The sequence below is a fragment of the Hevea brasiliensis genome, chromosome 4, assembly GCF_030052815.1.
Source record: "Hevea brasiliensis isolate MT/VB/25A 57/8 chromosome 4, ASM3005281v1, whole genome shotgun sequence".
Classification (NCBI taxonomy): domain Eukaryota; kingdom Viridiplantae; phylum Streptophyta; class Magnoliopsida; order Malpighiales; family Euphorbiaceae; genus Hevea; species Hevea brasiliensis.
This window is the reverse complement of record NC_079496.1, coordinates 115,211,990-115,356,168: the sequence shown is the minus strand read 5'-3', so window position 1 is coordinate 115,356,168 and position 144,179 is coordinate 115,211,990. Positions and strand designations below refer to the sequence as shown.

The window sequence follows — 144,179 nt, the reverse complement described above, 5'->3', positions numbered from 1 at the left end:
TACTATTTATCACAATGAATATGACAAATAAAGTTATAGGTGTTCTCAAATTCTTTATTTATTGCTGCAGGAACTTTGTGATTTAATTAAAATAGACATCCATTGTCATATTCAACGTGATGTTGTGATGGAATGTATTAGTGTGGAGAGTGACTTGGAAAGGGAACAGATGATGTTCTGTGTCATGTTCAATACAGCCTTTGTAAGATCGAATACCTTAATGCTAAACCGTGATGAAATTGACACATTATGGAATGTTGAAGATCAATTTCGGAAAGACTTCAGAGCAGAGGTATCCTGTTATCTTCCTGCTTCTTTATGTGTTCAATGGTATGTCAAATTTGATCTGTTCTGAGGCAATTGTTTTTCTTTTCCATTTCTAATTCTATGAATGAAGGTTCTTTTTTCAGAGATGGATTCAACTTCATCTCGTGCTTCAATTGATTTAACAGTTTTGGACGAGGAAGGTGGCCTTCCTGAGGAATCATTAGCTAAAGTTCAAGAGATTTTCGGCAATGTGGACTGGCTAGATACAAAACCTGATGTGGCATTAAATGTACTTCAGCATATCACTACACTCCAAGAAAATTTGGATGCTATTTCTCCACGGAAAGCAGAAAAAGGCAGCAAGATGCCAGAATCAACTATTGAAAAAGTTCAAGATGAATCAAAGTTAAAGGAATTAGAAAAAAAGAGCAAGAGTCCCACATCCCCTAGTCTATGGGAACTATCCATTGATGCAAATTCAATTAGGGAGAAGTTTGAACCCCAAGAACCGAAGGTTGCTCTCCAATGGTCTGCTCAATCTAAGATCTTATCCCCACGAGTGTCATAGACTTCACTATCTTCTCCATATCCATGCCTGATGAATGGAGGAAGAGTATTTTAGTACCTATTTTTAAAAATAAGGGAGACATACAGAGTTGCTCAAATTATAGGGGAATTAAACTCATGAGCCATACTATGAAGTTGTGGGAGAGAGTTGTGGAGCATCGACTACGTTATGATACTTCTATCTCTCTCAATCAATTTGGTTTCATACCTGATCGTTCAACTATGGAAGCGATCTTTCTCATTAGAAGCTTGATGGAGAAATATAGAGATGTGAAGAAAGATTTACATATGGTTTTTATTGATGAAACATATACAAGAGGGTATTCCTTGGTTCATGATGTTTGCGGATAATATTGTTATGATAGATGAGACGCGAGAAGGAGTCAATAGAAAGTTAGAGCTTTGGAGAAGTACTCTAGAGTCAAAGGCCTTTAAGTTAAGTAGAACGAAGACAGAATACATGCATTGCAAGTTCAGTGAAGGCCAAACTGGTGATAGGGAAGGAGTTAGTTTGAATGGAGTGGTGCTATCCCAAAGTAATCACTTTAAATATCTAGGCTCAGTCCTTCAAGTAGATGGGGGATGTGAGGAGGATGTTAGTCATAGGATTAAAGTCGGATGGTTGAAGTGGAGACGTGCCATGGGAGTTTTATGTGATCGTAAGATTCCCAATAAATTGAAAGGAAAATTTTACCGAACAGCCATACGACCGGCTATGTTATATGATAGTGAGTGTTGGGCACTGAAAGAGTCGTATGCATCTAAGATAAGAGTTGCAGAGATGAGAATGTTAAGGTGGATGAGTGGACATACTAGACTAGATAAAGTTCGTAATGAGAGTATTAGAGAAAAGGTAGGAGTGGTACCAATTGAAGATAAGTTGAGAAAAGGGAGATTGAGGTGGTTTGGTCATGTGAAGCGTAGACATACGGAGGCTCCCGTTAGACAAGTAGAACACATTAGGTTAGAGGATAGAAAGAAAAAAAGGAGTAGACCTAAATTGACTTGGAGGAGAGTAGTACAACATGATCTAGAAGCATTACACATTTTTGAGGACTTAACACAAAATCGTTTAAAGTGGAGAAAGCGAATCCATATAGCCGACCCCAAATTTTTGGGATAAAGGTTTAGTTGAGTTGAGTTGAGTATACTGCATCTAGAAGTGAGGAAATCATGCATCCAGTGACATTAACATCCTTAACAATTTCATTTCCTATCACAAATATACAAAAATCTTTATAGCTCAGTCATGTGTCTAATGTAAGGCTGCCAGCACCACCATCACTGCCACCACCACCAATGTCTTCTGCTTCATAGCAATATTCCATTAAGGCTACCACAACTTCAGAAAAATTTTCTGCTACTGATTATCCTCCAGCTCAATCAACTTTAAAAGCAACAGAATCTTCACCTTACCATTATCCTGAAAAATTATCAGATAGAAGTCTGTCATTACTGGGTCCTGCTCCCTCATCTCCAACTATAAAGCACGAAAATGGCACTGAGTCACGTTTCCCAGTGTCGGAAACGTTTCCGACGAGGAAACGACCTGACACGGCTGGGAAACGTTTCCGGGCCGTTTTCGAAAATATTGAAAATTGAAAACGGGTTTCCGTCGCCGGAAACGCGTTTCTTTAAAGAAAATTAAAAAAAAAAAAAAGAAAAATGGGTAGGTTAAAATCGATCACTTCACAACATTCACCAACAGAAAAGGAAGAAGAAGAAAAAGAAAAAGAAAGGGAGTACCTTCAATGGCAGTCGGCAGCATTGCAGTTCGCAGCGCAGGTAAGGATCGCAACACCTTTCTCTTCTTTTCTCATTGATCTGCCATATTCACTCTTTGATATGCTCTCTCCATCCTTATCATTGTTATCAACAGAAGAAGAAGAAGAAGAAGAAGAAGAAGCAGCAGCAGCAGCCGAAGGGAGAACGACAGTCGACAGATAAGTGGCATTTCCTATTTTCTTCCCGATTGTGAATATGAATAATTAGGTTTATATTGGGTTTTATTAATTTATTACTATTTAATTTATTATTTTCCTTATTATTAATTTATTATTTTCCTTTTCTAATTTCTTTGTGAAACAATTTTATTAAGCAACTTTTATTAATTAATTACAATTTTATTCTATTAATTAATCATAAATTTATCATATTTAATATCATTTTTTTTCTCTAAATGTATATTCCATAATTAGATTTTTCTCAAACTAAATTTGAGGAGTTATCATAAATATTTTTTTTTAAAAAAAAAGAAAGATAAAAAAAATTTTCCCAAATTCACTGAAAATTTTCAAGATTTGCCATATTTTTACAATCAACATTTTGAAGGAAATTAAGGACAAATGTAAATATATTTTTAAAGTTATTTTTAAAATTATAAAATTTCAAATTTAAATTCTAATTAATGATAAATAAAAAAAATTCCAACATTCAAAATTTGTATTTTATATTAATATATTTTATATTTTTGTAATAATTTATATATAATGTGTTTAATATAATTTGTTTTAATGTATCGTTATATTATATATTAAAATTTTTCATAATAATTTTTATAGTCAATTTATTCAATTCTATTATTTAATTCTTTAATATTTTAATATATAATTTGCATTATGCTTTAATCCTTAGTATATAATTTGTTTAAATAATTTGTAAATTGTATAAAATTGTATTTTCTTTTTGTCATTTTGATAGGAAAATATTTGAATGGATTCTTCGAACTCAAATTCTACCCAAGCAAATAGCACTAGTGCCACTTCTTCAAAAACTAGGGAGGAAGAATTTAATTCTTTGTGGATATATGTAACTAAAATTGAGAAAACTTGAGAAGGAGGGAGTAATTGTAAATGGATATGCAATTTTTGTGGACAAGAAAAGCAAGGGACTTATACTAGAGTGTGGGCTCATTTATTAAAAATCACTGGAAAAGGGATTGGTGTGTGTAAAAAAGTGATGAATGATAGTATTTCTGAAATGAGGAAACAGGAGGATGAGGCAACAAATAAAATTACCAATTCACAATCTAGGCGAGTTTCTTTGCCTATTAGTATAACTTCTGTTCCTTCATTGAATATAACTGAACCAAGTATTTCAGCAGCTTTGAAGAAAAGAAGAGTTAATGATTCTCCTCTTGGTAGAGCTTTTGACTTGCAAACTAGAGCTCAATTAGATGAAGAGATTGCTAGAATGTTCTACACTGGGGGTCTACCTTTTAATTTTGCTAGAAATCCTTATTATGTGAGTTCTTATTCTTTTGCTGCTAATCATGTTTTAGGTGGTTATGTGCTGCCTGGTTATAACAAATTGAGAACCACATTACTTCAGCAAGAAAAAGCAAATGTAGAGAGGTTGCTTGAACCAATTAAAAGCACTTGGTTAGAAAAGGGTGTTAGTATTGTGAGTGATGGATGGAGTGATCCCCAGAGGAGGCCTTTGATTAATTTTATGGTTGTTTCTGAGTCTGGCCCCATGTTTATCAAATCTGTAGATTGTTCTAGTGAAGTGAAAGATAACCAATTTATTGCTAATTTGCTAAAAGAAGTAATTGATGAGGTGGGTCATCAAAAAGTGGTACAAGTCATTACTGATAATGCTTCAAATTGTAAAGGTGCTGGAGAATCATTGAGGGAATGTTTTCACATATTTATTGGACTCCTTGTGTTGTGCACACTCTTAATCTTGCTTTGAAGAATATATGTGCAGCAAAAAATTTGGAAATTAATCAAGAAACTTATGATGTGTGTCACTGGATCACTGAAATCCATGGGGATGCTTTGCAAATCAAGAATTTTATAATGAATCATTCCATGAGGCTTGCAATTTATAATCGGTTTAGCCCTTTGAAATTGCTTTCAGTTGCTGACACTCATTTTGCTTCTATTGTTGTGATGCTTAAAAGATTTAAACTTATTAGGCGTGCTTTAGAAGCAATGGTTATGAGTGATCAATGGGCACAATACCGAGAAGATGACCAAGGCAAAGCTAGATTTGTTCATGATAAAGTTGTAGATGAGGATTGGTGGAAAAATGTTGATTACATCATTGCTTTTACTGGGCCCATTTATGACATGATCAGAGTTTGTGACACAGATAAACCATGCCTTCATTTGGTTTATGAGTTGTGGGATTCTATGATTGAAAATGTGAAGCAAGTTATTTTTTATCATGAAGGAAAGCAAGGAGATGGGTTTTCTCCTTTTTATTATGTGGTTCATCGAATTCTTGTTGATCGTTGGGCAAAGAGCAACACTCCCCTTCATTGTTTAGCCCATTCATTAAATCCAAGGTAAATTTCTAACTTACATACTCATCTTCTTGTTATAATTTTTTTTTATTATTTTCTGAATTTATTTTCTTATTTTTGAAGATTTTATAGTGAAAAATGGCTTCAAGAGGGAGAAGGTAGAGTGCCTCCTCATATGGATGGAGAAGTATCAACTGAAAGAATTAAATGCTTTAGGAGGATTTTTTCTAATGAAGATGAGCGAATTAGAGCAAATGATGAATTTGCAAATTTTTCTTTGAAAAGTGGACCTTTTGCTGATCCTGATTCTATTGGAAGTATGTATGTTACAGATCCTAGGAAATGGTGGGCATGTTTTGGTTCTAATGCACCTTTACTTCAAAGGTTGGCTTTTAAAGTGCTTGGACAACCTACTTCCTCCTCTTGTTGTGAAAGAAATTGGAGTATTTATTCCTTCATTCATTCATGTAGAAGGAATAAATTAACTCCAAAACGTGCAGAGGACTTGGTTTTTATCCATAATAATCTTCGTCTTCTGTCGAGAAACTCCTCCCAATATTATGATGAGAAGACAAAATTGTGGGATGTTGGTGGTGATCAATTTGGGAGTATGGAAGATGTGGGAGTTCTTGAATTTGCCAACCTTTCATTGGATGAACCAGAGTTAGAGTCTGTTTTGTTTGATGAAAATGCAACTACAAGCATGGAGAAGGAGAAGGAGAAGGAGAAAGACAGTGAAGTTGAGGAAATGTCATATATTTCATTATCTTTTATTTTTTAACATTTGAATGTGTTGTAGTTAATATTTATTTCTTATAAGTATGAAACTTCTAAATATATATTTTTATGGTTGGATTTAAATGTTGATTTGGACTTTATTTATTATTGAACATCTTTCATGATATATATATATATATATATATATATATATATATATATATATATATATATATATATATATATTTATTTATTTATTTATAAATATACCCCTATATTTTTTATATTTACACGTTTTCGTTTCCTATATTTTTTAAAATGCCGTTTCCCCGTGTCCGTTTCCGCGTTTCCGTTTCCGTTTCCGTGCTACATAGATCTCCAACCCCTACTCCTCATGGGTCATCTCCTTCTGCCTTTTCATCCCTAGCTTCCCCTCCCCCACCTCCTCCTCCTCCTGCACCTCTTTCTTTTTCAGGGGATTGCCATCACCTAGAGAAAAAAAAAAACATTCTCAGCTCTGCCTCATTCCCACCCTTCTCCCCCCTCTTATTTTTCAGGAGCATCCTTATCACCCAAAGTTAATAAATCATTCTCAACTCCCCATCCCCATCCTTTGGTTTCAGGAACATCTCCATCATCCACGATCAAGAACTTATATTCAACTCTTCCTCCTCCTCCACCTGCTGAGGTTGCTTCATTAGTTGTTAACCCAGTGTCTTCTCTGCAGCCTGTAACAAACTCAACAGTCATTTCTGGACCTCCTACTCCTCCTCCTCCTCCATGTTCTGGATCTGCATCAGGCTTTTCCAGCATTGTTAAAGTGCCACCACCACCTTCTCCTCCTAGTTCTGCTTGAAACTCATCTAACAATTCTGCACATATTCCTCCTGTGCCACCACCTCCCACTCCTTTTTCCGAAGGGTTATCAAAACCCTGTGCTGCTTCTTCAGCATCTCCTTCTGGAGTTGGCAATGGAAATGTGCCTTCAGTTCCTGGACCAGCTGCTGGTGTTCCATTCAATGTAAAGGGGCGAGGCCTATCACATCCAAATCCGAGAAGTCAGGTCCAACCTAGAAAGGCCAACCTGAAGCCCTATCATTGGTTAAAATTAACTGGAGTCATGCAAGGAAGTCTTTGGGCTGAGACACAAAAATCTGATGAAGCTTCCAAGTATGCATCATTTTTATGTTGCCTTGTTTGTTAAAGAAATGTTTTAAGTTAATATTACTCTTTATGCTTGTTTTTCATTTTTATTCTGTTTTGTCTGTGCTAGGGCTCCAGAATTTGACTTGTCAGAACTTCAAAATCTTTTCTCAGCAGTTGCACCAACTACTGGTCAAGGAGGCATTGGGGCAAAATCAAATCGCGGCACCTTGGGACCTAAATCTGACAAAGTTTAGCTGGTAATCAGTGTTTTTTTTAAGGAAATGAGCTAAAATTTGTTTGGTTGTTTTGATGTCACAGACCCTCTTCTTCTTTTTTCTTTTTTTTTTTTAAGAATCTTCAAAAGCAATCTTCTTTACTTCTTCTGTTTGTTTTGTGAAATAGAATTTTTCTTTTTGCAGCAAGTTGGTTTGTTTAGTGCATTCTTTTTTTTTTTTTTGTGGGTTTATTCTTTGTGTACACTTAATAATTCTTAAAATATTTAGTATTTATTTCCTTTTTCAAAAGGTGTTTACTGATTTTACAGATTGAGCTTAGACGGGCGTATAATTGTGAGATCATGCTTTTGAAGGTTAAGATTCCTCTCCCTGACCTGATGGTATGCTGAATCTTTTTGTGGTTTTGTTTCAAGTAAATGTATCTCAAAATGATTTGAGTTAAAAAGTGAGGTTGAACAAATTTATAGTATAGGTCATCGTTCATAGTGTAAAAAAAAAAAGTTGTGTACAAAGGTTCAGTGAATGTATACAATACAAAATTAGCTGAATGTATGTGAAAATGATTTCATGATGGTCATTGATTAAATTTTTTACGTGACAGACTTAAATGTTTCTGGTTATTCCATATACTGTCTGCCTTTCTGTATGCTTCTTGCAATAATTCCATACAACTCAACTCAACTCAACTCAACTCAACTAAGCCTTTATCCCAAAAATTTGGGGTCGGCTATATGGATTCGCTTTGTCCACTCTAAATGATTTTGGGTTAAATCCTCAGAAATGTGTAATGCTTCTAGGTCATGTTGTACTGCTCTCCTCCAATTCAATTTAGGTCTACCCCTTTTTTTTCTTTTTATCCTCTAACCTAATGTGCTCTACTTATCTAACTGGAGCCTCCGTATGTCTACGCTTCACATGATCAAACCATCTCAATCTCCCTTCTCTCAACTTATCCTCAATTGGCACCACTCCTACCTTTTCTCTAATACTCTCATTACGGACTTTATCTAGTCTAGTATGGCCACTCATCCACCTTAACATTCTCATCTCTGCAACTCTTATCTTAGACGCATATGACTCCTTCAGTGCCCAACACTCACTACCATATAACATAGCCGGTCGTATGGCTGTATGTTAAAATTTTTCTTTCAACTTATTGGGAATCTTGCGATCACATAAAACTCCCGTAGCACGTTTCCACTTCAACCATCCGGCTTTAATCCTATGACTAACATCCTCTTCACATCCCCCATCTACTTAAAGGACTGCGCCGAGATATTTAAAGTGATTACTTTGGGACCGTACCACTCCATCCAAACTAACTCCTTCCCTATCACTAGTTTGGCCTTCACTGAACTTGCAATGCATGTATTCTGTCTTCGTTCTACTTAACTTAAAGGCCTTTGACTCTAGAGTACTTCTCCAAAGCTCTAACTTTCTATTGGCTCCTTCTTGCGTCTCATCTAGCAGAATAATATCATCCGCAAATATCATGCACCAAGGAATACCCTCTTGTATATGTTTCGTCAATTCATCTAAAACTAATATAAAAAGGTAGGGCTTATAGCTGATCCTTGGTGTAATCCAATTGAGATTGAAAAATCTCTTGTGTCCCCTCTCACTGTGCGCACAATAGTAGTTGCTCCTTCATACATATCTTTCAACACTTGTATGTACCTAATAGATACCTTCTTTTGTTCTAACATACTCCATAAGACATCTCTTGGAACACTATCATAAGCCTTCTCCAAATCAATAAAAATCATGTGTAGATCTTTTTTCACATTTCTATATTTCTCCATCAAGCTTCTAATGAGAAAGATCGCTTCCATAGTTGAACGACTGGGCATGAAGCCAAATTGATTAAGAGAAATAGAAGTATCATGACGTAGTCGATGCTCCACAACTCTCTCCCACAACTTCATAGTATGACTCATGAGTTTAATTCCCCTATAGTTTGAAAAACTCTATATGTCTCCCTTATTTTTAAAAATAGGTACTAAAATACTCCTCCATTCATCAGGCATTTTCTTTGAGTTTAGAATCTTATTAAATAATTTAGTTAACCATGCCACTCTCATATCTCCCAAACACTTCCACACTTCAATTGGTATTTCCATCGAGTCTACAGGCTTTACCCACTTTCATTCTCTTAAGTGCTTCCTTTACTTCTAAAGATCTAATCTTTCTAGTATAATTCACATTTTTTTTTATTGTTCTATAGTCTATATTCACACTATTACCATTTTGACTATTATTAAAGAAATCATTAAAATAATTTCTCCATCTTTCTTTAATGTCCTCATCTTTCACCAACACTTTTCCTTCTTTATCCTTAATGCATATAACTTGATTGAGATCTTGACATTTCCTTTCTCTCCTCCTTGCTAATCTATAAATATCTTTTTTCCCTTCTTTAGTTTCAAGTTTCTCATGTAACTTTTCAAAGGCCTGTGCTCTTGCTTGACTAACTGTCTTTTTTACCTCTTTCTTTGCTATCTTATACTGTTCATATGCCTCATTATTATCACATTCAGGTAATTTCTTATATCATTCTATTTTTCTCTTCACTGCCTTTTGTACTTCCTCATTTCACCACCATCTCTCTTTTGAGGGTGGTCCATGTCCTTTAGACTCTCTAAGTACTTTTCTAGCTACTTCTCTAATATTTGATGCCATCTGTATCCACATATCATTGGCCTTCTTGCGGTAATTCCATATCACAAAAAATATTTTTCTCATTTTCTAGCATTTGGGACACTCAGGAAAACAGATCAACAGAAAATATTTTTCTCATCAAATAAAAAATTAAGTCATTTTCAAAAGAGAGAGTCTTTTTTTTTTTAGACTTTGATAATCTTATTAAAATGTGAAAACACTTATACATAAATAACATAAACACATACCATTAGTTTAACACTGCAACCAAACAATAGAAAATATTTTTATATTTTCCATGGAAAACATTTTTTATATACAAATTATTTTCAGTGAAACAAATGAAGCCTTACGCTTTGAATGCCTATTTATATGAATCTATGTATTAAGTACTAATGATGATTTATACTTTCATTTGAATTTCATAACTATCCTAAAGCATTATTATTCTTGAGGGACGAAATTGAATATGAGTGAATGTAGATTTTCTTTTTCCACCAAAGTATATTTTGTGCGCACTGCTGATTTTTTGTTATGTTGATTAACAAATTACTTCCTATTTTTTCCTTTTCATCTGACATGTTAGTTCTTGTAAATTTGACTAGCCCCTGGGCTGTGTTCCTTTTCTCCCCTTTTTCTTCTGGCACTAGTTATTTGAAGTCCTGTAGCATTGTTTTGGATAAGGGATTCTAATATATTAAATGATTTTTGGTTGACCCTTTTATATTTTTGCTTCACTACCAATGTCTTACAGAGTTCAATCCTTGCCATGGATGATTCAGCTCTAGATGTTGATCAGGTTGATAACCTTATCAAGTTCTGTCCAACAAAAGAAGAGATGGAATTGCTTGAGGTATTGAAAAATGTTTTCATATAAAATATTTCACATCTTCACTAATATGATAAGAGTTTTAATACGTTCTGACAAGTTTATTTCATTTCCATGGTCATAGAGAATGAACTTTATTAGTTCAAAATGCGTGTGCATTCTTGTGTACCTATTTGAGTAATAACTGTTCTTTTATATAAATGTTCAGGGTTATAATGGAGATGAGGAGAACTTGGGAAAGTGTGAACAGGTGTGGCATTGTCTTTTTTTATATTATGGTTCACTTTTACATTTATGTTAACTTCTAGCTCGTATACCTAATGCCACAATTACAAATTGTAAATACAAAAAAAAAAAGAATCCTTTTCATGTGGCTTGATCTCCCTTTAATTCCTCTGATGAATCAATTAGGCAATGTGAAATAGGATGATACTAGTGATGTTGGTTGCATACATTTATAAGATGTCCTATGAATTGAAGCCTGTATCCTCTGAAGAATTTGAGTTGCATTGTTTGGGAATATACTTCATATATATTGTTTCTCTCTATTTTTTTTAATTACTATTCCAATTAAATGACTTGCGCATTTTTATGGCAGTTCTTCTTAGAATTGATGAAAGTGCCACGCGTAGAGTCAAAGCTAGGAGTTTTTTCATTTAAGCTACAATTCCAACCCCAGGTTAGAGGACAAAAGTTACATGAGTATGCTGATTTTATGATTCTTTCCTTTGTTTTTATTTTTAATTGTGCCCTTTCTTTGCACCTATTCAGGTCTCTGACCTCAGAAGAAATTTGAATGTTGTAAATTCAGCTGCTGAAGAGGCAAGTCTTATATTGTTTTTAATTCTTTATCTCCTTCCAGTTAAATATTTCTCTGTATTTTTCATCTTTTTCACAATTTTCAATAATGCATTCACCAGATCAAGAGCTCAGTCAAGTTGAAAAGGATCATGCAAACTATTCTTTCCCTGGGTAATGCCTTGAACCATGGAACTGTAAGGGGTAAGTTGCAACTTCCTTGTTTAGAGTCTTGTTGTGACTTCTATGAAAGACATTTGGAATTTGTACGGTGGTAGATTATGCAAATTAGGAAACTCTATGTTATAATTCATAGGCCCAGAGAGTTTGAGTGCATATGGGCCGACTTTGCTCTAGGAATTGGGCTGCATTGGCACACCACACCTCCATCAAAATGGCCTAAGCCATTTTGATTTGGTTTGCTAACACTTATATGCCCTTTATAATTCTTGTGCATTGCCAATATGGGATTGTGTTTCCATCTTCACCTCAAGTGCAACTAGATTCAAATTTAGGCTCATAGGCCTAGCTGTCACTTGCCATTGCCTGGGTGTTCCATCTAACTTAGGTCTGCCTATGTTCTTTGAGTCTAACTCTTCTTGACCAGTCGCAGATCTACCTGAGTCTGGCGCAGCTTGTAGGTTAGGCTCTTTTTTGCTTAGCACACTATGGTTTTGGGTGTTGGATCTACGACCATTGGGCCTCACTTTGATACCACGTTATAATTCACAGGCCCAAAAAGTTGGAGTGCATACAGACCAACTTTAATGTAGAAATTGGATTGGATTGGCACACATCTACCACAATGGCATTTGCCAACACTTACATGCCCTCAAAAATTCTCATGCACTATTGATGTGGGATTTTTGTTCCCACCTTCAATATTCCAACACTCTATTAACAAATAAAATTATGTGCAAGTTAGAGATCATGGAGCCATTAATCATACTTTCATATTTGCATAGATATAACTAATTTCTTTTGTGTTTTTTATTCATTATGCGAGTTACGTGACTTTTTAAGGGAGAACTATTGTAGAATCCTGAACTTTGCTTATATATATATATATAAGCCAAACTTAATTCTAACTCCTGAAACCCTTTCCTTGTAGAACCTTGAACCTTTCACCATAAGGTCTAAAATTTAATCTATAAAGTAGAATCCCAAATATTTTTATCGTAAAATGCCAAGCTTTGCTATAAATCGTTCTTATCATCAAGTATTAAATTGTGTTCATCCAGGGGATCATTGTTTCAAAAGTGATAAAACCTAATGATCAATGGTATTCATACTCTTTTGATGCAGACAAACTCGATATAGAAGGCTGACCTAGGGGATTATTACCCTGCACCTGATCAAACCTAGTGAAAATGTAAATCAAACTGACATGGAGGATTCTTGCACCATGCTATAATTAAACTCAACAAACGAGGTTGATTCAAGGAGTTTTGACCAAGAAAATGATCAATTCAATTTATGTACTTGTTTTTCCTATAAGTAAGGAATATTTCATTAGATTCACTGACAGAATTCACATGTTAGACATGGTTTTTATTAACATATATTTGTGATAAAGCCTGAATGATGTGCTTAATAATTTTCTTAGTTCACTGTCATACTTCATGATTTGTGGCTGCATTTAACAAGTGGTCACATCAGCAGTTTTTGCTTATTGACTTGATGCAATAAGCGGTTTGTTTGAACCTAGACTTGCATGCTGTATGCAACTGACTGACTCTCAGTTTTCTTACCTTCTCATGGAAAACTAGCATAGGCAACAATATCTCTTTTGAGACTGAATATTTTATCATTTGATGAGATTAAATTCAGTACTTTTTAGGATTATTCTCTTTATCTTATATTTCCACTCTGATATATTCCACTTGGATGCTGGGATTAACAATTTATAATTATATTGTTTTAGGTTCTGCTATTGGATTTCGGTTGGACAGTCTTCTCAAACTCACAGATACTCGAGCTCGGAATAACAAGATGACTCATGCATTATCTCTGTAAGGTATAATGTTAAACCTTTCTTACTCGGCTACTTAGAATGCATTTAATAATTCAAAATCTTCATTTTGTGCATATTAAAATTAGAGGGGCAATAAAACAAATTGGAAAATTAATATAGGGATAAAAACTGTTGTTTGGGTTCAGTGTTACATTCTTTTTATTGAATGATAGCAGAACATGGAAAATTGAGCTTCTTCATGCATACGCGGAAAGTTGCATATCAATTCATTATTTTTGTTTGTTTTTGAGCTCTAGGTGCTCGATGAAAAGCTTCCAGAGCTGCTGGATTTTCCGAAAGACCTTACAAATTTGGAGGCTGCAACCAAAGTGCTCTTCTTCTTTGTCGTGTGTTTTTTGTGAAAATATCTAATATATGTTTTTTCCATCAATGCTTTGCTAAATGTTTTAATATATATGCAGATACAATTGAAATATTTGGCAGAGGAAATGCAAGCCGTAAGTAAAGGGCTGGAGAAAGTTGTGCAGGAATTGGCTGTTTCAAAGAATGATGGTCAAGTGTCAGAAAATTTTTGCAAGGTTAAGTCTGACATACCAGCTACTGTGAGTTCATATGTGCAGATAAGGCTCTTCAGAAAATGTTTGCTGAAATTTCCTATTGGAAATTGAAGCTTGGAGGCACACAATATATTTTTTTTCCTTTTTCTTTTATTTGCAATAAAGTTGATGTCACAGCAGATTAATATTGTTATATGCTTGATCATGCATCATACAAGCAGGATCTGTCTTTTATTGATGGAGAAGGCTTAATGTCAATTCAAATGTCCAACTATTAGAGAGGAGAGAACTTATTTTTGGCGCATTCACCTTATCACCTAAGAGTTCAAGTTTTTAAGTTGAGTGGTTCTTTCATGAATTCAGGTCAAAGCCTTTTTGGACCTAGTCATCTAAATACAATTTCTGACACTCCCATTCTTATGATCAAACTGCAATAAGAGGTAAGCATGGACATGTGTGCAGTAATACGCTTAACCCATTAGGCTTTTGGTTGAAGGTGCATGCTGTGTTTTAGCACTTAGGTTCCATAGTGCTTAATAGTAGCAATTACCTTCCCCATAGGCCACAAGCATGGGATGCTTTATGCACTGGATCACCCTTTATTATTTTTATTTTTAAAATTTGGATTATAGCTGATTTTGTTTATATTTCACATCTTTCAATTTATAAATACGAAATTGTTACTATATATATTTTTTTTAATTTCCAGATACTAAAGGCATTTCTGAGTTCTGCTGAAAGTGAAGTGAGATCTTCAGCTTCACTTTATGCTACTGTGGTATGCTTCCTTCCTGCTTTTTAATTTTTAAGGAATCTGCTTTGAATATCTACAGAGTGCTTGAGCATTAGATACACTCATTATTAGACTTATTTCTGGATTTGAATGTTTTCAGGGTAGAAATGCAGATGCATTGGCCCTTTCTTTTGGGGAAGATCCTGCTCGTTGTCCATTTGAGCAAGGTCCTTAACAAGTTTGAGATCTTTATTGTTGTTAATAGAGTAACAAAGTGTAAATGTTAAAAAAAATCAAAATAATGTGTTTGTTTTAAGATGTCTTACTGTGTGTATTCATTCTACAGTTGTGTTTACCATGCTCAATTTTGTGAGGATGTTTGTTCGAGCCAATGATGAAAACTGCAAGCACCTTGAATTTGAAAAGAAAAAGGCAGAGAGGGAAACAGGAAATGAAAAGTTGAAGATGGTTGCTCCCAAAAGGAGACTGAAAACTTGATGCCGACTACTATCAAGAATGGGAATATCAAATGATCAAGTGCTGTATATGCCATAGTCTATTGATCAAAACAGAAGTGGTTCTTATGTGGATAAGCATCATATTTACGAATGGCTGAACACCCAGTTCAACTTCGAAGGAGAAGGCGCAACCTAAAACAGGCAATGATATGGGAAAAAAAGGAAAAATTTTACCCTGCAGCAAGAATATATGGCTGAGGAAATTCAGGTGTATATTACGGGGATAAATTCTCATCCGAAGCTGTAAGCCAACTAATAACTCTTCTGCTTTGTGTTTTTCTTCTGCTCTTTTTATGAACTGATAGTCTGATATTTTATTTGTGCCATTAACAAATCTCTTTTGCTTTTGGAGTAGAGATGGTGGTGAGATGAAGTCTTGTTCGATGAACCACTTGCAAGATATGTCAAGAATTTTGTTGTAAAAATACGTTCTTGTATCCTTTGTTTTCATAATTTATATAGGAGGGATATATTTGGTTAAAGAGGTTGTATTATTTCCTCTGTATATTTTGAGTCGTAGTGGTGTAAATATTCAAATCTAGTCAATCTATATTAGTATTTAGTGTGTAATTTCATTAAGAAAATTGGAGAAAGATTCATTTCCCTTTATACTCAATTGGCTGGCTAATTGTTGTAAGCCATATCAATTTCTTTTAAATCTACCTTCTGTGAATGGCTTACCCTCTGTCTTCTCCACTACTTTCTTTGTACATATGTTCTTGTTGACTCATTAATGAAAACCATTCCTTTTTAATTTTCAATGGATGAGCTACACAAAACCAGGATTCGAAATTGAAACTCCTTGATAGTTGATGTGTTATTGAATATATATGCACCTTGATTCTGCACTTTCATTGCATATCTTTTTTTTTTTTTTTTTTCACTCGGCTTTTGCTAGTGCTCAAACTTGAGATCTTGTAATCCTAAAAAACGTAGTGGAGGAATGGATTCATGATTCACATACAACTGAAGCATAAGAATCAAAACTAGAGAATAACAAGAAGAAGAAGAAGAAGAAGAAGAAGTAATAGAAGCTAACTAATTATCAATTCCCTTTACACTTGAAGTGGAGACCCTTCACAGTACTCTTGGTGTAGATAAAGAGCGAGCTACAGCTGCAGCCAAAGCAACTGTGAAGCTTGGATCTTTAGTCAGGGATGCCAAGTACTCTTCAGCCTTAGTGTTACAGTTTTTGTTGCTGGTGTGATCTTCCATTAAACTTTGACAAGGTTTTTCCTTGTCATGTGTGGGACTTGAGAGGGCAAGATCAAGAGCTACACCTGGTTGAGAAGGATTACTGTTGACTGGGAAAGAAATAATGCTACTTCTGGAGCTTCTTGATGAGCTATCCGGAGAGTATATAGAGTGACCAGGAGATCCAAAGGGATCATGGTTGTGCTTCCCTTCATAAGTAGCAACCAGAATTGACTTATCCTCGGCACATCTTTGAACCTGAAAAACCCAAGAAATTAACCCTTTGCTGCTCATGTATATGTTTATATGACAAGATCGATCGGCAAAAACTCTGGTTTAAAGAAAACTTGAGATCAATACATGTGTGTTTATACCTTCTTTTTGACGGGGCAACCTGGAGCCATGGAACACCTGAAGTAAGCTCTAGGCGATGGATTATCTTTAGTGACCTTCTGGCCATACTTTCTCCATTGATATCCATCTTTTACAATCTAAAAATTCAAATTCTTTTAACCCTGATGAGTACTGATAATATGCAAGAAATCAATAAAATTAACCTGGATAGATCCATGCACAAACATCTCATCTATACTTACTAGGCTCTTGTCATTGGAGTCGGTTCTGACAAAAATTTGTGAAGGCTTGACCATGGGAATCTCAATCCTTGGTTTCTTGATTGAGCCATAGACCTCATAGTATGAGACGCTACTACTCAGAGGTGAGTTGCTACCAATTTCTTGAACACTTGCTTGAAGGGCACTGACCTTACTGCCCATAACTTCAAGCATAACCTTAAGAGTTTCATTCTCTTTTCGGGTACGTTTCAGTTCATCTTGGAGAGCTTCCGCCTGAATAAATAAGCATATGAACAAAATCATATTAGAAAAGAACGAAATGGACATGCCATTAATGGTAAAATCTAGCTCAGTTAGCCAGTTTGGCTATGCAGGTTGCCTTCACCCTTCAGTGCACTCGAGAAAGCTGATTAGAAACAAAGCTTTCTTGAGAAGTGCCTTGTGCAAATCATTCAACCTGCAGGCCAAACTGGGCTTTAATTTCCACTCAATTTCAAGCCTTAGATAATGAGTGTTCATGCTCAAAAATCTAGTGAAAGAAACAACGGGAAGAGGGTGAGTTTACCTCGACTTTGCAAGGAGAGTGAGCAATAGCATCCATGGTAACGGGTTTAAGAAGGTTTATGAATGTCGGTAGGAGATGGGGTAATATTGATGACCAGAGTGTTATTAGAAAAGCAAGATCGAGAGGAAGAAGCACTTATTTATAGGCAACAACTAATGCAAAAGTTGGAAATTTTTGATGCCGTATTGCTCACGCAGCCACCAAACTTCGATTGAGACTCAAATTTAATATCTAATTAATTATTATTTGAATTCAAAATTTTATAGTTATGAAAATTAGAGGAGTAGTTTCAATTCGGTTCGGGATTTATTCAGAAATTAAAACCAAATTAAAATTTTGATATGGTTCTAATTCAGTTCTTCGTTGTTTTAGTTTTGATTTGGTACGATTCTCGGTTCTTCAATTTAAGTTTATTTTGATACAATTTTTTATTCAATTTTTAAAATCTTGAAAATTGATTCGATTTAGAATATGCTTTATTGATTCGATTCAAAATCTTGAAAATCATACACAGTCCTATTGAAAATAATTCTAATATCAATGAATTAAAACATAATTGGTAACTTTTATGAGTGGATGACTGGTCTTTCTCAAAATAAATTTAGAAAGCAAGTGAATTTGGTCTTAGTTGTTAATAAAAACCATGTTAAAAATCAAACCCATGTGTGTTGGAAAGATTGGATCTTGAATTATGTTCTTGATAAATAAATTAATTAAAAGTTAAAAACCCCTTTGAATAATTGGGTAGAAATCACTGAGCTAAGTATATATGTGACATCAAGCATATGATGTATAAACCCATTTTTTAATTGTTCTTTTTCTTAATTAATTCTCTTAAGAATTATTTTTCTTTCTTTGCCGTCGTGGGTCCAACGTACATCAAGCTGCAAACTACAAAACAAACATCTTTTAGCTAGACTCATGAGTCTGCTTCTGTTTCATATTAAAATTTGAATTTTATATATATATATATATATATATGACAGATAAATTTCAAGAGTCGTCTCTAAATTTTAGATATTATAATAAAATTATTTCTAAATTTAAAAATATAATATAAAATCTCATAAATTTTAAAATTTTATATTAATTCAGAATAATAGTAACGTAAATAATTTTCTCCTTTTTGTGTGATAGTGATAAAATTAGTTATGATTTTTTTTATAAATTAATCATAAAAAAATTTTAACAGAATAAAATAACGAAATACTAGTTATATAATAATTGATTGAAAAAACTTTATTTTAAAAAAAAATATTAATATTTATTCACATTATCGCTGTTTTAAATTGTTCATATTATCGTATAAAATTTTAAAATTTAAAAAATTTTACATTATATTTTTAAATTTAAAAATTATTTTATTATAATTCTTAAAATTTAATAACTACTATTGAAATATATATATATATATATATATATATATATATATATATATATATATATATATATATATATATATAACTTTGGTCCACGTGGGTAGCGTATTATTAAATAATTTTAAGTATGCATATTAAGAATAAATTTAAAAAAAATTAGGAAAAAAGTGTAAGATAGTATCAATATAAGACAAATTGAATAAAATATTTTTTAAATTTAAAAAAAAAAATTAAAGGTATAGAAATACCAATATTTGAACATTGACCCTTTATACTATAACTTATTATAAACATTTACATATCCTATTAAATTATTATTTAATTTTCACCCAAATCTAATAAAGTTATTACATGTAAACATACTATAGGACATAAAAGACTTCAAAAAAGGATACATTTTTGAAAAACAATATATCATGTGTTTTTTTTTTTATATTTTTCATAAAAATATTTATATTTTTTATTATTTAATTAATTATAATATTAAATTAATAGTATGTATTTAATTATATATTTGATACATATACAATTATTTTTATATTTTAATAAGATTATCAAAATCTTGTGAATGATTTTTTTTTAAAAATAATTTATTTTTTTTATTAGAAAAATATTTCTTGTTAATTTATTTTTTAAATGCTTTAAAAATTTTAAAAATATTTCAAGGGAAAATATTGTTGGAAAACAAATGAAGGCCAAGGTAAAAGTTTTTCCATGGAAATTGGAAGTGATTAAGTAGTCTAACACGTGAGGTGACTAAAAGGACCAGAAAATTTGTTATCTTAATTTCTCCTTTGACGGCTAAACATACAATTCAATGCCTATCTAATTTCTTCCAAAAATCAAACTCAATCTTGGACTATATATATATATATATATATATATATATATATATATATATATATATATATATAAAAGAAATTACTATATGTTCTTAGTATATACTTCCTTTATATAAAACTATGGATTTTATTCTCTAAAAATATGAAAAATATAAAAATTAGATTAAAGTTCAATTATATATACCTGTACACTTTTTTGGAAAGTTTAATTTAATTCATTTTTAACTTTTTATTCAATTTAAGTCATAAGTTTCAATTTAAGCTCAATTTAGTCGATAACTTATCATACTTTTGTGGTGAAGAATTTGATGCTCTATAGAATATGACCAAACAATTTTAATTGACCCTCAATGCGGTTATTTTTAATATTAACATTCACATTTATATCACACTCATCTTGTGGATGTGCTACATCTTAAATACCCGATTTTTACTCTCATACAATATAGCTGGCCTGAACTTGCTTTTCATTTTGTCAATATCATACAGTCCACAGCACACCCATTTCATTAATCATATTTTGATCCTGTGAGTTACATTCTTGAATCGGTTGCATTTTGAAATCAAAACTTGATCCAATCGTACCTCCCCTCTATTTATTCTACAAGAGCTAAACTCGCCATGCATTTATTTCATTTTATTGCTACTTAGGCTAAAACCATTATTCTCGAGAGTCCTTCAGAATTTTAACTTTTTGTTAACTGATTCACTAGTTTCATACACTAAAGACAATTTCATCTGTAAATTATAAGTACCACGTGATAAAATTGCTATATATATTAAAACTACACCCAACAAAAACTAAACTATTACAAAAATAAATAAATTTAATAGACCAATTGATATAATTTTTAACGAACTAACATTGAATTTCATTAACATAAACATATATTAGAAATTAAAAATTTTCATAAAAATAAAGGAATTAAATTACAACTTTTATTATATTTTAGATAGTAAATTGTAAATTATCTATTAAAAATATATATGAGATTAATTGAATAGTAGTTGAAGGCGTAAATGTTAGAAGAAATGTTATTAATGGATAAGAAAGAAGTGGGCGTACGGCAGTCGGCAGCGTAGAAGTCTTTGTTTAAAAGTTGGAGTCAATGGTACGTTGAAGTCAAAAATCAAATCCAATCCATGCACGAAATCTCTTCTTCGTCACCTCATCTGCCGCGTTCCATGCACGCTCCTTTTTTATACTCACATTTTTCTTATTAATAAATAATAATACTATTTCTTCATTTTTGTTTTTTTAATTATTTTTTATATTTAGAATTTGAAGCATTTTTTATTTTTTTATATATTATAATTAAATTTATTTTTTAATTATGAAAATTTTAGGGAAATTTTTAAAATGCTATGAAAAATTAAAAAAAAAATAATTAATTTAATTAAGAAATATATTTTTTTTTCCTGTGAATTTCTGGTCCCATCTAGAATTATGGACTTGATTATATTAATCATACCATGGCCCAACCTCACCCACTTTACGTACAACTTATTCAAGTCGACACTAAAATCATTTTTTTTTTCATATTTCTTTATAAAATAATTTATTATTTAATTAAGCCTTAATTGGTTGAATCAAATTAGGGCTAAAAGCATTGTATATGTATTATTTTTTATAATTATATAAAATTTATTTTTTTTATTATAAAGAGGGTCTATATTTTTATGAGAGAGAATATTATTTTTATGTATATTGAAAATATTTTATAATTTAAATTTTTTAACCATTAAATTAAGTCAGACTAAGTAGTGTATATAATCAAATCAAACAACCTTGTAATATTAAGATAATATAAGAAAGGATAATTTGAATGGGATCATGTGGGAATATGAGTCATTGGACGTTGGAGGAGAAAGCAAAGAAAGAAATTAAAGAAAAGAAAGGAAAGAGAAAGACAGAAGAAGGGAAGACTTGGCTACAAGAAGAAGAAGAAGGCGCTATTATAAGTCAATATATACGGCTAATACGCGTGTGGAATGATATGTCCATTTTAAGTCAACGATAGCAACCTTTCACTATTCCACCGCCAACCCATTGTGTTTTGTCCCCTTCTTTTTGTTCTTGAATTTCTTTTGCTTTCAACAATTAATTTAGGGTTTTAATTTTCTATTATTCACTAGTTACTTCTTGAATTTTAATAATTATATTAATTTATTTTTAATATTTGATTTTATCAAATAACTCCGCTTAAGTAGTTTGTGCTTAGCCAGTCCCAAGCCTGGATAAAGGAGGAGAGTTGCGGTAAGTGACAACCAGCGTAAAAATTTCATCACACCTCATGATATGGATTTAAATGATATAAACGTTGGGGCGTCCTCTATTTACGATGCGCTACATCGGAGCCCAGGTGTAGTGAGAAATATGCAAGGGTATAGCTAAGGCGTTCACCAAAAACGATGCGCCATGCCCGCGCCTAGGTGTGGTGTTAAGTGAGCAAGGATTCCCATATCATGGACGGGTGTGGATAAAGAAGTTAGTCTATAGGACAAATAGTAGAATAGATAGTAGAACAGAACAGAAGATAGACATAGAAAACAATAGAAGATATCAAAAAAGGATATCAATTAGGAAGGAACAGGATAGGAGGAGGATCAGGGCTGGTACTTGGAATGTTGGATCACTTACAGGAAAATTAATGGAGCTTGTGGATACCTTGGAAATGAGAAGGGTGAATATTGCTTGCATTCAGGAGACTAAATGGGTAAGAGAGAAAAGCAAGGAAGTGGATAATTCAGGGTACAAACTGTGATTTACCGAAAAGGAGAGAAATAAGAACGGAGTGGGCATAATCATAGACAGGACATTGAAAGACACTGTAATAGCTGTGAAAAGAGTAGGAGATAGAATTATACTAGTAAAGCTAGTACTAGAAGGAAAAACAATAAATATAGTTAATGCTTATGCCCCACAAATAGGACTAGATAGTGAGAGTAAACAAAGATTTTGGGAAGATATGGATGATTTAATGCAAAGCATACCGAATGAAGATAATGTTTTCATTGGTGGAGATTTAAATGGACATGTAGGAAGTGATAGGCAAGGTTATAAGAATGTTCAAGGAGGTTTTGGTTTTGGCAGTCGAAATGAGGAGGGAAAAGCATCATGGATTTTGCTATGGCATATGACTTAATACTAGCAAATACCTACTTTATAAAAAGAGAGTCACATTTAGTGACTTTCAAAAGTGGGCAACATAAAAGCCAAATCGACTTCCTCTTAACCAGGAAGATAAATAGAGCTTTATGCAAGTATTGCAAGATCATTCCAGGAGAGGCTTTAACAAGTCAACATCGGTTAGTGGTCTTGGATGTCAAGTTTAGAAACAATTCAAGTAAGGTCAGAAGAAATAGTATAGCTCGAACAAAGTGGTGGAAGTTCAAAGGAGTAAAGCAAGTGAAGTTCAAAAATGAGCTTCTCGAGTCTGAAGCATGGAAGCTGGATATGGAGGCTAATGATATATGGATATAGATGGCATCAAAGATTAGAGAAGTAGCTAGAAAAGAACTTGGAGAGTCTAAAGGATATGGACCACCCTCAAAAGAGAGATGATGGTAGAATGAGGAAGTACAAAAGGCAGTGATGAGAAAAAGGGAATGGTATAAGAAATTACCTAAATGTGATAATAATGAAGCATATGAACAGTACAAGATAGCAAAGAAAGAGACAAAAAATGCAGTTAGTCAAGCAAGAGCATAAGCTTTTGAAAAGTTATATGAGAAACTTGGAACTAAAGAAGAGAAGAAAAATATTTATAGATTAGCAAGGAGGAGAGAAAGAAAATGTCAAGATCTCAATCAAGTTATGTGCATTAAGGATAAAGAAGGAAAAGTGTTGATGAAAGATGAGGACATTAAAGAAAGATGGAGAAATTATTTTAATGAACTCTTTAATAATAGTCAAAATGGTAATAGCATGAATATAGACTATAGAACAATAGAAAAAAATGTGAATTATACTAGAAGGATTAGATCTTTAGAAGTAAAGGAAGCACTTAAGAGAATGAAAGTGGGTAAAGCCTGTAGACTCGATGGAATACCAATTGAAGTGTGAAAATGTTTGGGAGATATGGGAGTGGCATGGTTAACTAAAATATTTAATAAGATTCTAAACTCAAAGAAAATGCCTGATGAATGGAGGAGGAGTATTTTAGTACCTATTTTTAAAAATAAGGGAGACATACAAAGGGAAATTAACTATAACGGAATTAAACTCATGAGCCATACTATGAAGTTGTGGGAGAGAGTTGTGGAGCATCGATTGCGTCATGATACTTCTATCTCTCTCAATCAATTTGGCTTTATGCCCGGTCGTTCAACTATTGAAGCGATCTTTCTCATTAGAAGCTTGATGGAGAAATATAGAGATGTGAAGAAAGATCTACACATGGTTTTTATTGATTTTGAGAAAGCTTATGATAGTGTTCTAAGAGATGTCTTATGGAGTGTGTTAGAACAAAAGAGAGTATCTATTAGGTATATACAAGTGTTGAAAGATATGTATGAAGGAGCAATTACTATTGTGAGCACAGTGAGAGGGGACACAAGAGATTTTTCGATCTCAATTGGATTATACCAAGGATCAGCTATAAGCCCTTACCTTTTTACACTAGTTTTAAATGAATTGATGAAACATATACAAGAGAGTATTCCTTGGTGCATAATGTTTGCGGATGATATTATTCTAATAGATGAGACGCGAAAAGGAGTCAATAGAAAGCTAGAGCTTTAGAGAAGTACTCTAGAATCAAAGGGCTTTAAGTTAAGTAGAACGAAGACAAAATACATGCATTGCAAGTTTAATGAAGGCCAAATTGGTAATAGGAAAGGAGTTAGTTTGGATGGAGTGGTACTATCCCAAAGTAATCACTTTAAATATCTCGGCTCAGTCCTTCAAGTAGATGGGGGATGTGAGGAGGATGTTAGTCATAGGATTAAAGCCGGATGGTTGAAGTGAAGACGTGCCACGAGAGTTTTATGTGATCGCGAGATTCTCAATAAGTTGAAAAAAAAATTTTACTGTACAATCATACGACCAGCTATGTTATATGGTAGTGAGTGTTGGGCATCCGTATGCGTCTAAGATAAGAGTTGCAGAGATGAGAATGTTAAGGTGGATGAGTGGCCATACTAGACTAGATAAAATCCGTAATGAGAGTATTAGAAAAAAGGTAAGAGTGGTGCTAATTGAAGATAAGTTGAGAGAAGGGAGATTGAGCTGGTTTGGTCATGTGAAGCGTAGACATACGGAGGCTCCAGTTAGACAAGTATAGCACATTAGGTTAGAGGATAGAAAGAAAAAAATGAGTAGACCTAAATTAACTTGGAGGAGAGTAGTATAACATGACCTAGAAGTATTACACGTTTCTGAGAATTTAACCCAAAATCGTTTTGAGTGGAGAAAACGAATCCATATAGCCGATCCTAAATTTTTAGGATAAAGGCTTAGTTGAGTTGAGTTGAGTTTTTTTTTATTTTATTTGATTTTATCAAATAAAATAGCTTATTCTTCCATTTTTATCACATTTAACTGTGAGTCATGAATAAAAGGTTTAATATATTATCAATGATAATAAATTTATCCTTTTACCCTCTCTTTTTTTCTCTCCCTCTGTCACTCTCTCTCTCTCTCCATACTTGTTATAATCAGCACATAAATCTAAGGATACACATAAATCGTACAATTACACAATATAGAAAATAGAAAAAGAATAACACAAGATTTAACGTGGTTCAACCGTAAGGTCTACGTCTACGAGCAAGATAAGAGAAAAAGTTCCACTATGATGAAAAGAGCGAGATACAATTACTCAAAACTCTTAAACCCTAACCCTAATGTGTTTCCTGCATATCTCACAACTCTATCGCAAATGGCAGAATAATACAATATTTATGCTGGTCCATACCATGGGAGCGTTGCCCCCGCACTCCCAAAGAGATCAGTGGTGGGCTTCAGGCTTGGGCCTATCGGTCCGTGCCCTCTGCTACCACCATAGATCTTTTTTTTTATCCCAATCGGGTCGCAACGTGAAACTTTCGAATCAAGTCATAATTTGGATCCATGAAAACATATCTAAAATTCAAGTCACATAAAAATAACAATACTATTACTCTTTACTGCTCTTTTCTTTCTCCTCTCACTAATACCCTCGCCCTTCTTCACAATCTTTGGCTCATCACTCACTATCTAGAGAGCGAGAGACAAAAATAAAGAGAGATAGAGAGCTCAAGGGGAGGTGGGGGGAAGGGAGATGTGGAGGTGTGAACCATTATATATAATTATCAAAAATTCATGGACCAATTAGTGAATAATAAAAAAATTTAGAGGCCTCATAATAATTAACCAAAAGCTTTTGAATCATTAAAAATTTGAAATCACAATTTAAAATTATAATCCCATCACTGAAAGTTAAAATTTGTAATTATTAGTTATTATCTTTCCTCGGTTAATTAGTAAGCTTTTTTTTTTCTAATTAACTATAAATAAAATTATTTTAAAATATATTTTTTATTCAATAAAAATTTAATAAATCAAATAATAATTAATTGATTATACAATAAAGAATACATTTATTCATTTCTCATTAAATATATGTTAAATTTTAGAACAATTAAATAAAAATACACTAAAGAACTTCTTATTTTCTAAAAAAATTTACTATTTATTTCATAGATTTTATCCTTAATCACTATTAATCTTTGTATATTGAAAATTAATCGATTTAGTTCTCAATTTTGCTTCAGTCAAATCTGAAAGCCCCTCTGTCCAATCTAACCATTAGTCTCACTGATTTCAATGGTCCAAAGAGAGAAATTTTTTAATAACTAAATTACCCTCTCTCTCTCTTTCTCCTTACTATTTTTCTCTCTCTTTATTTCTCCCTCTCTCTGCCCTTCTCCTACTAGTTCTCTCTTTTTCTACCTCATTTTTTCTCTATTTCCCCTGTTTTTCTCATAGCCCTTCCATACACGTAGACAAAACCACCATTATTTAAACGCACACAAATAGAAATCCAAACACAATAGGCTATTTCATTACAACAAATAAAAGAGATACATTAGCTAAATCAGAGAAAACAAAAGATGTGATATTTCGTGGGATTTCTTTCATCTAGAATCTCTCTCTCATAGATAAAAGTAAAGGACGCCTCGTTAAATATCATTGCCTCCTTCTCTTAATTAGGGGGCTTTGCTGCTGATCGGTTTAGCATTGCTCAACACCAGCATTCCGAAATCAATCACATTGCCTCTTGAACCACGTCTATGATTGGAAATGGAAGAATTCGAGAATTGAAGGGACCCAGAAACCAATGAATTGAACCTCGTTTATTTTTCTTGAATTGTTTCATAACGAAAAATTAAAGGGCCTAGGAACCAATAATAGGTGTAGAAGAAGAACAAGAAAGAAAGAAAGAAAGACTGCTCGAATGGGTGAGAATGAGGCTTGGGTGGTGCTATGGAAAGGATGAGAAAATGATCGAAACAATCACATGCCATTCGAGAGAGTTGGGTTATGTAGGAAGGTTGAAATGGGTTGTTCGATGCTAAGCCATTTAAGAGATGGGTTCTATAAATATTTAGAAAGGCCACAATAACTTTTAAGATAATATTTAATATCTATTTTTAATATTATTCGGTGTCATAGTATTTATACTAGTGTTTAGAAGTTGAATGAGTGATTCATGAAAAGCTATCATCCTAATTTTTAGAGATTGAGAGAGCGTTTTAACGAGAGTCAATAAAATTATATCATTATTTTTATATTTAACATTTAATTCAATAATTATTTTTACTAAACGTTTCTATTTTAATAATTATATAAACAGTTAATGACTACAATTAATAACTAACAACTAAGTTAAGAGTTATTAAAGCAGCTGATATTACTAAATAGAGCCTTAAAAGAGTTGGTGCTTAGATTCTAAAGAAACTCATGAAAACGGCAAAATAATTTAAAATTAGATGAAAGAACTTTAATTTGAATGAAAATAAAATTGAGAGATTAAATCATTTAATTTTTAAAATATAAGAATTAAATAATAATTAAGGATAAAATTTAGGAATTAAATAATTTTTTTTTTCTTTTAAGCTTTGAGAAGGAAGACTAATCTACAATTTAGGCCACGCCAATTGGCTGAAATACAAATTTTGAAGGGAATAACGTGATAAGCAAATTCATATAATAAGCCAAGAAATCCCCACTTTATGCATCAACCTTTTCTGCATGGCAAGGAATCAAAAAATTAAGCAAAATCCCATTAGGTTTTGGGATTGATTGACGTAGTGAAGTGATGTTGGAAATTTTGTAATGGTTGACTGACTTGCTTTTGTTTCTGTACTTGTCAGTATCTGAATCCCAAATTCCATAGCAACACCACCAAGCTAGTACTATTGTACTATCTCCCACTCCCATCCATCGAGAATATGTGGAAACCGCGTAGAATTTTTGTCTTTTCTTTGTAATTTATGTGGAAGTGGAACTCCCCTTCAGTTTCTTGCTTCTAGATTTATTATTATAATATTTAAGTATTCATTTTAAATTAATAATTTTTATATAATAATAAAAAATTCTTATAACAAGATTTTAAGGATCAATCTGGACTTTTCCTACTTGACCTTTAAATTAAAATTAAAATTTAATAATTCAATTCGATTCACTATTTAAATTGCATTAAATTCAAAATGGGATTAATCAAATTTGAATGAAAATTGATTTGAAATCATATTAAAATCAAAATAGTCAATTTCTAATTATTTTTAAATTAAATTTATATGATTCAGTTTAAGATATTTCTAATAATAAATCAAAATTATCTATTTCAATATGAAATCAAATTGAAATTTGTTGGGACTAGTCTATTTAGTTGGATTCACTTAAAAAAAATAACTCGAAACTGAATTAGAATCGTTTTTATATTGCATAAAAATCAAAATAGTCCATTGTAAAGTATCGTTAAATAAAATTTATACAATTTAGTTTCATTTAACCTTTTTAAACATTAGTAAAGAAAAAAGTGTTGGTTTAATCATTTTGAAACTAAAATCTCTTTTTACTAGCATCACAAGACAGCCCTATGCTGAAGTGATTTACATAATAGAACCAAATTAGAACTTCTATATATCAATGAGGTTCGCAAAAGGAATGTCATTACATATAGTCCTCAAATTGGCAGCATTTTGGACTTCCTTTCTCACTTTGTTTAAATTAAATATACTTGATGCATTAAAAAACAAAACACTGATCACTCAAACAAAGTAGTTTTCTGAAACTCAGTCCTGTATGAGTGATGGTGCATAGGCACAGAGAGCATTATATAATTTGCCCTTTTCTAATTGCTTTTCTCCTCCACTAATTGCTAATGATCGATCAAATACCTTGCCCAAGAAACGTTATGGAGAAAATATATATATATATATATTTATGTCTCCAACTTCTATATACATCACTAGTGCTCTCTAATTAACTTACAAAATTAAATGCAAAAGTGTAAGACAAATTCCTAGCAAGCTTATATTTATCATGTTTTTCGTGACTAAATCAATAATGTAATAAATAGACTGAGCCTACTTTAAAATCTCTCAAAGCATTAACTCTTAATTTCGTATGATACTGCTAATTTCACAATTTTTCAATCCGTCTCTGGTTGAATCTTCCTGAAACGGCAGCTGCAAGTGCTGCTGTGAAGTTCGGATCTCTTGTCAAGGAAGAAGCCATTTGTTGGGCCAAAATCTGTTGGATTGCTGGAGCTTCAGTATCTTGAACTAATTTTTTAGCATTCTCCAGCGTTCCATTTTGGATCAAGTCAAGAGTTACAGTAGCAGCAGGGCCTGAAGCTCTCATAAGGGTCGCAGTGGGAATTGGACCTGCTACACTTGAACTGTGTTGGCTCGAGCCTAAAGACAATTCCGGCTGCGAAAGGTGCACGTGGTTGTGCTCTCCTTCATAGGTTGCTACCAAGATAGAAGGATCTTCTGCACTTCTTTGGACCTGAATACCAAAAATGAAATTTCCCACTTATACATAAGAAACTCTAAAACTTTCCACATTAATCATAAGGAATCAGTCTAACGAGCAAAACTATGAGATTTCGGAATCGAATCCCAGTCAAACTCAATAACTACTAAGTCTGCTAAACTATTTGAAATTGATTGTATGAATCTTCTTTTGCTATTCAGTTCTGTTTGAAACAATTTCACATCCATATAATTAAGAAAAAAAATCCCAGTTGAACCCAATGGAGAAAAAAAAAAGTATAAGCAATCATTAATTTGAGGCAGTTGTTACCTTCTTCTTGACAGGGCAGCTTGGGGCAAATGAGCACTTAAAGTAAGCCCTAGGAGAAGGGTTGTCTCTTGTAACTTTTTGGCCATATTTCCTCCATTGATATCCATCCTTCAGAACCTAAAGAATATAGCAGACCAAGTTGAATTTAATATTGGGAATTAAGAAGGCTAAAAAGGATATAAATTGCATACAAATCACTTGCTCCAACTGCGACATTAAAAATGTTTCCATCGATGTGACTTACTAGGCTTGTATCGGATGGATCTGTCCGAAGAAGAACTCTTGAAATCTTTGTTTTGCTGGTTTCTTTTGGCCTTCTAGTTGAATCTAGTTCATCACTAGAGCTGCTTTCAGTAGTTCCATTATTATTGATTGCAATCATATTACTATAATCTTCGCTCTCGGCCTTTCTCTTCCTAGATGCAGCCAGTAGCTCTTTCTCGGAGTTCTTGCTCATCAGATAAACCAAATGGTTTTGCAAAGCATTGTAATTTTCACATAGAACAGTTAACATTTCTGTTAGCTTCTTGTTCTCAGTGCTTATCCGAGCCAACTCTTCAACCAAAACGCTAGTCTGTGTATATAAATGAAACAACAGGTTTCTGATTTAGAGCTTATTGGATTTGGGAATTCCATGGAATTCCAAGAGGGTGGCTATATATATATAAATAGGAACTGACCTCTTCTATAACAGGTGGTTTCCGTCCAAACCCAGCAATAAAATCTCCTTCTTTCAGTTCTTTCTTCTGATTGAAAAGAAAAAAAGAAAACAATCTTGAGCGTGACAATTCAAGAAAGATCAAAAAGAAGAAAAATATTAAAAACTGAATCTGGGTTACACTCACCGGAGATGTTGCATCACTATGCTTGAAAGGGTTGATGTTGAGGTCAATAGAAGTGTTAACCCAAGCAGACTCCATTACAATTGAAAGAAATGTTCTCACTCTCTCTCTCTTTCTCTGTGGATACGTGCAAGAAAGCAAATTAAGAAATTGAAATGAAGAAGTAGTGTCAGGAGATGGTCAAGCGAATGAAAGAAAAACTAGAAGAAAGGTTGAATTTATAGAAGAGATCAGATCAAGACGGAAGGAATAAGGAAGAAGGGTTTTGTGGGGAGGGAGGCAATAGGAAAGTGAGTGGAAGTAGCGGTTGAGATAGAACAGTCTCTGGAAGGAGACATCATCTTGGAATCGTCAGCTTCATAAGGAAGAAGTGTGTCCACATTCTTTAATTTTATTAGATAGAGAGAGAGAGAGAGAGAGAGAGAGAGAGAGAGAGAGTCATTTACGTTGGTGATTGTGTGATTTGTGATATGCAAAGAATATTGAATTTCTTTGGCTTGTCAAGGGTCAAATGAAAGGAAGGATCCCACTAATAAACAAAGAAAAATGGATACAACTTGGACAAAGTTGCTTCTTGTTGACCTTTATATGTTATCTTGTCGACTTTCTGCTCCTTTCATCACCTCGCCCATTTCTTTGTTTCCACGTTCTTTCTCTTGATATTTTCCTATCCCCGACAAAAGTTCTCGAACTCGTTCTGATCTGTGAGGAATGAGAAAATCTTCTCTCTATCCTCGAATTCGCACAGTAATATATTATTTTTTATTAAAAAATTTGTTTAAATATTATAATTTTAACAACAAAAATATAAATATATTATTAAAATTATGTTTCAAATCTTTAATTTTTAATTATTTTTTTTAATAAATAAATATATATTATATATTAATAAATTAAAATAAAAAAAATAAAAATAAAAAACTCATCTTGCCCCTCTTCGCTTTTCGGTAAAAAAATCACCACCTTAACTCCTAATTCTTAACCCCAAACTCCTATAAGATGGAGACGAGAGCGATCCCTGCCATTGCCATTCTTATATTTTCCCTGGCTATATTAATTAACTAACCCTACCATGAATGCTCCTCTGTCTTCCTGTCTCACATTTTTTTTCATATTACAAATCATATTAACAATTTATTACAATTGCAAAATACCAAATATCTATCTTATATATATCATCTCAAGTGGTGCGGTTTGATGGTAAAGATTTGTCCACTTGCTTAATTCAAGTTTAATCTTCTCTATATGCAACTTGTTTTGTGTTATTTTTTTATGTTTAAATATTGATTACACTAGAACTTTATGAATTAAAATTAAAAATTAATAATCTTTTACTAATCAATTTTAGCTTTGAGATCTCAAATTTAAGTTTCAATTGAAGTTAATTATAAAAAAAAAATGGTTATAATTTTATAAAAAAAAAAAGCTTAAATTAACAATAATAATGTCTGATAATGATTAACATACTTAATACTTTTCATATATATATTTAAAAAATCTTATAATATAAAAAATTAATTATTTTTTTCTCTATTTCTCCTATCAAGAACAGAGAAGTCTTATTAAGATTTACCTTGCAGATTTTTCTCTTATTCAATCGTTATCATCAACTAGAACAAGGTTTAATTAGTGGTAAATGTTATTTTATATCCATATAGCGTATGCTTAGTGATAAGTTAACTTGGGTCATTATAAATTAATTCCATTCATATTTAATAGAAGAGTAGAAAGGAAAGGAAAGAGAAAATTTTAAACATCAAAGATATTTTTTCATCGATATATTATTTTTGAAGATCTTTAGTTTAAACCCATTTTATCATAAACCTAAAATATAAAATGTATGGTTGAACTCACTTATTAAATATATGAATTTCAAATATTTAAATTTTGAGTTCATAATAAATTGAGTCTAAATAAGAATTTTTCTATTTTTAAATGTGGAATAGGAAAAAAAATATAAAAAAAATTGAATTTTTTTCTTAAAATTGACAAATAAGGTCTATACAGACTTGAGAATTATTAAAAAAATAAAAAAGAAAAAAGGAAAATTGAGAAAAATATAAAAGGAAAAGAGTTGAGTAGGTAACCATCGAATGAGAATACTTATCTTGGCCACCCAAAAGAAATCAAGAAGGAGAAGAGGAAAAAAGCAAAAAGATGAGAAGAAAATGGACGTTTTCTAGAGGAAAGGAACAGCCCATATATTATTGAGATGTAAAATCTGTTGGAGACTAGATTTCTTTCAAGTGCAGAAGAAGGCATTCATGCCCACACGGATTTGAAAAGCTGTGCTTTGCCATAACTCAATTGAAGACTTTTTGGCTAGGGTTTATACCACTGAGAGAATTGACATGTTGAAAACGCCCAATTTTTATAAACATTTATTTAAAATTTGATTTTTTTAATTTTTTTTTATTTCTATGTGAATAATTTATGTTTTATCAATTAAAAAAATAAATTTAATACGATATATTAAAAATTATCATGATAAAAAAAAATTAAAATTTTTAATTTTTAATTTTTTAAGAAGCTTGTTGCATCAGCCAAAGAACTGGACAACATGTATCAAGATTTAGGCAAGTTTGAGGAAATTCCATTGGAATAATAAAAGAAAACTCAAATGAAGTTGCTTGCAAGTTATGGCAAATGACAACTTTAAAAGTCAAGCTGCCAATAAATATTAAATTAATTGAGTAAATTATCTAATTTTTTTTTTCTCTATTAATTAAGTAGTATTATAATAATTTCCATTGTTAATAGAATAATCCCAAATGAATTAAGCAATATTCATGCCCTAGTTATATTTACCAACTCAATTTTGGCTTGTTTAAGCTAAAATTCGGTATTAATTATTGTGTTCAATTTGATTTAGCTGAAATTTTTTCTCTGATTTATTTTTCTGAATATCTTAAATATTAAAAAATGTAAAAATTTCAGAAAAATATTTTTTATAAAATAAAAGCAGCCTAAGCATATCATAAATTTAAAATAAGTTTTCATAATATGCCATATTTGAATATGGATAGAGTGTTTCTGTCTTGGCTATGGATTAATTTTAATTTGATTTTGATTTGAAATAACTGGTTTTAGTATATGAAATTTAGAATCTTAAATCAAATCGTATGTCGGAATTTTGATTTCAGTTTAATTTTATTTCATTTTAATTTGAATAAATTTAATAATTAATCTTTTTTCTATGAAAAAAAATATATATGTTCAAATATAATTGAACTGAAATCATTCAATTCGGTTCAATTTGATTTGAACCCATGAAATTTTAGTCATATTTTGAACTCAAATCAGACCATGATCAAGTCTGGCTGTAGATTATCAATCTAGAAGAGATTTGCTGTTGTGAATGGAATAATACTCAAAGTGTCCCATAATTGTGGAGTCATGAAACACATTATGCTCAAATTGGGGAAAAAAAAAGAATCAATCTGAAAAACATAGAAAAGTCCATACCATTTGACCTAATCCAATTGTATTGACTTTCTTGCCTTGAAATAGACCATGAATAATTGACCTCATGTTCATTAATTCTATCCAATTAGCTGTTGACAATTGGCATAATTAAGAAACACTGAAACAACATATATAAGACAATTAATTTAATAGATATCATATGCAATTACTAAACTTTATAATTATTTTCATAAAAGTTACTAATTTTAATTTCTTTTATAAAATCCATTCAACTTCAATTTAATTAAAAGTATTTGATTAATTTACTGATATGTCAATTATTTTATAAATAAAATTATTTTATTTTATGATGCATAATAGATAATTTTATTAGTTTCTTATTTTATTAAAATTATTTTTTCAATATAATTTAAAAAGACTTTTAAAAAAATAAATAAAAAGTAAAATTTTCTAAACTGTATATATCGTTAAAACATAAATACGTGTGCTTTGTTAATTTTACTCATAGATCTCATTATACATGCAGTGTCTCAGATTAAAAAAAAAATAAATTTAGATAAATTTTTTGAAAAAATAAATATTTTAGGAAGGAGCAAAACAGATAGGATATTGATTGTACAACCATGTAGTTTGAAAACAAATTCACATCAAAACAAATTGCCAAATTATTTATAATGATTTTGATGAATTTATTAAAATTATTGAATCTTCTCCCTTTCCTACCTCCTCCATCACTCCCTTTAATTTTCTATAATCTCTTCATCTAAAGATTTTAATAAATTATTAATAATCTAAAATTCTAAGCCTTAAGCTATCAATTTTAGACTTTTGATTGCAGCATTTAATTAATTATGACTTGTGATTTAAGAAATGGGAAAAGTTTGACGTAGGTAAATTAAAAGAAAGTTTGACTTAACTTATAAAAATCAGCTTATAAACACCTAAAACTTAATAAGTTAATTTAAGTTTATAAATATTTAAAATTTTAAACAGTTACGTGTTTAGTTAAAATGCTTATAAGTGAATAATAAATAAGTTAACGTGTTTGGTAAAAAGTAACTCATGAGTATATTTATTATTAAAATGATTAAAAATAATATTAAATGAGATTTATGATAACATTTTTAAAAAAAATTAAATAAGAATAATACAATAAAATATTTAGCCAAACTAACCTATAAATACCAAGATAAAATACTGGTCTTTCAACTTATTTATTTTAACCTATAAATTTAAAAATTATTATAAACAAACATATCAACATATTTTTAGAGTTTATAAGATAAGATAAACACTCTTTAAAATAAATCATGTGAAGATACTATAAAATAATCAACTTGTGAACCCTTATGAACAAATGGAAGAAAAGGTAAATAGACTCAGACTCAGACCTTGACTTAATCAGAGAGTGGTTAATGTGAATTGGTTGGCCTTTAGGGCGGCCAGAGGAAAAGAAAGTGCAAATGGGTCCATTTTTATCCTCAAATGCGTTTGCATCTACTCAGCAAATAAATTATTTTTGCCATTTTCTTTGACACTTTCAATAACTATGTAGACCTTTTCTTTTAGAATCCTTGGCTGTAAATAATGTCGCAACAAATTCGCTTTTATATATCTTTTTCTCTCCATTGATTAACAAAGCAAGGAAGTTGATTTTGTCCCTGAATTTTTTTGTCCATATTTAATTTTACCCATTTTTAAGTTTTTGATACAATTAACCCAAACTTTTAGATTTAAGCTCAAATTAATCCTTCCCCCTATGGAAGAATTAACTTATATTTTTTATTAATTAATATTAAAAAATAACTTATTTACTGCTTCTATAAGGGAGGGGAATTTAAACTTAAATAAAAAAGTTTAAATAAATTGAGTGAAAAATTTAAAAATGAACAAAAATAGACTTTTATCCAGAGCAAAATTGAACTCCACATATTAACTATTATCTATCAAATTAACTAGCAATATATTTAAAATTGAGGGTTTAGTACCGTGAAGCACAAGGTTCATTAGGTTCTGATTTAAATTTTAATTTGTATAAATTAATAATTACCACAATTATTTCATTCTAGGCTTACTTCCATTTTCACATGGATTAAGGATTAAGAAAATGGAGTTAAGGTTATAAATTTTTTTTAATCTTTTCCTAATATACTCTTCGTTCATATTGCTCCATTAAAAATTAAAAGGTACGATTATGAAATTTTTAAGCTCATGTGAATATAAACTTAACAACATTCAAATTAAATATTTGTATCTAAATTCATGCATTCATTATATACACTTTAGTTAATTTTACATAAACCTCGATACAAATATGAAGTTGAGTTATATTAGATGCATTCAAAATAAAATAATCCATGTTACTAAACTATTATTGGAATTAATAAATTTTATCTTTTCAATATATATTAAATAAGGGCATATTAGAAAGCTAATAAATAAATTATTATTTAAAAAAATAACTTATAATTTGGGACAAAGAAAAAGAAAAAGAAAGCATATATTTTGTCACAACCCAAATTATGGGCCGGAACGGCACTAAGACTTGAGTCAGCATAAGACCTTCGAAACTCGTAGTAAACCTAATTAAACTCTAACCCCTCAATAAGCCCATATTATGCCCAAATTTCAAGAAAACAATCAGATAGAGTCTGGCCATAAAATGGACCATCCAATGCGCCGACTTGTAATGTCAAACCAATCCAATTGGGGTGCTCAGCTCAACCATCAATCATCCACAATCCAAAATAAAAATCAACGAGAGCTCAGCTCCCTCATCCATCACAGGCATTCAACTACACGATTACACATGCATAAAGTTTATAAATTACAATCTTAAATTAATAAATATTATAGTCCCAAACTAAATGATATGTTTCTACGCATGTGGAGGACTAGAATTTATATTTAACAGTACAAAACATAAAATTAATAGCAAGTAGACCTGCAAAAAATGAAAGCAGGTTAAACACAAGGAAAAAGCTCTCCTATAACCTGGAAAATAGTAAACAGGAGCGAGCGTTCGACTCAGAGAGTAAATATTTATTTTACACACAATTTCTATAACTATCTAATTATAATACATCCTTGGAAATGAAATGCATCATCTTCATACAAGTCATACAAATCATATACAGTCACATCAAAGATAATCTAGAGCACTCATGTACCCGTGTCAAATCCATACTCACACATACATATATGGGGAGCTTATTTCCCCTACCCAGCTCTCTTAATCCAAGGCCTACCAGCGAGATCAACTCGAGCCAGACTTTCGCTTAATAATCCATATGCGGGGGTCAGCGAAATCAACTCAAAGCCGTACTCACCCCGACTTCCTCAAAAAGGACTAGGCCCCAAACGAGACTAGCTCAAACTGATTCGCCTGTCCTACCCATATCCATCACACCACACCACACGCACTCCGACACACACACACAGAGCTCCAGATTATCAAAACACAGCAACTAAAATAGTATTCATCAAGTACAAATGCAATATGAGGCATGCATAATATTTAACTACATATATATGTAACATCCTGTGTGGTAAGGAAAAATAATCTATGGCTAGAGGCGGGGCCTCGCTTGAGACTTTGACCAAATGGGAGGCAAGAATGAACCAAATCACATATTGAAGTGGGGAAAACTAATCACTAAAGGCACCTTTTGGTGGAATGGCATGGAGAGTTGGAAGAACTCCGCGGTTAAGCGTGCTCACTTAAGAGAAATCCTAGTATAGGTGGCCTCTTAAGAAGTTCTCCATTCCACTTATGGGACAAAACCGTGAGGCTAAGGATGGGTAGGCCAAAGTGGACAATTCCTCTAGTAGTTGGAGCAGGGGCGTTACAGATAGTATCAGAGCCAGACCCCCTCTAGTAGATGTGTGGTTTAAGGACAAACTAGGCTAAAGCTGGTGGGCTTATAACATCCCGTGCGGTAAGGGAAAATAATCTACGGCTGGAGGCGGGGCCTCGCTTGAGACCTTGACCAAATAAGGGGCAAGAATGAACCAAATCATACATTGAAATGGGGGAAACTAATCACTAGAGGCGCCTTTTGATGGAATGACCTGGAGAGTTGGAAGAACTCCTTGATTAAGCATACTCGCGTGAGAGAAATCCTAAGATGGGTGACCTCCTAAGAAGTTCTCCATTCCACCTATGTGATAAAACCGTGAGGCTCAGGATGGGATGAGCCAAAGCAGACAATTCATTTAGTGGTTGGAGCAGGGGCGTTAAAACTGCCCCAGGGATATCCGTTGGATAGGAAACCTATCCCACATTGGAATAGGAGTAAAAGGTAATGATATATAAAATGGGGGAACTAATCACCAGAGGCGCCTTTTGGTGGAATAGCCTAGAGAGTTAGCAGAACTCCGGGGTTAAGCGTGCTCGCTTGAGATAAATCCTAGGATAGGTGACCTCCTAGGTAGTTTTTCATTCCACCTATGGAACAAAACCGTGAGGCTCAGAATGGGATGGGCCAAAACGGACAATTCCTCTAGTGATTGGAGCAGGGGCATTACAGATGGTATCAGAGCCGGACCCCCTCTAGTAGATGTGTGGTTCGAGGATGAACCAGATGGAAGCTGGTGGGCCTGTAACATCCCGTGCGGAAAGGGAAGGTCTCGGTTGGAGCGGTCCTCTAGAAAGACAAGGCTCACTGGTGCCTTTGTCCAAATGAGGGGCAGGAATGAACCGAATCATACATTGAAATGGGAGAAACTAATCACTAGAGGCGCCTTTTGGTAGAATGGCCTGGAGAGTTAGAAGAACTTCGAAGTTAAACATGCTAGCTTGAGAGAAATCGTAGAATGAGTGACCTCCTGGAAAGTTCTTCATTTCACCTATGGAACAAAACCATGAGGCTCAGAATGAGGTGAGCCAAAGCGAACAATTCCTCTAGTGATTGGAGCAGAGGCATTACATATTTGTAGGACATAGAGTATAATTTTGAATTATTAAATGCTAATTTTTAAATTAATTTCTTAAGTTTGAAAATTAATTTCTAATAACCACTCAATTAAATGGGTATTAATTTTTTATAATATATTTTTAAAAAAAATGAAAGCTTGATGTTTGTATATAATTTTGTTTATTGTAGCAAAAAGCATATCTTATGAGTTAGTTGGAATCTTTATCTTATGGTATCATAAAGCTTTGGTAAATGTCTCTTTGGACGTCACACTATAAATTTGATTGCAAAAAAGGAACTTTAAGCACATTTTCGCTTTAATGATCTTGTTCCTCTCCTCAAACCCCCAGATATTTTGAAACCCTTTTTGCTATTTTATATATTTTTTTCACTAAGTTAGCTTTTATCGAGTGTTTATACTCAGAATTTGTAATGGTTTATTTGATATTAATATTTAAGCTAATACTAAAAAATTGTTATTTTAATTAGATATATTAATAAAAAATTATTAAAATTTTTATACTAACTTTATTATATTTTACGCTCTGTTTATTTTTTCAAACTTGTACATGAAAAATATTTTTCATCAAAATTATGTTTTTTTAAATATTTATTATAAAAATATTTTTTATTATTTGATTGTAATATTAAACTAAAAATATTTTAGTATTTTCAATTTTAATAAAATTATTAAAATTTATAAAATGACTTATTCTTTTTAAAAGATAAAATCTTTCTTAAAAATGACTTAATTTTTCATTTAATTAATAAAATATTTTTCATTAACACATTTTTTTTTTTAAGTGTTCCATGCACTAAAAAATATGAAGAATGTTATATGAAAGCTGATAAAGCTAGAAGTAACCCCATCACTACTCCTATAATATTCTACCCTTCCTTTTGATTGTTCACATATAAATAGAGAAAATATTCTATAATCACTTTGATTAGGCAACTGTATATATGGATTAAAGATGTTTCTTATTTAAATATGATTTATTATAGACTTCGTAAAATATATAGTGAAACTTATCAATTAAATACATTCTATATATTTATATTTCGGGTCTATGATAGACCGTGTTAAACAAGAAGTCCCATGAATCAAACAGAAAACGTAACATGTGCAATGTGATCTACTTGGTCATTTGGAACTTAGGATCCATTTTCATACAAAATGAATACACACCATAGGAGTGGAAATCTTGTGGTCTGGTTCTATGTTAAAGAATGAATAGGTTTGTTGGCCACCTAATTTTTTGTTTCTATTAATTATAAGTGTGATATTCATATTGAATGGGATTAATTTTTTGAGGATCATAAAATAAATATAGAAAAATACTGTTATTCTAATTTATTTAAGAAAATATATATAAAAAAATAAGTAAAAGAAAATCTGAAATTTAATTATTATTTATTGGAAAAAAAATATGGAATGAAACACGAGGAATAATGATTGTAAAGGAAGAAAAGAAAAGGGCAGGTGGAAGTAAACTTTAAGAAATTCAGTCAATTCTTAAGAAAATTATTAGGAAATTCACTTAGAATATAAAAAAATTGTAATCTGAAGGAATACTGAGATTATTATAATAGAAAAAACCTAACCCTAATTACTTATTATTAGTGGGTAATTAAGTCAACAATAAAAACAAATGAAAAGATCCATTTTCTCCATATTTTCGTATATATATGATTCTTGGGTTGTGGAATTAGCAAAAGTCTATATAAGTAATTGGTGGGGTGAGTGATGGGTGATTGCATCATTCTCTATCATTAATCACTCGTCATCTTTCTAGACCTTTAAAAAAATTTCCCATTAGGAAATTAATATGGTGGTAAAGTCCTTATGAATCTTGGGGAAATTATGAGTCTCTGTCCTTTCACAAATCTTCACCATATGTTAGGTTTTTTTTTTTTATTTTTTTTTTTTAAGGTTAAGAGAAGGTCAAGAGAAGTGACAAAATCCACCACCACAAATCTTTTTATGTGCTAAAACATGCCAATTGCCAAAAGCAAAAACCAAAGCCAAAGCCAAAAAATTTTAATTTCCACACATGATAGTGAAAAAAGAATCACATGTAGAGATAGAGAGAACACATAGATGAGGGAGGGGACCTTTTGTAACAAGAAAGATTGTGTCCTGTTTGCGTTGATCAAACCAATCAGTACATAAAAAAGACTTAAAACCATTACCAGTCCACCCAAGATTCTTTAATTATTTATTTTCTTTTTTTTCTTTTTTTTTAAGTCAAAAGTCATCAAACCTACCATTTGGTACAAAAATAATGTGGTAATCCATTAGATCATCAGCCATTACGTGGTGCTGACGATCCAATGCATGCAAGTTCTAAAATTCAAATATTGATATTAAGAGGCAAAAAATAAAATAAAATCTGCCCCACCCGAGAAGTAAATATTAATTATTTGGGCACCAAGCTTCCTGCTTGGGGATAGGGGGACAATCCTTTGTTTATTTGCAAAGAAAAGCTTGACAGGTCATTAGTTTGCTTAATTTAAAATTAATGGAAAGACCAGCAAATTGCAAAATCTCTTGAACAAACAATCACAAGGTAGAGTTCACGGGAAAAAAGAGAGATTTCTGGGTGATTTACAATTAATGGATAATAGATGGTTCACTCAAAAGCCCAAGGTTTTATTTCAACTAGGTGCAGCCCAATTCGTCAAATCCAAGAGGATGATGGCCCTGGAGTTGAAAATGATTATGACAGGTTTTCAGCCAGCCCACCATGGAGGTCCCAGGCTAGGCTAAGGCCTCTTTCCTGAACTTTTAGCTTTATATAGGTTGGGCTTTGGCCAGAAAATAGCATTTAACCCTAGAAAAGTTAAGATTTTGTTTAGCAATATTAGCTATTCTAGCGATTGTTAACTCTTTTAGTATCTGTCAGATATTTTACTGATTATTAACTATTAGATATTAGCTTTTAGTGGTTAATTGCTTATATAACTATTAAAACATAAGTGTTCGGTTTAAATAACTGTTAGATTATCTTTTAAATATAAAAATAGTGATATAATTTTATTGATTCAAGTCAAAATACTCTTTTAACCTTTAAAAATTAGGAAAGATAGCTTTTCATTAATCACTCTCTCAACTTCTAAATATTAGTTTAAATAATATACCATTGAAAATGTAGTATTCTGACCCTAATCAAAATACTAAGCGTTATCTTAAAAAAGACACCAAGTTTTCAGTAGGTGAACTCCAGGCAACTCAATTTCTGTTTGCCCAATGGATGATTTTTTTTTTTTTTAAGTTCTTTTAACTGAAAAGAAAATGCTATTAAATTTCTTAATTTATCTCACAGGATGCTTCACCCACCAAGTATTGTTGAACGATTTAAATCCATTTTTATAAAATTATATTTATTAATGACTTCAAATTTTAATTTATAAAATTCATATAAATTGATGGATTTGATTTAAAATTTAGAGAGATTAAAATTGAAAATCACATAATTTTATTAATTTGATTTGATTTTGATTTTGTTTATCTAAATAAAATAGTTAAAGGAATGTCTTTATCATGCGAATGCTTTGGTGGTGCTTTTAATTGATTTATCTAAAATAAAATACCTTAATTATAACTTAAACATGAAGCAAATAATCACCAAACATTCAAATGAATCAAATCCACCAGTCTTAACCCTAACCTACCAGAATTTATACTCAGAGTTTTGCTCACTTTTCCTGGTTTACGTCACCATTTACACTAAGATTTGTTTGTGTTTGAACCAGTTGATAGTAGTAAATGAATTCGTATAAATATTAAAGATTGAGATATTATAATTTATTTTTATGGGTATTAACTCCCTTCAATGATGATTATTTCCTTGTCGTGAGAGATTATAGAATGTTTTCGATACACATAAAAATAATGTCATCTCTCATAAAAATGTAATATCTTATTATAATATAAAGAGTAAATCATATAAAATTATAAGAGATAATATATATATATATATATTGGGTGTACATTATAATCTTTTTCTTACTAATAATGGAAAGAGAAAAGATTTAGAGTCTATTTGGCATTGTTGTTGAAACTGCTGTTGAGAAAATCACTTTTTTAAATATACTAATTAGAGAGTATTAAAAAATAATTAAAATTTAAATTTAATAAGTATTAGTCATAAAAATATTAAAATAATAAAATAATTTTTTTTAAATTACTTTTTCTAGCAGCATATAAAATGATGTTTTTATTCAAAAAAATAATTTTAACCTTTAAAATTTAATATCAAACTCAATGTCAAACAGGCTGTTAGAAGGCGGAGCTTCTTGTATTAATCCAGGTGTAAAGGGATAATGCTTCTTTATCAATAGGAATGGATAGCTTTGTTTGTGTCTTTAGTTACGTTGGCTATTGTTTACTTAGGCTTCTACAATGTCCTGTATTAGATTGATATGGACCTATCAATGCAATACCCTTTTTTTTTTCATATTTATACAAAATCAACATGTAATCCATTAAGTATTCGTTTAATTCATTAGTTGAGTGTCAATTTTAATTATTAATTTGAAGTGTTTAATAAATATAATTTCTTTTATTTATTTTTAAAATTATAGTTTCAAAATTATAGTTATATAATTAAAATTTGATATTTTTAAATATAAAAATAAGCGTACCTTAATTTTAAATATAGTTTCTTATATTTTGCATACAATTTATTATAATTTTAAATAATAAATTAATTATAAATTGAATGAATATATACAAGGAGTATATTGTAAGTCTTTCTTGTTAATCTCATTGAGAAGGTTTTTCAAAATTTCCATGTACATGTGGAGATTGTAGTCAACATAAACAGTTGGGTTTCTTGGAAAATTTTAATTTGCAAAGAGTGGTACTCTTGTGATCTTATCCATTTGTTTGAATTAATCTTTCAATTGACTGTAACAATTTTCTTGATGGTGACTGTGAACTATATAATATTTGCCAGGAAAAAAAATAATGGTGGAAATATATATTAAAAATTTTTTAAATTTTAATTTCAATTTAAGTTTAATATATTTTAAGTATAATAATTTTAAAATAATTAAATAATTTGTTCAATAAATAACATTTAAAACATTTAAAAAAAAATAATTTCAATTCTTAATTTCAAATAGCCTCAAAGTCAATGGGTATAGTGTGTTTTATCAAGTTAATTAATTAAGGTGTTTAAAAAGCTTAGGACAAAACAATCATTTTCAAAAGTTCTTCTATTTGTATATATCCATTTCCAACTTTTGAATATTCAACTAATGAACTAGGATAATTATCACTTTTTTTAATATATAAATTATGGGTATTTCCTAACCTACTGAATTAGGTCAACGGAGTGATGATTTATATAACAGGAGGTAGCCATCTTATTTCTTACCATAAAGGTAAATTATCTTCCTATCAGAGCAATCACTGATCAATGTACGGTAAAAAGTATTAAGGAATCTACTATGCATTATTAACACTCTAGAGAAAAGGGGCAGAATGTCCTACTGATTATCACACCAAGTGCTCTATAAAGGAATAGATAGGATGATTGCGTTTCACATTAAATGAGAAAGAGGAGGACTTGGGCCAGATAAATGAGGGTACTACACACTCATTTAATTACATCTTTTAGAGATAGGGTAATTAATCCTAAGTGGGAGTACTGCATACTTCATCAGCTACATAACGATCCCATGACACTTTTAAGGGGCTGACAAAAGAGTTTGAGTTAGTCCGCTTCACCTTTGAGTACTGAGATAAGTGCATGGAGATGTTGAAAACCTGAGATATCCCTACTTCTTACAACTTAAAGATTAAGCAAAGCCAACCAGGTTATCTGTAATTGATATTTAATTTATTTTTTAATTGTAGTTATGAGTTGTTGATTTTTATAATATATACTAACCTATCTTTAAGTAAAATAAAGACAGACTATTTATTCGTAAAAAGGAAAAACTATTTACATGAATATTAAGAAATTTATACAAAAATACGATAAATTGCAATTTAACCTTTTAAGTTTGATTAAACTTATAACTTAATCTCTATTATTTTAAAATCAAACAATTTAATCTTTAAAATTTTAATAAAATTACAAGTTAGTATGTACGTTAAAACTTTAGTCAAATTACTATTAATTTTAATAAACATATCAAAATATAATTAATTTTATTTTTAATAAGAAAATAATTTAATTTTTAAAATTTTATTTTGTTAACATTTAAAATACAAGTTCCATTAAATTAAAATTTTTAATTGACTCACAAAAATTGTAAGATGTATATGATATGCTATTGCTCACAAAAATTTAATTTCTTCATAAATTAAGAGGAGTAGGACTTTGATCATGATGGTGTACAGGAAACACTAAATAATTTATCGTAATTGAGTGTGAAGCTAAGATGGTTGATTAGATAGACACGCGTGAGTGAAATGCAGTAGCAGAGATGGATAGACAAAGATGATAGGGATTGGCTTTTGGATTGCTTATGAATTAGGAATGTTTGATTAGCCGTCCTGCGATCTTGAAATTTCAACTACCAGTACTCTTCACCACCACTTGTCTTAATCCATTTCTTACACAGCTTCACCCCCTTCCAACCCCCACCTCTTTGTCTTAAGCAAATCATTGGACAGTTTCTATCTTTAATGCATATGTATTTTAATAATTATTCAGCTCATTCTCATATCAATCAGAGTAAATATTATATATATTATTTAATAATTTTTTATATATTTTTTAAGAATAAATTTTATTATCATTATGTATGAGTTGAAATAAATGATTGTTATGTCTTGTAATAATATTTATAGTAAATTATAATATAGTTATTAGAGTTTGATAAATCTATGTATTTTCAAAATCTAATAAATTAGTTTATAAAATTTGACAAAATCAATAATTTAGTTTATCCATCTAATTTTGCATACAATTTAATATTATTTATAGCAAAAATATAAAAATATATTTAACTCTATATATTTTATAATTTAAACAATTTACTCGATGAGATTTTGTATTATGAAGAAAATAATTTAAATCAATGATTTATTTTGTTTATGATATAAAACTTTATATACTACATCGTTTAATTAGAAAATATCCAAAGTTAAGTGTATTTTGATTATTTTTATTACAATTAATGGTTAATTAAATGTAATGATTAAATTATAGGTTTTGTCGTATTTTAATAATTAAATTATTTAATTTTAAAAAATTATAAATTAAGTTATAATCTAGACTATATATATTAGTCACTATACTAGCTTAACAATAAAAATGACATGAATTAAATAAAAAAAATAGAAGTATTGGCATTTAAATTCTTAATTCTTAATTAAGTAAGTTTGTATTTATTAAAGATTATTTTACTTTATTGTTAGAGTGAGAAATATAATTTTAAATGTATTAATTAGACAATATAAAAATCTTATTTTTAACCAAAAATATTAAAATAATAAAATTATTTTTAAACTATTTTATTATAAATCTAAAATGATTTATCTTTTTTAAAAAGGTGTTTTTAATCCTAAAATTCAATGTCAAAAAGAGCTAAGAGGATTTATTTTTTTTAAATTGTGTTTATTTCGCAGAGAATAATTTGTTAATAATTTCAAGAAATTGCTGAATCTGTTTGACACTAAAATTAATGTCTAGGGATTTGAGCAATTATTTGGCAATGTGTAGTCCAAACTAGGTTTATCTACAGGAAGGTGATAGGGAAGGAGAAGAGGTGAGATTGACTGCAGAACAGTATCTGACACATCCAAACTAGGTTTATCTACAGGAAGGTGATAGGGAAGGAGAAGAGGTGAGATTGACTGCAGAACAGTATCTGACACTTGAAATTTCTCAAACTCTTATCTCATCATGGAGAAGACAGAGATATTCTCATATTTATTATGGAGCTGCTCGCCTTGTTCTCACCTTCTATGGCAGACAAGGCCTTCCAATAACGGCCAAATTGTCTCTGTTAGATATTAGATTTTTCAATTATGAATATGCTGAAAAAAAGAGCTATTTGGCCCAATCTAATATTGAATTTTTGGGAATAAAATTTAAAAATGGAAAGTACTAGCCTGGATTACAAATTGCTCAAGAATTGCTCAAATTCCCAAATACTAATATCACTGTCAAACAGATTAAGTAATTTTTTGAAATTATCAACTATCTCAGATAACTTTTTCCCTTAATTGATTTTTTCTTAAAAAATCGAACAGATTTTCCCTTATTTTTGTACTTACCGTCATTGATTTTGTAATCCAATTGTAGAATAGTATGTGACTCTTTAAATTCCTCTAACACTTATCCCATCACAAAGAAAACAGGAATATTCTCATTTTCGTTATGAAGCTGTTCACCTTGTTCAGTCAATTAAGTTTTATCGATTATCAGATCAATTTTTGAGTCAATTTTAAAAAAAAAAGTACTTTGAGCCTTGACATCTAAAGTCTGTCAGTTTAAATATTTTTTATAAAAAATATTATATAAAAGTTATTTTATATTTTCATATTTTAATAAGTTTATTAAAATTTAAAAAATAAAAAATAAAAATAAAAAATAAAATTATCTGTTAAAATATTTTAAAAGAAAATTATTTTTTTAAATATGTTAAAAAATATAAATTTTTCGTGAAATAAACGGAGCTTAAATAGTGATTATATAAACAAGATTTATGCTTGTATTTGTATCCAAATCCATGATTTAACTTGCTAATCACAGCTTATGTACAGGTCAATCAAAAACCAAAAGCTTATCTCCACATGAGAAGAAAAAAGCCAGAGTGACAAAAAAAAGTTAACAAAAAAAAAAGCCTAATTTTAATTATAAATAGGATTAGGATTAGCTTTTCTATAATGAGGTTTGATTTTCACATTCTCCACCGTCGTTTCCGTTGCAAACGGTGTCGCCTTGCCATGTCCAGACAATGTCTTTCAATGCAGGCCTAACATCTTCTTCACAAAACTTGGCATACTCCAGAGTATCGCCGCCCGATTTGGAGAATTCCACGACAGCGACCTCCGGAGCTACCTCGAACACCTCGGCGGTGACTGAAAGCCGGCCTTTCCTTCCTTCCGACTGGCCTTGCAATCTCATTTTAAAGTCTTTTACCTTCGCTACCTTAAAATTCAACCCTTTTGCAACGCCTTCAATCTTGTTCATGATTGCACTCGCAGAGAATTTGGAGGTGAACATAGACCCTGTTTTCCTCTTGTTTTCGAAAAGACTCGACAGATCAAACCCAGAAGACATTGAGGAAATGAACTCAAAAGCGTTGAAGAATTTTGGGGAGGAAACTTTAGTCATCACTGCAGATAAAGATTCGTCTTCTTCCTCCTCTGTTTTTTCTGGGTTTGATATTTCTTGTACTGAAAAGGCTAGTGGTCTTGTAAATTCCTTTCGGAACCAGGGAACTCGCATTATTGCTGGTATTGTGATTCTTCTTTCTGGGTCAGCAACTAGAAGTCTGGAAATCAAGCGCTTAGCTTCTATGGAAAACCACGGTGGACACTCAAATTCTGCTTTGAAAACTTTTCTGTACATTTTCATGACATTCTCATCTTGAAATGGCAAGAACCCAGCAAGAAGAACGTAAAGGATTACCCCACAAGACCATATATCTGCTTTTGATCCTTCGTATCCCTTCTTTCTCAGAACCTCAGGCGCCACATAAGCTGGAGTCCCACACTGCGTATGAAGGAGACCGTCGTTGCGCAAGTGTTCCGGCAAGGTTGATAGCCCAAAATCAGAGATTTTGAGGTCTCCATTTTCATCTAATAACAGATTCTCCGGCTTCAAGTCTCGATGAGAAACGCCTCTGCTATGGCAGAAATCGATTGCGCTGATTAGCTGTTGAAAGTACTTGCGAGCAACATCTTCTTTGAGCTTTCCTTTAGCGACCTTAGCGAAGAGCTCGCCACCACGGACGTACTCCATAACGAAGAATATCTTGGTTTTTGTAGCCAACACTTCTTTGAGCTCCACTATATTTGGGTGTCGAACTAATCGCATAACAGAGATTTCCCTCTTGATCTGCTCCATCGTCCCTTCCTTTTTCACTTGATCCTTATTCATTACTTTGATGGCTACGCTTTCTCCAGTTGCCATGTTTTTGCCATAGTAGACCTTCGCAAAAGTCCCCTTCCCCAAAAGCCGCCCCATCTCATACTTTTCAAACAGCACATGCCTCTCTTCCATGGCTAAAAACAAATACTTCTCTCCTTCTTCTTCTTCTTCTTCAATATCAGAATAGAACGATTTTCTGCATCAATTTGGGAGCTGAGAGGCGGCTCTGTTTACGGTAAGAACGCTAAAGGGATCCAAGAAAGAACAGCAAAGATACTGATGTGAAGGGATTCCATTAAATGGATAGTTTAATATGTAGGGTTTGAACAAAATTGTCAGAAGAGAGTGTGGATTGCAAGATATGTAGGAGAAGAAGAGGAGGAGAAGGCAAAAGAGTGTACTGTGGCCATTGGAGCATCTAGTGTTATTTTCTTTCCAGAAAAGCTAGGGAGAGCCGCTAGGGGCACACACACCGCGCCGCACACATAATGAAAATGTCACCAAGCCCATTTTATAGCCGAAGGCCACAAATCAGGAGCGTGTCCTAGTCAGGGTGGGAGCGGTTCGATTCAAAGGGCTTGGGCCTCGGGATCTAGAATTAGAGTACAGGATTCCCCCAATTTTAACGATTCTAGCTCGATTTTACTTGGCTTGATTTAATTTAATCAAATTTAATAATTAAAATTTTTTATTTTAAAAAATGAAAAATCTAATTTTATCTGAAATTAAACTAAATAAATCAAAATCAATCTGATTCAAGACAATTTTGATTAAATTAACAGGTTTCAATTTGATTTTAATATGCCTATGTCTGCATTTAAAAGCAAATTGTTTAGAATGTAAAATTTATTAGAAAATAAAGTTTGTTGGTATCATTGGTGATATAAAACGCTAATAAACCGACCCAGTTAGAGCTTACTCATCTGAACTTAAAACAGGACAACCCTCTCATCTGAGCTCGAAATTGGGTAAAGCTCGCCCATCCGATCTCAAAGACTGACACCTAAAGAGACCAAGCTCTGAAAATATTTCGACTTGTTTTGAAGAGATCAAAGAGATTGGTACTCTCTTTGAGTTCAGACCAAACGATCACGCTTAATTCCCAACATAATATAAAGATGATTACCATTATAAGTTAAATAGAAAATTGGTGAAAATTTGATCAAGATTTCATCCCAATCACTATGTAAACAAGACAAAATTTCAGAAACAGCTAAATACTCGATTCATAATCTAATTACTTACTTTAGTGTCGGAGTGATATCAGCACTTACTTATTCTTTGATTTTCAAGACGCTCTAAATTTAATCAAATCCAATATCTAAAAAATTTAAGGCAATATCAATTATTATAACTATTTACTTTTTCTACACAGCAGTTTTAATAATAGTACTATATTATTTCTCTTTCAATTTTTTTTTCTTTGTTGTTTTCTCATTTTTTTTTGTCTTTGAAATCTATAATCCTCTAGTTCTATACAACTATGTACTTGTATAGTATTAAAGATTCAAAGTCAAAATAACTTTTCAAGATAAATCATTATTTCACATGCAGTTAAAAAAATTATTTTATTATTTTAATATTATAATAATTAAAAATTATTAAATTTAATTTAAAATTATTTTTTATATATTTTTTAATTAATATATTTAAAAATTCAATAGGAATACCAAACAAATGTTATATCTCCATTTAGTCCTCCTTTGGGCTTCCATTTCATTCTTCTTCCCTCATATTTTTCTTTACAGTTCCCTCCATCCCTGACCTTAGCCGTCACGAGTCCCCACAGGCATCGCCAATCACTTCAACAACATGCACCGCCTTTCATTCCTTCCGTCCATGCTATGCTATTCATTCCAAATCTCTAAAGGTCCTTTGTCCTTCATTGCCCCGTTGCAATTTCCAGAGGAACATACCGAAGTGGGGATGGCGTCATTGACAAAACCCCGGAGAAAGCATTGTAAGATGAGCTCATCACTGCAATGAGACACAGCCCAGGCTTGGGGAGAACGCGATGATGGCGTCAATGCAGCCTTAGGTGGTGGCCCCTTTTTTTTTTAATTTTAAATTAATTTATTTTAATTTAATTTAAAATTGAATTAATAATAATTTAATTTAAAATATTAGAATCAAATTAATTGGTTGCATACGTCTAAATAGAGTCTTTTTTTTTTGTGGTTTGTGGTCACCATTTTAATGCTAATTTTATGGCGTCTGCATGCGTTTATCGAATCCGTCGAGTATAATTAAATTAAATTAAATTTAAAATCAAATTAATCAAATAAATGAAGCCTTTATTGCCATTTAAATGCCCAATTAATGTCCCGGGCATGTGCTTACATGTGTATACTATAATATTTAGGCAAAATTTTTTTTATTGTGGCTTGGTAATAAGTCTTTGGTTAGATCAGGAGTTAATAAAATCATTTAATTGCTGATTTTAAGCTTAAGGGACTGATTATTATATTCGAATGATTTTTTTTTACAAAATAAAAAAAAATTCAATTCGAGACTTGCAGCTCTAGAAATTACTAATTATTATTATTTGTTGAGTTTTATTATGTATAATAATATATTATGGTGAATAAAATCATAACAAATCACTTTGTATTATATAAATTTTACATATTTTATTCAATTAATCATTTACATTATATATATTTATTTATATTTTGAATAATTCATTTATTTATTTTTTATTATTGGAGAAACTTAAATTTAAAATTTCATAATTTAAAAAAAATCAATATCACTAAAATAAAACTATTTATTATAATGATTCAATATATTAAAATATTCAAATTTTCTTTGATAAATAGAAAGATATCGTGATGAATTAAATAATATTAATTTATTACCTTTAATACATGGAGTATTTTTATTATTATTAATTTTAATTATTATTTAAATTTAAAATTTCACAATTAAAAAAAAAATAATGTTATTAAGTTAATTTTTTTTATAAAAGATTTATTTAGACACTTTAAGTCATCCAAATAGTCACATAAACTCTTTAAATATTTTAAAATTTAATTAAACCTTTTAATTTTAAAAAAATATTAAATAAAATTTTTAAAATATATAAAATAATCTCTTGAAAGGCAAATAAACTCTTTTAACATCTCTCTCTCTATCTCTCTCCTCTTAAAAACCCTCACTCACTGATTTGAGCCAGAACACCAACGACAAATTAAAATAAATAAATAAATAAATAAATAATATATATATATAAATCTTAAAATTATAAAAATTTAAAAATCATTAAAAAATTTTATTTCATAAAACCTTATTTTATTTTACCTCATTCTAAAAAGAGTGTTAGCTTATAGCAAGAAGTCATTATTTATTCTAAATTTCATCTAATAAAATTATTTAATTTTAAATTTCTTTTTATTTGTGTTTTCTTTTGTATCATGACTAAGCAAAAACTCTCAACTCATTTTTTTTATTTAAATTTAAAATTTTATAAATAATTTTAATTATCATATTAAAATTGACTAATAATATAATAAAAATTTAAGCATAAGTAAATATAATTATTCATATGAGGTGCAAAGGAGCAGTCTATATCTTGGCTAATCAACTGCCACTCAAAGAAGCATGGGACCCTAACACCATGAAAATTCAATAATGTCTTCTCAATTCATAGAAGCCTGACACCTTTTAATAAATACAATTTTTTTTTTTTATAATCTCATAATTTATTATATTATTTAATTTTTAAAATTTTGGATAAAATAACTTAATTAATTAATTAATTAATGTTTTAGTTAGTGGCTTCACATGACTACTCAATTCCTTGAAAGATTTATATTAAAAACAGTAAACATTTGGCGCCTATGGCTGAAATAATTGAGTTTTTGGGTCCCATAATATGTTGATGGAAGGCATGAATAATCATGTTTTGAAGCAATTAACTTCCATATAATGATGCTTTAGAGTTGTGAGAGACCAAATAATAATTTATTTTAAAAAAATATTAAGATTTTTTTAGTTTTTATTAATAATAAAAATAAATAAAAATAAAAATATATGATGATATTAAAATTTAGAGATATTTTATTTATTTTTTAAATATAACAAGTCAAACATGAATTGTGATACATGAAAAATGTAATTTTTCCACACAAACTTCAATTGTTATACCCTATAGATTATGAACAGACTGATTAATTTGATTGATATTTCTTATTTTTTAAATTCAAAAAGTGAATAAATTTTAAATTTGAATATTTTTATTTATATATTTTAAAATTATTATTTTTTATAATAAAAAAAATTAATTTTTACTGTATAATCTATCAATTATTATTTATCTTATTTTGATCTTTTTAAAAAATAATTAAATAAAAAAAATAATATATCCTTATATATGAAAAGAAAAGGAAAGAGAATATTCTGGTATCGAGATGGCTACATCATTCTCAATAATTCATATTCCCATTATCCAACTAACCTTTCCTTTTCTTTCCTTTGCTTTCCTTTTCTTTTCTCTATCAGTTAGGCAAAAGCCACTGAGCCTAATTCAGCAAGCAACATTCGTCTGGGACGGATTTAACTCTCTAAAACACTCCATCTATCCATTTATATGTAGGGGTGAGCATTCGATTCAAATTGAACCGAATCAAATCGAATTAAATTAAATTATAAAAATCGAATTACATATTTTAAAAATCGAATCGAACTAAAATGGATGAAAAATTAAATTAAATTGAATCGCTATATTTCGATTCGATTTGATTCAAATCGATCGATTTTGATTTTTTATTAATTTTTTAATTTATACTTGATTTTCAAGTTATTTTGTCTAATTTTAACTTTGGTTTGAACCTAATAATCATTAATCAATGAAATTAAATAATTTATATATATATAATTAAATATAATTCATAAATTCTCCATAAAAATAAATCAATTCAAAAATTGATTTAGTTCGATTTGAATATATAAAATTACTATTCGATTTGGTTTGATTTAACTAATTTTTTTTTTCTTTAAAATCAAACCAAACCAAAATAATTGAAATTTTTATAATATAAAACCAAACCAAACCAATTGAATTTTAAAATCAAACCGATTGAACTGAATTAATTCAGTTTCTATTTAATTTTTCGATTTGAACTAAAATCTACTCACCCCTATTTATATGTTATATCTTAAAATTATTTTATATATAATTATTTATTACTTTAAAAAATTAAAATGTTTTAATTATTTTTTTTAATTTTATCTTTATCTCTATATTAAATATAATATATTTTATAATTAGGTGAAATAAATAATAATTTAATAAAATAAATAAATATTTTATTATAGTTTAAATATTTAACCACTTCATTAATTGCTGTATAAAAATTTTAAATAATATATAAAAGTGAATAAAGGTAATAATAAAAATATCGTAATTGAAAAAGTAAATTGAATTGACATAATTTATTACTTTTTTTTAAATATCATGTGAATGTGATAAGATTTTTTAAATTAAAGTAATTATTATTATTTTTTATAATTATTTCAGTTTTATTTATACAGACTATAGTAATTTGTAATTTTATATTAAAGATTTCTTATTTTCTAAATTATTGATTTTTTTTTTGTGATTCTTGAAATATTAAATACTTGATGTTTCATAATTTTTATATTTGTATTAATTATGTCATTTGATGTGATTATATTTTTATTAATAACAATAACAATGTCAATTAAAAAATCATGAAAAATGATATAATTAATTAATAAGAGGTACAAATTTATTAACTTGTGGCGCTGCCAGTTGTCACCTTTTTATGGGTGCACCTAAACTTGGGTCTGAATTGGTTTTGGATTGAATAATCAGTTTTGGGCCTGGCTCAAACTCTGAAGGCCCAAAACAAAGGATCCAAAGCTGTAAAAATGGCGAGGGCCGAATTTTGCTTGCTCACTACAATTTCAAGCTCCAGAGGCGAAGCCCTAATCACAAAGGACAAAGCGGAAGTGAAAGAGAGCATTTGGGATTGGAAGAAGAAAAAGTGGTTGAAGAAGAAGAAGATGGACGAAGAGCAAGTAGTGAAATTCGTGGAGACTTATTTGAAGAAGAAAGGTTTTAAGCAAGCGGAGCTCGCTTTCCATGATGAAGTTCAGCATAACTCCAATGCAAATTCTGTCGACATCCACTCCGATCCCGATCTCTCCCTTCTCCTCCTCTCCCTCTCTCAGTAACATACTCTCTCTCTTTTTGTGCTTTGTGTCTGTTAATTTCTTAATTTGCTCAACTGGGTATTAGTTTTTTTTTTTTTTTTTGAGGGGGGGGGGGGGGAGTGTTTTGGTGAGATTTTGGGAGGTACAGAGAATATTCTGCTCTCATTGAAGGTCCAAAGCCCCAAGAGATCATTCAAAACTTCATAAGCAATAATTCTAATTATGATTCAAAGAATGGAGAATGCCAATAGATGAAAATAAATTCTGTGTACGTGTAAAAGGTCATGAATTAATTGGTTGAGTTGTTATAAGGCTAAAAATTTAATGAGTTTTAACTTGGAAGTGGAGCCGGTGGACATGAATTGCTGAATTACGAGAATTCTTTCTGTGGGGAATGCCAAATGCGCTTCCTTTTGGGTTACTTATTTAAGTTTATTCATGGTAGGATTTTGCTCTTTAATGGATAATTTTAATTTTTTTTTTAAATGTTTTATTTCCTCAGGTCAGAGGATACTCCAGCACGATACCATGAAGAATATAGGAAACTAAGGTCATGGACGCATAGTTCACTTGATTTGTACAAGGTACCGAGTTGTTGAGTTATTTATTTACTTGGGAAATGCTCAGTGTCACATACTTCTACATTAATGTGGCTTTGATTGTGTTTGAATTATGCAGCCTGAGTTGCTTCGTGTGCTTTATCCAGTATTTGTTCATTGTTATATGGATCTGGTAGCAAAGGGGCATATCCAAGAGGGTAATATATTGAACTTCTAGTCTTTTATCCATCTAGTGTCTTAAATTGCATATTTTTGAAGTGGTACATTATTATAATAATTATCGCTTGTATCTAAAGTGATCTTGGTTTGTCTTCCCAGCTAGAACTTTTTTCAACAGCTTTCGTGAAGATCACGAAACAGTCCACTCACGTGACCTTCAAAAGTTGGAAGGAGTTCTTTCTCCCTCTCATTTGGAGGTTGATACAATTCTAAAGTGTTGTATTGCATTTCCATTTTTATCATGCTTAATCACTTCCATTAACAAGAAAGAAATTCATGATCTTATTCTTTAGGAGATGGAATTTGCTCATACTCTTAGGCAGAGCAAAGTCAACTTAAAGATATGTCAGGTAATATCTGAGTTTCTCTTCTGTTATTTTGTAATATATCCAGTTAAGATATGAGTTGAGGACTCGTGTATCTTATATACTTGTTTATTATACTTGAATATGTTTAATTGCATTCAAATTTGGCTGATGTGAGTCACAATGTTGTGGTCTCAAGGTGAAAAAACTGAGATAAATGCTAGTGCTGTTTGTGCTTCATGATTAAAATCCAATGCAAAATTTTAGTTCCTGCTCACAGAAATCTGCAGACATGTTCACTTTATTTCCTGTAAATCATTGCCTTTAGTTTACTTAGATTGTTCAAGTGAGTAGATGGTTGTTGATTACTAAATTAGCATGATAGAATGCTATTCATCAAATTATGCAAACTGCTGAAAGCTGGATGTCAATCAATTTGCCAGTACTCCAATGAGCTTATGATGCAGTATCTACGCAATACAAAATCTACTATGATGCTTGGGATTGTTAATGAGCATATTAATTTCCAAGGTACACTGTTTACTTTCCGTTTCGGTGCATATAAATGATTTTTCAGGATAGAATTTGCTCAACTCACATATAATTCATGTTCTCATTTGCTGGCAGTATCTCCTGGACAGCCCAGCTCAATTTCAGATGATGCTGAGGTTGTAACACTAATTGGAAACAGCCAGGATGCAGCTAATCAGATAAATAAGAAAGAAATACATTGGGGGGTAAGTAAATGAAGCTATTGAGGTTCTTATTTCTTATTTCTATTGCATGGATAAATCACAAATGTGGTGGTGTTCGTGTTTCTTGGCATTTCTAAAGCTTTTTCTTTATTGGGGCCTCTGATTTTTCCTCTTAAAAAAGGGTAGAAACTTAAAAATTTGAAAGATGTGTTCTTGTTTGCAAGTTGGTTCTGACCTCATACCTGAGTCTCTTTGAATTGCTTAAAGTACTGCCTACTTGATGGGATTTCTCTCAAGAATGTGATAATTGCTTATTGCTCAAGTTAGGTTTATTATTCTTACACAGATTTCTTTCTTTGTAGCAAGTAAGGGAGTTGTTTTCTATTGCTTCTTCTTCTTCTTTCCCCTTTCTCTCCCAGGTGGTTGTTGATTTTGAGCTGTAATCCTATATTTGTTGTAGCTTCTTGAAGATTCTTTGGAGGAACGCTTAGAGAAGGCAGGTGGTTTGCTCTCAGATTCTGAAAAAACTGAAGGAGATGCCAAAGAGGGGGACCTGGATGAAACCAAAGTAAATATCCTTGTATGTTTATATTGCATGCACTTGTGTTAGTAATTTGTGTTTTTCAACTGATTTTCTAGAAATATGTAGATTATAAGTTTACTGTCATGTAGCTGCAGTTTTGATTCTGTTATTTTTCATCTTGTTCTCTGGTTCTTGTTCAGAAAAGATCAGTTGAAGGTGGAAAGCAAGGTGCTTCTGTTAAAAAGTTGAAAAAAGACAAAGCTGCTAGTGCAACTGCAAAAGTTGTGCGTCCTGAAACTAATACTTCATCAATAGCACCACGAGTCAAATCAGAACTTCCTTTGCCCGTAATGTATTTTCTAGAATCTTATTACCTTGTGATATGCATTATATTATAATGTAAAATAAAATAGCAAATTTATAGGTTGGAGGATTTTCTTTATTTATTCATAGGTTGGAAGCTGGATATGGAGGCCAATGGTATGTGGATACAGATAGCATCAAAGATTAGAGAAGTAGCTAGAAAAATACTTGGAGAGTCTAGAGGATATGGACCACCCTCAAATGATGGAATGAGGAAGTACAAAAGGCAGTGAAGAGAAAGAGGGAATGGTATAAGAAATTACCCAAGTGTGATAATAATGAGGCATATGAACAGTACAAGATAGCAAAGAAAGAGGCAAAAAATGCAGTTAGTCAAGCAAGAGCGCCGGCCTTTGAAAAGTTATATGAGAAACTTGGAACTAAAGAAGAGGAGACAGATATTTATAGATTAGCAAGGAGGAGAGAAAAGAAATGTCAAGAACTCAATCAAGTTAGGTGCATTAAGGATAAAGAAGGAAAAGTATTGGTGAAAGATGAGGACATTAAAGAAAGATAGAGAAATTATTTTGATTATTTCTTTAATAATAGTCAAACTGGTAATAGCGTGAATATAGACTACAGAATAATAGAAAAGAATGTGAATTATACTAGAATGATTAGATCAAGCACTTAAGAGAATGAAAGTGGGTAAAGCCTGTGGACCCGATGAAATACCAATTGAAGTGTGGATGTGTTTGGGAGATATAAGAGTGACATGGTTAATTATATTGTTTAATAAGATTCTAAACTCAAAGAAAATGTCTGATGAATGGAGAAACTACATAGTTGCTTAAATTATAGGGGAATTAAACTCATGAGCCATACTATGAAGTTGTGGGAGAGAGTTGTGGAATATTGACTACGTCATGATACTTCTATCTCTCCCAATCAATTTGGCTTCATGCCCGGTCGTTCAATTATAGAAGTGATATTTTTCATTAGAAGCTTGATGGAGAAATATAGAAATGTGAAGAAAGATCTACACATGATTTTTATTGATTTGGAGAAGGCTTATGATGGTGCTCCAGGAGATGTTTTATGGAGTGTGTTAGAACAAGAGAGGGTATCTATTAGGTACATACAAGTTTTAAAAGATATGTATAAAGGAGCAACTATTATTGTGCGCACAGTGGGATGGGACACAAGATATTTTCCTATCTCAGTTGGATTACACTAAGGTTTAACTGTAAGCCCTTACCTTTTTACATTAATTTTAGATGAATGTAATTTTTCATTAGAAGCTCGATGGAGAAATATAGAAATGTGAAGAAAAATCTACACATGATTTTTATTGATTTGGAGAAGGCTTATGATGGTACTCCAAGAGATGTTTTATGGAGAGTGTTAGAACAAAAGATGGTATCTATCAGGTACATACAAGTGTTAAAAGATATGTATGAAGGAGCAACTATTATTGTGTGCACAGTGGAATGAGATACAAGATATTTTCCTATCTCAGTTAGACTACACTAAGGTTTAGCTGTAAGCCCTTACCTTTTTACATTAATTTTAGATGAATTGACGAAACATATACAAGAGAGTATCTATTGGTGTATGATATTTGCGGATAATATAGTTCTGATAGATGAGACGCGAGGAGTCAATAGAAAGCTAGAGCTTTGGAGAAGTATTCTTGAGTCAAAGGGCTTTAAGTTGAGTAGAATGAAGACAGAATACATGCATTGCAAGTTTAATGAAGGCTGAACTAGTGATAGAGAAGGAGTTAGTTTTGATAGAGTGGTACTGTTTCAAAGTAATCATTTTAAATATCTCGGCTCAGTCCTTCAAGTAGATAAAGGATGTGAGGAGGATGCCATTCATAGGATTAAAGCCGGATGGTTGAAGTGAAGACGTGCTATGGGAGTTTTATGTGATCGCAAGATTCCCAATATGTTGAAAGAAAAATTGTACTGTACAGCCATATGACCGACCATGTTATATGGTAGTGAGTGTTGGGCACTGAAGGAGTCGTATGTGTTTAAGACAAGAGTTGCGGAGATGAGAATGTTAAGGTGGATGAGTGGTCATACTAGACTAGATAAAGTCCATAATGAGAGTATTAGGGAAAAAGTAGGAGTGGTGACAATTGAGGATAAGTTGAGAGAAGAGAGATTGAGGTGGTTTGGTCATGTGAAGCGTAGACATACGGAGGCTCTAATTAGACAAGTAGAACACATTAGGTTAGAGGATAGAAAGAAAAGAAGGGGTAGACGTAAACTGACTGGGAGGAGAGTAGTACAACATGACCTAGAAGTATTAACCCAAAATCGTTTAGAGTGGAGAAAGAGAATCCATATAGACAATTTTGAGATAAAGGTTAGGTTGAGTTGAGTTGAGTTGAGTTGTGCTGTTCTGAAAGCAGAACATTAGCAAAATTTTGCCCCCAATGAAGTATGAATGCTTGTCTTAGATGCAGCTAAGATTTGATTAGATGATCAGTGAATTTTTCTGGTGTTACATACAGACTCTTTGAGGACATTAATTTCTGTTTTCTCTTTTCTTACTTGCTTTATGGCTGTACCTTATCAATTGTGCTATGTCTAGGATGTTTGAGAAGAAATTTACATTGTATGTAATCTGAACTTAGTCATGGTTCATTATATACAATCTACATAAGTATAATATGTGCAATGTTTTCCTGTCAGGTCCTTTTGCATGATGCCCTGGTCCAGGAAAACATGTAAATGAAACTGATAATGCTAAAGCAATCTTTTTATTAATATTTTAATGATTCTTCAGCCCAACAGAGGTGGAACAGTCTATTCTTGAAGACTTGAGAAACCGTGTACAGTTGAGTAGTGCGGCACTGCCATCTGTTAGCTTTTATACATTTATCAACACGCACAATGGGTAATAGTCATAACTTGTTCAATATTTATTTAATTAGGCTTTGATTGATTCTTGATTTGTTATCAATTGCTTATATTCTCTGGGATTTCCCCAGTTTGAACTGTTCATCAATATCCCAGGATGGATCTTTGGTTGCTGGTGGATTCTCAGACTCCTCATTGAAGGTTTTGTACTGGCACATAACTTAGCCCAATATATACCATGGTAGCCTTTCTAATTGGTAAATATGAAATGTATGTTAGCCATTCTAATTGGTAAATATGAAATGTGTTGCTGCAGGTTTGGGATATGGCTAAACTTGGACAGCAATCTGGCAATTGTAAGTCTATACAAATACGAGATAATTTTTGTAATAGTTTGTTATTACATTCATTTGCACATAATATTGTGAGTAAAAATAGCAAATGGCAATCTTGTGTATGTTTATTTTATGTGTCGATTACTAGATAAGGTTTTTTTTTGGTTTTTCTTTTTAATTTTTTTTATAGCTATGTTAAACAGCTGAATTAGGAGATGCAACAATATAGGAGATGGATAAACATTTTCTTGGGAGAACTATAGCAGGCTATATTAAAGGGTGTGTGGTTATGAAAATTATGATATCTCTGCATTTCTTTGTTATTTATTCTCCTGCTAGAACCTGAAATAGCTTTGTTGAATCATCAGTTTTCATTCTTAGCTCAAAGCTATCCTTATAACTTCATATATTCTGTCTTAAATAGGTTGTGGCTACAATTGCTAGATGCCATATCTTCTGATATGGTTCTATGTATTTGGTCATGCTTATTTATTAACATATGGCTACATCTCAAAGAGGAGATTTGGTGTAAAACAGTCTTGTTGTCAGCTGTTTTGCAGGGTGAAAATGATACTGCTCCAAGTGAACATGTCCTGGGGCCAAATGGTGTCAAAAGATCCTACACATTATTTCAGGGTCATTTGGGTCCTGTTTATTCTGCCACTTTTAGTCCTCTTGGGGATTTTATTCTTTCCTCTTCAGCGGACACGACAAGTATGCTATCCTACTTGTGTCACCTTTTTCTCTTTCAGTGTGCCCTTATGCCTTCATTTTTAATCGTATCTTGTCACATCATATAGTCTGCTCTAAAAAACTTTACATTTCTCTTCTGCAGTTCGATTATGGAGCACAAAACTAAATGCAAATATCGTTTGCTACAAGGGTCATAATTACCCTGTTTGGGATGTTCAGGTATGCATTTTATATTTATTTATATTCTATCGTTTAATATGTCCCTTGTGTTTATTGTTTGAAGTTGTGGAGGGTAGTGTAACTGGGTGGTATGGTAAAGTCATGCTTCTTACTCGTGCATTCTACTTTGTATACCGGTGCAGTTTAGTCCTTTAGGACATTATTTTGCCAGTGCTTCACATGATCGAACAGCAAGGATTTGGTCCATGGATAGAATACATCCCTTAAGAATAATGGCAGGTCACTTGTCCGATGTTGATGTGAGTAATTTTCTCTCTTCTCTCTGCAATTGCTTTTATAAAAATTTTCGTCTACAGATTTCCGATGTCTAAGCAAAATTTGGTCGTGCTTCTTTTTGACAGTAATTAATAATATTGTTGAGAGAAGGTAGGTGGGGGTTGGGAGTGGGGCACTTCATTTGACTTATCTTAGGAGATATCAAACTCATTATTGTATAGTGGACTGGGAATGGGCCTACTGTCCAAGTTGGATTTTATTATGTTCTCAAATGTAGATGGTCTAGTTTCAGTGATTAACTATTATTCCTGGCTTATGATTCTTCTGTTTTGGGTCATTACTTGTTTAATCTAGTATCTCTTTGTATATGCTTGGTACCCTTCCTTTTTCTTGTCTCATCTGCTATTTGGTAATGGCTTCATTCTAATAAAACTTCATTTGGCGTTAGTTGTGTTGATGGCAGCATTACCAACATAAAAACCTTGGCCGTCGCAAATCACTTGGTAATTTGATATAGGTTAAGTTTACGTCAGAATAATAATAATAAACTCAAGTTGATGTAAAAGCTCGACATTTGTAGCCCTGTCAATTCTGTCACCTGATGATTTGATCTGGAAGACTGATCTTGTTAATTACCTTAACCATTTTATACAATCTCTCGCCAATCCCTAGTGTGTTGTCCTCTAGTTTCCAGGCATATCTGTTGTCATCTGCTGTAAAGGTTGTCAAGTATTTCAGTCTTGATGCTGCAAAATATTTTTTTAGATGGAATGTTTTAATCGAAGAATTGAGAATTCTGTTCTTGTGTATCATGCTTGGTATGGTATGAGATGATAAAGATTTATTACTTTATGTGTTTTCTAGTTCTGAACAATGAGTGACATTGAATTGGATGATCTATTTCAGTGTGTACAATGGCATGCCAACTGCAACTACATTGCGACTGGTTCCAGTGACAAAACAGTTCGACTGTGGGATGTACAGAGTGGGGAGTGTGTCAGGATTTTCATTGGTCATAGGAGTATGATTTTATCACTGGCAATGTCACCTGATGGTAGGTATATGGCATCTGCCGATGAAGATGGCACAATTATGATGTGGGACCTTTCAAGTGGCCGCTGTGTTTCGCCTTTGATGGGCCACAATTCATGTGTATGGACACTAGCTTTCAGGTGCAAATCCTTTGTTGCTTCTGAATGTGCTTGGAGAACTGGGTGTTTGTGTGAATAGTTCTAACAAAACTAATGATAGTTGGATTGCTGATATAATTTCAAACAATTCTCGCTTTTCTTTTCAGTTGTGAAGGTTCACTGCTTGCATCTGGTTCTGCTGATTGTACTGTGAAAATATGGGATGTAACCACAAGCACAAAAGTGACGAGGACTGAAGAAATGTAAGTTTTTCCTTATCAAACGAGCTCACATGCTTATGGTTGTGGCCTTCTTTTGGTTTGTTGATGGCGATATTTACTGAACATACTGCTTTCAATCAGCAAAACGGGAAGTGCAAACAGATTGAGGTCATTGAAAACTCTGCCTACAAAATCAACTCCAGTTTATTCATTGAGGGTAATTGACCAAATACTCAAATGCTCTTACATGATATATTTCCCAGTGCTTTAATATGTTCGTTGCATCTTATTCTGATAGCAGTTTTCTCGGAGGAATCTTCTTTTTGCCGCTGGAGTTCTGTCAAAATGTAAATAAGTTGCTTGAATTGTTAAAGCATGACGTGACTGAAGATGTCGAACAGCAAAACAAGCTGCGCAGATGGGTAGAACAAGATCGTTAACATATTTTTGCTCAATGTATTAGCCAACATTGGCCAATGAAAATACCCTAGTTTGGCAAACCAACCTTTGGCATAAATTTAGTTTCTTCTGGAGAATCAAAATTTGTTGCCTAAGCTACAGTACACAGCCCTTCTCTTTCTGCTGTGCTGGTTAACTGCTTGAATGATAGTATAATTGCAGATCCTCGGCATACAGATTTGGTTCACTCTTATATTTAATTGTTGGGGATGGTTTGCAATTTTTCTTTTTAATTTTGCTTTATTTATCACATTATTAATATCATTTCTATCATTTAGTCACTTACAAATTAACAAAAAAAAAAAAAAATGATGAAAATGAATTCAATGGAAAATGGTTTGTTAATGAAAATGGTTGTCATTCAATACGCTTAGGCCCACAATTAATTAGGGATTTCATTTTCATTAAATTCTCTCTCAGCCGTACTCGATGCGCTTAATTTTTTTTATTTAAAATTATTATATTAAAAGTATATTAAATTTAATTAAAGAAGTCAAGAAGTCAATTGTATCATATATATATATATATATATATAAAATCAAACTTAATTTCTTTAAGAAAAAAAGGTTGAAAAGAAAAAAAGGGAATCATAAGGGAAACGAAAAGTTGAGTACTTTGCAGAATACAGTGATTAACGAACCGTACCACCAACCTTCTAGTCCTACTGGCAAACGAAGAAAGAGTTTGGGTTAATTTTATTTCTTACCCCATATTTCCCGCCATTACCAGTTTTGTCCCATCTTTCTTCAAACCCAACTCAAAACCATTTTCATAGCATACAAAGCTCTGTGCAGAGATTACAAATTCTACGCACAAAATCTGGTATATAACCAAGAACTTTCTTTTCTTTTCTATGTCTGCAAGTTACCTGAGATTTTATTCCTAATCTTTTTCGCCAGTATAAAATCTTTGAAGTTAAGGAAGAAGAAGTAGCTACTGTCAGAAATCTGTACAAATATTTTCTCCTGTCAGAAATCTATTGCGTCTAAAGGTAATTTAATTTACTGCTTTATGTTGCTCGCTACTTCTGTGTGATGTAGTTGGTGCCATGATGAACCCTAGACAGCTTTTGCAATGAATCATGAGTAAACTTGACCAGGAATAATTCTTACGTCTCTATCATACCCTAGTTTAGGAATTTATAATCTAGAACAGTAATAAATCAGTGCAGTTTATGTGATTTAATATGAGACAGCTTAGTTATGCTTAGCAGAGGATTCATATTTGAGATTATCCTCAAGTTCTGCTTCATTTGTTGTTTGGGTGTAAAGTGACTTCTCCTCAACTTGACACTATTGCAGTGTAAAATTGTCTAATTTGTTGGATAGAAACTGTACCTGAAGATTGTGATGACATCAAACCCCTCTGGATTGCGTGATATATTGTTATAGGAATAAGTTCCTGAATCTACTTGAACAGATCAAGCTATATATATTCAAACCTAAAAATAAAGATTAAAAAAAAAAAAAAGATAAATTACCATACCATAACCAGTAAGTGCTTGTTTTGTTCAGGTAATCATGGAATTGAAACCTGCTTCTCTCTCCACCTCCCTTAAATTTAGAAAAGAAAAAGAAAAAAAACTAGTATATTGTCATTGTTTCAAGCTGAAATGAAACTGACAGAGAAAACATGAGACTCATAATGGATTTCATAGTTTCTACCTGCAATAATGCTACCAGTGAAGGCATTAAAAGTTTTCTCCCAAAGTATCTAATTGCTCATACTCATATGTTCAAACATCAAAGTACATTCTAGCCATTTAATCAATGCAAAAATAAAAAAGGAATTAATTATCACTTTTATTTCAAAGAAAATTAAAGAGCACAGTTCATATTATGTTCTTCAAAAGTATTAATTAGATCAATGTTATCCTTCTTCCCATAGTTCATTATGCCAATAACGAATCCTAGTTTTGCCTTCGCCAAATATATTACGAATTCTTATTACACTTCCACTTGGCCTTTTACTCTTATACGTTATTCCTAATTGTGTTAAGCCACTACCACAACCCACCCCCTTCTCTCTTTATGAAAGCAATAATCACACACCAGCAATCCAAACCTAAAGAGAAATGTCTCCAAACTGAATTCCTCTTCTTCATTTGATCTTATTAGGTGTTTTTTTCTCTAAAACAATTAGATAAGCCAAAATCACTTGATCTGGTTTACATCCAATTCAATTTTCATCCATTCAAGTATCTAGTGCTTAATTTTAGTTGCATAATTGTTTTCAATAATAAAATAGTCACTCTCAAAATGCCATTTGTTACATGCAAAAATTTGAAATTTGAGTAATTGTGTATCCATAACGCTTTTTAGGTCTCCAAAAAAAAAAAAGAAAAATTGCATAGATTAGATAGGTTGCTATTATTATTAGGGCTGAACATTAAATTGTTTTAACAAAAAAATTGAACTAAACCGTTCTAATTCAGTTTTTCAGCCTAAACTGCTCAATTCAGTTAGTTTAGGAAAATCCAATTATTCACTTTGGTTCCATTATTTAGGTCAAAAAACCAAAATAATAGAATTGAACCTATATAATGCTCAAATGATGTCACTATGTCTGCATATTAAAAACCTTAGGAACTAGTTATCTTTGTCTTTCCACTCTGGTTGAAACAAATAGAGATGCCTGCCTGCCTATCATGCCACGACCCAATGCCCACAAACTAACACCCTCCTTTCTCGTTCTAATATTTGTTTCAACATTCAATCCTTAACCTTCTTCAATTGATTCCAAAATCTAAGTCTCAAAATCCATTGACACTACCATCCTCCAATTCTTCTTGCTCCTCCTCAAGCCTCACGGCACATTGGAGTTTCGACATCGCCGTCATTTGGGTAATTTCGCACATTATCCTTCAACTTAAGGTGTTATATCAACACAGTCCTTGAACTTCAATTTGTAACATAAAACATCCTCAACAACACAAATCTAAAGAGAAAAATGAACCAACACATATTTGAAGAGAAAACCCCCCAAAAGCGTCCAAGCTCATTCTTTCCTTCACAAGCTCCTTATTTTCTCTTTTTAGCCAATCATCACCTTCATAGCAATATACACAACAAAATGTATATTGTTGTGAGCAAGATTGAGTTGCTACCAATTGGAGATAATGAGGGCTTGGTTTCAAGAAATTCTGTTAGAGTAACAAACCATGGTGTTCCAAGTAAGGAAGATGGGAAATTTGTAAGAAAGGGTTCTCCTAATGGCTCTGCTTTGGTTGAGTTGACCAAGGATGATCCCTATGTGGTTATATAGGAAGCTCAAGTTGAGCCTTTGGTAAAAAAATAAAGAGAAGTTAAAAATGAAAGAAGTTAAGCGTGTTATGATGATTTTGTTTCAGTTGAATTAGTTGAGGATGATGGTCTGTGTTTTGAAGAGAGAATAACATAGTAGAGGGTAAGGTAGCAATCAAAACGAGACCTAGCAAAAGACAGAAGAGAAAAGGAAACGGGGAATCATGTATGGAAGGTTGCAACCATTTGTTGATGCTCTGTGTTTTGAAGAGAGAAGAAAAGAAAAGAGGGTAGCGGGGGGGTCAGAGAGAGACCGAGTGAAAGAGAGGATGTGAAAGAGAGGATAGATGGGGCAATAGGGAAGATGACTTGGATTTTATTTGAGGGCATTTAAGTCTTTTTCAAATGGAGAGAGAAAAAGAGATTTTTCTTAACAAATGCCATACGGAGGAGAGGTGAAATGAGACAGATGACTTGGTACCACAGTGAAAGTGACACGTAACTAGAAAACTAGTTATTTTATGTCAAAAGGACTTTTTTGTTCACTAAATTAATATTGAGGGTTTTTATTTTCCAAATTGAAGTTCAAAGACTATGGTATTACAACACCCTAAATTGAGGGACAACGTGTAAAATTTACCCCATCTTCCTTATCACTTCCATTCATAATGGTGAAAGCAATTCTAGTAATAGCCTCCTAGACGAGTCACCTTAGTAGTCAATGGAGGAGATAAAGAAAGTTTCTATCTAGAGATCTTCCATTTTCTAGGATTTAGCCATGAAAATGAGAAATTTTGGGTTGGTTTGTTTGGCAAAAATTAAGGTTTTTTATCATTGAAATTTTCTAATTTGTTTGGAAAAAAAAAATCTAGGTATAGTTGATTGTTGAAAATTTTGGATTTGTTCGAAGTTTGATTGTTGAAAATTAATTTGAACGTTGAAAGGGTGATACAATATTAACTTATGAATTTTGATCCTCTAGAACTAAAAATGGGATCTTGCAGATTATTAGAAGAACCAATCTATCGAACTGATTTATTTTGTTTTAGTTCATTTGGTCTTTCTTGTTTGATTCGATTTGATTTCTCACAAAATTCATTTTAGTTTGGTTAGGGTCGTAACTAAATTTACTATTTGCACACTCCTAACTATTATAACCTCAAATAAATGATGCATAGCATAAGGTTAAATAAGTAATTAAACAAAACTTTTCATTTTCTTAGACAATGATGTGTCATAAATCTTTCAAATCTTTATAATTTCACTTGAAAAATGCATAGGCAACACACTACGCTACAAACACAATACAAATGAATTATCGTAGAAATTGTATATTAGATTTCCATTGGGTCAATAATTCTAACCAAACATAATAGAGGAAGAAAATGAAATTATAAGGAAAATACCACAATCTTTTATTAATAGTTTTACCCCAAGACTACATTATAGTAAAATGTAGTATTTTTACTTTTCCCTCTAGTTGTTCTTTGAAACCAATTCTCTGAAGAATATGGCAAGCATGAGTTTCTATCAACACATAGCTTCACCCTTCTAATGTTACTTGCACAAAAAGGGTTCTCCCCATTAACTTTAGATTGGACTTTTCTATTACAAATGGTGTACTGCGATTAGCCATTTCCATCAATTAATCAACTACTATGTAGTTGATAGCAAACTTATCTTCAATCGGGTTCGCAGATCCACCGACCTAACCCAAAAAATATTGACTTGAACAAAGAATTTTATCCATTGGCTTAACATGAACCAACTCAGTTAAGCCTTGCTTGCAAGGTGGATTGAACTTGCGATTTATTGAGTACGGTTGGGTATGGTGCAACATGATTAACAAACATAAGGTGTTCCATGGCTATCAATTTATTAACTACCATGTAGTTGATAGTAGACTCACACATGGGTTTGTAGAGCCACCAACTCAACTTGAAAATATTAACTTGAACAAAGGATTTTATCCACTGACTTGACTCGACCCAACCCAACACAATTAAGACTTGCTTCCAAGGTGGGTTAAACTTTTTTTTTTCCTTTCCTTAAGGCTCAACTTAACTCTAAAGGATATCAAGCTTGTATTCCGGATTCACCTTTTAGGCCTAAACGAACCCAATCCAATTTGATAGAAAGTCAAGTATAACTTGTATAACCAATATGGTGACATTGATTTTACTTTATATCTTCTCCTAAAAGTTTTTTCATTAGGAATATATTAACAAGGTGTAGTTTTGACATACTTTATGTGATAACTTGTCAAATTAATGTCCTTAGTTTGTAGCCTAAATTTGCTTTAGTTTGTAGCCTAAATTTGCTTTATAACTAATTTAAAATATAAATAATCCAATATTATCCTATATTAGTATTATAACTCTTCTTTAGGAGTATATTAACAAAGTGCAATTTTGACATACTTTATAATGATAACTTGTCATATTAATTTCCTTCTTAATTTGTAGCCTATATTAGCTTTGTAATTCTTTTAAACTGTAAACAACCCAATATTATTTTCTATCTTCTATGATTACTTTGTTTCTATATTGTTATTTTCACCATCTAATGGTAGTTATTGACAAAATAAATTTTTAATTTGTAAAAAAAAAGAAGTTAATGTTAGAAACTCCCTTATATTAGGATTATAATTCTTCTAAATTGTAAATAAAATATTTACATGAATTGGATTTGTTTCATTCTTTTTTTTTTTTGATATTTATGGATTTGTTTCATTCTTAATTCCAATCAATTTATAAACACACAAAAAAGCCACCTAAAGTGGACTTGTCATATTTTGATAGCATAGGTATTAGTACAAAATTAAAAGAGCAAGAATTACTTATTGACATAAAAAATAAGGAATAGAAAGCTTGAATTTAGAAATCTAGTTCCAACCAATTAGAAACAATAATTGTAAACTTTGTAGTTCTAAGAAATTATAATAATGAACACATTCTGCCCTCATTTTTCCACTTCCATAGGAGTGCCTTTACACAAACTTCCTGTTTTTCATTAATCTTTGGTAGAGACACAAGGGGGGAAAAAAAAAGCTTTAGTAATAGCAATAAAAATAACAATAAAATATATATTTTAAATTCAAGCTGCCTTAATCATTTTCTATCCTCCCCTAAGGAAACCTCAATAGGAAAGGAAATAGAAATGGAGTGCCAATAGTGGGGCTTATATTTCAAACCTATGCCTATATAAATTTCATAAATACATTCCTATAAAAGAATTATAATAGGGTTGATTTGATATTTGTTACATCTCGAATCCTTTAGAACATTATATGAACAACTTTTGCATCTAATAATGATATATTTTCAGTATTTTGTCTAATTAACATAGTTATGCAATAAGTACCCATGCATTGAATAAATACAGGGAGAAATAAACAAAGAAAGTAATATTCACAATATTCACATATAATAAGAGTGTTGAAATCCCCAGTACATGTACCAACCACCTCAATTTGCTTTATTTCCAAAAGATTTGGGTCCTCTTTAGGAAAATTTTGTGCTTGTCGGCCAATAATAATAATACCAAATTCGTGAACATGTGATATCAGCCTTTTGCACTTCACAATTTTATCATTTCTCACTTAGAAGCAGAAATTATGCAACAAACAAATTGTAATGACAGAAACAAAACAAGAAAGAAAAAGAAAAAAAGATCTTATTTCACAAAAACTAGTGCATAATTTAAAATTTAAGTGGTGGCTGAACTACTAGAAACATGGGGTATAAATATCACCTTTAAAGAACAAGAAAACAAGTGCATCTTGATTATTAAAGCAAATAAAAAATGTATGCGTACCTTGTCCTTGTAAAGCAATGGGTTAATGTAATCCCCATGTTTTTACACCTTTGCCTTCCAAACAATTTGAGGATCTCGCCTGAATAATTTACACTTGCAACGCAATTATAGAAAAACTATAGGTTTTTGTCTTAATAAAATAAATATTATTGAGCAAGAAAGATCATAATATATATAGTCTTGTCATTGATTCCAAACAAGATAATGCATAATAATTATTCCATATAGACAAAGCAATAGAATGCTAAAGAAATACTTTTTGATAATGTTATATAAATCACAACTTCAAAGGGAGGAGTATGATCAAAGCTTATTAAGGTTGGGTATGGTGTACTGAGGTTATCAATTATAATCAATCAACTAGTATGTACTTGATAATACACTTATCCATGAGTTTGGAGATCCACTTAGCCAACCCCAAAAACATTGATTTGAACGAAGTATTTTATCCATTAGGGTGTACCATGGCTATCAATCATAAGGTGTTCAATGGCTATCAATATCTCCTTTGAAGGAGAAAACAAGTGCATCTTGATTCTTGAAGCAAGTTGATAATGTATGCTTCGTCCCTTGTCTCTCTTGCTAAATAATGGGTTGCTGTAAACCCCATGGACTGAAATATTTGCTTTCTATGTGCATATTTAACTTTAAATCAATTTTTAATAGCTCGTAAAGTATTTATGGGGTATTTTTCTCGACAGCAGTTACAATAAAAATACCAAACACACCCTAAACCATTTAAGGATCCTGGATGGATATTCAACATCTGCAATTCAATTATAACAAAACTATAGTTTTTCATCTGCATAAATGCGTAATATAAATACTATAGAGCAATAATGAACTTCTGATGATGCTATATTAGTCACAATTTCATATGAAGAAGTATTGTCAAAGCAATCCACTTGCTGCTCAAAACAAGTACAATGACCAAATTAGATGACGAAGCAATTGATGATGCTATAATCTAAGAAATTTTAATTGCATGTAATTTCTTGAAAAACAACTTAAGTTTTATCATAATTTTTAGTTAGATTATTTGCTTAATATGCCATCCGTATGAAATATAAGTTGCTATCAGACTCGATATTCACAAAATGAGATGATTTAACAGGTTAATAAAGGATTAAAGTCCTCGGTAGAGACCAATGATAAAATAATTATTCCAATAAACGAAGATAGAAAAAGAAAGGGAATTCATGAAATAAATAAATTAGAAGAAAATGTTATGTATAAATGCAAAACAAAAGATGTGTTCTTAAGTACTTTCTGACCTGCTCGATTAGATTTCTTCTGGGACATCATTCACCCATGACAAATGAGTAAACATTTACTTAATCGAACACCAATCTGCAAAAACTCAGAACACAGAAGCAAAAGAGAAAAGAAAAATTTGCAGCAAACTTCCCATGAGGAAAGAAGCATTCATTATTTTGCCTGATCGGATCAATCATCCACACACACCCACACACATACATTGGCTAAGAGAAACAAGTGCTATGAAGCAAACAATGCAGATAATCAAGAAAAGAAATAGAACCTTTTCAGAACCCAACTGAGAGAGTGTGAAAGTTACCAGATAATGTCAAAAAATCAGAGCAAAAAGAAGCGCCAAGATATCCCTTGTGTGCACTAGCAACACAAGCAAAGCAACCCTATTCTAGGTAGGATAGGGTTTTCGAACCCACAAAAGGGAAAATCCATTTTTCTACCATGCGAATGAATAAAAAAGTGAATTGAAATGCAGAGAGATGATAATGGAGAGCAAGTTTTGCAAGTGAGGACCATGCTACAACTTAGATAACGTGAATTTCCCCATGTTAATACACTGTTTTGCCGCTAAATCTGCACAGTAATCACGCCTACCCTCTTAAGCTAAACACCATCAAAAGCCACGCTTTTCAAGCTATTAAATATATAATTTAATTAAAGCATAAACTTAAATAAATTAAAACCAAGACAAATACATATCTGATAGCCGTTTCTGGTATTAATTAATGATTGGCACTTGGCATTATTTTTCTCTGTTTGCTCAACCGTCATCTCATCATCTTCCTCTTTGAAAGAGAAAGGGAAAAAAAAAAACTTTGAAAGCAGATAAAGAAAAAGAAAATAAGGAAGAGGTATCAATCTGGAACAAAAACAGACCAGGAATTCGGGTGACCCGAGAAAGATCCAATTCCGGCTCTGGAAGCTGACAGAAGGAGAAGTAAGCACGCAAAAGCAAGGGTATAGATTTATACAAATGCCTCTGTGTGCTCACTCTCTTCTGTCAATTTCTATGTCCCAGAAGATGAGAGGAGATAAGTATCAAAGTAAAGAATGTAAAGACAAGTTACCCAGAATGGAAAAATAGAAAAAGAAAGGAAAAAGAAGCATAAAATGTGCAAAACAATGGAGTCAGATCTGAGAATACAGTGAGACCCATTTAAGGAAAGTTACCAAAAATCTACAAATCACCCTCCTTTAACTATAAGAATGAAAGAGCTTTAATGACAGATTTAGGGTTTTTATTGGGACCGTAGCCACTAGAAAGTAAAGAACCTCTCTCTCTCTCTCTCTCTCTCTCTCTACCCTCGCAGAGGCCCTCTCTCTCTCATGCAAGACGTACAGGTGTCGGTGACACGTTCCAGGTGTCCTCTCTATATCTGAAACAAATCTAACAGTGAAGACCTTAACTTTCAACCACCGTCAATAAGGTTCTGATAAAAAAAAAAAAAAACCACTGTCAATAATGGCTCCAAAAGATTAACCAGGAAAGGAAAGAAAAAGAATGAATAAGGTTTAAACGTTGCACGAGTGCAGAGAAGAAGAACAAGAGCAAAAGAGGATGATGGTGATGAAGAAATCAGTACTTACTCTCTCTCTCTCTCTGTTGAGTATGTACTCTGCAGGGTTGTGATTGGATTTGGGTGAGAGTGTTGATGTCACACTCCCGTCACTTCCGATTGATTTCTTTCCGTCTGATTTTACGTTTTTTTGTTTCTTACTCGTAATCCCTGCCGTTGGATTATGGTGGTGATGGTGGGATCGGACCATTTTCGTTCCGAAGTGGTCTCCGGTCTTGGAAATTGGGTCTGATGCGACTGCGGCCCTCTGGGAAACAAGTTGTTCTTTCTTCTTCTACATCCGTTTTCTTTTTCCATTTCCTGCATCCTATGACACGTGGCAGTCTTTTCATTAATTATATATATTTAGAATAATATAATTATGATTAGTTGACCAAGTACACTCCCAATTAGATAAATTTGGATATATATATATATATATATATATATATATATATATATAGCAGTGTTTGTTTTCCATTTATCCATAAACCTTACCTTTTCGATACAATTTTTTTTTTTAATTTAATTAAGTTTTCCCATAATATGTATAGAATTTATCATTCATATTAATAAATTCAATAAATTTTAAATTATATTATTAATTAAATTTGAGAAATTATATCTTTAAAATCACTAGAGAGATTTTTATTTTTAAAGTATAGCTATAAAAAATTCAAATTTATAAGAAAATAAATTTATTTACTATTAAATTAAATAATTATATATAAATTTTTGTGTCTTATATACATTATATATTTTAATTAATTCTATATATATCTTAATATAAATATTTAATAATTATTATTATTATCATTCTCATATAAGTCTGATCTTATATTACATACACCCTTATTTTGATGAGAGTTTATTTTACAACATTTTGAAATTGATCAAGAAGAAATCATAGTGAGATGTTTTTAAAGGGTTTAATTGTAATAGTATTACCATTTTGAAGTTAAAAAGTTTTTTCTTTTAAATGGTATTTAAAAAAAAATTATTTAATTATTTTTTTAAGTTATTATTTTAAAGTTATTATGAAAAAAAATATGTTAAATTTAATTTTAAATTAATTTTTAATTTATATATTTAAGGATATTTTTGACCTCCAGCTTCAAAGTGCAGAGCCTTTTCTCTTTAATGGAGAAGGGTCACCTTTGACCCTGTTATAGGTGTTCGTATTTATTAATATACAGCCTAGCGGGCGGGGACCGACCGCACCCCTAAACTCTTTTGTCTATATACTAATTATTTCACATTTATATTCTGTATTTTTTTTTGTTATATTATATAATATATAGTTTATTTAATTAATAAAATTATTTAAAAATTATGATTACATTAATTTGTATATTAATAGCATTATTTTGTCTTTAACCTCATTAATAAAAATTAATTTAATGAGTATTTTTTTCATTCATTTTTATATAATTATATAGTAAATAATGAAATAATTAAATTATTTAAATTATAATAAAATATTTTTTATTTTAATTTAATTATTCTCTATTTCATTTAATTAAGAGAAAAAAGAAGAAGATATTAAAATAAATTTTATAAAACTGTATAAATAATTATTATGTTTAGTAAATATAAAAATAAACTTAAAAATGAAAGTAATACTCATAAATCTTCTCAAAATGATGAATAATTATGAATTAAATAATTTTTTAAAAAATAAATAAATAAATGAAGAAAATAATTAATAATATATTATAAATAATATAATAATGCTAAATTATAAGGGATTTGTTTGTTAAAAAAAAATAAAATTTTATCCTTCAAATAAAAAAAAAGAGTGAAAACATAAAATATATATTTAAATTATTAATTAACCAAAAAGAAATGGAAAGAAAATGGGTTCATGGGGGGCAGAGACCACGCCAATAAAAGCCCTGAGGACACATTTAACTTCTCATTCCTTTGAATTAAATATTTGAAAGGTTTCAACTTTATTAGGAGATATGGATTGGACCACTCATTTTTCCAAAGCAAACCCAACCACACAGTCATCCAATTTTTCATAGACACAACGTCAGCTCTATCTCATATGAGAATGAACTTAAAAATTATAAAATTAAATATTTATATTAAAATTTATATAAAATTAATTAATTTATATATAATAAAAATATAAATTTATAAGTAAATATTTAATTAATTAATTATTAAGTTTATTCTCATATAAAATTAAGCTTTTTATGGTTGCACTCATTTTTCATAATTTTTAAATTAATTATATATATATTTCTCATGTAACTCCGCCTAAGTAGTTTGCGCTTAGCCGGTCCCAAGCCCGGATAAAGGAGGAGGATTGCGATAGGTGACAACTAGCGTAAAAATTTCGTCACACCCTATGATATGGATTCAAATGATATAAACGTTGGGGCGTCCTCTACTAACGATGCGCTACATCAGAGCCCGAGTGTAGTGAGAAATATGCAAGGGTATAGGGCGTTCACCGAAAGCGACGCGCCATGCCAGCGCCCGGGTGTGGTGTTAAGTGAGCAAGGGTTCCCACATCATGGACGGGTGTAGGTAAAGAAGTTAGTCCATAGGACAGATAGTAGAATAAATAGTGGAACAGAACACAAGATAGACATAAAAAAACAATAGAAGATATCATAGAAGGAGACCAATCAGGAAGGAGCAGGATAGGAGGAGGATCAGGGTTGGTACTTGGAATGTTGGATCACTTACAAGAAAATTAATGGAGCTTGTGGATACCTTGAAAAGGAGAAGGGTGAATATTGCTTGCATTCAGGAGACTAAATGGGTAGGAGAAAAAAGTAAGGAAGTGGGTAATTCGAGTACAAGCGTGATTTCTGGGAAAGGAGAGAAACAAGAACGGAGTGGGCATAATCATAGACAGGACATTGAAAGACGCAGTAATAGCTATGAAAAGAGTAAGAGATAGAATTATACTAGTAAAACTAGTACTAGAAGGAGAAACAATAAATATAGTTAGTGCTTATACCCCACAAATATGACTAAACAGTGAGAGTAAACAAAGGTTTTGGGAAGATATGGATGATTTAATGCAAAGCATACCGAATGAAAAGAATATTTTCATTGGTGGAGATTTGAATGGGCATGTAGGAAGTGATAGACAAGGTTATGAGAATGTTCATGGAGGTTTTGGTTTTGGCAATCGAAATGAGGAGGGAAAAAGCATCCTGGATTTTGCTATGGCATACGACCTAATACTAGCAAATACCTACTTTATAAAAAGAGAGTCACATTTAGTGACTTTCGAAAGTGGGCAACATAGAAGCCAAATCGACTTCCTCTTAACTAGAAAGACAAATAGAGCTCTATGCAAGGATTGCAAGGTCATTCCAGGAGAGGCTTTAACAAGTCAATATCGGTTGGTGGTCTTAAATGTCAAGTTTAGGAACAATTCAAGTAAGATCAGAAGAAATAGTCTCGAACAATGTGGTGGGAGTTCAAAGGAGTAAAGCAAGTGAAGGTAAAAAATGAGCTTCTCGAGTCCGAAGTATGGAAGCTGGATATGGAGGCCAATGATATGTGGATACAGATGGCATCAAAGATTAGACAAGAAGCTAGAAAAATACTTGGAGAGTCTAAAAGACAGGGACCACCCTCAAAAGAGAGATGGTGGTGGAATGAGGAAGTACAAAAGGCAGTGAAGAGAAAAAGGGAATGGTATAAGAAATTACCTAAATGTGATAATAATGAGGCATATGAACAGTACAAGATAGCAAAGAAAGAGGCAAAAAAGGCAGTTAGTCAAGCAAGAGCACAGGCCTTTGAAAAGTTATATGAGAAACTTGAAACTAAAGAAGGAGAGAAAGATATTTATAGATTAGCAAGGAGGAGAGAAAAGAAATGTCAAGATCTCAATCAAGTTAGGTGCATTAAGGATAAAGAAGGAAAAGTGTTGGTGAAAGATGAGGACATTAAAGAAAGATGGAGAAATTATTTTAATGATCTCTTTAATAATAGTCAAAATGGTAATAGCGTGAATATAGATTATAGAACAATATAAAAGAATGTGAATTATACTAGAAGGATTAGATCTTTAGAAGTAAAGGAAGCACTTAAGAGAATAAAAGTGGGTAAAGCCTGTGGACCCGATGAAATACCAATTGAAGTGTTGAAGTATTTGGGAGATAACGGAGTGGCATAGTTAACTAAATTATTTAATAAGATTCTAAACTCAAAGAAAATGCCTGATGAATGGAGGAAGAATATTTTAGTACTTATTTTTAAAAATAAGGGAGACATACAGAGTTGCTCAAACTATAGGGGAATTAAACTCATGAGCCATACTATGAAGTTGTGGGAGAGAGTTGTGGAGCATCGACTACGTCATGATACTTCTATCTCTCTTAATCAATTTGGTTCTATCTCTCTTAATCAATTTGGTTTCATGCCGTTCAACTATGAAAGCGATCTTTCTCATTAGAAGCTTAATGGAGAAATATAGAGATGTGAAGAAAGATCTACACATGGTTTTTATTGATTTGGAGAAGGCTTATGATAGTGTTCCAAGAGAGGTCTTATGGAATGTGTTAGAACAAAAGAGGATATCTATTAGGTACATACAAGTATTGAAAGATATGTATGAAGGAGCAACTACTATTGTGCGCACAGTGGGAGGGGACACAAGAGATTTTCCGATCTCAATTGGATTACACCAAGGATCAGCCATAAGCCCTTACCTTTTTATATTAGTTTTAGATGAACTGACGAAACATATATAAGAGAGTATTCCTTGGTGCATGATGTTTGCGGATGATATTGTTCTAATAGATGAGACACGAGAAGGAGTCATTAGAAAGCTAGAACTTTGGAGAAGTACTCTAGAGTCAAAGGGTTTTAAGTTAAGTAGAACGAAGAAAAAATACATGCATTGCAAGTTCAATGAAGGCCAAACTGGTGATAGGGAAGGAGTTAGTTTGAATGGAGTGATACTGCCCCAAAGTAATCACTTTAAATATCTAGGCTCAGTCCTTCAAGTAGATGGGGGATGTGAGGAGGATGTTAGTCATAGGATTAAAGCCAGATGGTTGAAGTGGAGACGAGTCACGGGAGTTTTATGTGATCGTAAGATTCCCAATAAATTGAAAGGAAAATTTTACCATACAGCCATACGATCCGCTATGTTATATGGTAGTGAGTGTTGGGCACTGAAAGATTCGTATGCATCTAAGATAAGAGTTGCAGAGATGAGAATGTTAAGGTGGATGAGTGGCCATATTAGACTAGATAAAGTCCGTAATGAGAGTATTAGAGAAAATGTAGGAATGGTGCCAATTGAAGATAAGTTGAGAGAAGGGAGATTAAGGTGGTTTGGTCATGTGAAGCGTAGACATACGGAGGCCCCAGTTAGACAAGTAGAGCACATTAGGTTAAATGATAAAAAGAAAAAAAGGGATAGACCTAAATTGACTTGGAGGAGAGTAGTACAACATGACTTAGAAGTATTACACATTTCTGAAGATTTAACCCAAAATCGTTCAGAGTGGAGAAAGCGAATCCATATAACCGACCTTAAATTTTTGGGGTAAAGGTTTAGTTGAGTTAAGTATATATTTTTCATGTGAATTAAACCCATGACATTATTCTTTTCGTTTTTTTTTATTAAGAATGAACAATAAACCCACATATTGTCAAATATTTGTAAAAATTAATATTATTGATTATGGAACTTTTTACCTTCATATATTAAGTAGTATTTTCTATTAATCCTTTTTAACATATTAAATGTCTTTAAAACTGTGAAGTTTGAAATTCAAGTTTCATTTAGAATTAATTATATTAAAAATAATAATTAAAATCTTAATTTTAAAAATAAAATTAATATAAAAATTATATTTACCAATCACATATAATCAATTATTAAAAACTTAAAAGTTAGCTTATCAATGCTAATTAAGTGTTGAATGAATCAAATATTTTTATTAAATTATTAATTTGACTCTAACGTACGTAGACTTAAAATTTCACAATTTTAATGACGATCCTAATAATACTATTGAGTTAAAATTGATTGCCAAATCAATTCAACACTTTGGCAATTTATTCTTTTTATAAAAGAAAATAGCTTTCATTAAATGGATACATAAGATAAATTTAGTATGAAACTTCATATTGCTAAATTTTACATAAATAAATTTAAAATAAATTTCTTATGCAAATGATGATAATAATAATGGTCATGTTAATAGGGTATATTTAAATTGATCGCATAAATTTTTACAAGCAAATATAATTATTATTATATTTTAATCTCTTAATAAAGAAAATTTTATATTTTATATAAAAAATTAGTTAAAAAATAAAATAAAATGTTAATAAATAAATGAAAATAAAATAAATCATGTCTAATAATTAAAAACATATGAGTCACTTGGGATAATCAGAATCAAGTTTAGCTTTTTTAATTTCAATTAAAAAAAAAATCTTATTTTAAGTGCCAGTGGTCCTCATTGACAAGTGTTGATGTTGCAGTTGGAAAGACAAGATGCGTTAGTGGTTTGTGACCTATCCCGACACTCCATGTCAGCTGGAACGTTTGACTACGAATCACCACAATTAGGGGATCGCAGCCCCCATGTGCCAAGTGTCACTTAGTCCTTTTTGCTTCTAATCTTTAACAATAGTAACAATAGATTCTTTAAATAAATAATTATAACAATCACAATTAAAAAATTAAATTATTTCGATTTACCATTTAAATAATCTAATTTAATTAATAAATTATTAATTAATTTTAATCTCGAATTTAATAAATCAATTTTAAGATAAATTTAAATTCAATTCAAACCATAGCCGAGGTAGGTATGTGGTCCTTGTCATGTAAACTCTACATGTTGGCTGCTTTCCTTACATAATGTTTAAACGTTACACTTCTTCCATTATATGATAAAGCTCTTGTAGCCCAGTGAATATTTGAAGTTGCCTGTTCTATGAAACTGAATCAAATGCCGAGGGATGAGTGCATGTGTTTATGGCACCCATATGTTAGTGAGCTGATCCATCAAAATTTTATATCAATTATAGATGAGTGTTTGAAGAGCGTGTTCATTCTCATAGATAAAAATATCCTATTGAAGAAGTTCATCAATACCTCATAATCTCTAAAAGTTTCATTATGTTGCAAAATTTTTTTAAGGTAATTAATAAAGTAAAACTTGCTTGTATACATAATAAATTTCCCTCTTAATTATCATTAATTCTCTTAATTAAATCACTCTTAGAGGGGGTTTGATAGTTCTAAAAGTTACACTTTTTCTTCCCCGATTTGTTGAAAAAAAATTAAATTTTATAGTCTATAGGAAAATTTGTAAAAATGGTTTTACACTTTGAGCTATTGATCTTATTATATACTAAAATGGTGTCACATTTTGGTTCCAAAACCATATCTTCCAAGGTATCCTCAGCCACCTCTTTGCAGATAGATAGAATTTTACTCTGCAATAACCTTTGAGCAATAAAGTATTTATGAATCCACAATCCGACAACTCCCTTTACTAAAATTCTTTATCAACATTAATGTTGCCCCACCTTATTTGAAATAAGATGTTTATATCATATATAAGATTTGAATAAATTTACTTTTTTAAATTAACTTTTGAGATGAAGTTTACATAGTATTAGATCCTACCTGCTTCAATGCTAAGTTACCCATAAATATATATGCTTGCAAATTTCACGCTTCAAATATTCATACCTAAGTGTAATGTCTTATATTGATTTAAGATAAGATATTTGTGGTACATATAAAATTTAAATAAATCTCTTTTTCTTAAGTTAACTTTTGGGTGAAATTAAATCTAATTTATCTTCTCTATAATTAATTCATTAATAATGTAAATTTTTATGAGAATATATATATATATAGAGAGAGAGAGAGAGAGAGAGAGAGGCAACATGGCCACTAATGGGCAACCAAAGTGGGAGGCAAGCGCAATAGTTGCATGTGGGATTGGGGCCAACCACATTCACAAAAGTTAAAGCTCCATATGAGTGTGACTACTAAAATATGAAAATGTATGATGTTGGGGAGAGAGAGAGAGCAGAACAATTATTATATGAAAAATTAAAAAAAAAATCTAAAGAAAATTAAACTAGTGGACAACAAAACAACATGATGCAGTTTCAAAATGAAAGTGGCTGCAAAAGAATAATTAAAGAAAGTTCCTAACTACAAGTATGTTAAAAATTAAATATAATGCTTTAATAATTTAAAAATAATTAAATATTTTTAAACTATTGTTTTTTATTTTTCAACCATAATTGTAAATGAAAGCTTATATATAAAAAAAAAAAAAAATTGAGAAATGCAGCACTAGATGTAAATCATTTGCAGAAGAAGGTGATGGATATGATCATCTCTATCTTTCTGCAGACACAAATCTGTGGTTTTTGGGTCCAATTGCATTAATAATTGTAGGAAAGGAATTCATTATTTAGCGGTTTGTTTTTTAGAAATGTGTGGAAAGTTTAATGCGAACCCAACAAAACAAGACAACTTATTAATTTGTCAGATTTTGCTTTGTTGGATTCTTTAAGACATTTTTCTCTTGTTTAATATCAATCTACAGCCGTTATACTTTAGTTAATTTTATATTTTATTTAATATCTTTAAATATATATATAAAAAAATTGATTTAAATTAATGGTAAAAACACCAATTCTTATTATTCTCTTCATAAATATCTAATGTTTCAAGCTTTAATTCAAAAGCTTTTTTTTTTTTTTTTTCAATTTACACTTTTTGGAAAGCAGGTACAATAAATTAGGGTGAGATTTTGAAGATAAAATTTTCTCAATCTACTAATTTGATAAATTAAAAATAGAAATTATCAAAGATCTTTCAAAACCATTTCTTATAATTTTTGGATTCTTTTAAACATAAATTTATAATTTTAAAAATCTTAAAATTCTCTTATTACTTCATATATTATATATATATATATATATATATCCTGACTATCTTCTCTTGCACTTTTCCTAAGCACGTTTCTGATCAGTGAATAACGTAGTTAATCTTCATTCATCTTTAAAACGTAGGCAAAAAGAGTCTAAAGTTTCACATTTGAATCTCGTCAATTTAACCCTACATTTCGAATCCATAACAGCACCATTTCAATTTTCAGGCTACTTGTATCAGTGATGCCAATCAATCTAAACCTGCAACGCCTGTGGCATTCTCCAAGGGAAACACAACTTCTAAAGGAAAAATCAGAACCGTCTACGCTTCGATTTCAGTACGCGTTTATCTGAATTTTGTTCGAATTTTGATTTCTAGAATAATTTTATGTAACTATTATCATGTAGAATTGAATTAAGATTGTTGTTTGGACTTCATCTCTTTTATTTATTTCATCATCGCGTTTCATTGTGCACAATGTGGAAAATCCATGACTTAACTCGACAGTTCTACACCGGTAAATCTTGACGTTGGATCAATAATGCAACCTACAAACTTAGAATGCATAAACAGAAATGATACTGTAATTCCCAAGGCCAGAACAGGGAATTCAAGTAGACGACATTGCTCACAGCATGATTGTGAATCTGTGACATTATCTATAAACGCACCTATTTAACAAAAAGCTAACCCAATGTATTCTACTGTCACTCCCAAACAACATTAAATTCCATCTAGAAACAATAGTAGAAGGAAAACTAACCCTACAACCACTATAAATTAGACTAAAACTTTTTGACATAGCCCATGCCACAACCTAGGAATTATGTCAAAGATGACACCAAATACACAAACAATGCCTTACTGTGTGAATGTGGCGCTCAGACATCAAAGCTGCAACTAAAGGCACTAGGGTTCATAATGATATGCCCAGACATGGCACAGCTTTGCTGCAATAAGTAGCAGTTATGATAGACTGGTAAATTTAAACTCTCCGCCGCTTTTTTCCACTCTTCACCTCACTTCCTTGTCCTTTGGATGAGCTTAGAGATTTCCCCTTCGCGCTTTCTTGTGCTTTTCCTGAATCTGAGTTCTCCTTTTCCTCGATTTCTTTCACCTTTGATGAACCAGATTTCAACTTTCCAGTACCATTAACACTAGATTTGCCACCACTCTTTGGGGATTTACCCTTGGCATTAGAGCTAATTTTTGGAGTATCTTGCTTGGACTTGCTGGACTTCATGGTTTCTTGCTTGGACTTGGAAGTGTTGGGTGTCCTCATCCCATCCTCTTTGGACTTGCCAGTCTTGCTTGTCGTGATGTCATCATTTTTTGATTCGCTGGCTGATTTTGAAGTAACATCAGCAGATTTACTTCCACTTTTATTGGTAATATCCTTAGTTTTGCCAACCTTATCATCCTCTGCTTTTTTAGCAGTTTTTGAATCATCTGTTGATTTGCCATCTGTTTTACCTACTTCCTTTGATTTTCGTCCAGATTTTGTTGCTGCGCTCTTGGATTTGCTGGAGGAACCTCCCGCACCCCTACCAATACACAGCTATCAGAAATCCAAGTTCAAAGACAACAACACAAGTTCAGAACCGAAAAAAATACTGACCTCAATGGAGAAGCATCATCCACCTTTCCTTGCTTAGAAGACTGATCAGTATTTGTTTTCACCTTCTTCTTCGGTGGCCTGGTTAGAATCATCAGTCAAGTAAATGACAACTGTACTCCAAGATCAAACCAAAGCAACAAGTGCATGACTTGGCCTTGCAGATATTGATTAATATATATATATATATATATATATATATATATATATATATATATATATATATATATATAACACTAAAAGAAGGGCCAACTAGAATTTGGTATTTCCTCCAAGTCATGACATGGTTGGGCAAAACAAAATCCCAACAAAATCCCAAATTCAAAAGACAATGTGTTATCAACTGAAAAGCTAATACAAACAATAAGCACATACACTTCAGATGGAACATCTGGACTTTGGCGATCAGTTGATTCTCCCTGTCAAAAAAAATCTGTCAGCCAAAATCTCAAAAATTCAGTAGTGTGTGTGCTAGTCAGGTAGGTAAACAGTTCACCTCATCTGGTGCAGACTCATCTTCAATAATTTCCCACTTTTCCCTCTTAAGATTTAATATTTCTGTATCCCCATCATCATAGGCAACCTACACAAATGAATATAGTCAGTTGTGCATATATGTGTGTGTGTGTATATGATTGACTCCATTATGGGGGTGTGTATCATGCATGCATATACAAATGAAAATGGTGTTTTTCATATATACATAAACAAGTACACATGAAACAGAAATAATCCTTTCAGAAAGAATATAAAACCCCAAATAAAGCAGGAACAAAATAAAATCCCTTTAAGAACAAAAAGGAGATCAGGCATCTGATATTGATGTCTTCACCTCATGCTTCTTTTTAACAGGATCATAAGATCGTATCACCCCCTCATAAAATCTGCAAAAACATAAAATAAGCATAAGGAATACTGCACCTGGTTTCATGAGGATGGAAATAATAGTTAGAAAGGACCATGACCAAACAATACAAAAACAACAATCAGATGGTGCAGAGCGACCATTGAGCTTTGCTCAATCCTGTAAAGGATGAGGCACACTCATGATAAGTCTTTGCTGCATAATTTACTAACCTCTTTTTTTTTTGTTTTCTTTTGTGTGTGTGTGTGCGCGCACGCGTGTTGGTGTAACATGATAACCTAACCATATTGAAAAACTTAAGGGCATGCTCCCTTGAGAGACAGCCCTGACTGGAAAATTCATTTGGCACAAGAAACAAACCTTATTTGCAATGACTTCAGCTGCATTATGTCAATGGTATACTACATAAGAAAAACTTTGTTTAAAAATTTTGTTAAGGACATACAGTAAGAAATCATTATTCACCACTAAAACCTCATGTCTTAAGATGAAACATCAAAGAAACCATGCCAGGACAAGGAAAACAATGATTCAGATAGAGTTAATATGGACATAAAACCAACACATTGGCTGCTCCAGGACAAATTGAAAACAAAATAAAGTTGGAAGAGATTAAATTTGACCAAACTCAAACAAAAATGTCATACTTGCACACTCATTTCATGTGAACACGCGTTCACAAACAAGGCTCAACATTAATATCAATATCAGCTCTAACGACTAATGGAACCAAATTGCTAAACAAAAAAAAAAAGTCAGAACTTACGTGCGATCTTTTGGCCACCAAACTTTAACCCTCAAATCAACCAGACTAGCATCATATTCTCTAGTGCCAGAAGCCTGACACAGCAATTGCTTAAATGAGAAATTTACTTGGAAAATCCAAGAGCCTTTAGGCCAAGCCAATGAAGTATCATTTTAAACATTAATTAAGAATATCTTATAAACAGAAAGTAGAAAGAAACTAAACAAAATAAAACGTTTGCCAACATCAAAACCTGTGTCCAGTGTCTACGAGTACCAGAGGAAACAGAATTAAACAATTTTCTTAGACAATGTCTTGCATCAGATTAAACAGTAATGACAGGTTGTTAAATATTCTCTTTTCTTTATCCGCCGGAGGGGTTACGAGGATCACCAAGAAGTGCGGAAATTTAACCAGTACTAATGTTTTTCATTGAAGACTACCAAGCCATGGCATCAGCACTGCCGCCTCTCCAATGGTACAATATATACACTCCTCACTAACAAGTGATCAACAGAAATCTAACAAACCAAAAAATTCACAGGATATGCATGACTTTAGGTTTTATAAATGCATACCTTTTCATTGCCTGAGGAACGCTTCCTCTTGCTGTCAACCTTGGGAGTCTCCTCCAATTTATGCTCATCTTTTGCTAATTTTGCAGCTGACTTTGGTGAAGAGACCTTTTCCTACATAACATCAGAATAGCAACAATAACTACAATTGACTTCTTAATTGATGGATTCAGAAACAAAATTTAGATGCAACTGCATTTAACAAGCAAGTCATAATTGAAGGCCAACAAAAGAAAAGGAGGAAGAGGAGAGAGATAAAGGGGGGATGGGGGACCTTGTCATCATCTTTAGCTGAACTTTTGGTCACATTTTTTTCTGAAATAGATTTTCCACGGCTGCGATGTTTCTTATCCCCAGTTTGATTTAAAGAGGATTCATCATCATTGTTACTGCTTGCATCCACCTTCTTTAATGACAGCTTCAGTGGTTTTGCTTCTGATTCACTTGTAGTGCTGCTTTCCTTCTTGGAAGCATCTGTCACCATTGGTGCCTTTTCCTCATTGGAAACCCTAGCAGGTGCCTTTCTTGCAGATCGCTTATTTGGTTTTGCTTCCGAGTCACTGGTTCCTTCAGTTGCCTTTCTGGAAACATCATCAGCGGATAGTTCAGAATCTTTGGTCAAACTCTCTTTCTTCTTTGATCGCCCAGCCTTCTTGGAAAGACTTTCATCAAGAAGGTTTTCACTTCCAGATGGAGAAGCAACAGTCATAGACTCACCCTCTAGTGCCTTAGGAGAGGAAGGCTGACTACTTCCAGCCTCTTTTTTATTTTCAGAAGACACAGCTGCCTCAACAGACGCTTGCTCACGAGGAGAACCAGGAACATCCTTGCTGTGAGTTCTACCATCCAGTAGTTTTTCAGCATCCTTTTCAGCACCAATATGAGAACTCTCAGATGGTTCTGCCAACTTTACTGATGAATTAGGTTTCCCACCTTTGTTTTTGGTTTCCTGTTCGGGCTTGCTTTCCTCATTAACTGCCTTCTCAGTATCCAAAATATCAATTCCAACATTTCTCGACATGTCAATGCTTTTCAACTGATCAGCATCTTTATCATCATCCTGCTTCTTTAAGGAACCTGAATCTGCCAAGGAGTCATCTTCACCCGTCTGTGCAACACCATTGCTCACAACTGATTTAGGAGATTGGTCATTTATAGGATCAGCTTGTTTAGGAGAACAAGCTTCAGCTGTTATCTCTTTATCAGCCTGGATGTATATATAAATTAGAAAATAAATATAAAATAAATAACAACTGATATTTAAAATAATAAATGCAAAATAAAAATGATAATTAAAACAGCGTCATGCCTGCGCAGCCTCATCCAATGATTCTCCAGCCGGTTTGCTTTCTTCAACCTGCAGAAAGTTAACAAAGCTGAGTTGCCAGAACAACAATTGGATTTGAACCACATGATTCACAGTTATACCAGTAAATAAAAGCCTACATAAATCATGTATACTCCAGCCAACAGTTTCAGTAACATGCAATGCATAATAAACTGTATTAGATAGCTTGCACAAACTGCTAAAAAAACCAAATACAATGATACTTAAGAAAAATTCATCATCTAATTCTCACAAAAGTAGTGTGACCAAACCTTTGCTAATAGTTACATGCTTGAGAAACTGGATACCATGCCACCAGACTACAAGCTAGGAATATAAAGCAATGCATAAGACACAAACAGATTGGACGTCTCTTCAAATGTATATATCCCTATAGAAAGTTATTTTAAAATAGCAAACTTTATTATCCACTAAGAGTTCTTGGCCCAATAATCAGTTTTGTCAAGTAAAAAACTACCATCACTAAATTGATAAAAGAACAAATCAGAAAGAATGTAGCGAGGAAAAAATGTTCAAGAGCCTTCATCAATCAACTCTTCTAAAGAAAACGAATTACACAGCTTGACATTCAAGTAATCTATAATTTATTTTCCATTAACTAAAACCATCACAAGTTCACAACCCAGTACAATAAAATGTTATATTCAGAAGGATGCTTACTTTATTTTCATCAGCAGTATGGGCATCATTTTGCTCAACAGTACCAGATGTCTCTTGGCATATAGAGGCAACTATTTCACTGTAATCATCTAAAGAAATACCCAAAGATTTCACAGCATGTTGCAAGTAGGGCTTAACCTTGACAGCACAATTTTCAAGTACTTTCTCTCCCAACTTACGTGCAACAGGTAGAACTTCCTGAAAAACAGTGAAAGCAATTAGCAAATTCATTAAAACTAAAAAGGAATTTTAAGAAAATAATAAAAAAGGGTAAATAATCATAGAAATAATATTGACCTCGTTGCCCCTTTTCACACTAGCTAAAAGAGGAGAAAGTAGATCCAGAGAGATATCTTCACTTTCTTCTAAGACAAGAGTCATTATGGTCTCCATGGATGAAAAAATATTCTCTGGGTGATAATCCCTGGGGGGGAAAAAATTAGTGCTTAGGGGATATCTTTATATTACACAAAATGTAATGAACTGTCATTCAGACCTAGTAACGAACATCAACATAGCAGAAATGTGCTTATGAAACTATGCCGTAAAGAAGGGAATCAACTTTATTATACACAATGCAATGAACTGTCATTCAAAACTAGTACTGAAGGACAAGATAGCAGAAATGTGCTTATGAAACTATGCTGTATGAGAAGAAGGGAATCAACTTTAATTAAGTAGATTCTTTTTTCCTTCAAAAAGGTAATATTATCGTTGTCCCAAGTGAGTCCAGCATACCTCCAGGACGTCTACTTCCCTGATACTATAGTCATGGCACCGTGTTGAGCCAAAACTTTTCCCACAAGTAATATAGCATGACACAATAACTAATATGCATTTAGCAATTTGAGTCATACTTCATAGAATGAACTCCAGAGTCCAGACCCTCCACCTCACTAATATTCATTATAGATAATGGAAAATAAACATTTCAATGTACATCCAAAAACATGAAGAATTCTCACCAAACATTAAGAATCAGCCTACGTTGACAAGAAGAAAAGGAAAGAAGAAATTGATGAAAAACCCTAATGAAAATCATAGTCCTCTTGAGGATAAAATTCATAGTCCACAAAGATAAAAACCACCGTGACAGCAAAAGTAAATGACTTTATATCACCAAGGGAAGTGATTATTTCAATAAAGATATTTAGCTCATACCGTATAGCACTAAGGAAATGCTGGAACATCTCAATTATCAGAGCATCACATTCAAGATCCAACATCACCACACATGACCTAATTTTTGCAACAGTTTCGAGAATTGAAGTCGTTTTATCATATGACCGACTAGACTTGTCAGCTAGATTTTCAAATGATGACACGATCAGCTGAAAAACATCCTGCATACCCATGAAATGAACGATTGAAAAACAGAATCAGATGGTTAAAAACAACTACGAGAGCATATAGACCTTAAATCCATAAAAGTTCAAAGATGTCAAAACCACAAACTCCTAGATACCTTCATCTGATCATCATCATAAGGAGCATCTGGGGCTGTTATTCTGGTTATTTCACTAATGCAAGATGCAACTGCTACTTTCACATCAACATCTGGATGCCTAAAGAGTTGCTCTGCAACCAGTGCTTTCAAAGATGGGGCAAGTGCACCTTGCATTGATTTTGTAGGGGACTGCTCCACTTTTGATAAACAATTCTCGACTTGCTACAATTACCCAGCAGGAAAGAAAGCAGAGGATTAAGCAAATGCAGCCACCACTTGAAACAAATACATTACACATTATTATCATGCACAATAAATTCTAACAAACATAGAAACTAGCTTTAACCATAAGGCCATAATGAATGGGAAACTTATCAAACCAAAATCTCAACTGAAAGACTCAGAAAGCCCATACACATAAGTTCATTATCCCATCTTTACAACTCTAGTGTTGGTGCGGCACCAAGTACTGAGATTAATTTGGCAATATTAACCAAATCCAAGAAAAAAGTAAGAAGACGCAAAAGAAATTAATTACACATAACAGCCAACGCTGCATAACCAACTTTAGCAAAACAAAAATGCATTGCATGACCAACTTTAAAAAAAAAAAAAAAAAAAAAAAAAACTAAAAGAGTTATTTGCAGTGGACAAAAACAGTGGTTTTGATGCAATTAAGAACAACTACATGACAGCATTTCACCATAAAAAGTAAAAGATCAACATCAGCAAATCACTTGGCCTTTTTTTTTATGATTGAGTCTTTTCCTCTGGTGTCTGTTCACAATGATTTTTCAAGCCTTCAGGTGCATGCAAATGAAGCAGCATTATTTTCTAAATAATACCAAATTCTGCAATAAAATAAAGTTTTTACTTTCTGTTATCTAGAAAATCATCAAAATATCCATTCGCATGTCCATAACAAATGAATGTTCTCTATTTTCCATCATCTTCATAACAGATAAGGTAAGGGAAAGAGAGAATATGTTCTTGCAGAACAAAATCAAAAGGGCATCTACCATATCTTGCGCATAAAGCTTCTGCGAAAAATAATGGCATGAAAAGCAACTGATAAAAAAAGAAATAAATCCAAGGATTAGTTTTTTAACTTCATTAAACTCACACAGATGCAGGTAGTAATGTTCATTGCATATATAGAAAATACACTCACGTAAACAACTAATAGATAGGCAAAGCAAATTTTGCCACAGAGGATACAAAATTGAAGTTATGACGTCATACGAGGACCTTGTCCATATTAACAAATAGAACAGATAAAGGAGGAAAAACAAAAAGGCTAATCCAATTCTATATGGAAGGGAAAAAAGGCACAGGCTTATCGAATGATAAATAAATGACTGAAATTAATTTTAAGATTAAAAGGGCTAGAAATGGAGACAATTGATATAATCTCCCTTTTTGGAAAGGGACAAATTAATAGAAAACCGGCTTAATACGCCAACGATTCTCTCTCCAAAATATCCACCTGGAACAATATAAAGGTACGAACAATCTTAAAAGGTTTTCTTCTCTTTCTCCATTTGCAGTTTCAACTACCGTACATAATATTAAATTAAGTTCTAGAGATTAACCAACACTCAGGTTTTGAACGATCCCATGTTTCCCATTAAGGAACTATACCATTAATACCGAATCCGATTTATGTTCCTTTGAGTATGGAAAAAAAAAAAAAAAAAACTGCGCACTCTAAAATGCACAAAAACATGCAGATATGCATGCTATATACAAGAGATTATTATGCACACGAACATGTAGATATGCATGCTATATACAAGAGATTATTAGACGCCCCTGATGCACATGCTTCATCTCTGACATAATTGTGGGACCCACTCATATTAAGAGGAGTATCCACTTTTCGAGGAGTACCCACTTTTCTATGAGCGAGGAGCATATTACTTTTATTCTATAATCTTCAGCTATATAATACATTTGCTAGCTATATTATATGTGAAAAATATAAGACGAACTGGCTTTTACTTTCAATCATTTCCCATTAAAAACACAATAAACAAATAAATAGTTTCATAAGTTTTCTATTTTTCATTTCTAAGTTCCCATCAAAAAGTTAAAAACGTTAATCTGTGAGCAGTAAACTACGAGTGAATTATTCAGCTCCATACCCCATAACTCCCAACAATTCACAATACATTTGTAACAGCACTTTTTATACGACACTTGTAGTAGATTCTATACGTGTAATATAGCATCGTTAAACCCGATAGTACAAATACACGAATATCAACGAAAAATAGGGGAAAAAACGAAAAAAAAAAAACAAAGAACAAAATAAAACTCAAATCACAAAACCCATTTAAGAAAGAAATCTTCAAGCATCCAGACGCAAAAGCAGTAAATAACAATAAATAATAACCCAGTATCTAAGTCCAACAAGCAAAATAAATGTACAGACTAACCCGGTTAATCACAAAAACAAGGGGAAAAATTAGGGCTTACGTCGAGAAGAGGAAGAAGTTCATCAACCGAAGAAGGAGGGTTAACAAGCTTAGTTCCAGCTTCCATAAGCTGTTGCTCGAGCTCTTTATCCAACGATGTCATTGTTGATGTGTTTTGTGTGTAAATATAAAAAGATAAGAACTTATATATACAGATCCTCGGAAATCTGAGACTCTGGCTTGAATCTTACACCATTGAAACCCTAGAAACCCATCTGAAAGGGACGAATCAAGAGAGGTAAGAACAAGAGATTTGGATAGCGAGATTTGGGGATTTAAGAGGGAGATATGGAGTGTCTAGGGTTTTTTTTTTTTTTTCCTTTAATTTGAGAGGGAGCGAGAGAGAGAGAGAGAGAGAAGAAGTGTGGAGAATGGTACGAAGTGAGTTCGTAAAATTTTGAAGGGAAACAAAAAGCGCAAGCAATTATATAATTTTATTTTATTTTATGTACGGAAATTGATTGATTGATTTTCTATTCCGGTAATTTTATTTTTCAAGCTTTTTATTGGAGTGGGTGAAGTAAATGGGTACAGTTAATATAACACCTTGTTTGGTTAAATTCATAGGAAGTGTCCTTTTCAAGAAATAACTTATCTTTGTTTACTTTTTCAGAAAATTTAAATAAAAATATAAATAAGATAAATTTTTATTTAAATAAATATATACACGTGTGTGTGTTCAGACTCTAAGATTGGCTTACAATAGCTTACCATGTGATTTAAAATACCATTCTAAAATTACCACTTAGTTGATGTGTCATTATATTCAGCTAGCAATAAGTTTGTTTCATAATAATAAAGTTAAAATCATCTCGCTTAGGTTGATTTAGTGATTAAAAACATACTAAAACTCTTGTCACATGTTATTTTTTTATTGTATCTTAATTTTAATTGACCTAATCATATTAAGCTAAATATCAAAATTATATTTAATATTGACTTTGGTCATCTCACATGATTGGAAGATAAATAACAAGTTTATATGGTGCCATGTATCATCATTTTATGATATCACATGTCACCATGTGAAATAACTAAATTACCTTTGTGTTATAATTTTTAATTCTCAACCCAAAAGAACTATTTCTCCTCTTATAATCAATTTATATCAAATATAAATTAATTACTTAATCTCTATTAATTAATTTCTCATAATTAAATTCATATTTAAATATTTTAAATATAAATTTAACTTACACTATACATCCAATAACCTATATTTGGTTTCAAGTCATGCTAGGGAATTTGCAATCTAATTACAAACCAAATATATTTAATTAATCAATTAAACTCTTTAATTAATTAATTAAATCACATTTAATGTGATGATTACTTATGTATGTGTGTGACTCACTAGACTCACCACTAATTGGTAATAAGATATGATATCAACTCTTAATATCATCAGAACTTTTCTTACCATATATAATTTATCTAAATTATTTTAGACACCTCATAGACCATGGTTAATACCCAGCATAGCATGCCATGGCCATCCAATCAGTAATGAGGAATACCTTAAATGAACCTTTAATCATATGTTACCATGTACTAGAATCTCTTTATTACAAAATCCCAATTCGAGCTGGAGTCATGGTTTATATCAAACTTCATTTGTTATGAATATTATGTTCTCTTTTAATTCCAATTCTTGATTAAAAAATTTTCTTATCATAAACTATTTTCTGATTAAATCTGTCTGTCCTGAACATGAACTTGAAACATCAAGAACAATTAAATGAATATAGGATTTTATCCCTATTTACTTAGGGTAACAAATTCATTTTGATCAACACTTACCTCCATATATAACTAGTAGGAGCCAACATATGTCCATATACCCATACACAGTACAAGTATGAAAGCAGTATCAAACTCGAATCACCTATATACAAGATAACTGTGCTATCTCAGGTCTAAAAATTATATGCACTGATATGATTTATGATAATGCATTGACAATAGTAAACTCTATGTGCTTGTCATAAAATGTCACTGGTTCGGTCTACTTATTATGCATAAGTGCTTATCATGTTTGTTATATGGCATGAGACTCACCATTATATCTTATTTACATCTCATATAAATAACTTGGGAACAAATATGATTACAATCTTTCTAGATAAGTCATGTCCTTATTGTGAAGTATCATCGATTGTGAACTAATTTATGATACTTTGTGTTATAAATACTGTCACTCATATTTTTAACAACTTAATAATAGAATTTATAACAAAATATCAATGAACATTTTCTATTACACATAAATATATTATGTAAACGGAAAAGTAAAAATAAATTTTATTAATAAAATATGTACAAGATACATACTAAATGATATGTTCTAGGGTATACTACTAATAGTGTCTATTTATAAAAGTGTCACGACTTTTTATTGTCTATAAATATGAATGAGTTGTTTAATTAATCCACACTTCTTTTATTCCTTATTCTTCTCTTATTTTCTCTCTAAATATAATTTATAAAAGTTTTTAAGGGTAATTTTTCATAAATTGTTATCCGTAGATTTTTGACTTTGTTATATATTGGAGGTATATTGTCATTATATTCACTAGCAATAAATTTGTTTCGTAATAATAAAGTTAAAATCTAATTAAATGAGTAGGTAATTTTTGTGAAAGTTATATACTTTAAATACAAAGCCATGACTGACTAATTTATTTATCTTTAGCATATGCATCCAACAAGAAAAATGTCTCATTTGATAGATATTATTGTTATAAATAACTAATATGTTAGACAAAAAAAAATTATCACATTGTAAAATATAAAAAAGGAAATAAGTTAAAAAAGTAAAATATATGGAATTTTACATATTTAAATAAATATATATTATTTTTTTATGACACTTGGTACATATACGTGTAAAATAAAATAATTATTTTATTTTAATTTTATAATTAAATTATTAATATATGTGTTTGTTAACAAGTAGATACGTCTGTTAATAAACAAACATGTCTATTATACACAAACTACTATAACTGTTAAGAGAGATGTCATAACAGATGTGTCTAATATAAATAGACATATCTATTATATACAACAATCACAACTTCATCAAATAACACTTTTATCAAATAATAATAAATATTTTATTATTTTACTAATAAATTACATATTTTAAATAATTTTAAATAAATAGGAAAATTTAAACATAAAATATTCATATTACACCTATTTCAACAAATTCAATTCATATACTCATCTTAGGATCTAAAATGTAATGTGAAAAAAAAAATTGATATAATGACATCAAATAAAACATCAAAAGTTCAAAAGACTTCTCTTAAAACAAATCAAAGAGAGAGATACCAAAGAGCTTGTGCCTTTAATTTCAGTAAGTAATTTAATTTTTTAGCAATGTCAAAATTAAGGGTGCAAATAAAGAAGTACAAAGATGAATACATATTTTAAAGCATGTACATGTTAGTTTTAATTTTTTTTCCTTGTCATTTCCAATCATTCTTTTTTTTTTTTCTCTTTTTATATCTTTATTTTACTTTTTTTATTTGTAAAATTTTTTAAATAAATGTTAAAAATTATAATATTTTACATTGATTGTGCCACTATATTTATAATGAAACCAATAGCATTTCATTAAAAATTAAAAAAAAAATGAGACATATAACTATTATAAATTTTTAGATAAATTTAAATTATATTTAGTGTGTATAATTAAAAATTCTATCACTAAAAAAATTTATAGTATAATTTTGAAAATGTGAAAAAAATTATAAATATTAAATTATACTTTAAAAATAAAATGAAAAAAATAAATGTGCAAAGCGTGGGTAAAATACCTAATTAATTTATTTAATGTCAAATATTTTATTATAGTAATTATGTAAATATTTTTCTTCTTTAACAATGTTTTGAAATTTCAATATAATAATAAATATTACTGTTAATATTTTGAAGTAATTAGTTTAACATTTTTCTTTCACATCAACTGATATGTTAACCTTGAAAAATTAAAAGAGATAAAAAAAAAATAGAAATTTGAGAAAAAAAAACATGTACCAAAATTTTTAAATTGTATTATAATATTTATTTTTTTATATTATTATTGATATGACTGGTATAAGATTTTATGCAATTTTTAAAAAATACCATAATTTTAATTTCTTTTTTTATCTACTTAAAATAAATATATTGAATTAATTAATTCGATATTTTCCTTTCAATTTAGTTGACACATTGACCTAAAAAAAATTTAAAAATGACAAATAAAAATATAAAAAATTAAAAAAGCTGCATCAATATTGTTGGCTAAGTTTTTTAAATATTAGCTTAATTGCAATTTTTTTTAAATTAAGAAAATATCATAAATAATATATGAAGAATTAAAATTATATATTTTAAAATTATAAGTTTATAATTACTTGTGCAATTGAAATAAGAAATTTTAATATTTAATTAGAATTATAGTAGAAAAAAAATTTTCTATTATTAAAATTTTGGTGACATTAAAATTTTTAATTATATTGTAAATATTATGAAAAAATTAAGATTATTTTAGTTGGTTTATAAATTTATGTGTATTTGTAGATATTATAAATAAAGATTTTTATATTTTTTTATTATTAAAAAAAGAAAAATTTTAAAGCCTTTTAGAGTTGTAAAGAGAAATCTGCTCAATCTATTCAATTAGTAAATTGATAAAAAGGAAGTCAATTAAATTAAATTATTATAAAATTTTAATTTCTAAATATAAAAATTATGTTTACAAATATGAAAATTAATAAAAAAAATTAATTGAAATGAATTTTTATAAAATTTGAGTTTTTAAATATGGGGATTATATTTTTAAAACATGAGAACTAATAAAAAAAATTAATTGAATTGAATTCTTATAAAATTTAGATTTTTAAATAGAGGGATTGAGTTTCCGGATGAGAATTAAAAAGAAAATTTCTTATTAAATTTTAATTTATAAATAGGGAGTTAAGTTTTGATAAATATAATTTTTAAGTAAATTTATCAAAAGTTAGTGATTAATGATTTAAATTATAATTCATAGTTTTTTTAAACAACTATTTTATTGTTAAAAGTTGGAATTTTCAATTATTAAATTTTAACATTTCATCCTCAATATTGATTTGGATTAACTAATGAAATTATTGAACCAATGTTAAATTTTAATTAAAACACTCTTTAAATTCAATTAAATTAAACTTTATTAATGCTTAATATATATATATTTTTTAATTGAATGCATCATATATTTAGATAGTGTTTGTTTTAACTTATAAATTAATTAAATCAGTTTATAAACTCTGAATATAAGTTGATTTATTCGTTTATAATAATTTTTGGACTTATAAATTAAGTTTATAAGTTAAAAAAAAATAAGCTGGTATATCAAACTTTTCATAAATTATATACTTATAATTTAATTTGATTAAATATTTTACTATATTATCCTTATCTATTTTTTAAAATTTCATCATAAATCTCATTTAGTATTCTTTTTAACTATTTTAATAATAAATATACTTATAAATTTTTTTTTATCAAACATATTATCTCACTATATCTATATCATCACTTTAATTGTTTAGTATGATGTAGCATAATTTCTTTTATTATATTTTAAAATCATAAAATATATTAATATATCTTAATTATAAAAAGAAAATTTAATTCCCACTCACTATTTACAATTTCAAACAAATTATGAGATGCTAAAATTCAAGAGAAATTTAATTTTTATTTTTATGTAAAATATTTTTTTAATACTTTCAATATATTTTAATATTTTGTTAGAAATACAATGAAAAAATAGGGTTTATGTCTATTCCTCCAAATTGAATACATTTTTGTTAATGGGAGATTAGTTTCTAATTTAAATTAAATAATTATTTTATTGATTAAATAAAATTTGTTAGACATAATAAAATAATTTACAATTTTTAATGAATTTAAAACTTATCTTACATTTTTATTATTTTCTCACTTTAAATTAATAGAAAATTCATTAACTTTTTAATGGAAGGAGTAGATGATTATTATAATTAAAATTGAGGGAGATATTTAGTTTTTTTAACTAAATTTTAGAAATTAAATTATAATTTATTAAAATAAATTAAGTGAATATTTTATTAGGGTAAAACTTTATTCATCGAGTTCAATAACAATAAGCCTGAATTTCAAATTAATTAAAATCGATTATATTTATAATTTTTTTGTCATTTAATTCTGTTTAATTTTAATTTTGCATTAATATAAAAAATTATAAATTTTTACTTGTACAATTAAACAATAATAAAATTAACTTTTAACAATCACATAGAAAAATAAATATTTATGAGGATTATCAGCTTAAAGATATATTAAAAAAAAGATAATAGGCCTAAATTTTTCCACTAAGGTCTATTCTAGAGGTCTAGACATTACAGAAATGGCAGATCTAATTTCTCTGATAATTAGGAAATAAAATGTTAAAAATAAATGATAATTACTTAATAATAATAATAATAATAATAATAATAATTTCCTTGATCCAAACGCAGCCTATAATAGTAATAATAATAATAATAATAATTTCCTTGATCCAAACGCAGCCTTTTGGAGTCAAGAGAGTCTTCTCAAATAGAAAATCGCCACGTCACCAAAAGCCCAGCTGTAAACCTGCTATTGGCCAGAACCGCGTCAACGAACGCGTACACCTCCATTCTCATAAACATTCTCATAAACTCAGTTCCTCTCCTTCTTTAGTCTCCGAACCAAACTGGACGACGCAGAGAGTTCACAGATCCATAGAAACAAACAACACTTATTCTTATAAATCCTCTCACCGTGGCTCCCTCAGCTCCACAAGCCCCTTCTCGAAGGAAACCCTCTTCTTCTTCTCCTTCTTCTTCTTCTTCTTCTTCATCGCAATCCTCTTCGTTTACTCCTAAGAGAATCGTGTATAGAGAGCCGATACCTTTCTGGCAGCAGAACTGGTTCATTGGATTGCTTTTCGCCATGGCTCTCGCCTTTTTTGCTATCTCAATCTTCCTCTTCCTCAACCTGGATCTCGAACAGGGCTCCTTTTCTTCTGCCTCCGCCGCTTCCTCCTCCTCTGAAGGCCTCGAGGTTCATTTCTTATTTCCCTAATTTCTTTTAATAATTTGAACGGTCTCTTATTTTAGTTCGTTTAGTTTTTAACTGATACTTGTGAACTGAAATTCCCATGGAGGAGAGAAATTTGATAGGAATACCAAAGGCATTGCTGCATTTTTCCTTTTATACCATGTTTAGATAGGCGGAAAATGAACAGCAAGGGAAATAAGTAGGGGAAAATAATTTTGAAAAGGCATTTTCTTTATTTAAATAAGAGAAAGAAAATAAAGCAGAGAAGAAAAATAAGTCTTATTTTTTTTAGTCATTTTCTCTTTAATGCTGTGTTTGGATACGTAACAGGGAAGAAGGAAGGAAAATAATAGTAGGAAAATATTATTTTATTTTTTATTTTTTATTTTTTGTTTGGAATCGGAGAAAAATAGTAAGGAGAAGGATAATAAAATTTATTATTATTTTTTTTATGTTTGTAAAGAGATAGGAGGAAAATACAATAACATTTTTTTTAATTGTTATTTTGCTTTTAATTTTATAAATTATTTAAAAGGTTAAAATAAAAAAAATAAGGGTGTATACTTAATTTTGTTAAATAAGTATAAATATTTCCTTTAATTATTTTATTTTTACTTTAGATTAGAGAGAAAATAAGAAATCAAAACACAAGGATAGAAAATAAAGAATGAAAAATGAAAAATAAAAAAAAAAATATTTTCTTCTTTTATTTTTCTTTCTCTCCGAAAATTTATCCAAACATAGTGTTAACGTTAGACCTCCATTTTTTGTGGGATAGCGTAAAATGATCATGAAATTGGATATGGAGATTGATATGGGCTGAATGGCAACTTTCATATCTATTTACGTTAAAATAAACGAAAAAAATGTGACCTGTAGATCTCAAGTTCTGTGCTTTTTTTTTTTTTGGTTCAGATTACATATGGAACCGTTCTCAAGCTGATGCATGAGAGGACAAAATTTCGGCTTCATTCCCATGATGTGCCATATGGCTCTGGCAGTGGGCAGCAATCTGTTACGGGATTTCCTATTGTTGATGATTCCAATAGTTACTGGGTAACTCTCTTCTCTTTTAATTTTCATTTTGGTATGCATGTATTTTGTCAACATTTTAGCTGGAAATAGCTTGAATTCAATTTATGTGATTTATTAGCAAGTTAATAGCAGTTCAAATCGAGTAGTTTGTCATCTGTACTGCTTTTAAAGCGTTCTGAACCATGATTTTTGGTTTTTTTTAGTCTGCCAATGTTCACATTATGGTTGGTTGGTACACAAATCTTTTCTTTGTAAAATTTGTTTGCATGCTATTGAAATGTGTAGTTTACTGAATTTCATTGAATTGTTTTTGTTTTATTATTTCTTACAAAAAAGATTGGTTATCATTTGAAATTTGCTATAGATTTGAAATGGCATTTCCTTTTGTAGGTTGTTAGGCCTCAACCAGGTACAGATGCGAAACAAGGTGAGACCATCAAAACTGGGACAATCATCCGCCTGCAACACATGAGGACTAGAAAATGGCTGCACAGCCATTTGCATTTATCACCAATATCCGGCAACCTGGAGGTTAGTATGAGTTCTACTTTTCTGCTCCTATTTCATCCACACTTCATAATGTGTTCTGTATAAAATATATCTTTTATGGGATGAAGTTTTTGAAGGTAAGTATGAGTTTTAAAGTATTGTGTGTGTTTGGGAGGAAGATTTTTTGAAGGTTGCTAAGGCTTTTGAAGGTTTCAAAACCTTCAATAACCTCACTTTTCAATCCACCAAATTACTGGGTTTGATACTTTACCTTCCATTATCTTGAGTTATTTTTAAAACCTCTCTTCACTCCTTCCAAACACACTGTAATTGACTTGGTGTTTGTATAGAATGTTGTTGAAAGCTTCCCTAAGATATAATATATGCTCAATGAGCTAGAAGAAACAATGACACGATTATTCACCACAAAAACTATCATACAAATAAATGGAATGAATGTCATAATTCATTTTTAGCAATCATATCAAGAAAGCATTTCTATGATCTCTAGGTGTCAGTTAGAGATTTGTTGAGTTTCCTGGCATTCTCCTTTTGGGAATCTGCATTTAATGTGCTGAAACTATATTTTCAGACCAATCATTGCCTTAACTTGAAACCCTACTATTTTGTATTGAGAAGTCTGTGGTGAAAATGTGAAATGGCTTTGTAAACAAGGGAGCTAGTTTGTTGATGTAGCCGCTAATCAGTATTGTGCAATAAAAATCTTACTTCAGTGACCAAAAAGATATCTTTCATGGGCTCTGGAAGCTGTTGATTGTCTAATGACACAAGCCAAACACTTTTCTGGGTGTAGGTTAGCTGCTTTGGAGGAGAGACTGAATCTGACACTGGGGATTACTGGAGGTCAGACTTTAGCATTCCTTCGTCTCTCTCTCTCTCTGTGTGATAAGCACCTTCAGTTTTCTCTTTAGCTATATGTCTTCCATCTTCTTCTTGTTTGGAAATTCATTTTGGATTCTTTTTTCAGGCTTCTGATTGAAGGGAGTGGGAAGACTTGGAAGCAAGATCAAAGGATTCGGCTGCAACATGTTGACACTGGTGGCTACCTTCACAGTCATGACAAGAAATACCAACGGATAGCTGGGGGGCAGCAAGAGGTGAGGAAGCACACTGCTTTACTATTAGTAATGTTGAGGGATTCTGAAGTTTGAAAAAGGGGTTAGAGCCAATTTATTTGGCTCCTTTTTTTTTTTTTTGGCATGACTTTTTTTCTTATTATTATTATTACCAGAGAGAGGAGTAAAAACATATTATAATCATGTTAGTTACTACTGAAACTGGTTAAAGCCAAAGTACATTCGAAAATGCAGAGTAAATAATGAAATATAACAACCTAAACTAACAATGGTGTTACACCTTGGGACCAAGGCCTCAACGTTGTGTATCTTGGCATAAGTCACTGGCATTATGTGTAGACAGTATACTTTGCTTACTTAAAATCCTCTGCTCTAGCTAACCTGCGGTGCGTAGGTTTCCTAATAAGCTAAAACTGAATTGACAACTCATTATAAGACCCAGTGTTCTTTCACAGCAGTGAATGTTTTTCATGAAAACTGTTGCAGTATAAACATTATGATGCTGCTTAATTTTTAGTCTCATTGCTTGTTTATACTTTACTGATATTCTTGTTTATACTTTACTGATGTGTGTGCTTATACAGGTTTGTGGTGTCCGTGAAAAGCGAGCTGATAATGTTTGGCTGGCAGCAGAAGGTGTGTACCTCCCCATTACCCAGAGCAAGTAGAAGTAGAACACGGTTATACCAAAGGGATTTACATTGTAAAAACAGGTACCTGTTATTACTTGTTATAATAGCTGTAGATGCTCTATGAAATGAAGAAATATTTCTCAGAGACTAGAATGTAACACCTTGAATTATTGTTTCTTTCTCATGCACCACATGCAAATCTCATTTAACTTAAGAAAATACCACTTTGGATTAACAGTGAGCAACTTCATATTCATTCTGAGGCTTTTCCATAATAGAGTAAAATCTTGGTCATCATTTTAGAAATATAATGTATCACTTTCATATACAACATGAAGATTCAACAAAGTGTGTGATCCTCGTTAGGGAAGGCATTGGATGATTTATCTAGCACGCTCACATGGATTGGATGTCAAATCCAATTTTTATTTCTGTTTTGACATTACTGTAAAAATTATTATAAAAAATATTTAAAATTTATTAAAAAATTATCTAAAATTAAATTTGTGCAGCCCTAGACTTCCCTCCGGTATTTTGGGCTGGCAGAAATATTGTCCTCTTTAATGTTGATTTGCCTGCATTTATATCTGAGGATAGGGTCTGGGGCAGGGCAGCAGACGGACAACCACTAACTATAGCAATTCAGTCCATTGTGAATTTTTATTACTAAACACAAGACTTTACCACCTCTCAAATATTCTAATTTAATTTTCATGGCCCAACAAATCTTCAAAAGAGGAACAATTTTAAATCTCTCTCTTTCTCTAAATCTAAATGTAGAAAAGAAATGAATCACATTTTATATGTTAATTGGAGGGGAAAAAATATGTGTGGATATTGCTATGACGGCTAATGGAGTTAGACTCTACGTTTGGAGTTGAATTGATATAAAATACATTAAATTGTAGAAAATATTTTTTAAAAATACTTTTTATATTTTCTAATATTTAGTATACTCAGTAAAATGAATTAAATATTTTTTTTTAAAAATAACTTTTTTCTTAAAAAAATTTATTTTATAAACTTTGATAATCCTATTAAAATGTAAAAACATCTATATATACACACACGTGAAATAAATATATATAATTAATTTAACTTAATATTATAATTAAATAATAGAAAAAATTTTATTAAAAAATATTTTTTATATACAAATTGTTTTCTTAAATATGAAATTATTTATTTATTCATAATTTTGAATATATTATTATTTTTATTAAAAAGTAATTATTTTTATATATTTAAATATTATAATTTTTATAATATATATTAAGAAAATCATGTTTAAAATTTATATTTTTAACTTATAAATTATTTAAAAAAATAATAATAATAATAATAATAATTGAAATAAAAAAATTTCCGCTTTATAGAGACGAGAAGCTATCATTGCCTCTAACTCACAACGTTGCATATGTGTACGCGACGATGAGGTCATTGGTTGTTGGTGGCGGACACGGGGTGTCGCCGATGGCACGATGATGCTATGGTCGCCTATTTAAGAGCAACCACGAGAACAAATATGATTATAAGGGTGTTTGAGGTACTCGTTGAGTATAGTATTGACATTCAAATATATAAATTAAAATATTTGATAAATTTTAAAAAATAAAATTAATAATTGATAGGTAATTTATATAAATTATCATTGACTATAATTTATATTAATTTTATTTTTAAAGTAGTTTCTTATTGATTGATAGTTAATTTGATTTTATTTTTTATTTTGATTATATTTTTTTTTATTTAATTAAAAAATTAATATTATTATTACTTTTATAATTTTTATTTATAATTTTAACATTTTAATTAATATATTTCAATTTTATTAAAATATTTTTTATTAATAATATAAAATATAAAATATTTATTTATAGCTAAAAATTTAAAATTAATTTCAAATTTTTTTTATCAATAATAATAATTCATTTATTATTTTATTTATATTTTTAAATTTATTTAATTATTTTTTAAAAAAAATTAATTATTTTCTTATTTTAATAATAAAATAAATGATTTAATATAATAAATTAATAATTATATATTTAATTTAATAATAAAATAAATTATATAATATATATCATTATTAATTATTTTACATGTTAATAATAATAAATAATTTTATCAAATATTTAATATAAATAAATTATTATTAATTATTAATTAATAATTAGCGATTATATTTAACAACCAAATCAAGTAAACCTAGGGAAAAAAAAAAAAATCGCAAGCTTCTCAATTGTCAATTCACAGAAAAAAGGATGGGCCCGTTAACTTGGACAGTTAGATCAGAAACTTGACATAACACGAGGAGTAGGGCCCGTTAACCTGGACGGTAAGATCAGAAACTTGACATAACACGAGAGTAGGGCCCGTTTATGAATGATTTAAGTCGGGACAAGTGCATTGAATAAAATTATTCCCCGGCCTCGAGGATCTATCTTCCTTTTCTTTTATTCTAATTTTTCCAATTTGCATAGTTGAGATAAGTTCCTTGAGATGCATTGAAATAGTGATCTGACCTCCAAATAGTCTTCACATGTCCAGTAAAAATAAAAACTAAATAATGCTTGCTTCGCTGAAAATAACATAACTTTTTATAAATTTTTTTTTAAAAAAAAATATTTTTCATAAAAATATTTTTTTATTATTTAATTATAATATTAAATTAATAATACATATTTATATGAGTATTAATATTATATATATATATAAATAATATTTTTATATTTTAATAAAATTATCAAAATGAAAAATATTTTCTTTAAAAATGACTTTACTTTTCTTTTATCAAGAAAATATTTTTTATTTACTCATTTTTTAAATACTCCAAATATTAAAAAATAAAAAAATAATTTTTAATAAAATATTTTCCTCCAAAATAAACGGAGTATTGGAAACTATTATTGCTTGGAGTAGATGGTTGATAAAAAAACTTTATACTGCAAGTAGCAATACTTGTACACTGAAAGCAATCTGTAAAATTCTCAAAAGGAGAAAAAGGAAGTCATCTTTTTTCATCACTTTTTTTCATGAGGGCAATGTGATCTTTACACAATATGAAAGCGAAGACAGCAACCAGACCCACTTCTATTTACTCTCAACTAGAGTACAGAATCAAAGCTATGATACTGAGAACTAAGCAGTGAGGTGCCTTGTAGGTTATAACTTACTGATAATTCTTACCTACTCTGAGTAAATACTTTAATTTGATTTATACATCTAACTAATATGAAACCATCATACTTACAAATGGATGTATATGTGTGGGTGGAGGCAAGGAAAATTAAGTAACTTAAATGAGCAAGCACAAACCGTTGATCAAATCTCCCTTTAGTAATGAATAATCATTTATTGTTAACTTCTATTAACTTTTATTGTTTATTTATTACCTTGTCAATAGTGTGGCTCAACTAATCCTGTCTCATAAAGTATCCTACAAAATGGCAGTTCCTGCAAAGTTCCAATAGTTCCGCCAGGGTGTTAAGATAAGCATCAAATTCTATTTTCATCTGGCAGTTGTTAATTTGGGGCCCTGTTGTTCTGTGTCATGAGGGGCAACAGAGCTACTGCCTATAGATAGATTAAGGTAATAAATACGAGACTGGAACGGGAATTAAGAACTTACCTGCACACCTGCCCCCATAATCATCGCTTTCTTCACATGCTTCAGCAGCGGTAAATGATCTTTATAGCTTGCCTCAGTATTAGGTGGAAGCACCAATTCCTATTAATCCTGTAAGATGAAGAACTAGAATAACAGTATCAGTCATTTTATAATAAATAAACCAATTGGCTGCAGTACCAATGATTTTTATTGTCTTAACCTTCCCCCAAGCAACGCATAAGAAAGTTTCACTTCACATGATCTAAAACACATACAGTCCAGCTTTTGAAGTTATATATAACCATCTCCAGAGCAGTGAATTTTCCATCAAATGCTCAAACAATTGGCATGATTTCTTTACTTTGGTTCAAGTTGGAACCACACCCTGAACTAGATAATCCGAATTTGGATCTAGAAAAACTCCAATCATATCCTAAATTCACTAAAATATGTACTATTTAAGTGATGGATGTTTAGGTTCTTTTGCATAAACAGAAGTCATTCAATATTGCAAGAATGAGAATTATATTACAGAATATTTACATCAGGAAATGTAAAAATGAACTAAGAGAAAAAAACAAGAGGTAACAGGGAAATGAATGATAAGCTTAAAAGATTACAAAATGATCATACGCCACCACCTAACATCACTTAAAAAAAATATAGCTTGCGGGGAGAAAGGTGCATAAATTTTATAAGCATACAGCTCATCTTAGATTCTTCTTCCACTCTTCCAACCTGTATAATAGATAATAAAGAAGAAAACAGATCAGTAAACGAGGTCAATGCACATGTTACACAGAAATCACAGAAAGTCACAGAGATTTTAAATTAATCAAATAAAACTATAAATGAGGTTGAAGTTAATTATACATTTTCCTACCACAAACATAAAATTAAATACAATTCAACCATGTAAATTCAGCGATTCTGGATGAAATCTGAGACTTAAATAGAAAATAACAAAGTGGAAGATTCCCCAGATGAACATAGGGAGTAACTGGTCCCCATTTTTGTACTGTAGAAAACGATTTTCATGAACGGAAGTGGCGTATGGAAGGAATATAAAAATTATCAAGTAGGGGCGAGAGGTAGACAAGAATGTATTAATAGGTTGAAATTGACCACTTAATTATGGGGAATTTGGGGATACTCTAATCTATCATAGCTAAGCTATACAACACAAATGAAAAAGGAAAAAGAAAAAATTCAACCCTCAGATTATTCCCAATTTGCAGAGCACACCACTGATAGAGAAGCATCCCAAGGAAAAGATTAATCATTTTACAGAAGTTTTCAACTATGACCCTGTCACCCTGCAACCATTCTATGGATGCATCCAGATTCAAACCAAAATAAACATCAGCAAAACCATGTAACTCATTCCCGCACAGATCAGACGAAAAATGAAAATATTTACCATAGTATTCTGAAATTATACAAAATCTAACACATGATGGCTATTTCACATGCTAACAATGCTACTAAAAGGACCAAAGGGGCAATTAGAACAATGATGAGAAGACTAACTTCAAGATGCTCCCTTCAATCAACACACCTATCAAAACGGTAAACTCTTGGATGTTGAACTTGATGTGAGGGACTTAAAATGTTCTGATGGAACAAAATCTTGCGGCAAATTGGCCCTCTTGACAATTTTCCTCATATTGTTCTGCAAGCTCTGTTGGACTAATTGTTTCACTGCTTTCTTTTCCTCGCTCATCATATCATCTGCCTCCTCCAAAGACTCCTTTGAAACCCCATTTGGGTTGGTGGAAGATGATGAAGATCCACAAATAGGAGCAGACACTGCTGCACCCAAATTCCCACCATAATTCTCTGAAACTTGCTTCCCCTTGTCTATTCTCAAAAATTCCAGGATCCTTGAAGCCCTTTTCTGCGCTAATGTGCTACCCAAAAGCGTTAACTCAAGCAATGATGATACAATTCCTGCCTCAATCATGGCCTGTCTATCCCCATAGGCTTTGTGTGCCATCACCATCAATATGTAAGATGCTTTCTCTTGGCATACAGGTGAGTCGGTCCAATTCAAAACATCTATCAAAATAGGGAAAGCATCTGGCATTATGCTAATGGCCTTTCTACCTTCTGGAGTCGATGCCACATTGCTCAAAATTGAAAGAATTCTTTCACTAACTTCCATGTCCCCCAGCCTATTCATAAGAAATGGGATCAAATTTGTTTCCAAAATAAATGAAACATTGGATGAGAATATTGAAAGATTGTACAGAGCTCTAAGAGCATCTTGCTTCGCTTGAAGGCTACTTTTATGGTCCAAATCCTCAAGTGCATCTACCAAGAAGGGGATTGCACCTGAAGAACCTATAATGGGTTTGTTTGAATCAAATGCGCTCAAGCCAAGGAAATTTGCCACTATCGCTTCAGATACAAATGGGTTAGGAGGACTTGGAGATTCTATGATCTTCAGCATTTTGTGAACAGCCCCTGCTTTAACAATTGCAGCTTTGTTCCTGCAAAAGGTTCCAAAACGAATTTAATTCCATTTTCTATAACAGAACCGTATTTAAGAGAAAACAATATAACTCGACAAGAAATGTAAATGGATTAACTAAATGTATTGAAACTGTTTCAAGAAAATAGCACACGACGCGAAACACTGAAAGTGACCTTTAGAAATAAAATTTTGAGATATTTATAGTGAACGTTGAAGGGAAAATATTTTTACTAATTATGAAGACGCAGGAAACAACCAAAGCAAGAAATGAAACCACATCCTCGATCTAAAACCAAACCAGTCCGCAAAACCCCAATCATGCATAATTGAAGGGAACGACACTTCCAAATTATACTCTTAACACTAGCAGGACACAGAAAACGACTTCTCCTTGAAGATTACATTATAAGCAACCGAGATTTCAAAATCACGAAATTAAAAGGAGAAAGAATGCCAAAATGAGGCAATTACCAACGTCTAAAACCCTTTTTTTTAAAAGAATGACAAAAGAAAATTAGCAAAGAAGGAGGAGAAAACTCACGCATCATTGCCGATCCCAAGATTGAGCAAGGCATATAGAGAAGCGATCTGAGACTCGACATCTTCCACATCAAGCATTCCAACTAGAGGAGGGATGGCTCCTAACATAGCGAGAGTGACTCTTGCTTCCGAGTCTTCCTTAGAAAGTAACCTTACACGACAAGCAGCTTCTTTGCTCTTCGTTTCGCTCTCAACCTGAAATTCCTTCACTACTCGTTTCAGCTCCTCCAACTCCTCGACTTTCTTCTTCGTCTCGATTTCATTCTCCGCCTCTGCAATACTCAACAGATCCGACAACTTCTCCGACTTTCCATTTCTCGCTCTCCCTTCCTTTTTCTCACTCACATTATTGTCATCGGACTTCGCAGTGAAACTCGCACTAATGGTTGTCGTAGCAGAGCTGGATGTTGTGGTGGAAGAAAAGTCGTCCTCATGGTGGCGGTAGCGGGAGCTACCACCACAGCTGACAGCATCAAAGATTTTACGGCGGAATGCAGCAGTGGAGAAGGCGGACCATAGTCGGAAATGACCGCCGGCGGATGCATTAGCGGAGGGGGAGTGATCAAGGATTAAAGATCCGATGTTATTCCGGTGACACTTGGCCATTACGCAACAGATTTTTGTCGGGAAGCTACATTGCTGAGGGAAAAAAGCCAAAGAGAAAGCAAATTCGGCAGAAGGAGAGAAAGAGAGCGACTGTGTGCACTTGTGCCCTCTTAGAGAGAGAGAGAGAGAGAAGAGCATCATGCGTTTTCGGGTTTTGTTGTTTATTTATAGCGACCAGAGTTTTCTCAGAGATGCTCAGCGAAATTCGAGAGCTAACTACTTTGGACACTGTAAATTTAAGGCTCCGTTTGGATGCTTTCTTTCTTGAGTCAACTTCTCCAATACGCCAATTTTTCACTTTAGCAAGTTGTAATATATAAAATTAAATTAATTTACAAATTACGAGTTAAAACATTAATTTTACCTTAATTTTGTTATTTATTAAATTTATTTATTTTAAATTAATATAAAATTAAATCAATTATAACAATTGGTGGGGAGAAAAAAAAAGGAGTTTTGAGGCACCAAACAAGCCATATAATAATTCTGAGCGTAGCCAAAGGCAAAAGCTTGATAAAGAAGCCAGGGACCTTGGCACTGGTCAGTCATAGGGAAATGTGTTATTGTGTAACTACAGTACATTGCATAGTACTGACCCATCATGTCGTCCTATGGTCCGTGCCGTCCAGCTAATCCATTAATCAAAGAGAAAAAAAGAAACATTGTGTGGGGCCTAAGAACAATGGCTGATCCTGTGGGTCCACTCCATAGGTGATTGGATGGAGTATGTTAATACGGTAGAGCCGTATAGCATCAAAGTATATGCGTGCTTCTCTGACTTCAATGAAGAGATAACAGAAGAAATTATATTATCACCACCTGACTTTTGGCCTTTGCTTTCAATATAATTACACTTTTGCCACCATCATCATCTACATCACCAATGCTGATGAAATATTTTTAAAAAAAAAAATTAAAAGTACATTCATTATTCAAAAATATTATTTATGAGATATTCTTTCCATTTTAAAAACATTATCCCTATTTTAAAAGTATATAGTTATTTTCTGAAATTAAATTTAACCCTATAAATAATTTGTCCATTCAATTTTTTCAATATATTTTTTTAGTCAACCCAATTAAAAAGAGATATTTATATTTTTTAAATTTTTATAAAAATATGTAATTACATGAAACTCGAGTTCGTATAAGGATGAATTTATCAATTATTAAATTAAATTTTTTTGCATTCATATTTATGCAATATATATATACACTTTAATTAGTTTTACATATATTTTAATTAGTACTTATAAAAAAATTATCTATTTTTTATGAAGAAATTATTTAATTGACAAAATTAAATCTTATGCATCAATTAGTATATTTTTGAAAAATTAGTCCATAGAACAAATAGTATAATAGATAGTGGAATAGAACACAAGATAGGCCTAGAGAACAATAGAAGATATCATAAACGGAGATCAATTAGGAAGGAACAGGATAGGAGTAGAATTAAGGATGGTACTTGAAATGTTTGATCACTTACAGAAAAATTAATGGAGCTTGTGAATACCTTGGAAAGGAGAAGGTGAATATTGCTTGCATTCAGGAGACTAAATGGGTAGGAGGAAAAAGTAAGGAAGTGGATAATTCAGGTACAAACTGTGGTTTACCAGAAATGAGAGGTACAATAACTGTGTGGGCATAATCATAGACAGAACATTGAAAGATACTATAATAGCCGTGAAAAGAGTATGAGATAAAATTATACTAGATAAAATTATACTAGTAAAGCTAGTATTAGAAGGAGAAATAATAAATGTAGTTAATGCTTATGCCTCACAAATAGTACTAGATAGTGAGAGTAAACCAAAGTTTTGAGAAGATATAGATGATCTAATGCAAGGCATACCGAATGAAGAAAATATTTTCATCAGTGGAGATTTGAATAGATATGTAGGAAGTGATAGGCAAGGTTATGAGTGATGTGTCCCAACCACAAGTGCACGAGTCGTTCAAGTAGTATAGAAAAAGATATCGTTTCCACAGAGAGTTGTATTTTCAATTGAATTTTTGATGTAAAATAAAATATGTTAAAATTGTATTTTAATCAAATTAATAAAAGAAATTTAAGAATTTGAAGTATAAGGTATGAAAATGCAAAACTAAATTCAAACAATGATTAATTTAATAATTCGCAAAATAAAGAACTTGATAATATTAATAATGAAAATTAATAAAATGAGATTAAACTAAATACTCAAAAGTAAAATTCCAAGCAATAATTGATAAAAGACGATTTGGAGTTAAGGGTTCATATTTAAGTCATTTTGGGATTTTCCCTAGCTAGCCCAATCCATGGAATTTATGAGTTTAAAGGAGATTAATTCTAAAATCCTTTGAAAAATCTTTTGAGTGAGACAAAGAGTGCCTTAATTAACTTAATCATACTTTCGTGGAGTTAAAATTAACCAAGACCCATTAGGTTCTTTAATCAATCTATTAAAACCCTCTTAACCCTTAGTCTATTTCTAGATCTAAGTTAATTAAGTCTAATTTCTTGATTAACTATCACTTGGTTTTCTCCTTTCGATGCTTTAACCAAGGATTAAGAACATAACTTAATGGGACCCTTCATTAAGCATGTGAATAAGTACACAAGAAATGGATTAAACCTCATAAATTTTATTAAATTGGGACTAACCCAGTTCAAATCCACAAAAATAACTAAAATATTACATCCCTTAATAGTACTGACCCATCATGTCGTCCTATGGTCCGTGCCGTCCAGCTAATCAATTAATCAAAGAGAAAAAAAGAAACATTGTGTGGGGCCTAAGAACAATGGCTGATCCTGTGGGTCCACTCCATAGGTGATTGGATGGAGTATGTTAATACGGTAGAGCAGAGCCGTATAGCATCAAAGTATATGCGTGCTTCTCTGACTTCAATGAAGAGATAACAGAAGAAATTATATTATCACCACCTGACGTTTGGCCTCTGTTTTCAATATAATTACACTTTTGCCACCGTCATCAACTACATCACCAACGCTGATGAAATATTTTTTTTTTTAAATTAAAAGTACATTCATTATTCAAAAATATTATTTATGAGATATTCTTTCAATTTTAAAAACATTATCCCTATTTTAAAAGTACATTAGTTATTTTCTGAAATTAAATTTAACCCTATAAATAATTTATCCATTCAATTTTTTCAATAAATTTTTTTAGTCAACCCAATTAAAATATATATATATATATATTTTAAATTTTTATAGAAATATGTAATTACGTAAAACTCGAGCTCATATAAGGATGAATTTATCAATTATTAAATTAAATTTTTTTGCATCCATATTTATGCAATATATATATACACTTTAATTAGTTTTACATATATTTTAATTAGTACTTATAAAAAAATTATCTATTTTTTATGAAAAAATTATTTAATTGACAAAATTAAATCTTATGCATCAATTAGTATATTTTTTAAAAATTAGTCCATAGGATAGATAGTATAATAGATAGTGGAATAGAATACAAGATATGCATAGAGAATAATAGAATATATCATAAAAGGAGATCAATTAGGAAGGAACAGGATAGGAGAAGAATCAATGATGGTACTTGAAATGTTGGATCACTTACAGGAAAATTAATGGAGCTTGTGGATACCTTGGAAAGGAGAATGTGAATATTGCTTGCATTCAGGAGACTAAGTGGGTAGGAGAAAAAAGTAAGGAAGTGGATAATTCAGGTACAAACTGTGGTTTACCGGAAAGGAGAGGAACAATAACTGTGTGGGCATAATCATAGATAGAACATTAAAAGATACTATAATAGCAGTGAAAAGAGTAGGAGATAAAATTATACTAGTAAAGCTAGTATTAGAAGGAGAAATAATAAATGTAGTTAGTGCTTATGCCCCATAAATAGGACTAGATAGTGAGAGTAAACCAAGGTTTTGAGAAGATATAGATGATCTAATGCAAGGCATACCGAATGAAGAAAATATTTTCATCGGTGGAGATTTGAATGGATATGTAGGAAGTGATAGGCAAGGTTATGAGTGATGTGTCCCAACCGCAAGTGCACGGGTCGTTCAAGTAGTATAGAAAAAGATATCGTTCACACGGAGAGTTGTATTTTCAATTGAATTTTTGATGTAAAATAAAATATGTTAAAATTATATTTTAATCAAATTAATAAAAGAAATTTAGGAATTTAAAGTATAAGGTATGAAAATGCAAAACTAAATTCAAACAATGACTAATTTAATAATTCGCAAAATAAAGAAATTGATAATATTAATAATGAAAATTAATAAAATAAGATTAAACTAAACACTCAAAAGTAAAATTTTAAGCAATAATTGATAAAAGATAATTTTGGAGTTAAGGATTTATATTTAAGTCATTTTGGGATTTTCCCTAGCTAGCCCAATCCATTAAATTTATGGGTTTAAAGGAGATTAATTCTAAAATCCTTTGAAAAATCTTTCGAGTGAGACAAAGAGTGCCTTAATTAACTTAATCATACTTTCGTGGAGTTAAAATTAACCAAGACCCATTAGGTTCTTTAATCAATCTATTAAAACCCTCTTAACCCTTAGTCTATTTCTAGATCTAAGTTAATTAAGTCTAATTTCTTGATTAACTATCACTTGGTTTTCTCCTTTCGATGCTTTAACCAAGGATTAAGAACATAACTTAATGGGACCCTTCATTAAGCATGTGAATAAGTACACAAGAAATGGATTAAACCTCATAAATTTTATTAAATTGGGACTAACCCAGTTCAAATCCACAAAAATAACTAAAATATTACATCCCTTACTCCAGAATCAAAGAAAACTACTCACAATCCATGTTTAACACAAGAAATTCTAAGTAAAAGATGAAATAAATCATGAAAATAAACTAAAACTAAATAAACCCGATAGGAGAAATGTAGAAAATGGTAAAGAAGAGAAGAAGAAGAAGCTAGATTCTGCTCCCCAAGAATGGAAGTTGACTACTCCTCTATTTTTCTATCTTCCTCTCTTTCTTCTTATGGCAAAAAATGAGGTAAGGGCACTATTTATACTTTTTGATAAATAACCCTAAAAATGGTGTGTTTGAGGAAGGGATTCATGTATAAAAATTCTTTTGTCGGCTCATTATGAAGACTTGCATAAGTTATGCAAGCTTCTTATGTAGATTCTGAGTAAATTTGGTAATTCCAGGTGCTTCCCGTGATGTTGCATAAGTGAGGCGTGAGACTGCATAAGTCATGCAGCTGGTTGTACAGATTTCGGCAAGTTTGGGTGCTATTTCCGTGAAGTTGCATAAGCAGAGTGCGAGACTGCATAAGTTATGCAGTTTTCCATGAAGTTGCATAAGTAGGACATGAATCTGCATAAGTTATGCAGTAACTTATGCAGATTTCGGCAGGTTTGGAAAATTACTTTTTCTCCCTGTGCAGAACTGCACAACTTATGCAGTAGGTTATGCACATTTTTGCCACTTTTCATTCTTCAACTTTTAAGCTTTATTTTGATAATTTTGGGTCTGGGAATCATTGCTCACTGGCGCAATTACTTTTTAGTCCCTCAAAAATACCATTTTACCTACAAAACAAAGCAAAAATTATAATTTAATCCAAAAATTAATAATTATGAAAAACTAGCTAAATAACGAATAAAATTAGCTAAAAGTGACTAACAAATAAATAAAATAATCATGAAATTAAACCTAATTGACTATGCAAAATGTATGTATCAAATACCCCCAAACTCAAATCTTTGCTTGTCCTCAAGCAAACTTTAAAAATATAATGCAATTTTAGGGGGATGCCATGTCCAAAGAGCTATGAAAAATCACCTATTAAAGTAACTTAACATACCTTTAGCCATACCAAAAATCCATATACCCATCCTTCAAGATGCAAAGAATCTAATGCTTATTCAAGCTTTCACTGCTTAGCCATCAAGTCAATTATCATCCAAAATTCTCAAACCAACCAATCAAAAGAGAGAGTCATGCTCAAAAAGAATTATAGAACAATTAATAGCCAAAGTGTCTCTATATAAAATGTTGGAATTTAATGAGTGAATGAATAAATTTCCAATCCTATAGGCAAATTCCCTACTCCTATCTCCACTAATGTAGCAAGTACTATCAAGAGATCAAAGGTCTTTTTAGGAATGTAATAGGGCTATGGGGTTCAAAATGAGGCTAAGAAGAAAAAGAGTAAAAATGATTCAAAGCATGAGAATATTTTCAATCTTTAAAACATAAGGTACACCTCTTATTACCCTTTTTTTTCTCTTTTTTTTTTTATATATAAAGAGGAGAGAAATACACAATGAGAATTTTCAATTGCTAGCATATTTTACAAAATACATAAAATGGAGAGACACTTTGATACTTTATGCTTGTATTTCTTTTAATTTGAATGACAATAATGAAAAGTACATAAATACTAACATTTTTACATCATGATAAGCATTTCTTCTCCCTTTTAATATTATTTTTTTTCTCATTTTTTTTAATTTTTTCTTTTTTTTATAGTGTACCTAATATTATAAATAATTATTCTCATGAAAAGGGTTGGAGTGTTTGGTTCATTGGCTAGGTAGCAATAAGAGTTTCAAGAAAAATTAGGAATATAAAGGCTCAAAGGAGTTTGCAAGGGTTAATTTTAATTAGGAAAAAGGCCAAAAGTTTAAAATGAGAAGGTTTAAATCAAAGAATGCCTAATCATCTCCCTTTTTAAGTACAAGCTAGTATTTTGCCTTAAAAGGTTTAGAAAATTTGTTCTAAGATTGGTGAGACATCACTTGACTATTTTTTATCCTGTAGCCATCTCTAAACACTTCCGTCTCCAAATGACTAGTTGGGTGGCTTTTTGGCTAAGAAGATATAGGCAAACGATAAACACTTCAAAACTTTGTACCTCTTAGGAAACTTGCAATCTATAAACCCAACTAAAGGTAAGTCAAATCACTCTCATAAGCAACTTCCTATAACTCAAAGAACTTGGCAAAAATTTTATTTTATAAATGCATGATTCCTAAAAAAAAAAATTGAGCAATGCATTAACTAAATAAAAAAAATCTATTTGTAATATCTATATGGTATGATTCCTAGATAATGTGTAATGCATGTATATATGTACAATATAATGTATGCAATCTATTTACAACGTATATGTATGCTAATGAAATGGAATGAAATGTTTTTTTTTTTTTACTATTTCCTATATTAAAATGTGAAAACTTTTTGCAAAAATCAAAATTAAAATATTAATGCATACCCCTAAACTCAAAATTGGACATTGTCCTCAATGTCTAAGGCAGTGCAACATGAAAACTCAAAGCAAAGAGGAATAACCAGGAATAGTTAAATTTTAAAGCAAAAAGAAAGAGTTACCTGGTATGGAGCAGTGTTTTATCATCTACAATGTGAATTTAAAAGATGATGGTGATGCATAAGAAAGCTCCACAAGTTATGCAGAATAAATGCTGTGCAGAACAGGTGCATAAGGAGAGTGCATAAGCTGTGTAGTATGGCATGAGTTGCATAAGGGACTGCACAAGCTATGCAAAACATTTGCATAAGTAGTTTCACAGCCTGTGCAATATATTGAAAAGCTACAGCATAATGATATATCATGAAAAACTTGAAAACACCAATAGAGGTATGTAAATATGTACAATGTATTGACAAGTATGCACAAAGGGGCAGCAAAGGCAATGAGAAGCAATGAAAAACCAATGGAATAGCCATCCAATTATACTTCAAGAAAATAGAATTCAAGACAAACTAAAATTGTTTCAGCACATCTAAAAAGAAAAGCTCCTAGAAGTTGAACAAGAGCAAGATAAAAATTAATCCATTTATATGGTTTTGCCCTTATCCAAAGGTGCTACTAGAGGACTGGATGGAGCTGGCTGCTGCTGAAAATTGCTTCTTGCTAGAGGAGGGAGATTTGGCTTGTGGGGTTGAGGTAGAAGCACCGACCCCTTGTAATGTGGTCGGGTTAATTTAGACCAGATTCTCCTTTTATATGTGGATGGGAGGAGGTGGAGGGGTTTATTGTGGAGGAGAATCGGGATTAGGGGCTTGCATTGCTAGGGTCGTGACTTGGAGAGGAGAGCCTTGAGGGGAAGGGATTTCCATGGTGGTGATCGTTGATGGTGGGAATGGAGGAGGGAAGAAGAAAGTACAAGAGATAAGGGGCAGTTAGGGTATCGGTCGGCGAAAAGGGGTGTGGGGAGAGGGATTAATGTCGAGAAAAATGGGAATGAGGGTGGTTGTGAACAGTAATGACGGAAAGTGGGAGGTGGGAAAATGGGTAGTGCAAAAATTTTGATTTGCACAGGATGTGCGAATTTGTGCATAAGGGGAAAATGGGTGTGCATAAGTTATGTAGGTTCTTATGCAAGTTTCAGCAAGAATAGGAAGTCTGAAAAGTTGGTCGTGCAAAAGTGCATAACTTATGCACTCTCTTATGCAAGTTTCGGCAGAAATGAAAATCCCAGAAAATTTGGTTATGCAATAGTGCATAAGCTTTGCACTTGGTTATGCAGAATTCAGCAGAAATGAAAATGCAGGATTTGAAGTTATGCAAGAGTGCATAAGTTATGAACACACTTATGCAATTTTTGGCAAAAATGAAAATTGGCAAAAATTTGGTTATGCACGAGCTTATGCAGGTTTCGACAGAAAAGAAAAATGGCAAAAAAATGAGACCTGAAAGCTATATAAGTTATGCAGTTACTTATGCACATTTCAACAAGATTCAAATTACAATAAAAAATGTTTTGTAAGTTTGAAAAATACACTGGAATGAAGAAATGTAACCCTATGAAGCATAAATCATGAAAAATTATCATAAAAAACACATCAATAAATGCAGAATCCATCACAATTGCACCATATAAGCTTAAAGAAGTAAGTTCTACATAAGAGACATATGTGAATTATGCCATTTTAACTCAAACCTTGCAAATTAATATTTAGCACATTAAAGCTCAATAAAAATCTGCACAAAGTTGCACTTATCCATAAAAGAAAATAGACTCTCCAAGTTATGCCAAGAAAATACAGCATGTGCACATTGAATCACACAACCAAATTAAGTCCAAAACTACTAAAATGACCCACTTACCATCATATTAACATGATAAGCACAATTACATAAAAGATACACACCTAACCTTAACAAAGAAGCAAATACCATATGCTGCAGACCCTTTTTGCTGAAAAACTTTTTCTGCATAAGCCAAGAAGGTGTCCTGCACAGAAAATAATGAAAATAAACCAATCTTGGGAGAGTTAATGGATAAAATATCAGATTAAGAATAACTCCCCAACAGTGCAATAACTTTCATCCATTGAAATACATCTACAAAAGACAAAATTCAACAATGTCAAAAATTAAATTTGGGGAGATTTAAGACAAAAATAAAAGTAATGCAAATAAAAGTAAATCAATAAAAGCAAAATAAAAGAACTTGGGTGCCTCCCAAGAGCGCTAATTTATAGTCCTTAGTTGGACTCTTCATGTTTCATGGTGGCTGGAATTGGAATTTATTGCCTTTGTTTCCAATAGGTGCTTCAATGAATCTATACTTCATTTTCATTCCGTCACATGAGAAGATCCTTATTGCTTTGTCTAAAAATCCGACCATTTCTTTCTTGACAACCTTTGGTGCATCTTTTTCTTTGAGATATGGTTGCTTTACTTCACTTTTCTCCACTTGCTCAACTTGAAAGATTGGTGCCATAGGACAAGTTGGATTACTATTCAAATGTTGTGCAAATGCAGCCTCTTTTGGATTTTCATCATTGATACTTCCTTCATGGACAAGACAACTTTCAAGAGAAGCCTTCGGATAGCTTTTTCTAAAGTGCTCTTTTACTAACTCATCAACTATATCAATTCTCAAACAAGAGTTTACATCTTTATATTGCTTCTTCTTATCATTGCCAATGTTGAAGACTAAATGATCCTCTCTAACTCTGAGAGTAAGCTTTTCACCTTTCACGTCAGTCAAAGCACAAGCTGTAGCTAGGAAAGGCCTCCCCAAAATGATTGGCATATGAGAATCCTCTTCTATGTCCAAAATGACAAAGTCAACTGGGATGTAGAATTTTCCAACCTTCAATGGTACATTCTCCAAGATCCCTTCTGGATACTTAATTGATTTGTCTGCCAATTGAAGAGAAATGTGGGTTGGCTTAAGATCTCCCATGTTGAGCTTCTCATAGATGGAGAGGGGCATAAGGCTTACACTAGCCCCTAAATCACATAAAGTTTTTATAGAACATGATTCCCCAATGTGGCATGGAATTGAAAAACTCCCTGGATCCTTGAGCTTTGGAGGAAGTTTCCTTTGGAGGATAGCACTGCATTCCTCAGTTAAGGTTACAGTCTCATAATCTTCAAGTCTCCTCTTATTTGAGAGAATTTCTTTCAGAAACTTAGCATAAAAAGGCATTTGGGAAAGAGAATCGATAAAAGGTACATTTATATATAGCTTCTTCAAAACCCCTAGGAACTTCCCAAATTGCTTATTAAGCTTGGCTTTTTGAAATCTCTGTGGAAAGGAAAGCTGTGGCTTGTAAGGCTCTGGAGGTATGTATTTCACTTTTTTCTCTTCAACCTCCTCTTTACCTTTTTTTGCACTATTTTTTTTTCACTCTCTTGTTTTTCATCTCCCTCAACACCTTTCTCATTTTCTCTCTTCTCAACTTTTTCACTCTTCTCATTATGCATTATTTTACCACTCCGCAGTGTGATGGCATGACACTGCTCCCTTGGATTTTCTGTTTGACTAGGAAGTTTCCCCATAGATTTGGTACTTGATGAGCATGCTTGTTGTGCAATATGATTTTCCAGCATCCTATTGTGTGTTTGCATTTGTTCCAGCCTTGCTTTCATCTCTCTCATCTCTTCATCATGCTTAGTTTGGTTAGCAAGAATCTGTTGTAATAAAGCTTCTGTGGTGGAACTTTGTTCTTGCTGTTTTGGTGAAGGTGTAGGATTCATGTTTCTCTGCTAAAAATTAGGCAATGGTTGCCTATTTTGCTGATATGGAATTCCTTGTTGCTGTTGTGGTTGAAGATTCTGATTTGAGACTTGACTTTGCTTATTTCCTCATGAAAAGTTGGGATGATTCCTCTAAGTTGGATTATAAGTTTGAGAGTAAGGATTCCCCATTTGTTTGTTTCCATAATTACCAACATATGCAGCTTGCTCTCCATAGTTTACTCCACAGCTGGTAGTTCCTTTTGCATAAGCAACTTGTTGAGAACTTCCAGAGCATGATTATGAACTGACTAGCATACTTAAATCCTTTTCTTAGCAAGGACATTAGTGAGTGCATCAAATTTGGCATTGATCATGTTGAATGGATCAAGCTCATACATTCCATCAACTTGCCTTTTTTGAGTTGGAGTTGACCCTCTTGGACTACTCCATAGATGACTGTTCTTTGCTATTTTCTCTAAAAACTCATAAGCTTCATCTTTATGCTTAATGATGAATTCTCTTCCAGTTTGAGCATCAATGATTCCTCTGATAGCAGAAGTGACATTTGTGTAAAAATTCTGGTTTATCGTCCATTTGGGAATGGCATTATGTGGACATTATCTCTCCAACTTCTTCCATCTCATCCATGACTCATAAAGAGTCACATCTTCTCTTGGTCTAAAAGCAATCATTTGATTCCTCAACTATTGAGTTTTTCCAAGTGGAAAGTATTGGGCAAGAAATACATCAGTGAGTTACTCCAAATTTGTAATAGAGTTATGAGGTAAAGAATCAAGCCAATCCAATGCTCTATCCTTCAAAGAGAATGGGAATAGCTTCAATCTTGCTGCATCATCAGATACTCCAAGTTATTTTTGCATATCACAAATCATAGAAAACTTCTTTAGATGTGTGTGTGGATTTTCATAAGGATGTCCCCCGAATTAGGAATTTTAAATCATTTGAAGAACCCCAAAATTCATCTTGTAGCTATTTGCATCAATTCTTGATCTTGCTATACTCTCTCTCAAGTCATCAAAATGAGGAAATGCATGATCCATCATACTTCCCCTAGGCACATTAGCATTTACAACCTCTTCACCTTAGGCTACATTTTCATTATTTCGATCATTTTCAGCATTATCACCATCGATTCTAATTCTTTCATCAGCCATGTCTGCTTCAATTTCAGTTGCTCTAAAGGCTTCTTTCCTTTTTCTAGTTTCTTTCTTGTTGGCTCTACAAAATTTCTCAATTTCAGGATTAAATAATAAGGATGTGTCATTTGTGCTTCTAGCTCTTCTCATAAAAGATTAAGAGTACCTAAAAAGAACAAACAAACACAAAATGAAAAAATAACAAAGATAAAACTATAAATAACTAAAATAATCAAGAATTCAATCTTAAAGTAACAACTCCCCGGCAACGGCGCTAAAAACTTGATGTGTCCCAATCGCAAGTGCAGGGGTCATTCAAGTAGTATAGAAAAAGATATCGTTCATACAGAGAGTTGTGTTTTCAATTGAATTTTTGATGTAAAATAAAATATGTTAAAATTGTATTTTAATCAAATAAATAAAAGAAATTTATAAATTTGAAGCATAAGGTATGAAAATGGAAAACTAAATTCAAACAATGACTAATTTAATAATTCGTAAAATAAAAAAAATGATAATATTAATAATGAAAATTAATAAAATGAGATTAAACTAAACACTCAAAAGTAAAATTCCAAGCAATAATTGATAAAAGACGATTCTAGAGTTAAGGGTTCATATTTAAGTTAGTTTGGGATTTTCCCTAGCTAGCCCAATCCATGAAATTTATGGGTTTAAAGGAGATTAATTCTAAAATCCTTTGAAAAATCTTTCGAGTGAGACAAAGAGTACCTTAATTAACTTAATCCTACTTTCGTATAGTTAAAATTAACCAAGACCCATTAGGTTCTTTAATCAATCTATTAAAACCCTCTTAACCCTTAGTCTATTTCTAGATCTAAGTTAATTAAGTCTAATTTCTTGATTAACTATCACTTGGTTTTCTCCTTTCAGTGCTTCAACCAAGGATTAAGAATATAACTTAATATGGCGCTTCATTAAGCATGTGAATAAGCACACAAAAATGGATTAAACCTCATAAATTTCATTAAATTGGGACTAACCCAGTTCAAATCCACAAAAATAACTAAAATATTACATCCCTTACTTCAAAATCAAAGAAAACTACTCACAATCCATATTTAACACAAGAAATTCTAAGTAAAAGAGGAAATAAATCATGAAAATAAACTAAAACTTAAGAAACCCGATAGGAGAAATGTAGAAAATGGTGAATAAGATAAGAAGAAGCTAGATTCTGCTCCCCAAGAATGAAATTCGACTGCTCCTCTATTTTTCTGCCCCTTTTTTGTTTTCCTCTCTTTCTTCTTATGGCAAAAAATGAGGTAAGGGCACTATTTATACTTTTTGATAAATAACCCTAAAAATGGTGTGTTTGAGAAAGGGATTCATGTGAAAAAATACTTTTGCCAGCTCATTATGAAGACTTGCACAAGTTATGCAAGCTTCCTATGCAGATTCTAAGTAAATTTGGTAATTTCAGGTGCTTCCCGTGATGTTGCATAAGTGAAGCATGAGACTGCATAAGTTATGCAGCTGGTTGTGCAAATTTCGGCAAGTTTGGATGCTATTTCCGTGAAGCTGCATAAACAGGATGCGAGACTGCATAAGTTATGCAGTTTTCCATGAAGTTGCATAAGCAGGGCATGAATACGCATAAGTTATGCGGTAACTTATGCAGATTTCGGCAGGTTTGGAAAATTACTTCTTCTCCCTGTGCAGAACTGCACAACTTATGCAGTAGGTTATGCACATTTTTGCCACTTTGCATTCTTCAACTTTTAAGCTTTATTTTGATAATTTTGGCTCTGAGAATCATTGCTCACTGGTACAATTACTTTTTAGTCCCTCAAAAACACCATTTTACCCACAAAACAAAGCAAAAATTACAATTTAATCCAAAAATTGACAATTATAAAAAACTATCTAAATAACGAATAAAATTAGCTAAAAGTGACTAACAAATAAATAAAATGGCCACGAAATTAAACCTAATTGACTATGCAAAATGTATGTATCAATGAGAATATTCATTGAGGTTTTAGTTTTGACAGCCGAAATGAGGAGGGAAAAAGCATTCTGGATTATGTTATAGTATACGACTTAATACTAGCAAATACCTACTTTATATAAAGAGAGTCACATTTAGTGACTTTCAAAAGTGGGCAACATAGAAGTCAAATTGACTTCCTCATAACCAGAAAGACAAATAAAGCTCTATGTAAGGATTGCAAGGTCATTCTGGAAGAGGCTTTAACAAGTCAATATCGATTAGTGGTATTGGATGTCAAGTTTAGGAACAATTCAAGTAAGGTTAGAAGAAATAGTGTAGCTCGAACAAAGTGGTGGGAGTTCAAAGAAGTAAAGCAAGTGAAGTTCAAAAATGAGCTTCTCGAGTCCAAAGCATGGAAGCTGGATGTGGAGGCCAATAGTCTGTGGATACAAATGGTATTAAAGATTAGAGAAGTAGCTAGAAAAGTACTTAGAGAGTCTAGAGGATATGGACCACCCTCAAAAGAGAAATGGTAGTGGAATGAGGAAGTAAAAAAGACAGTGAAGAGAAAGAGGGAATGGTATAAGAAATTACCTAAGTGTAATAATAATGAGGTATATGAACAGTGAAGATGTGGAAGCGTGATTATTGGACATTAGAACCTTGAATTTTAAAAATTATTTCTAAGGTTACATACACCATACCAAGTATCTTATGAACCTAATCAATTTTTAATGCCTAATTGCATACCAAAACATATTTTAGCATGCATTAAAATTTTATTTGCCATTAAAGATTATGAATTAACATTTAATTCAATTAAACCTTAACTAAAAGAGGGATTTTTAGATATTAACCTCTTGATGTACAATTGACGCAATCTTAGGATGTTCTTAGGACCCCAAATGTTGTCCCTCTAGTTTATCCATCACAAGCACACACCAAAGTAGCAATGGCAGCTCCTAGATTGGCTTCTCAAGCCTTGTTGACCAATTATGAGATGGGGTTTATGCTTTGTGAATGTTGTATGAATGTATTGGGTGTTAGAAACACTTTCTAATAATTTAATTCAAGAGAAAATCTAAGTTTTTTCCTTTGAATCAATTGAGAAATAGAAGAAGAGAATGAGACACCATGTTGCCATCCCATATAAGAAAAAAGAGAGAGTGTGGCTGATTTTCTTTATAACCTCTCTTTATATACTTAGGTCAAACCCTAACTCACTTGCCACATGTCATCACAAGATCCCATCTTGTTATTATTTGATTTAATCCTATGAAGTCAAGTGTCAAGCTCCATTTAAATCATGACATGTGGTCTTCCATCATAGGAAGACAAGTGACAAGATCATATGGTGTCATGTATCACCATCTCATGGCATATGAAAATACCAATTTGCCCTTACTCTTTAATTTGAGTTCTCAATCCAAAATTATAATTTCTCCTCTTTAAATCAATTTATATCAAATATAAATTTATTAATTAATTAATCTCCATTAATTAATTTCTCATAATTAAATTTATATTTAATCAAATTAAATATAAATTTAATTTATATTATATATCCAATAACCTAGATTTGATTTCAAGTCATGCTAGGGACTTTACAATCTTATTGCAAACCAAACCTCTTTAATTGATTAATTAAACTCTTTAATTAATCAATTAAATCATATTTTAAATGGTGATTAGCTTGTGTAGATATGTGACTTACTAGGCTCATTACTTATTGGTAATGAGAAATGATATTAACTCTTAATATCATTAGAACTCTTTCTTACCGTAAATGATTTCTCTAAATCATTTCAGGCATCTTATAGACCATAGTTGATACCTAGCATAGTATGCCATGGCCACCCAATCAGTAATAAGGAATACCTTAAATGAACCTTTAATCATATATTACCATACACTAAAATCTTTCTGTTACAAAATCCCAATTTGAGCTGGAGAAATGGTTAATGTCAAACCCTATTTGCTATAAATATTATGTTCTCTTTTAATTTCAGTTCTTGATTAATTAGGTTTTCTTATCGGAAACTGTTTTCTGACTAAATCTGTCTGTCCTGGTTAGGAACTTAAAACATCAAGAACAATTAAATGAACATAGGATTTTATCCCTATTTACTTAGGGTAACGGATTCCATCTTGATCAACACCTATCTCCATACATAACTAGTAGGAGCCAACACATGCCCATATACCCATACACAGTACAAGTATGAAAGCAATATCAAACTCAAACCACCTATATACAAGATAACTGTATTATCTTAGGTCTAAAGATTATATGCATTGATATATATATGACAATGTATTGACAAGAGTAAACTCCATGTGCTTGTCATAAGCGTCACTGGTTCGGCCTACTTATCATGTATAAGTGCCTATCATGTTTGTTATGTGGTATGAGACTCACCATTCCATCTTATTTATATATCATATAAATACCTTGGGAACAAACATGATTATAATCTTTCTGGATAAGTCATGTCCTTTGTGAAGTATCATCGATTATAAACCAATTTATGATACTTTGTGCTATAAATACTGCCACTCATATTCTTAATAACTTAATAATAGAATTTCTAATAAAATATCAATGGACCTTTTCTATTACACATAAATATATTGTGTAAACAAAAAAGTGAAATTACCTTTTATTAATAAAATATATACAATATACATACAAAATAATATGCTCTAGGGCATACTACTAACAGACAGTACAATATAGCAGAGAAAGAGGCAAAAAGGTAGTTAGTCAAGCAAGAGCGTAGGCCTTTGAAAAGTTATATAAGAAACTTGGAAATAAATAATGGGAGAAAGACATTTATAGATTAGCAAGGAGGAGAGAAAAGAAATGTCAAGATCGCAATCAAGTTAGGTACATTAAGGATAAAGAAGAAAAAGTATTGGTGAAAAATGAGGACATTAAAGAAAGTTGGAGAAATTATTTTAATGATCTTTTAATAATAGTCAAAGTGGTAATAGCGTGAATATAAACTATAGAGCAATAGAAAAGAATATGAATTATACTAGAAGGATTAGATCTTTAGAAGTAAAGGAAGTATTTAAGAGAATGAAAGTGGGTAAAGTCTATGGACCCAATGGAATACCAATTGAAGTGTGAAAGTGTTTGGGAGATATGGGAGTGACATGGTTAACTAAATTGTTTAATAAGATTCTAAACTCAAAAAAATGCCTGATGAATAGAGGAGGAGTATTTTAGTACCTATTTTTAAAAATAAGGGAGATATACAGAGTTGCTCAAATTATAGAGGAATTAAACTCATGAGCCATACTATGAAGTTGTGGGAGAGAGTTGTGGAACATCGACTACATCATGACACTTCTATCTCTCCCAATTAATTTGGCTTCATACCCAGTCGTTCAACTATGGAAGCGATCTTTCTCATTAGAAGCTTGATGGAGAAATATAGAAACGTGAAGAAAGATCTACACATGGCTTTTATCGATTTGGAGAAGGCTTATGATAGTGTTCCAAGAAATATCTTATGGAGAGTGTTAGAACAAAAGAGGGTATCTATTAGGTATATACAAGTGTTGAAAGATATGTATAAAGGAGCAACTACTTTTGTGCGCATAGTAGTAGGGGACACAAGAGATTTTCCTATCTCAATTGAATTACACCAAGGTTCAGCTGTAAGCTCTTATCTTTTTACATTAGTTTTAGATGAATTGACGAAACATATATAAGAGAGTATCTCTTGGTACATGATATTTGTGAATGATATAGTTCTAATAGATGAGACACGAAAAGGAGTCAATAGAAAGCTAGAGCTTTGGAGAAGTACTTTAGAGTCAAAGAGCTTTAAGTGAAGTAGAACGAAGACAGAATACATGCATTGTAAGTTCAATGAAGACCAAACTAGTGATAGGGAAAGAGTTAGATTGAATGGAGTGTGTAATTCAAATAAATATTTAAATTCTAAGAGTTAATGAGTTTATAGTAAAATATCAATTTTAACCATAATCTCTATAACTATCTAAAGCTAATAATATTATTAGGAAGAATCATAATTATGAATATTTTATAATCCCATTTAAGTCACGGTTTAAATCTAGCTCATTAAAATGGTTGAACAAACCATGGATTTTGGTGTTTTGTCAATGGGTGTTACAGTAATCACTTTAAATATCTTGGCTCAATCCTTCAAGTAGATGTTATAATATGTGTCTAAGAGTTGTGGATATGAGAATATTAAGGTAGATAAGTAGCCATACTAGACTAAATAAAGTCCGTAATGAGAGTATTAGAGAAAAGGTAGGAGTGGTGTCAATTAAGGATAAGTTGAGAGAAATGAGATTGATGTGGTTTGGTCATGTGAAGCGTAGACATACGGAGACTCTAGTTAGACAAGTAGAGCACATTAGGTTAGAGGATAGAAAGAAAAGAAGGGTTAGACCTAAACTGACTTGGAGGTGAGTAGTACAACATGACCTAGAAGCATTACACATTTTCGATGATTTAACCCAAAATCGTTTAGAGTGGAAAAAGAGAATCCATATAGCCGACTACAAATTTTTAGGATAAAGACTTAGTTGGGTTGAGTTGACTTTACTAAATAGCATTTATCTCTCTTTTTTAATATTTATACAAAATAAAATTTATTTTTCAGACAATTTTAAGAGCATATTCTGTTATCAAATAATCTTAAATAAACACATGTTACATCAACTTTTCACATTCAAGATTTTTAAATAATTTTAAAGTGTTTATATATATATAGTTAAAAAAATAATTAACTTTCTATTTTTTTAATCATTTCATGATGAGTAGCCAAATATTTTAAAAAATAAATATGGAAACTTTGTTACTTTTGGGGGTGTTTCATTATCCATATTAATTTCATTGGAGTTAATATAAGCATGAAAACTAAATCCCACATAAGTAGTTGCCGTCAATATGAAAAGTAAATTAATATAAGAGAGGTTCCTAATTTATTAATGTTTTTATATTATTTTTTTATATAAAACAAATTGAAAACTATTAAATATTTGTCTTATTGTGATTTTGACTCACATTAACATAATTTTTTATGATTTAAAATAATTTTCATATGTATATATACTTATTCATTGAAATAAGTGATAATTAAGTATGAATATGTATATGTAAGGGGGTGTGTAAATGGATGGAAGTGTTGCTTAAACAAATAGGCTAGAGAATATGCAAAAATTGAAAGTGAAGTTAAAGAAAAGGAAAGTTAAAGGCTTACCATCCATTTTATGGACCACACACTAAAAAAAGAGTGATACAACTTAGTGCTATTAAATATTAAATATTAGAAAAATTATTAGGTGAAATGAGATGGGTGTATGTTTGAAATTTATATGATAATCCATATTCTATATTAAAAATATGTATATTATTATCAATTTAACATAGACAATAAATTTGTAAGAGATAAAAAAATAAGTTTAAAGTAGCATTTAGTGTTTTGATAATAGTTAAAATATTATATTTCATAATTATATTATTTGGTGACATAGTATTTATAAATTGAGAGAATAATTTATAAAAAGTTATCCCTAACTAATTTTTAAATATTCAGGAAGTATTTTAACTAAGATTAACAAGATAATACCACTATTTTTATATTTAAAAGATAATCTAATAGCTCTATTTACTAAATCTTTTTATTTTAAATTACCATATAAATAATTAATCACTAATAGCTAATATCTAATACTTAACAGTTAATAAAATAGTTAACAACTACTAGAACAAATAATATTCCAAACAAAGCCAAGATAAAAATTTGTTAAAAATTTTATCTTAAATTTAATTTAATGGTATTGAAATTGTTTTCAAAATTATAAAGTCTTAAATTTAAATATCAGTTGGATCTAAATAAATAAAAAAATACTTTTATTTTTTCACATTTATTATGATCATAATATCTTTAAGTTAATTTATATGCACTAATGCATTTAGAATTATAATAATTTTAAGATATTTTTCTAAGATCTAATTAATAAAAAGGAAACTCTTATTTTTATCAATTATATTATAATCCTTTTTGTATTTATTTTTCAAGTAAACATTACTTTTATGTTATGATTTGGAGTTTTACTACCATAGAAAACCTTTTTTTCCCCATAAAAAGCACTTATTAGCAAAGATTTAAGTATTAATTTGGGCAAATGACTTGGAAAATCTATAATTTTTTATTGTCATTTACTTTGGCAGAAAATTTAAATATCATTTATGAGCTTGCTAATTAAGTGTTATTCTCATTTTATATTTATTTGCATTTGCATTAAAAATTAAGATGTGTGCTTGTCTTAGATTAGTATATGTAAATTTGAATTGTTAACATATAATTATCCAAAAAAAAAAAAAAAAAAGAGTGGGTGAAATTTTTTGAATTTTTCCTAAGTTATGATTTTTATAAAAAATTATTTTACCATTAAATCTTTATCTTTTGCATTGTTAAAATAAAAAAAAAATAATAATTTTCATCTATCAAATGAGAATTGACAATAAGTGAAGATGGATATAAATTTATTTGCAATTTTCACAAATTGAGAAGGGAAGGTGAAATTGTTGGACTAGGGTTGGAAAAAGGTAAAAACACATCAAATTGACTAAATTCTCTGCTTTGATTCAAATACACCAGCAAAAGCAATTGATATTAGACAACAACCTTGTTTTTCTATTAAAAAAGCGCTTTTAAATAAAAATTATAGTTTTAAATACTGTTTAAAAAAAAGTAATTTAAAAAAAATGTTATTTTTATTTTTGAATTCTTATAATTATAACATATTAAATTTAATTTTAAATTAATTTTTAATACTTTCTAACTAACATATTTAAAAAAATGATTTTCTTAATAACAATTTCAATAACAATATCAAATAAGTCAAAAGTGATTTAACCTAATTTTATTTTATAACTAAAAACATGTCACTCACTTAACAGATATCAGGTTCATCCTCACTAGTAACCTATTGATGCTATTTGCCCTAAAATGATCTCTTCAATGGGTTATTTGTCCGCTGGGGTGACCTATCCAAACACGAATTTGGTGCCCAAGTGCACTTTCAAACAGATAACTATCTCTCTCTTTTGAATAAATTCTAAGATATCACTTGACATAATTAAAATTCTAATTTAGGAAGGATTTTTATTTAAAGAGAGACTCTGATTCGAGACATTTAGATATCAAATCTTATTTTCACACAAACTCTTAATTCAAATGGGAATCTAACCTAATGCTTATATATAAAAAAGTTGCCAAGTATCTCATTATTGGGCATAGGTCATTATTGGGCATAGGAGAGGTTATCCAAATTAATCACCCAATATTTTTTATTATTTTGTAAATGTATACCAATAGAGATATCACCCCAACAGTTTTAGTTAATAATTAGTGATGAGATTTTTTTTATTAAAAATTTAATTTTATTAGAAAATATTTTAAAATTTTATCTTGAATTTTTAAGATCATTAAAAAAATTAAATTTTAATGTTCAAAAACTATCCAAGAATATTCTAAATCACAAATAAAAAAGTCATTAATATGACATTTTTTTTTGTCAAAAAGTGCACCATACAAATTTCATTTTCTCCATAATCATTGCTAATCCAGCCTGTTCTAATAGATGGGTCCATGAAATACCTTGTGGGGATTTTAGCTTTGTATTCCCCATTAGTGGTTGCAATTGACTCCTTTATTTTTTTATTTTTTTATTATTTTTCTTTTTTTGCGATGACTCCATTCTTCTTTAATCCTTAGCTCCCAAATCTTAGCATTATTAAAGAAAGAAAAATTAAAAAAAAGGGAATTCTTGTTCATTTTCAGAGAAAAGACAATTTTTATATGACATTTATAATAAAATTTATCTTTTAAATTTAAAATATTATAATAAAATTAACATTTTTCCATAACATTAACAACTATAATTAATAAATACCAATGAATTAATAAATGCTATATATTTAGAGCATAATTTACTATCTCCATTTAAATGTCCATATTAATTAATATATTAATTATAATTTTTACTAATAATCTCTAATTTATAGGTATTCTTGTTCTAAAAATTATTATCAATGTATTTTTATTTACATTTTATTAATTAATATAAAACATATATTACAATTCTTTCGAATTAATTAAAATATAAATAATATGATTTATTTTTAGAAAAAGAATACCTATAAATTAAATATTATTAGAAAAATTATAATTGATATATTAATTAATAAAAACTTAATTATTTTATTAGTTTGGTTTCCAGGTAATCGAACCGATAATAAAAAAATTAAATATTTTACAAATTATTAATCGATAATCAAAATATTAATTTATTCAATTATAACTTGCAAAAAATTATTAGGAATGACAACGTGGCGAGTCAGGAGTAGGGATCGCATTTCTTATCCCCGGCCCACAGAAATTCAGAGTCAGAGTATGTTTTTCTTTTTATTTTTTTATTTTAATTTATTAATATATAAGATAAAATTATTTATTAAAATTAAAATATAATTAGAAATACAAGTTTTACACCTTATTTTAATAATATATTTATATATTTTATTAAAATTATAATATTTAATTATATAAATATATAAAAATAAATTATTTTTTAATAAAAAATAATAATATATTACTATACGGGACAGACTACGGAGTTTCGAGAAGAAGAGAAGGTGTTCCTATTCTTACGTTATACAAATTAAAGTCGAGACAGGATAAAAAAAAAATTGATCAAATTTAAAACGAGACAGGACGAATTCAAAAACTTTTACCATCGCTAACAATTGTTGAGCTATAGTCCCAAGCTTTCTTTATGTAGAAACCTAAAAACTCATTAGAGTAACAAACCTAATAAATGCTTTAATCTAATGTGGAAATTTTGCTGGCAAGGAAGAGATTGTGTCACTGTCATGATAATGTTGTGTGCTGGATAATAATTATAATTAGAGGTATGCAAATGGGTTAGATACAGGTCACTCACAGTATTGATTGTTGTTTCTGTGGTTAGATTCATTCATCTTAGCTCCCCAAAGAAAGAATGTCTTTCTTCTTAGGTTTCCCAAAAATGCAAGGCTTTAAAACTTGTCATAGTAGGATTTTACACATTAGTTAGAGAGTTGCTATTGCCACTTACATTTCCAACTTCTATAAAAATCCTGGTGGCCTAAAGGAATTAGAGAAGGATTTGTTGGGTCTTAATTTAATGCTTATCAAGAAAAAAAATATTGTTGTTTTGGGTAATTTTGATGATGGGTGCAGTCTTCTTTTTCAGCATGTTCCTGAACACCAAGCTAATAAAAAATGACTTGGCTTAATTTGGATTAGTTAACTAAGAGAAGTAACTTGACCACTTAAAAAACATATTAAAAAACATGGGAATCTTTAGCACTGATTTGTTTCTTAATAAAGAAAGCGTTCAATTTTACTGCTTGTTTTTAACTTTTGATATATTTTTTAATTTATAAGTTAATTTAAATTATTTATTTATTAAAATTACTTAAAATTAACTTTTAAATAATAGTGTTGAATTTAAAAGTAAATTTATCAAAATGACTAAAAGAGATATATCATTAAATATTATAATTACTAAAATGAAAATAATATTAATATTTTAAAAAATTATAAGGGTAATATAATACTTTATTTGATTAAAACATAATTAGATAAATCATAAGTAAAATATAACTTATAACTTTTCATTTATTTTAAATATTTTTTTTTTATTTTATAAATCAAATTAAACATTAAAATACTTATAATTTTTTTATTTATAAGTAAATTTATCTGACTTATAAATCAAACCAAACACTTAAAAAAAGTTTGCAAAAGCTTAATAATGGAAAGCTGCAACTCGGTGCACATACTTTATTGTTCCAATTGATCATGTCAGGAAATACCTGAAATTGCATGAAGAAAGCATAGCCTATGCTCGAGTGGCCGCGTAACGCAATTTGTAATTAAAAAAAAAAGCATAGCCTCATCATTGTCTCTGCACTATGATACACACAAATGCCAAAGCAAAGCTTTTGTTGAACGTATTCACAACAACAAAATTATTAGTCATTGGCAACCATGGCTTCCGATGGGGAGCTGCTGTCTAATTTCTTTACTCGCAACTTGCTTTGGGGAGGTAGGTCCGAAGATACATCAGCGTCGACGATAATTGAATCCTCATCCTTGAACTCTCCCCTCAGGACTCCCATTGCAATTTCATTCTCAACCAACTGCTGTATAACCCGCTTAACTGGCCTAGCTCCAAAATTCGGGTCAAATCCTAATGTCGCTAAAAGTACTATGGCTTCCTTGGTGTAATGAAGATCGATTTTCTTTTGTTTGAGTCTCTCTTTCACTCGGCTCATCTAGCAATTGACAATGGACAATAACATGTTAAATTCACAAGGCATAAGGAAGAAAGTACTCATTAAAATTTCAAGGGGCTCAGATGGTTGTGGACTTTTTACATACATCAGATCTTCTGCCAAAGAGAGCACATGAAGTCCATTACAGAATTAAAAGTAATAACATTGCATAGACATTTATTGGTTGAATATTGAAGGCATCCTAAGCAATAGGTTATCTGCTGCAGCTAAAGGGAGGAAACAGATCAAGTAACTGAATGCAGAAGATAGGCAGCAAAACATTCGAACTGATTCTTTAATTTTTTGTTATATTTGGGCAACAAAAGAGTCAACACGCATGTAATCACAGAAATGCACTCCTGCCATATCTTTTCACTAAACATGAATGTAAAAAGGCACAGAACAAGAAACGTGCAACAATCAGCCAAAAATTAATTTGACACAAGTAAATTCCAAAGAAAACAGTAAACTGTAGCCTAACATGAGAAGCAAATCAAATAACATGTGAAAAACATGGCAGATTTGTTTTTGGGTAAAAAAAGGCAGCTTAGCATTTTATTTTCTTAACGTACTAGAATGAGAAGAAAATGATCAAGGCTAAGCATGATAAGGTCAAGATCTATTCCCCAACAGCACCTTGGATTTTGGTCATTTTATCACTGTTTTCTGAGTAATTTGAGATTTTGGACCTCAACACCTAAGATGGCTCTACATACCAGTATCACCTGAGAGGATGATCAAAACCACATGGCCTCTCTCTCTCTCTCTCTCTCTCTCTCTCTCTCTCATACACACACACACAGAGGTCACAATAACTAACAGCTAAATTACAAAAGAAATCAGAATAAAACTATCTAATATAAGCCAAAATTCAGTTCATCTTTCTATCACAGACACCCACAGGGACAATCTGTCGCAGGGATTCCATTAACATTGTGATAGGTTTATTAATGTCTAAAAGCACCCTCAGCATGCAAAACCATAAAAACTAACTGAAATAACAAAGTAGAAAATGTTCCAAGGGAATGTTAGTACCTGTATCTCAACGATTTTACTGATTTCTTTGGAGTCCAAAGGCTGGAAAACAATATATTCATCAATCCGATTCATGAACTCTGGGCGGAAAGTTTGCCGAGCCAACTCAACAACTTGCCGTTTCATGATATCATACACAACTTCCTTGCTGTCTTGTGCATTACGAAGAGTTTCAAGTATAAGATGTGAACCAATGTTTGAAGTCATAATCACAACACAGTTAGTAAAACTAACAGTCCTTCCTTGAGAATCAGTTATCCTTCCATCATCCAGCAACTGTAAAAGAATGTTGAAGACATCGTGATGTGCTTTCTCAATTTCATCAAACAGGACTACAGAATATGGTCTTCGACGAACCACTTCAGTGAGCTGCCCCCCTTCTTCATATCCAACATAACCTGGCGGAGCCCCCACCAACCGTGAAACAGCATGCTTTTCCATATATTCACTCATATCTATTCTCACCATAGCATTTTCCGTGTTAAAGAGGTAAGCAGCTAAAGCTTTTGCAAGCTCAGTTTTGCCAACACCAGTAGGGCCCATGAACATGAAGCTAGCTATTGGACGATTTGGGTCTGACAATCCTGCCCTTGAACGTCGGATTGCATCAGCCACAGATTTTACTGCAATATCTTGGCCAACTACCCTCTTGTGGAGTACCTGTTCCAGGAATACTAGTTTCTCCCTCTCAGATTCTTGAAGGTTTGACACAGGAATGCCAGTCCATTTGCTTACAATTTCAGCAATATCAAGATCTGTGACCTCTTCTCGAAGCAAAGATTTTCCAGACTTCCGGAAGTCGGCTAGGTTTTTCTCAGCCTCTTCTAACTGGCATTGAAGGGAAATCAGAGTTCCATATTTGAGCTCAGCAGCACGATTCAGGTCATACTCACGCTCAGCAGCTTCCATCTCTAGGTTGACTCTATCAATCTGCAAGCAATTTATGCAGGTTCATAAACACATTATAGATAACAATATAAGAACAACTCAAATGCCAATATATCACAAATAGAGGAAAATTTACCTCTTCCTTGATTGACCGTATTCGAGTCATGAGTGCCTTCTCACCATCCCACTGTTCATTCAGTTCTTTTTGTTTTTGTTTAAGCTCACTTAAATCACTTTCAAGCTTGCTTAATCTCTCTTTGGATGCTTTATCAGTGTCATTCTTCAGAGAGAGCTTCTCCATTTCCAACTTTAATACAGCCCTGTCTATCTCATCCAACTCCGTAGGCTTAGAAGTAATCTCCATTTTCAGCTTTGCAGCAGCTTCATCAACGAGATCAATGGCTGGAAATGAAGGGCTAATCAGAAATTTAAAAGCAGCAGTAAAAGTATACCTAATTTTAACAGCATACATCTTTTTTTAAGAAAGATGTGACCATGCTCAAAGAATTTAATCCAACACCTATGATCCAACTAGAAAAATTAAAAGTTGAGAAGAGATAAGAAAAAGGGATATTGTTTGTTTTTCCTTACTCCCAAATGTCTACTTCCCCTTTTCACTTCTTTTGGAGATCAGCTACAGAGTGAGCTTGTTGCCCTATTTGTCGAAATGTATCTCAACAACCCATAGGCCACCCCAAAAGGCACGCACCACACTACCATGCTTTAGTGTATTATCAGTATAGATCTCAAAATTCAAATGTAGCAAATAGGAATCAATGAGCAAAAAGGACTAGAAAGTAAAAAAATTGGTCCACAAACCCATCCATTGAACAATGATATATTCTCCTTGCAACAAACTGAAATCCTTAGAGACTCCAATTTCAATGAATTAGAAGAACTTCCAATGGTAAAATCTCAGGCTTGCAAGCATAAGGATGCAATTCAAATCTTGAGAGCAGCCACTTGATTTCATGCTACATGCTAAATTGAGGACGGCCTCCAAATTTTCTTTTGCAAGATCATTATCGTCATGATTATAACTACATATTGACTTCTTCCGCAAATAGACAACAGCCTCTAAAGCACAAAATCTCAACAATATTGAAAAATATAGTTTTGCTAACCTTTGTCAGGTAAAAATCGTTCTGTGATGTATCTATCCGCAAGCATTGCTGCCGAAACAAGGGCACTGTCTGATATTTTAACACCATGATGTAGCTCATAGCGCTCACGTAGACCACGAAGAATGGATATAGTGTCATCAACAGATGGTTGATCACAAAACACTTGTTGAAATCTGCGCTCAAGCGCTGGGTCCTTCTCAATATATTTCCTGTACTCATTCAGTGTAGTTGCTCCTATACATCGGAGCTCACCTCGCCCAAGCATTGGTTTCAGCAAGTTCCCAGCATCCATCGCTCCAGTTGTAGACCCTACACAAAAAAAAGACAATATTAAGAATAAATGAGATGTTTGCAGATGATATAGTTTTGATAGATAAGACGCGACAAGGAGTCAATAGAATGTTGGAGTTTTGAAGAAGTACTCTAGAGTCAAAGGGTTTTAAATTAAGTAGAACGAAAACAGAATACATGTATTGCAAGTTCAGTGAAAGCCGAACTGGTGATAGAGAAGGAGTTAGTTTGGATGGAGGAGTACTACCCCAAAGTAATTACTTTAAATATCTCGTCTCAATCCTTCAAGTAAATGAGGAATGTGAAGAGGATGTTAGTCATAGGATTAAAGCCGGATGGTTGAAGTGGAGAAGTGTCACGGGAGTTTTATGTGATCGCAAAATTTCCAATAAGTTGAAAGAAAAATTTTACCGTACAGCCATACGACCGGCCATGTTATATGGTAGTGAGTGTTGGGCACTGAAGAAGTCGTATGTGTCTAAGATAAGAGTTGCGGAGATGAGAATGTTAAGGTGGATGAGTGGTCATACTAGACTAGATAAAGTCCGTAATGAGAGTATTAGAGAAAAGGTAAGAGTGGTGCCAATTGAGAATGAGTTGAGAGAAGGAAAATTGAGGTGGTTTGGTCATGTGAAGCGTAGACATACGGAGGCTCCAGTTAGACAAGTAAGGAACATTAGGTTAGAGGATAGAAAGAAAAGAAGGGGTAGGCCTAAATTGATTTGGAAAAGAGTAGTACAACATGACCTAGAAGCATTACACATCTCTGAGGATTTAACCCAAAATCGTTTAAAATTGAGAAAGATAATCCATATAGCCGACCCCAAATTCTTTGGATAAAGGCTTAGTTGAGTTGAATAAGAATAAATGAATTTCACAATCATTACGATATGATAAACCTATTGAGAAGTCGCTTCTAGCATGTGCAAGCCCAGTAATGTATGATTAACCATAATGACATGCACCCATCCATCCACCCATACACATGTTGTATGGGAAGTGTCTATAACTACCATTTCTAATAGTACATTCACATCACAGTTGATTATTTCAGAAGCAAGAAGCATGCATAAGCCCGGTAAGGCACCTACCCATACACATTCTATACCATTTCTAATAGTGCATTCATATCACAGCTAATTATTTCAGTGGTATGAAGCAACTTAAAACCTGCACCGACAACAGTATGGATCTCATCAATGAATAGAATGATTTGCCCATTTGAAGCAGTAACTTCCTTCAGCACAGCTTTTAACCTTTCCTCAAAATCTCCACGATACTTTGCTCCAGCAACCAATGAACCCATATCCAGGGAGATTAGCTGTAGATTCCAGGATAAATTGCAAATGTTAATTATACACAGAATTGTAACAAAAGAGAAGTCTTAAGTAAGCTAGTGTAGGCAAGTCAAAAAAAGATATCAATCACTTGTAACCCAAATTTAACTTTAATATCTAATTCTACATCAGAATGCTAGAGTTTGAATGCAAAAGTGTCAGATCTCCCACTCAACTTCATAGGCCAATTTGAAATCTAAATCAATACATTATAGAAGAGGAAGCTATGCGTTAAAACTAACTTATATAATAAACTATCTAAGAATCCTGTCAAAAAAATTCATTTTTCCATGAGGTAAGTGTATAAATGAGAGCAGATGCAAAAAGTAAATTAAAACCTTCCGGTTCAATAGCGGTTCAGGCACGTCACCACGCACAATCCTTTGGGCTAGTCTACAAAATAATATACAAATTTAGTTTAAAAAAAAAAAGCGATAAAGGAAAGAAGGATAATTAAACTTGCCACTGGAAGTCTCCACCTATCACAGTAACAAAGTAACATGAAAGGCATTCTAAAGCCAGACATATTTGCTAAGCTAAGTGAATTAACAGCAGCAAGTGCCATCACCAAATTATAATAAATAAACTTTCTGAATGGCCAATTGAATAGATGTAGACTTGGAATGCATTAGGAATTTAGGATAAAATACAGGTCTTGCATAAGTAAATTCAATTGGGCTAGGGACATTTTCAATGAAAGTTGAATTTTCTTTGATCCAGGACCAGGATAGAATTCACAGTCCCCACCCCAACCATATGCTAGTATTTCTCAAAATAATGTGATATTATTATCAAACATATTTCTGCATGCATAATTATTTAAAGGTTAAGGTTCATTCCTTTTTTCTCTCTCTTTTTGATTTTTATATCTAAAACTAATAATCAATTCTGATATATGCAAGAGCTTTTTTTTTCAGGTGGGGTTGAGGTGGGGGGGGGGGGGGGGTGTTGGGTTGTGGCGCGGCGGGTACTAAGGATAACAGTTCAACTGAAAGCTCCCATGCATAGATCCATTATGCATAGTGTCCACCAGTAAAGTAAAATACCAAAATCTTCTTAGTACTTATTGAAAGTCAGGTTGAAGTTTGAACTCCTCAAATGTGAACATACCCCTCAGCAATTGCGGTCTTTCCAACACCAGGCTCACCAATGATAACAGGATTATTTTTGGTTCTCCTAGATAATATCTGGATACACCTTCGAATTTCATCATCACGACCTATGACAGGATCAAGTTTGCCACGCCTAGCAAGCTCAGTCAAGTCATTACCATATTTGTCCAATGCTTCATACTTCCCTTCAGGATCTATGCATTTTGAGAAAACAACAACATAAGAGTAGGTTAGAAACTAAAAGAAATCGTTAATAATTCGAATTAAAAATCATTATTGCAGAGAAAATAGGAATTATAACCCGAGACTCATAAATGGATGTAAATTTCCACAAGTTCATGCTTTCTATAATGGACAGACAAAGGCAAAAAACCTTGACAAGAAGGCTAAGTGGCTAACATACAAGTTGTAGCACAAATACAACTTTATGTCTATACAATGTGATAGTCTTCATAGAATAATTGAATGTTTTGAGTAGAAATGGAAAATCAAACTCATACTTTGATCAATTACTCTCTGACTTCCTCGAACAGCTTGGATGGCATCTCTCATATCCTTCTCACTGAGTTGGAGGCTCCTCAGTAACTGTTGCCCAAACCTCTTATCCAAATGGAATGCTAACACAAAATGCTCCACTGACACAAAATCATCGCCCATTTCTTTCTTATGCTTGCGAGCATTGTCTAATAAGACGCCAAGATATGAACCCATTATTGGGCCACTGGTGTCACCCATCACCTGTGACAAGAATATAGATGCTTATCTTTATATGCATGCACACAAGCTAGCATGTGTGTGCACGCAAATGTGTAGTAGAAATAAAATATGTACCTTCGGTTGTTGGGAAATAAAGTTTTCTGTAGCCTGCAAAACTGATGTATTATCAACCCCAGCCTTCGTGAATATTCTCCTAGCCAATCCATCTTTTTGCTCTAAAAGGGCTTTCATCAAATGCTCAGTTTCCACCACTTGCTGTTTGCTATTTCGTGCTGTATCAACAGCACCAACAATTCCCTCCCATGCCATCTCAGTGAATTCTGATGGATTAGCCTATAGAGAAAATAAAATCAGTAACTCGTGAATGAAAGCATAAAACGTAAAAGAATAAAAAGGGGAGCGTGAGGTTGGGGTGGGAGACGTAGCTTATCCTATAAAGAAATTACAAAATGCAGATTAGATTTGAAGAAACATAATGGAAAAAGTAAACCATCATCTTAAGATACGAGCTGTAATTTCTTCAAACAACCCGAGTTTGAATTCATAATTATCTAGCTGAATCCAGTCCCAGAATCTGAGTTCCTATATGCAGCTAAATAATGAGCAAGTGGCCACAGAGAAAAACTAAAACTACAAATTAAGTACAATATATTCACCAAAAATAAATAAACAAAAATCTCCAACGGTCGTTCATATTCTCCAAATTTTCAATTCATTGAACTTCCACAATGTAGTCTAGAAAATAAATATATAAATACTTTAAAGTAAATACAATTCAAAATTATCATAGGCACCAACTTGAAGTCAAACCAACAGAAACACAAATAAAAATTCATCAGACCTTAAATCAACAGCAAAGAAGCAACTCTCTTAACAGAAATTACTAAAAATAAAATAAATTAAAGAAAAAATCTAACAAACAACTTGATTGCCCTACAATATATTAGTTAAGTGACCTGTGAAGAGCTAGCTGCAGCGGAGAAACGCGGAGAGGAAGAGTGAAAACAGCGACTGAGCGTGACTGTAGAAAAGATGGCCCAAACGGCATTGTGGTTGGCTGCAAATTTTTTACCATTGACAGAGTTACCAAACAGAGAAGCGGAAGAAGAGATTGAGCGAGCACACGAGAGCAAAGAAGGATAGTCATAGAGAGAGATTCTCGATGCTCTTGAAGATGATAGTATAGCTGCAAAAGCGGATTTTGTAAGCCTCCTTGAGGCCATCTTCGTTGAGATTGAGACTGAGAAGACTGTAACTAAGAGACCACAAAGAGAGAGAGAGAGGGAAAAGACCGAAAGAGATATCTATACGCCTCGGAAGCTTCGGGAAGAGGCAAGACGAAGGCCGTAGAATGGCGTGGGAACTTGGTCGATTCTCGTTGAAACGGTGAACAGCGTCGTTTTTAGCTTCCACCTTTTCATATGATTTCAACCATAAATATATTAAATCACTTAATAAATTTTAATTGTATAATTAAATCACCCCCTAATTATGTAATATATTTTTTAATTCTTAATTTTATATATTAATAAAAAAATATAAAAATATATAATATACTTATTAAATATTATTACATTATTATTAATAATTTTATTTATCAAAACTGGAATCGAACGCCTGACATGAAAGCGAGGATAAATTATTCGTTACTGAAGAATTGGGGCCTGGGTCGATCCACAATCGGCCAGAGACCGAGGCCCATGCCATGTTTTACAAAAGTTTCTATGGAAGAAGCTAAATTTGAGCTTGCTTTTGAATTCTAATAAAAGATTAATTATGCAATTGCATGAGGAAGATTTGGGAGGATCTTAAGAGTGTTAAATGAAAAAGGATTGCCTATCCTGGAAGCCATTCTCGGTGGTATTGCAACCTGAGCAGAAAAATGATTTCTGGTGGTGTTTTCTGTGTTAACAATAACTCATTTTCTTATGGCAAGCAAGTTTATATTATTGGAAAAAAAAAATAAAAAAGGGCTACACTATGTTTAGAGGAAGTGTAATTATATTTAAATAAAATCAATTTAATTATAAAGCTTCATTTTAACTTATATATAAAAAATATGAAAATATTTTTCATTATTTGATTGTAATGGTTAATTAATGGTGTGTATTTATATCATATATATGTATATATATTTTTACATCTCAATATAACTCAGTTCAAATCAACTAAATTTTTATCTCAAAAATTTAGAGTCGATTGTATGAATTATCTTTCTCCATTCTAAATAATTTTGAGTTAAATTCTCAAAAAAGTGTAATATTTTTACATCTCAATAAAATTATCAAAATATAAAAAAAAATGATTTTATCTTTTTAAAAAGAATATGTCATTTTTTAAGTCATATTTATTAAAAAGTAACTTAATTTTCTTTTGATTATAAAAATATTTTTTAATAAAATATTTTTCGTAAAATAAATGACACTTAGGCTCTGCTTATTTTTAGATAAATAATTTGTATATTGAAAATGTTTTTAATAAAAAATTATTATTTAATATTAAACTAATCACATATTTTTATATAATATATATATAACTAAGTTTTTATCTTAAAAATTTGGGGTCGATTATATGAATTCTCTTTTTCCACTCTAAACAATTTTGAGTTAAATCCTCGAAAATGTGTAATATTTTTACATCTCAATAAAATTATCAAAATATAAAAAATGAAAATAATTTTCTCTTTTAAAAAGAATAAGTCATTTTTTAAGTCATTTTTATTAAAAAAATGACTTAATTTTTTTTAATTATAAAAATATTTTTTAATAAAATATTTTTCATAAAATAAATGACACTTAGGCTCCGTTTATTTTTTGAGAAATA

General features: G+C 31.3%; 9 protein-coding genes, 2 long non-coding RNA genes and 1 pseudogene across 15 annotated transcripts; 4 read left to right on the top strand and 8 right to left on the bottom strand.

Annotated features, from left to right (window-relative positions):
- Positions 1-15,910, top strand: part of LOC110638654 (formin-like protein 18) — an 18,323-nt pseudogene extending 2,413 nt beyond the window's left edge.
- Positions 3,374-5,968, top strand: LOC110638655 (uncharacterized). The gene is made up of 2 exons (XM_021789270.2): positions 3,374-5,125; positions 5,207-5,968. Exons 1-2 carry the CDS (start codon positions 4,470-4,472, stop codon positions 5,862-5,864), a joined length of 1,314 nt encoding a protein of 437 aa, XP_021644962.2. The 5' UTR covers positions 3,374-4,469; the 3' UTR covers positions 5,865-5,968.
- Positions 15,911-16,165: 255 nt separating the features above from the next.
- On the bottom strand, positions 16,166-17,690 carry LOC110638656 (probable WRKY transcription factor 40). The gene is made up of 4 exons (XM_021789273.2): positions 17,585-17,690; positions 17,041-17,292; positions 16,819-16,935; positions 16,166-16,702 (listed from the first exon to the last, which is right to left on the bottom strand). The coding sequence occupies exons 1-4, from the start codon at positions 17,618-17,620 to the stop codon at positions 16,328-16,330; spliced, it is 780 nt and encodes a 259-aa protein (XP_021644965.2). The 5' UTR covers positions 17,621-17,690; the 3' UTR covers positions 16,166-16,327.
- An 11,210-nt stretch (positions 17,691-28,900) lies between these two features.
- On the bottom strand, positions 28,901-31,359 carry LOC110638658 (probable WRKY transcription factor 40). The gene is made up of 5 exons (XM_021789275.2): positions 30,948-31,359; positions 30,783-30,848; positions 30,347-30,676; positions 30,103-30,219; positions 28,901-29,805 (listed from the first exon to the last, which is right to left on the bottom strand). Exons 1-5 carry the CDS (start codon positions 31,020-31,022, stop codon positions 29,437-29,439), a joined length of 957 nt encoding a protein of 318 aa, XP_021644967.2. The 5' UTR covers positions 31,023-31,359; the 3' UTR covers positions 28,901-29,436.
- Positions 31,360-47,938: 16,579 nt separating this feature from the next.
- Positions 47,939-49,828, bottom strand: LOC110638649 (CBL-interacting serine/threonine-protein kinase 25). Its single transcript, XM_058146117.1, has one exon. It carries the CDS (start codon positions 49,477-49,479, stop codon positions 48,133-48,135), a length of 1,347 nt encoding a protein of 448 aa, XP_058002100.1. The 5' UTR covers positions 49,480-49,828; the 3' UTR covers positions 47,939-48,132.
- Positions 49,829-55,270: 5,442 nt separating this feature from the next.
- On the top strand, positions 55,271-64,468 carry LOC110638648 (transcription initiation factor TFIID subunit 5). 4 transcript variants are annotated; one of them, XM_021789258.2, is made up of 20 exons: positions 55,271-55,541; positions 56,027-56,108; positions 56,203-56,281; positions 56,403-56,500; positions 56,597-56,653; positions 57,052-57,139; positions 57,236-57,345; positions 57,764-57,883; positions 58,027-58,178; positions 58,280-58,306; positions 60,929-61,039; positions 61,134-61,203; positions 61,319-61,358; positions 61,887-62,051; positions 62,173-62,249; positions 62,393-62,509; positions 63,393-63,658; positions 63,784-63,879; positions 63,979-64,054; positions 64,139-64,468. In XM_021789258.2, exons 1-20 carry the CDS (start codon positions 55,375-55,377, stop codon positions 64,190-64,192), a joined length of 2,052 nt encoding a protein of 683 aa, XP_021644950.1. In that variant the 5' UTR covers positions 55,271-55,374; the 3' UTR covers positions 64,193-64,468. The 4 variants fall into 4 exon arrangements, with proteins under 4 accessions (XP_021644950.1, XP_021644951.1, XP_021644953.1 ...); XM_021789259.2 differs by having other exon boundaries at positions 55,272-55,541; positions 57,764-57,871; XM_021789261.2 differs by lacking the exon at positions 58,280-58,306 and having other exon boundaries at positions 55,272-55,541; positions 57,764-57,871.
- LOC131179353 (uncharacterized) lies at positions 63,308-64,215 on the bottom strand. Its single transcript, XR_009148381.1, has 2 exons — positions 64,085-64,215; positions 63,308-63,964 (listed from the first exon to the last, which is right to left on the bottom strand). It is a non-coding gene; the product is annotated as an uncharacterized LOC131179353 (long non-coding RNA).
- A 1,178-nt stretch (positions 64,469-65,646) lies between the features above and the next one.
- Positions 65,647-74,517, bottom strand: LOC131179352 (uncharacterized). Its single transcript, XR_009148380.1, has 2 exons — positions 65,782-74,517; positions 65,647-65,703 (listed from the first exon to the last, which is right to left on the bottom strand). It is a non-coding gene; the product is annotated as an uncharacterized LOC131179352 (long non-coding RNA).
- A 9,203-nt stretch (positions 74,518-83,720) lies between these two features.
- On the bottom strand, positions 83,721-93,209 carry LOC110638647 (sister chromatid cohesion protein PDS5 homolog C-like). Its single transcript, XM_021789257.2, has 14 exons — positions 92,818-93,209; positions 90,358-90,561; positions 90,054-90,235; positions 89,190-89,316; positions 88,893-89,090; positions 88,194-88,241; positions 87,159-88,091; positions 86,888-86,998; positions 86,331-86,404; positions 85,532-85,583; positions 85,196-85,282; positions 85,075-85,118; positions 84,703-84,780; positions 83,721-84,628 (listed from the first exon to the last, which is right to left on the bottom strand). The coding sequence occupies exons 1-14, from the start codon at positions 92,917-92,919 to the stop codon at positions 84,070-84,072; spliced, it is 2,799 nt and encodes a 932-aa protein (XP_021644949.2). The 5' UTR covers positions 92,920-93,209; the 3' UTR covers positions 83,721-84,069.
- A 6,333-nt stretch (positions 93,210-99,542) lies between these two features.
- LOC110635727 (stromal cell-derived factor 2-like protein) lies at positions 99,543-103,405 on the top strand. Its single transcript, XM_058146115.1, has 6 exons — positions 99,543-99,920; positions 100,833-100,973; positions 101,343-101,483; positions 102,256-102,305; positions 102,430-102,559; positions 103,123-103,405. The coding sequence occupies exons 1-6, from the start codon at positions 99,810-99,812 to the stop codon at positions 103,204-103,206; spliced, it is 657 nt and encodes a 218-aa protein (XP_058002098.1). The 5' UTR covers positions 99,543-99,809; the 3' UTR covers positions 103,207-103,405.
- A 3,883-nt stretch (positions 103,406-107,288) lies between these two features.
- On the bottom strand, positions 107,289-110,604 carry LOC110635736 (U-box domain-containing protein 4). Of its 2 annotated transcripts, none has more exons than XM_021785165.2 (3): positions 109,798-110,604; positions 108,339-109,272; positions 107,289-107,518 (listed from the first exon to the last, which is right to left on the bottom strand). In XM_021785165.2, exons 1-2 carry the CDS (start codon positions 110,541-110,543, stop codon positions 108,342-108,344), a joined length of 1,677 nt encoding a protein of 558 aa, XP_021640857.2. In that variant the 5' UTR covers positions 110,544-110,604; the 3' UTR covers positions 107,289-107,518; positions 108,339-108,341. The 2 variants fall into 2 exon arrangements, with proteins under 2 accessions (XP_021640857.2, XP_021640856.2); XM_021785164.2 differs by having other exon boundaries at positions 108,311-109,272; positions 109,798-110,546.
- A 23,698-nt stretch (positions 110,605-134,302) lies between these two features.
- Positions 134,303-142,762, bottom strand: LOC110635721 (chaperone protein ClpB4, mitochondrial). Its single transcript, XM_058146114.1, has 10 exons — positions 142,313-142,762; positions 141,471-141,689; positions 141,140-141,377; positions 140,638-140,833; positions 139,866-139,920; positions 139,361-139,511; positions 137,900-138,208; positions 136,912-137,177; positions 135,888-136,817; positions 134,303-134,852 (listed from the first exon to the last, which is right to left on the bottom strand). Exons 1-10 carry the CDS (start codon positions 142,577-142,579, stop codon positions 134,550-134,552), a joined length of 2,934 nt encoding a protein of 977 aa, XP_058002097.1. The 5' UTR covers positions 142,580-142,762; the 3' UTR covers positions 134,303-134,549.
- Positions 142,763-144,179: the final 1,417 nt, after the last annotated feature.

Excerpts from the sequence above, each read along its gene's own strand:
- LOC110635721 (XM_058146114.1), bottom strand. The coding sequence starts at position 142,579 with ATGGCCTCAAGGAGGCTTACAAAATCCGCTTTTGCAGCTATACTATCA. Across the intron at positions 140,834-141,139 it reads TCAGAGAGTAATTGATCAAA|ATCCTGAAGGGAAGTATGAA; the intron begins GTATGAGTTTGA and ends CAAAATGCATAG. Across the intron at positions 134,853-135,887 it reads GTAAAATCGTTGAGATACAG|ATGAGCCGAGTGAAAGAGAG; the intron begins GTACTAACATTC and ends GTCAATTGCTAG.
- LOC110638658 (XM_021789275.2), bottom strand. The coding sequence starts at position 31,022 with ATGGAGTCTGCTTGGGTTAACACTTCTATTGACCTCAACATCAACCCT. Across the intron at positions 30,849-30,947 it reads ATAGTGATGCAACATCTCCG|AAGAAAGAACTGAAAGAAGG; the intron begins GTGAGTGTAACC and ends CTTTTCAATCAG. Across the intron at positions 30,220-30,346 it reads ATCCATCCGATACAAGCCTA|GTTCTGAAGGATGGATATCA; the intron begins GTAAGTCACATC and ends TATATTCTTTAG.
- LOC110638649 (XM_058146117.1), bottom strand. The coding sequence starts at position 49,479 with ATGGAAGAGAGGCATGTGCTGTTTGAAAAGTATGAGATGGGGCGGCTT.
- LOC110638655 (XM_021789270.2), top strand. The coding sequence starts at position 4,470 with ATGTTTTCACATATTTATTGGACTCCTTGTGTTGTGCACACTCTTAAT. Across the intron at positions 5,126-5,206 it reads GCCCATTCATTAAATCCAAG|ATTTTATAGTGAAAAATGGC; the intron begins GTAAATTTCTAA and ends TTATTTTTGAAG.
- LOC110638656 (XM_021789273.2), bottom strand. The coding sequence starts at position 17,620 with ATGGATGCTATTGCTCACTCTCCTTGCAAAGTCGAG. Across the intron at positions 17,293-17,584 it reads ACTCTCCTTGCAAAGTCGAG|GCGGAAGCTCTCCAAGATGA; the intron begins GTAAACTCACCC and ends TTATTTATTCAG. Across the intron at positions 16,936-17,040 it reads ACTCCAATGACAAGAGCCTA|ATTGTAAAAGATGGATATCA; the intron begins GTAAGTATAGAT and ends TTGAATTTTTAG.
- LOC110638647 (XM_021789257.2), bottom strand. The coding sequence starts at position 92,919 with ATGACATCGTTGGATAAAGAGCTCGAGCAACAGCTTATGGAAGCTGGA. Across the intron at positions 88,092-88,193 it reads CATTGGATGAGGCTGCGCAG|GCTGATAAAGAGATAACAGC; the intron begins GCATGACGCTGT and ends ATATACATCCAG. Across the intron at positions 85,119-85,195 it reads ATGAGTCTGCACCAGATGAG|GGAGAATCAACTGATCGCCA; the intron begins GTGAACTGTTTA and ends TTTTTTTGACAG.
- LOC110635727 (XM_058146115.1), top strand. The coding sequence starts at position 99,810 with ATGGCTCTCGCCTTTTTTGCTATCTCAATCTTCCTCTTCCTCAACCTG. Across the intron at positions 100,974-101,342 it reads ATGATTCCAATAGTTACTGG|GTTGTTAGGCCTCAACCAGG; the intron begins GTAACTCTCTTC and ends TTCCTTTTGTAG. Across the intron at positions 102,306-102,429 it reads GACACTGGGGATTACTGGAG|GCTTCTGATTGAAGGGAGTG; the intron begins GTCAGACTTTAG and ends TTCTTTTTTCAG.
- LOC110638648 (XM_021789258.2), top strand. The coding sequence starts at position 55,375 with ATGGACGAAGAGCAAGTAGTGAAATTCGTGGAGACTTATTTGAAGAAG. Across the intron at positions 56,282-56,402 it reads AAAGGGGCATATCCAAGAGG|CTAGAACTTTTTTCAACAGC; the intron begins GTAATATATTGA and ends TTGTCTTCCCAG. Across the intron at positions 57,140-57,235 it reads TGAGCATATTAATTTCCAAG|TATCTCCTGGACAGCCCAGC; the intron begins GTACACTGTTTA and ends ATTTGCTGGCAG.
- LOC110635736 (XM_021785165.2), bottom strand. The coding sequence starts at position 110,543 with ATGATGCTCTTCTCTCTCTCTCTCTCTCTAAGAGGGCACAAGTGCACA. Across the intron at positions 109,273-109,797 it reads CTTGGGATCGGCAATGATGC|GAACAAAGCTGCAATTGTTA; the intron begins GTGAGTTTTCTC and ends AACCTTTTGCAG.